This window comes from Acanthaster planci, linkage group LG13 (genome assembly GCF_054643075.1).
Source record: "Acanthaster planci isolate LZ-2023a linkage group LG13, COTS_SCS, whole genome shotgun sequence".
NCBI classification, from domain to species: Eukaryota; Metazoa; Echinodermata; class Asteroidea; order Valvatida; family Acanthasteridae; genus Acanthaster; species Acanthaster planci.
The window spans coordinates 1,133,269-1,274,215 of NC_141789.1; the positions used below are offsets into that span (position 1 = coordinate 1,133,269).

Sequence of the window (140,947 nt, forward strand, 5' to 3'; positions counted from 1 at the left end):
TCCATTATTTTTCTTAAAATAAAGTACAATTAGAGACATACAGCATTAGAATGGTTGTTTCACTTGATGTTTCTTTCACTTTCTTTGTGACAAAGAACACAATATTTAGCAAAAATCAAGTTCTTGGAAAGTAGTTAACTACACATAAACGCAGACAGATGCAACAATCCCATTGCATCAGCCACTGGATTAACACTATTCTCAAGATGAATTGTGCTAACAAATTTGCTTAAAATACAAACATTTTTGTTCTAAATTAAGTACTACCATGTAAAAATGTTTCAGTAATACTGGATTAGTCTTAAGACAAACTTTGAAGTGATTCATTTTACATCAGAGATTGGAATCTTCCCATGAAGTCTTTCTATGCTCCTCCCGATTATACATCCTTGCTTCCTTACTTGCAAAAATCTCATAATTACATTAATTTTGCACTGCCCCAATCTTGTGAAAGTGCCACAGATAGCCAAAATGGTCACTTTAAACTTGATGCATATTGCACATTGATGAGTACACCAGTGTTGTCTAGTCTAGATGAGAACTCAGGATGATAAATACTCACAAAAAGCAGTCTTAGGATCATTTCCTTTTATTTGTTTTACATGAACTCTAATCTTGACTGGACTGGAACACAGACATTCATTTGACATGTACATGTAAATACTGGTATCAACTAAATCAAATCATGATTATCTGTGAGCCCCCCCTAACCAAAAAAACTTGCATTTTACCCGCATTTGTGATCAGCTACTTTTACAGACTAAAATATTCACAGAAATATCTGCACATTAAACTATTAACCCACTCCATACACTTCAGCGATCAGTTTCAAAAAGCATTGACATATATTTCAGATACTCGGGTTTCAAAACTCAGGTCACACTAATGACCTTTTGGGATTCTAATTTCATCATATTTACTTTTTAAAATGAATACAATACACACAGTTGTTCATAAAAAGGACTGGGTTCAGGCCACTAACTTAGTGGGGTTCCAGTTACACAGCCTATATTGTAATTAAATTATAATGGTAAGTTGTAAATTTAAATGTAAAAACACACACAGTCCACAAAGGGAAGGGTAAAAAAACTTTTTTATCTACAATTTTCTTTCAGATTGTAGTTTTGTTTTTAATTACTGTGGGAGTTAAATGCTGAAACAATAGTACTTCTGAGAATGCATTTCTTAGCTGAATATCATGCAAAACAATTAAGCATGCTATAATTATTTGACTTGGTAAAGTATTTGTAGGTATTTTGCCAAAATATAAAGCAGATGAACAAGTCTCACTGCTTTGAACTTTAAAAATAGTCACTTCATTAAAATATCTACTTATTCTGGGCGGACTTTTATTTCAAGCAAAATATAATCACTTTGAGATTTTCAATTTGTGCGCGCTCAAGCTTGGATATTTTTGTTCAGCAACCAGTATCACCTTTAAGGCAATTTTGCTTTGCCTGGGGAGAGGCTATCCGATTCGTAAGTGACTTCGTCATATCCTTGAATGCACCACGATTTGCAGCCTCCTATTGGATGATCGCTAAATTTGTGCATCAATTTCCAGTTCCATGTAAACGGCGATTAATGCATGTAACTCTATGTACAGTGAGAGTGGCTTAAACTGAAGTGACGTCTCATTTACGAACCGGATAGTGCCCATGGTTTGTAGTGAACACTGAATTGAAATCTGTGTTAAAGGACACGTAAGTGGGCCTATTGCTCTCATTTGGCCCTACAACAGGATTGCTTGTAAAGACAACTCAAATTTTCTACCTTGTAAAGTCAAAACTGAATAGCAGATATTAGCACATCAAAATGAAGGCTTAAAGTCAGGGTGCAGGGTACTGAGAGCGGAGAACATGCCATCAGGTACCAGACCCTAATGTTGACACCAGGAATCATATCTGTATAGTCTGGTGACAAATCAAGGAGTATGTTACTGACAGTGAGAAAGAACCAACTTGGAGCTGAATTTATATTGTAAATTAAGGAAACCATGCAGGAGAGATTACTGGCCAACTCACACGAGACAGTGTGAGGGACCGCCTTCATGCATGTACTGGTTCTTCTACACATGGTGAGGAATACACTGCAAACTCTGTTCCCCAAGTAACAACGAGCAAATAATGTAGTCGCTTTCAAATGCATGAGCTGTAAAGACAAGTGCAAGGAGCGGATAACTAAATCACTGAATAGCTCCTAGATTTCTGCTATGGGGTACCAGACCATGACTTTCACACTGGGACTCTTGAGTTTGTAGTCAGGTGACAAGGCCATATCTACTGCCAGCAACATACATTGCACCGTCAGGAGTCCACAACGCCCACGTTGAGACAACCGAAGGGTAACAGCCGCCACTTCTGGTTGCCATGGACACGGAGGCTAAGCCACTCCTTGCGGCGCGGCACGCGGAACGTCTCCTCCTCGAAGCCGCTCTCCCCCATGTCGCTACCATTGCCCAGGGCCAGAGGTGGCTCCCTCACTGTGGTCTGGTTGCTGGTGCTCCCCGGGGGTAAGGCATCTGACAGGCTGCTCATACTTCCTGGGCGTGACTCGGCACTGGGTACGGTGCTGCTGCTGTATTCTGAACCTGTAAAACAAAGACAGAGCCATGGCATTTTAAGACCCAATAAAAACCATTTCACAGAGGTGCTCTGGCCACAATGTCAGACATCCTTCATGTTACAGAGACTTAATGACAAGATGTCATGAAAATCAGACAATGAAATTTGCTGGAATTGATTTGAAGTTCAACTTTTGCAAATCTGCCGCGTGGATACTTGTCATGACCTCACAAATTCACACAATGAAAGTGAAAAAGCATCTACTCTGGATCATTGGCTAGATGAGAACTCACTGGTGTCATCCCTGGTGGGTGAGTTGATTCCTTTACGGCGTGGCTGGTGTTTCAGGAGTAAAACAGCGCCATCAAAGTGTTTGAAGGCCTCCAGCGTGAGCACGCTCTGTCTGGTCTGTAGTTCCAGGCCGTTGGCATCGGACATTAGCCACGTGCGGACATAGGCAACATCTTGGCCCAGTTGATGAGCTCCATGAATGCTATCATAATCAAACAAGATGTAGATAATCGTAGAATTACGTATGTCAGGAAAGAACGGTCTACATATTTGTCTTCATATAAAAGCAACATCTAAGAAACGTTTATGAAAGCTCAAAATACAAACCACCAAAAGAGTATGCAAATGAAATTTTACATTACCCCACCCACCAGAAAAATTACCGAGAATGTATGCACAAGTAGCCCAACTTTATAAAGCCAGTCACAAAGCCATGTAGGTATGGCAAAGAACAACTAGGCAATTGATGCGCAAAGACCAGTGAAATTATCCCTATGCTAAGCCAATCAGTATTTTCTGCAAAGCACCTTTTTGCTGACAAATACTGGTTATACTTGAAGACCATCTGAATTACTGGCAGGGGACTTTACCTAAATTTTGGCTTCTCACGTAGTATATGCGCCATCCACATCTCCAGCATGTTTGTCACGGCAACTGATATGATGGCAATCTGGGCCGATACTCTCAGATTACTTACTCCCTCTACCAGTGGGACCAATATTGTGTTGACAGCAGCCGGGACATAGGGGTTATGCTCAGAGGGTAGATCTATGAAAAAGGCATATTTAAAACAGATTTATAAGTGACTGATAACAAACAGTCACGACTCACTTCATGGCATTTGGTCACAAAGGTATTGTACTCAACAATTTTTTTTGGCACTCGTACTCAAACTCAGCCAAGTGTACTCATCTACAACTTCACATTTGCAGGGCGTAACACTCAAAAGCAGTTCCTTGTACTCCTAACTGTGCACATTCTTGCGGGGAAAGAGCCCGACTATATTCATGATGCCACTCACCATCTGTGGTCTTCTTTCTCCAGACTTTGCCCATGGGCATGCCCTGCTGCCAGACGTCGGCGCACATTTGACTGCAGTGTTGGCCAAACACCTGAAGCAGTTCACTTGATGTTATCTGGGAAGGGAGGGGGTAGGAAATGAACAGAGATGAAAACTGTCTGCAGCGGCAATTGAACCTCTGACCTGACCTTCCATCTACCGTATTATCTACAAGTTGGCAGCCTCTCAAACTGCCAAACTGTTATTCTAGACATGTTCGGTGGGTTGTGAACTCAAGCATTTGTTTGATATAGCCTACTGTACTTATAAACACAGAGAGAGAGAGAGTCATCGGTTTGGTCTGGTTCCACGTTTTTGAGCACAGAATTTTTTTCCCCCTCCTTCTGTGTCCGTCTATGCTTTGTACAGGTGTAGAAAACAAAACAACAAAGAACTCACATGCAGCCTGGCATTGATGGTGTCTAGCTTGACTTTCAGCTCTTCCAACCTCTCCATCTCCTTGTCCTTGGAATGAGTTGTGCTCTGATGAATGTCCTTGGAAGCTGCACCACACAGCCACTGACAGGCTTGCAGTATGTGCACAGAGGAGTCAACGGTTTTCTGTAACACAAGAGTTGGTGAGCTCGGTGAGGAGACATAACTTGGCCTCACGACGGACTGGCACCACTTGTGACCCATGTATGTTCTCATCAAACCATGTAAACTTCCTATGAGGGACAGTTGGTGCAGTACACAACATGACACAGCTGGTCATTTTTGTGCAGGTTGCCAACTCGGCCAAAGAGTGACTTCAGCATAGGAGGGTTAATTAATGTGGTGAGATCTCAAAGGGCACAAGATTCAGACTTGATTGGTATGATACAATAGCTCATGTGAGTTAAAAATGGCGACTGCACTTCAAACGGAAACACTGAGAGTTCCACATCCTCTGTTTACATGTAGAGTTTGATCAAGTGCTCAGCGTGGAGGCAAAGCTTTGACTCAACACCCACCTTGAGGTCGCTCTGCGAGACCAACAAGAATTTGTCCACGGACCATGATGCCAGGAACTGACTGCCCTTGGCCAGGCACCAGTGTCTGGAGGTTTCCAAGATCATGATACACAAGGAGAGAGTCTGGTGGAGAGTCTGGGTGCTAGGCACCTGTATAGAGGGGCTAACCCCATTACGAGCTGGTGACAGCAAGGAAAAAGTACACAAAACTTTTTAAAAACCAATACGCAAATGTCTTCAGGAATCTGTCGATTCAGTGCTCTACGGCTTCCTAAGTCTGTGAACCTTCACATTAACTTCACTATTATTTGACACCTCCAAACTTTGATGGTCCAACTTCGGAATAAGGGCTAACTTCTTGATAGTTTACAGAAGGGCATGCTCCTGTTGCTGTTCCTGTTGAGAAAACTCTAGGGATAGAAAATGCTTGGTTGGTTTTGCATATGCAGCATGTCTACCCTCCCACAGCATTTGGGTCATTACAGTAATTGGGCAAGACAAATTCACACCCTTATGCCGCCTCCTATCAAGTCTGTTCTTCCAAAGAAACAAAACCTGTCAAAATGACATTTCTGAGCAAGATACAGATTATATTGAACTCACATGTGCCCCTCGGCAGGACCTTGGCAGCCGAATGCTGCTGCTCGGCAGCTGATAGCAGACTCAGCAGGGGTAACAGCGATGCCTGGAACAGCTGACATGTCTTGCTGCCTTGGTCGATGGAGGAGGGACCACTTACAGGGAAGCATTTGTCTGAGGAGCTGGAGGCAAGAGCTTGACATATACCTGAGAGGAGGCGGGGCAAGAAGGGAAGTGAAGAGATCTAGAACATTGACAAACAGAGAGAATGTACCTGTACAGTGTACTCCATTTCCAAATCTCTCTAAGAAATGTCACTGGGAAACTTTATGAATCTAGAAGTCCGGCGGCAAGTTCTTTCTATGAAACTTCCAGGTGGCATAACATCTCATGTCAGCTAGGTTCTACCTTCCTCAATCCTGCATAATCCTTCAAAACCTCCTGGTGAATTTTGAAGCATCTGATAGGTAGGTTAGGGTCAGAGAGTAAAGAGACAATGGACTAGAGGTGACTATACCGCTAACCCACAACCAATGGAACACTACACCGGAGCAGTAAAATGGCCTACAGTATATGTGTACCCCGTCAACATCAGGACAAAGCAAAATAAATATATTTTGGGTGCAATCTGGTGCACTTGATCATGCGATTGCATTGCGTGATCAGTCAATCCTGTATGAAATCTCTGACTTTGCTTCCATTTTTTTGAAACAATCTTCCACAACCATGGATAAGAGAAAAAATAAGATCATCTGAAGGTGAAGTTACTGACAAGGTCAAGTGATCGTGCAGAGATCAAGAGACAGCGTAGATCAACCAATCATGCCCATCAGTTACCTGGAATTCAATTTAGGAGCAAACAAAAAGTTTATACCAGTGTCTGATCAAGCAACTGCCATTATGAGGCAGGAATCTTTGAATCCGTGTTCACTCAAGAAAAAATATGGGAAACAGGGAAATGTTCATAAGGTTTGTTCCGGTTTTGTTACTGCACACTTAAACGCACACATCCATAAAGTAAGAACTCCATGTACAGTGTACATATAGTTGGTATCTACATGTAGAGGCAACACATCTTTTGTCATGAAGGACCTTACCGACCAGCAGTGACCATTTCTATAAGGTTCTGTTGCTCCGTGTTCTTCCAAGTGAAGTGCCGTAAAATTGTACTTTACACTGACCATAGTGTAAAGATGTACATTGTCGTTGTGCAAATACTTACATGTATTTTATCTCCACAAATACCCCAGTACCAGCACACACCACCAAACCACTCAGCTAACTACCTTTTATTTTTTGATTGCCTTCACGTGATTTCACATTCCAACATGTTCCAAATCCCTCTTTTAATTATCAAGTAGAAAAATGTAGAGTTGTTCCATTTTTCTTGCTTGAAGTGTTTTTATCGGTAAGTTCAAATGAACTCAAGAATTTCACAAAGAAAATGAGGTACAGGGATTGGACAGAGGGAGTCTATTCCTTCTTGGCTCTTGAAGTGAGGTCTACAAGAGAGGGATGGTATTCTTAAATCAACAAAGATTGGTCCCTCTTGAAGTTTTTGTTCATCTCCTTGGACATTTATTGTTCTTGACGGAAGTCGTTTTTTTCATTCTTGAGTTATGTGTTGCGTAGCAAAATCAGTGCAAGCATATGATTAACCCTAACACTCCTCAGTCCTCCAACAGGTGAAGGATTGAGGACGGTTAGGATTAATAGTTACAGCAACACAGCGTGTCTTATCAAAATTCATGTACATACATGTATACGTGCACCGGTATACAGTACACATTCATGTATTAATGGGATGAACAGAATTGGTCAATGCGGTCATCCTTCCATGCATGGCATGGCTGATGAAAAGATAAACAGGTGCAAAACATGCAATGAATTAATACAGTCAGACGCCACAAGTGACAAAGGAACAGTAAAACACAGACCAACGACAGCGATGGTGTCAAGAGGGTAGCATTGCTAAGCCCAAGTAATTTAAACGTACTGGTACTCTTCCCCACTGCATTAACAAAGGCGTGTGTTTACATGATTTGACAGCACGGCACAGGATCAGAAACACAAGGTTTCGCATGTACATGTTCATGTACCGTTATCTCCCTGAATTATTAAAAATCAGATATAACACCATATGAGGAAAACGGCCCTCCCAATCAATTAGAAGAGAAGACACAGAGGACTACCAAATCTCTATATTTAGAACTGAAGTATAAGTGGAAATTAGTTGAGATAAAAACCACAAATATTCCAAGCCTAATGAGGGAAAAGAAGGTTGGCCCCCCAGGGCATTATTATTACTGAGCAATGCCATCCGCAGAAAGGCTTAATTTGTTTTTTTCCTTCAAGCTAAAATGAAAAGTAGATGTACGTACATACTGGTACCGTACTGTTGAGGAACAGAAGGACAACTCAAGGATTTTCAAGAACAATGAATTATCTGCCAGTTATGAAAGAAGAACCAGAACTCTACCTGGCACATAAAGATTTCGCCAAATCAGTTCACGTTTGAAATTTCATAAAATATCAACAATGCAGTTTTGCTGGTACATAAAGATTTTTCCAAATCAGTTCACATGTTTGAATTTCATAGAATATTAACAATGTAGTTTTGCTGGCACATAAAGATTTTGCCAAATCAGTTCACATGTTTGAATTTCATAAAATATTAACAATGCAGTTTTGCTGGCACATAAAGATTTTGCCAAATCAGTTCACATGTTTGAATTTCATAAAATATTACAAATGCAGTCTTAAGCCAACTTCCTCTGTGCATCTACAGTCACCTTTCGAGACAAACATTTTGGAACTAACGGTACCTATTTTTTCCAATGATACGCATGGCTCTCAGTTTGTCTGAGTACATTGTACATGTACGGTACCAGTTTGTTCGCCAATGTTCCTGCACGTTTTCACATCACACCTGACATAATTTTATCAATTTGTCCAGTTGGTAAAGCAGGCATCTAATTTTCAGTATGGCATTCCGTGCACTGGTGTACATTCAACCTCTGCATTGAGTTACTTCTCACTGCAGCACAATGAGAATCGGCAAGAAAAAATAATTCACATGACTTGAAAGGCAAATAGATGTAAGTTATGCTAATGGCACCTGATAACATCCACAGAGGATGGATTAAAATGTTTTAAAGCCACTGCCATCTTGATGCAATGTTGCTATCAAAAACCCACTCTTTGGTAATAATAATTCCAGTTCGTCAGGCCTATACGGCCTATTTTTATGACAGATGAGCTCTGATAAAAAGGACTGCAGTATATACATGTACACGTATAAGTCACGTTCCTTAATTCAATAGCAAAATCCCCTCAAAAGAACCATTCCCTTGTACAAGCTAGAGAAAGATTATCCGTGTACACACAACACACTTGGTTATTTATAATTTTCCACGGGCAAAGCCTGTGACAAATTGGAAATTAATGGAGGGATCTTTTCAGAACCACATAATACACAAGAGATATTTGAAATTGTGCTACTACAAACCCTTTGACTTACATGTAACTTGCCACCATCACCATGAAAAAGCTTGAAATCTCATCTCATTTTTTGTTAAAGGGGATGGGCCATGTAGGGTTAAATTGATGTTCTATGATAGTTTTCAACCGTCTTATATACAATAAGTTGGATTAACCCCTCTTTTATGTCATAAAATCATCAGACTTTCCAAACAAGAATGTATAGTTCCAGCAAGACAGTTGATCGGTCCGCAAAAGAATAATATGCTCTGCTCTGGTGTGTAGTCGGGTACGTAACTTGTACATGTTAAGTCAACCACATTTGGTCTTGTTTCCCTATGCCCTTCTCTTAACAGGGGACAGAGCTATTGGACAACTAACTTGACACGTTGCGCTCATTTTGTTTTGCATCGCATCGTACACATGTAATAATTTCTATAGTGAATTGTGCATTTCGAGAGAATGCCAATAAACTGTGTTGTCAGTGGCTGTTGTCGCAATCAAAACAATTCCCCGGAGAGAGGGTTTTTGTAGATTACCAAGCGACTTTTCACACCAGCGTTTGTACCGTGTAGGTTAGATTTGTGGATAACACACAATCTGATTTTAACGAGGACTCAAAATTCCCAAATACATGTACAATGTACATGTGCATGTTTACATGTATGTACACGTATTAGTACTGACACATACATGTACATACACCCCCACACATGTACCACGCGTAAATGATGTAAAACGGGATTATATTGCACTGGCGCAGGTGGACTATTTTCCCGTGCAAATGATGCCGCACGGTCGTCATGCGTGTGCGTCGATGCCAAGGAAGTGACTCGCAGTGCAGGGTGAAAAAAATTGTCGCAATGGAACACCAACTGTGACAAAGCAGGCTAGCCTATAACCATGGACAAAAAATTACTTTTACTTTTTAGCCAATGGTAGGAAAATTAACGTCTTTTCAGAAAGACAAATTTTTATAATGGTACAGGAAAAAATAAAAATCATGACCAGTCAGTGTTTGGTTGTCGATCCTCCGGGTCGCTGCCATGCCCGTGGCCAACAGCCTCGACTTGCAAAATCTCTTCCTGAGTGTATTCTGGTTTGAATTGACAAGGCAATATTTCTTGTGCCTCATCAACTCCTTCAATGTTGCTCTCTTCATCAAATGAATACGACGAACATGACAAGTGATCGCTGTCATGATCGGAAAAAAGCATCAACGCTGGAATTATCGTCGCTTGAGTCTGACATGATTGCACATGCTAATGCTACTACACGTACATGTACATCTGTACGTACATGTCAACGCCTCGTTGCATAACAGTAAACAGTGGCCGGATAAAGGACTCTGTCCTATGATGTCACAATTCTTGGGAATTTCTTCAGACAACTTTCTGTACCCGACGGCTGTTGTTTAGGTTTTGCTCCCAGAAGGGAGTGAAATCGGGTTGGGGAAAACTATATTTTTTAACATGATTTCTGCGCATTTTGAAATTATGCAGATGTGTTTTCTTGTTATGTATATGTTTGTTTTATGTGAGAACTCTTCCCAGCACGGCCCATCCCCTTTAAATACTGGTATATCAAATCACAGAAGCAGTGGAGGCGGCAAGGAGACTTTTGGTTCCAATTTGCCCTGAGCAATAGCACCCCCACATCGATTCATACATGTAGTCATTCATGAACCAACAATACGCAGTTACACGTACATGTAAGTACAAAAGGAGCCCCCACTGCTAGGGAAAGTGCGTCCTCTCTTGGTCCAGTTCCGGGCCTATAGAGAGCTGCCAACTACTCCATCTGAAAAATTCTTCTAGGTTTATTAGCCACTTGCTGTCTAGACAGCAGATACATGTCATTACAAAAAAAAAGCCATTTAGACTGACTGATCATGCCATTTTGGAAATGAACCCCTCAACTTCATCTCAATTTATCCCTTGTCAAAAAGAAAGCAGACAAGAAAGGCCTAGACGATAAGCCTCTATGCACTTATTCATCCCGGCACTAAATTTGAAATCTCCAGAGAGGATCTCAGAGAGAGCGAGCCGTGTCTTAAAAGAAATCAATGCGATGTAATAACACCGGTCCAAGCATTCGATACACGATGAATAAATGCAGTGGTGCATCTAATTGATGAAATGGGTTTCACCTGCTCCACGCCGCTAAGTAACACAGCGGTGTCCTCTTCAATAAAGGGACTTTTTCTTGTGTTGGATCAGGGCATTGGGACTTTGGGTCTTGTCTTGGGACAAACTGAGAGTTCTTACCCAGTCAGTGGATGGTAAAACTAAGTGACAAATGGTCTGAGTTCTAAGTGACAAAGAGTGTTTTAGGAATTCTTGTTCGAGTCTGTGGTTTTTTTTACTTCAAAGCTCCCTTGCACTGGGGTACATGTAAATGTTTACCCACAGTCAGATTGCTTGGCCTGAATGTCATTACATGTACATGACCTTCATTAGCACCAAAAAAGATCTATAAAGGAAAAGGAAAAATAAAAAAATGGTTTTTATGAATTTATGAGATCTCCAACCATTTTCTTCCGATATAAATTCTTTTTGTAAAGAGAGAACATACAAGTAGTACATGTACATACATGTTGATGGACATTTTTGAACTATTCAAGTCAATGTGTCTGTGTGCGTACAGTGAATTTCTTTTCTAAAAATCTGTTAGACTACGGTACACGTACATACACATGTGAATTTGAATTTGATCAAACAAATTACAATGCACCTGACATGGTTGTGGAATGCCTGACAAAAATGATGCTGATGTGATGTAGGGCAATTGGGAAAAACATCTTTAAAAAACAGGGAGGCATCATCATCACATTTTTTGCTTTTCCTCGGTCTGAATTTTTCTCATCAACTACATGTACCTTCCTGGAAATACCGGTAATTCCAAGGCTAATGGAATGATGGAGGAACATGAGCCTGCTCAGGCAAAAGGGAAATTGGAAGCAAGCCATCCAGATGGTTTGGGCTGCACAGCTTGTGACTCACCTGAGCGACACTGAGTCAATGCTACGTCACCGATCAACTGACGTGAGATGTTCTGCAAACCTTGACTGGCACCTGCTGTAAAGACACCTGAAGGGGAAGACAACAAGTAAGACGTGCACAATACAGAAAAGTAAACATTCAAGGCTCAAGTTTTCCCTTCAACAACTTGCAAAAATCAAATTCTTTGGGAAAAAAAATTACAATCCAGAGAAGAATTGATAAAAGAACAATACTCCTACACTAGAGAGACTCTCTTGAGGTCTGTCTGTGAGCAACGTGTTCCCATAAGCAAAGAGGGGATCACCTGTCACATATTACCTCCCTCTACCTGATATAAAGCTCATATGACTACATCTACATGTACATTGTACATGTACATGTAGATGTCCTACTCTCATTTTTCCACATCCCTCTTGTTTCAACCTCCAATGAAATTGATCCAAAACTCAAGCACAGCCCAAAATGGATTTAAAAACAAAACAATGTCAGATTTACACAGCAAAATTCCAAGTCTCCATAATGGATTTCTTTTTGTTGTTTTGATGCATGACGTATTTTTTTCTCTCAGTCTCTGTGTAGATGTCTGCCTCTCACATCTCACGTTGCCTGGCTATAAATTCCGTCAGACCTTGTATGAACCAATGGGGCCTGCTGCCTATCCTCAGCAATATAAACATTGACTCAATATTGGTTCACGGTGTCAGCTGCCGTGATATTTGTAAAGGAGATCTATTTGCATTTGTTGAAGGTGGAAGGAACGAGAGAGAAGAGGAGCATGCTGTTAAAGATTCACCTGCCGTAACTTCTCTCGTGACAGAATTCTCCTGAGAATGTTAAGTGATCTCTAGATGTACTTGGAATCTTGTATGAAATGTGTACAGGTCTACATGTGCATGTGTGTAAGCACTGTCACCGGGAAATGCTACAAGTACTCACATTATTCATACAACCATTTCAAAAACCACTGTCAAAACCTTACACACTGTAGCCCTGCATGGCATCAAAGTCAGTTCCAAATATAAACAGATGGGAGCTGGAGCCTCATGATAATTTGACCTGTATTTCTTCAGTGTGATTGAAACCACAAGCATGACAAGTCTACATGTGCGCACCTTTACAAGTACATATATGGTTACATGTACATTTATTGCTATGTGTACTAGTACATGTATCTACAGCAAATGGCCCAACATTCAACTCACTTTCAGTCTGAAAGAAAACACTCAATGATCGATCAAAGCAGTGGAAAATGAAAGTACAAGTGCCGTGAAAAGGTTCTACGTGTACGTGTACATTTCGATGTGATCACAAAGTGACAGTGACATTGCGCAGTTTGAATGGTTACATTTCTGTACAACATGTGTGCATGTACAACTGTACATGTATGAAGCAAGGACTTGACCAGCCCCTCAAGTGTTTCTCAAACCAAAGTGGCGTCACTATGGATGCATAATTTGTGAACTGTCTACCCCTATGTGTTTAAGTGTAATCTACATGTACATGTAACTACCGATACATACATGTACACTGTACATGTACTGTTCATGCAGGTGCTTTGCCAGTGTTGCAATTTCACCCTACCCAATTTCCCTTTGACAGTGAGCAGCATCACTGTATTCAATTAAACAGGCCAGACAGCTAGCGTACATGGGTACATGTACACATTGTACCATTGCGTCTTTCTGTATTCAAGTCTCTCCATTCTATCCATCTTTTTCTCTCCCTCCCCCTCCGACACAAAAATAAAGAGCTTTCCCTGGGGAACGAAGAATGACAAGAACTACGATTCAATTGTCAGACACAGGGCATCAAATCTCCATCAAGCTACATTTAGATGAGACTGAACTGAAAAGCCCCTTTGACAACAGTGCGGCACTGCTCCACAGATCTGTGATTCCGCTCAGCGCAGACTGTCTCTTACATGTCTTACGGCCATGCACATACCGGTAACAGTGTGGCTCAGCTTCTCTAAGCCAAAGCCATCAATTAATTATCTGATCACACCGTGAATGCACTCCCCTCAATGCGCCATGCTGCAGTAGTAACGGGCTGTTATCGACTTTTTATCAAACTAGTTCTTTTGTTTTTGTTCTCCGCATTGTGGACGAAAGGGGAGAATACTTACCCAAGTGGGCAAAACGAAATGCGTTCAATAGTACAGCATAAAAATGCAAAAACAAACTCATTATTGTCAATTTAAAGGCTGAATTTAGCAGTGCTATGCACATGACATTATGCTAAAACAAGTAACCAGAAAGATAAATTTCTGTCATTTTGTGATTTACCGGTCCATGTGTGTGTACATATGCTGTAAGAGTTTGCAAACACGGGACAGTTTGGAATGTAAGGTTTCTTATTGTACTGATCAGCATTTTTTGAAATGATGTTACCAGCACATGAATTAATTGAGATACAGGTGTACAGGTACATAGACACAGCTTTGATCTAGCATTTTCAAGTTTGAAAACAATGCCCAACAAGCAGCGTGTATGAACATGTTTAGAAACTTTATCCAATGCCTCTGCGTGACCCACTAACTACGGTACATTTACCTTTGCCGCATGCTTGTTCAATCAAATGAGCGAGTGCTACTATCAAGGCATCACTGCATTGATATACATGACCAAGGCTCAGGATGCCCTCCAAGGCAATATCTGCAAGCCCTAGACCGGGCCGGTGCAGAAGGTCCCACAACTCCTCCCCGCAACAGCTCCACATCATGTCCATATACAGGTTGAAATATTCGTGCTGGATGCGAGCGTTGAAGGAGTCCCCCCAGCGCACCGACTTGCGGGTGTGCTTGCTGCCGTTCTGCCGCGGCGACTTCAGCTTGGCCAGTTTCTGGACAGCTGTCTGGCTGCCGCCCTCGTCCACTGCCGCGGAGGGCCGATGCTTCTGCAGCAGACCTGTGGAGGCAGAGACAGCCGTCAGGAGTTTGGAGATGAACCCTTCCTCCTGGGTCTCGATTGCACATTGAGGAGATGTCTCTTGAAGAAGTCCCTGAGCTTTGAGGTCTCGCAGTGTGACAAGTGAAGCATTGGCAGTGGCGGGATGGGTTGGTTCTGGCAAGTGGTCGGACGAAGACCGAGAGGTCTTAGCACTGGCCATGCAAGGATACGTGCGCCAATCAAACAAGGCAGGTGGCTGCAGTGCTAAATGAACAAAGCTTTGGTTTCGCATGAGGAAAAAGAGTATTTGTAGGCTAGCTAATTTACAGCGTTCTTTTGAAAGTATGCTAAGTATTCTACTGACAGGAAAAGGTTGAATGTTACAGGCGAACCTCGAGGAGGCTACAGCAGCTAGTTTTGACCTGAAGCACTGATAACTGTCTTGACGACCGGTTGGCACTGATCCAAGATTCCTGTGATGACCTCTAATTACTGACAACATCCCATTATAGTTCTCCGTGCCTCTGACAATGCTCCACAGCATGTCCTGTGTGGCGGTATTGGGGTTGCAATGAGCGAAAATCCGTAAGCCGATGGTGATGATCTGCTGTAGCCACCACAGAGCACAGTCCCGCAAGTACACCAATGACTGATGAAGGTCCAATAGGTCCCGGCACAGCTCAGGCAACACTGCCTGCAGGTACTTGTCGCTGTACAGCCGGTGCTGGATGGACGCCCAGTGGTTCATGTGGATCCGGAGGTCCTCACAGAATGCCGCTAAGTACTCCAGCTTGGTGTAAGGCTCCACATCTCCGCCCGTCTGCAGAGCCTGCAGGGTGTTATGCTCTTCGTGCGCAATGACCTGCAGGCTCTGCACAAACTCAGCCAGCTGCGCCACCCGTGAGGCGCAGTCCCGGGCAAAGTGCAGGTGGGACCGGCTGATCATGAGCCTCTGGAGGGTGGAGTAACCCTCAGCCAAGGTCACGCTGTACTTGTTGTGGGAGAAAGCAGAGGAAACCCGGCCGTGGGTGCAGAGGCAGGAGTGTCGGCCCGGTTGCAAGATCTGGTAGCACTGGGCCAGGTTGTGGATGCTGTGCTCGATCTCCTCCCCGCTGTACTGGGTGCCCGAGGACGAGGTAGAGATAGGAGAGGGACTGCGGGAGAGGATGGGCACGGCCAGGGTCTCGCTGGAAGAGGTGCCTGGGGAGGGCGGTGGGGTGTCTAAATCCAGAGCAGACTGCTCATGGAGGACACGTAGAGGTGGCAGACGACCAACAGGTGGTTCCATCATCATTACCCCCAAAACGCTCTATGGTAAATGCAATAAACACAAGATACAGTGGTTAATATTTCAAAATTACAATAACTTTGAAATAGTCACACCAACGTGCACATTAGCACAGTGCAGAGTGATGAAATGCTTACACTGCACGTTACAGGGTAACAGAGCATTCAGTTCACGTGAAGTATTTTAAAATAACAAAAAATACGTAACCATTTCAAAAACATTGTAAATTTAATGTTTATCCCATTCATTGTGACCCCAAATTGAATAAAAAGATTCTGCATTTCCCCGCCCACAAAAAAATCCCCTTCTGGCCATCGCGCTGACATGTATGTTCATTGTGCAAAGTACATGCAGTATCACACGCTTCAAAAGACCACGCTGTCGCAAACATTGTCCCAGTTCAAGAAATACACGGTAGGACTGTGGCTTATAATTTTTACCTTTCAAAGGCAGACGCCCATAAGCCACAGTTGACCACATACACATACACACAAAAATAGCTCAGCTGTCCATTTTGATTACAAATTACACATCTTAAATGTCTTGGTCATTCAAATGCACTGCCATACAGGCAAATACTGCAAACAATGCTGTACTGTATTTGTCTAGTCAATGCCGTATAACACCAGACTGCTCATCAGAAACAGTCTCAAGATACTGGTAAGATGCACGCAATGTGCAGGAAATCAGCAGCTTTTCTCTACACACGGGCACGCAGGGTGCATAGACAATAAAAACTTGTACATGTATTCTAAAAATAACTCTACTTGCATACTCTACTGAGTAAACACACCTGTACATTCATTCATTCATTCATTTACGGTTTATTTCTTAATACCAAATAGAAAGTCAAAAGACTAAAAATATTTGGTTTACAATATACACAGTAAGAGGTTAAAATTGACATAAAAAAAAATATAAAAAAAAAAATACATGAACGATGTGTGCACATGTATTGCTACATGTACATGCACTCCAAACAAGCATAACTCATGAATTCAAATTACCCGGTACTCGTACCAATGTACAGTGTACATATACAGTACATGTACAGTAGGTGTAACGTTCATGTACCGTACATATACAGAAGCTTAAAACACTTTGTGATCATATTGAATTGATCTTTTCATCCTACATGTACATGTAACATTTGCAACAGACTTCAACTGCAAAGACCATAGAGGAATTATAGCCATTGTTTATAATTGGGAACTTTTTTTAATGACAGACACAACACTAAAGGCAACCATCTGAATTTCTTCTGGTCTTACACTTTGAGAATTTGGGAATGTCAAATGTACAAGTAAATGAGCCATGTGCACAGGACATGGCTCAGACGGGTACAGTTTGGCTGTTTTGTATCATTTCTTTGGAAATTCCAAGAAGGTGAGAATTCAGGAAACCGATTCTGGTCTGGACTGCCAAAAATACAGAGTAGATTGCAAGTTGTTGGAGAGCAAACAAAATTACATGTAACTTGATGTCAGCCTTCCAAGTATGGAAACGAAAATGTCATGATGAGTGAGCTTAGAAAAAGGAGAATTAAACTCAAGTCCTCCTAACTGACTTGAGTGTCCAAAGATCGATGATTAAAATGCAGAACAATCAGCGATGGAGGTGACACGTCGACCCATGCACAATACTACATAAATATACAGTACAAGGACCTGCATGTACATGTACATGTACGTACGGGAAACTGTCAGGCAATTCATTATTTTAAGAATCTCTGGATAGCCTGATGAGTTTACTTCTCAGATATGCCATACCGTAGCTCATGGCTTCACAGAAACTGAAATCCAAGGGAACCATTCTGTAATCTACATGCCTTTTTTTTTTGAGCATGAACCCCTAGCACATTATGCAAGCATATCTCTCGGGGCTATGCAACCGTAGAGTGCATAACGCCGAGAGAAATGTAATCAGATTTACTTGTCTGGTCCCATTACGTGCCTTGATGTACATGTACATGTACTAACCATCCATGCCGTCCGGCAACTTCAAAGTGTCTATGTCCTGTGTGTGGCAAAGTCTGCCTCCTTTCAAATGCAATAAGTATCACGCCAAACTGATCCTCCTTGTTAATGTTTAGACACGTCTAACTTTATATCAGGATATGATATGAAATGCTCTTACACAAATGTCTCAAATATTTATCTCCAAACAAACGAATGAATCTTGACAAGCAAGTAAATTTCTGGATGTGTATTCAAGTCCATGTACGTGTGCATAAATTTGTCAGATAAATGCGCTGTGATGCGCCTTAGTTCATTTGCATGAAATTGGTGCATTGCAAAGTTCTGTTGAATTACAAACACTTACAGACTACAAATGTCTGCTACAACTTGATCACAGCAAACAAGAGATTATTTGAAGTTGTAGTTCAATAGTTCAAAGAAGCCCGCTGGCTGGACAAACACGTGTTCACGTACAATGTATCTAAACAGTCTCTTATGGAAAAAAAAGAGTCTTCAAACTACAATCTGCATGTTGAGGCTGGGAGCTTGAGACAAATCCATCGCCCTGACACAACCCTGCAGAGACACAGAGAGAGCCCCTGTGTGTGTGTATGTCTCTGTCTGTGTCGACAAACATGCTGGGGTGGATATCGTTCCTCGGCCCGCGGGCGGAGGTAGTATCTGTGCATAAAATCTGGAACGAGACGACAACCTCTGATATTTAGCGACCGTGATCGGGTATCTTGGCTGGCCGGGTGCTGTAGACGGACGAGCAATGCGTGCTGGCGTACACCGGGGTGTAATATGTCAGTGTCTGGATCAATGAGGAATACCCTTCAAAGATTGAGAAGAGATAGGAGGGGGGGGTTCAGGAAAGTTTGAAAATACACCAGGTGACTACTCGAATTTTCGCAAAGAAAGAAAGAAGCTGAATTGTACCGGTAGTCTCCCCTTGAATAATTCCATTTTGGTTCCGTTTGTTTGGACAGGCCCAGCTCGAGGAGCAATCTCGGCACTGCATTTTGCCAATTATGCCACGTCTATATGATTTAGCATCACTAAAGGCATTGCATTACCATTTCCTCGCTTTTTACCCCTACGGTAGTATGCAATATCACACGAGGAACAAAAGTTAGATCTACAAAGATGATTGGATTGGATTTATCTACCTGGCTTGGTGATCAAAACCAGTACATGTACGTACGTGCACATACATGTACAATGTTGAGACAGATCTAATCCAGTTAGACTCATTAGGTTTGTCACATGCATAGATCATGTATTACATGTACATGTACCAGGGTACGATCCAGAAAACTGGATTACTCCATTGCAGCACTTTGGGATTCTACGGGGCCACAAGCAATACATGTACTTGCTATTACTGGTATTTCCACTGGCTGAATGCTTTAAGTGGGAATTACATGAAAAATCAACCAGGGATATTTCACATTTCTGACATGTGAACGGGTTCATTGCAAAGTAATATTTTGCATAATGCTGCTGTTGCAATGTGTCAATGAGTAAATTTCATATTCCGACTACACAATCAGTTTTATTCAAATGAAGTCTTGATGAGATGGATTCTATTGATAATTTTCTTCCCACAAAGTTAAACAGAAGTACTGTACATTACGTTTGAAAGTTCTGAGGCGGTTTAACCTGTCCAAGTTACATGGATCAAACCATGCCTTACAACATGCATGCTTTTCAGGCAAATTTACTGGCACTTGAGGATATTCATTTGCAAATATGCTGGACTGTGATGGAGCAAAATTGCAATATGAATTACAAGTAACAAATAACGGCTCTGATGTCAGATGATTCCAGTGACTGATTCAAAAGCTTGACTCAATCATAGAGTTCTCCGATTCAATCATTTCCATTCATTTCTATTCATTCCTTACTCACTCACAGAACGATGGGGAGTTGGATCAAGGTACTGTACCAGAGCATTGTATTTTAAATACAACAAACACCCTGAAACAAGCAATTTGGTAACACTTAACTCACTGTTTACCCAATTTCACATCTGAATATTATGCAGCTCTATTGTCATTGTAAACAGTCTGCTGTAGATCTGAATTTCTCAAACTTCATCTTCTTCCTTTTGTATCTATGGCATAAATTCATAAACGAGAGAAGGCCCAAATGGTTTGGTTTCTTGCCTTCACTGCCTCAAATAGACTACCCTGGCAGAAAAATAATGATTAATATGTGGGGCCTACCGGTACATGTATTGTGCCTCCAGACAATTGATCAATTTTTGAAAGGCCCAGCAAATTACTGGAAGTACTGAGGGATTGCTCGGACTGGTAACATGATGCTGGGCAGGTTGCATGCATACATACATGTATGTACATTTCCCACTCATGTTCTGAGGAGGTTCCTACAATCCTGCTGCTGTGACCAGAAAAACGAGCACAGCGATGTTTGTACATGTACCGGTACATGTACACAAAATGAACAAAGCAAAGTTACGCCTTGAAAATGTTGAACGGATGATGATATTGTAGCACAGCATTCTGTGTCCAGTCACCAAGAACTGTGTTTGTATTTTGTACAATACAATACGTCATATACACATATATGTGCATGTACACCCATACAGTGTACAATATGCACCCGGTACCACTACGAGGACAGTTGCACATGTACAATGCATGTTACTAGATTTATGCACACTACCGGTACATGCACATGAAATGTAAATTAGAATGAATGAATGTGAAATTTGGGCATGTTGGGTATAAAGAAGTAAATAGGTGGATGCCTTGCCCTTCAAATTAAACCTATATGTACATGTACACTGTACATGTACAGTACATGCGTACCAGTGCACTGTAGTACATGCGCACCAGTACATGTACATCACGCACCTGTACTGTACATGCGCACCAGTACATCATGCACCTGTACTGTACATGCGCACCAGTACATCATGCACCTGTACTGTACATGCGCACCAGTACATCATGCACCTGTACTGTACATGCGCACCAGTACATCATGCACCTGTACTGTACATGCGCACCAGTACATCATGCACCTGTACTGTACATGCGCACCAGTACATCATGCACCTGTACTGTACATGCGCACCAGTACATCATGCACCTGTACTGTACATGCGCACCAGTACATGTACATCAGGCACCTGTACTGTACATGTGCACCAGTACATTATGCACCTATACTGTACATGCGCACCAGTACATCATGCACCTGTACTGTTAATTTATGCATTGTGTACATGTACCGGGTACCAGTAGTACATCAGGAATAACGAGTCATTCTCTTAATAATCTGCATTTTGCAACCGTCTCCATACTTTATATTACAGAATAATGAATCTACAGTAGGCTTTTGGGGGGGAGGAGGAAGGGGAAGGAGGGGGAGATGCCAGGAAACTGGTACCCATCCCCTGGACTGTCCCCAACCTTCTGTTCAAGAACATACATGTACTGGTACTCCGTGTACTGCAGAACATTGCTTACATGTACATGTACAGTACTTGGTAGCAAGTACATGTACATTGTAGCCAGGTCACTTGTCAAAAGAGCACAATCACAGGACAAAAAGACCAGTGCAGTATTTGTAATAAATGTCCACGATCCTCCTTTCCTCTTGAGAAGCTAAAAAAAACTGCATAAAGGTCCTGGGGGAAAAGAAGTAATTTAGGAGACTCATACATGTACACATCTGCCTCCTGATGACACACAGGTTGCCATGGTAACTGATCAGTTAGCCCAACTAACTGCCATTCCAGTCTGAACGGACCAAAATTTCTACATGTAAGTGCAGCTGGCCTCCACATTATGTGGCTGAATTTCCTGTTCTCGGCAATGCTTTATTCAATTTGGAGAGATGGTGTTCTGTGCTTTTGGGATATTGAATGCATCATAATATGGCTGTGATGTACATGCACAGGTACAAGTTTATATGGGAAGGCAAGTCAAATAACTCTCTCCACTGTAGAAATGCACATTAATGAATAACAAATTTTCTGCTCTGTGTACTGTAAATGCCTGGTACATTAATTTAAATCTAAATATAGTGGCCAGTAGATTTAATGAAAAGATGCCGCTGTGTCCTTTCTTTAAATTCAAATTTTCACGCAGTCAATATTAGGAACACCACTCCACCTTTCTTTTGTCCTACTGCTTGGTCATGTGAACGTTGGTTACAATGCAAAGAGTATTTCAAAATAAAACTCCATGTACATGTAATTGATTGTTGGAGCAGAATTCAACAGAAGTTTTTTTTTTAAATTCAAGGGCAGTTTGGATTGTTGAGTAGATCTAACATCAAATGTCACCATCAAATGGCAACCCTAGTTTGATTTTAAGAACACTACATGTACCTGTAGGTGTATAACCATGTCTGTTGAACCAATGGACTTTCAATCTTTACAGATCGGGTTCACTACCCACAGACTAATCCAATTAGATGACATATCTGGCATCGCACTCACATGCACATTCTTCATCGCACTCACATGCAAATCATGGCACTCTATTGGTCGAAAAGGCATGTACATGTAATGTGCCCTTACCACCTGTCCATGAGCATTGTGCTACCGCAATAATGACTTCTATGGTCATTCTGGTTGTTGAATTATGTGCTACACAGACGTAGGGATTTTTCAGCAACTTTATGTTCCCATTACGAGGCCACTTAAAAATTAATTTATCTACGTTGGCACTTGGCACTGCCGCCAAACGAGATTTTTGTGCTTACCCAGGTTCGTTTTTTTTACTTTAGATTTTATTTGGGAAAAGATTTTTTTCCATCTCCAATAAAGTGTAGTGTTCAGAAATGTTTTTACTGAATCAAGTCTCACTCACTCATTACTATATGTCCAAACACGTGTACATGTACCAGTACAAAGGTTTAGTACATGTATCATACTGGGAGTAAACTTAACCTCATGTGGATAATTCCAGAAATTAGGCAGTTAGGGGTCCATCTCTTTCCGTGTTCCTGTCACATCTGACGTTATGATTTTGTAAGTTCAGGACACATTTTCTAATTTCCAAGAGTGATGTCTGTGATGAATTAATGCAAATTACCAGCCAAATTAACTTTGAAATCCATTCCAGTGATATTTCCAGTCAAATCAAAAAGGTCAGATGTAACGGGAACACAAAAATGTCAGACTTTTGGACCCCCAATTTTTGGAATTATTCAAGTACGTGTAGATATGAGGAGTTGGAACTAACAATCCCATGCCCCTCCAATGACCACATGTACAGTACATGAACATGCTTCATTTGGGGCAGGTGCTATTGGAACACTAAATAGCTTCACAGAGCAATTGTGCTGCAAATTCATTTTGCCATTATGATCTATCAACAGCAAAAAGTTGTAATACTGGCTGTCGATTAGGCCGACTTCTAGACACTGAAAGGCAACAGTCACAGATGCCTTAAATATTAGCACTTAAGAAGGCCTATCAGTAAACTGACTTTTCGTCATGTCAGTCTCAAGATTTCCTACACTACAGAATCAACTGATTGTACACGTGTACATTGACCGACAATATCTTGCACAATCAATAGATAGAGTTCCTTATTTCTTTATTATCCAACATGACCAGCCACCACATACATGTACATGTATCTTCCCGAAGAATAAATCAAAATAATAAAAACCAAAACAAACATAACAATGTACAAAATGATAACGTACCTGAACAGTATATTAAATCTGATAAAACACTTGACATGTACATGTACCGGTAATTAGTAATTTAGGAGTGAAAAAAATGTCACATTTTCTTTAAAAGTACACATGTACAATGTAATTGGCCCATAGACTTCAGGCCTAGGTTTAAACACATTACGTCCCATCTATAGCGTCCCAACTGCATGTATAGTGCTGGCAGTAGTCCAGCTAGTATTGTTGGCCAATCTCTGTTGACAATTTCTCAACCTTCTCCAGCTTTATGCAGTTCACTCCTGACATAATTCATCTAAAAAATGGCACTTAATCATGACAATCTGTAAAAAAAAATTTTCTAAAAGCACAAGTTGATGTAAACAATGGCACATGCACACACTGAGCTTCTGTCATTCTGAGCTTTTGTTGGGCCGGCCCAACTATAGCACTGTAGGCCTAGATGGGGCTGACGCTATAGCTGGGGTGTAAAGTACCGGTAGGCTAGCCTACATGTACATGAACATCATGTAATGGCGATGCATGGTGGCCGAATAGCCCAGGTCTAATGTACAGAACTCTTTCTACTTTTCAGTCATGTTGGTGTCAGAGCCAGAGAGGATATTCATGGTGGTATTTATGTCGTATACTATTCATGTAAATTCCTACCATGCACCGGTACGTACTCGACCGTAGGAACTGTACTGAGTACCGGTGCAGTGATTCCCGTAAATTTGCATCATGTGTGCCAAATGTTTTTCTAATGGGCGAAAAATGACTAACGCTACTCGCTTGTCTAAATCTTAAAAAAAATTCCAAGTTACAGTTTAATAACGATCTGATTACAAGACTAAAGGAAGACAATGATATCTTACCTACATACACACATATTCTACATTTCCTGCATTCACATCGCCTTCATAATCCACCAAATCGTCGGACCCCGACCGACCGTACGCACGTTGCTACAACAGCCATGTTTCTCCAAATGCGGGCGATGTAAATATGCCATCCCATGAAGCACCTGGGAGTTATTTCACCCGATGGAAAAAGAACAGCATTTATCATCATTAATTTGTGACTGAAAAAATCAGTGCACCCAGAATATCATTTAGTAGGCAATTTTAGATTTTGAAAAATATAATTCAATATTATATTGGTCCTATAGATCTGATAAAACCCTGATTATATGGGAAACACTTATATTTCAATAATGCATTATTCTGTTTCCAAAGGGAATAATTTCAGATTGTTGACTGGTTGATATAGCGCCCTCTTGTGCTGGAAGTTGTCTTACAGGATTTTCCCCTGCCGGCCGGCATAGCAGGAGTGAAAATTCTGCAAGGAACTGGTGGAGCGAGAGTTTTAAGAAAAATGTCGTTGCTAGAACCCAATTTACAATATGCTTCTGGTCCAGGAGCCCCTATTTCCAGAGTGATACATACTTAATGGATGGGTATGGTCAGTTTTAAACATCACAAAGACTATCTTCACCCATCCCCATTTTGGTGGGAGAACCATTACACGTTTTGAACTGGATTTCCCCCCCCACACACACACACACACACACATCACGAGCCTCCTGACCAAAGTTAAGTGACAGAGTATCCTTCCTCCAACCTAAAACGAAGGATTTACCTCTCTTAAAAGCCCAAAGATTATACCAATATTGCACAAAAGGCCAACTGTCCCACATTACAAATAAATCAAGATTATGTAGTCAGATTCAGAATTCTCTGGATAAACATGTAGGACGATAATTTGATGAGGACAGGAAAGAGGGGGGAAAAAAAGCAAAACCACACATCCAAACCCCTACCAAATCAGTTCTCTACATCATATTTGGAATTCGTTTCAGCAAAACTCATTTATTGTAAAAATGAAATCGAATTAAATTAAATCGCTACAAGATATATTATCTCTTTTATATACAAAACAGTGCATTACATGTATGTCACAAACCAATTTACAGCGTTTTTGAATCAATTTTAAAATGAAATCTTACAAACGAAAACTCTAAAAAACAGAGATTGCTGATATCAAATGAAAAAACTATACAGCTGAAAAAGTGTCCTCTCATAAAACAAAATCCAAAATCAAATCTGTCTCCAATAAAATGATAACAACAGCCACCTCAAAAAGTTCCATTAAGCCCACGGAAATCGACCCTTTCTTTCCAAAAACTTCATCGCTACACAAGTGCACAGGGCATTTTGAAAATGAACAGGCATCCTCCTCTGGGGAAAAGTAAAGGTGACAAGAACATTATCATCAGGTACAACTTTGAGTGAGAAATCTAAATGTGAAAATTCAAAGCTTCACAAATCGACCGATTATATTAAACATTGTCACACTCAATTGAATCACTCCAAAATATGTGGTCTATGAAGAGGAGTCCAAACAAGAGGGCAGAAAAATATCAAGAAAAAATATTCATCTGAAAAACTTTTTTAAAACAGGTTTTGATCTTGAATTACACCCTCAGGGTGGGTCAGAGTTCAAGGGTCAAATGCTACCGCTCCAGATGTCCTCCTGCAGTTTCTTTTCATTTCGTCGGCGATCTGGCGGGGGCAAAAATGTAGAGTGGGCATAAATACAAGCAACCACTATAAATAGAAATGGGGGAACTACCATAGTCAGGGTATGGGCAAGGTTTTAATCAGATGGTTGTATCCATGTGCATCAACTAGTCACGAACGACCAAGTACGTTAGTCAAAGTATGTTGAAATATGAATTTGAGATAAATTTGAGGTAAATGCTGAATATCTGTATACCAGGAAGAACCCTGGATACCAGCTACAACACCAGATACCAGCTACATCCTTGGATTCCAGCTACAACCTGGCACCAGCTAGAACCTTAGATTCTAGCTAGAACCCTGGATACCAGCTATAACCCTAGATTTTAGATAGAACCCTGGATATTCTAGCTAGAACTCTGGATATCAGCTAGGACCTCAGATATCAGCCTTGGATTCTGGCTAGAATCCTGGATAATAGCTACAATTCAGGATACCAGCCTCTCAGGCATACCTTTGGCCTCTTTGATCTTCTGTCTCTCGGCTGCTCTCTGCTCCTTGGAGATATTGGCCTTCAGACCTAAGGCCCCGCTGACCAGCCGCCTGGCTGTAGCGGCCGAGGTCTCGGGCCGGGGTTTAGTGGGTGGGATAAGAAACTCCAGGCAGTGTTTGGCCTTGAGCTTGGCTTCCCGAGATGCCAGGACCAGGGAACGTGTACGGAACATTGGGTTGGAGATGCTGAGGGCATCTTGGGCTGACAGCAAGACCACAAAAGAGCGAAGAAAAAAGGAGGGAAACCACAGTCAACAAAGCACTCGAGATGCAAAAGTATGAGGCACGTGGTATAATAAAACATAAGAACTGAGTTTTTATTAAGAGAGAGCTTGACAATGAATGAGGAAGACAGACAGAGACGTTGTAGTCAAGAATACTGGTGATTTTTCTGAATATCTGCATCCTTCATATTGATAACAGAAGAGCCTCCAGAACAAACCAAATGTTTATGATACTGGTGACTAATAATGTCATCATGTTTTGGCGCATCCATCAAGTTAACAAGTTTTAGGGAAGAAGTTATTTGACTCACCAATGATCGATGATGGGAATATGGCCAAGGCATGTGTATCATCAATCCACTTGATATCCATCTCTTTGGTCCTGTTCCCCCAAAGAGAACGATTTTTACAAAATCAAATCAACGACTCTTAGAATGAGGCAATATAAGTGTAAAACACAATGAAGAGAACGCATGACAATTTATTCCTAAATTTAAGAATGTCCAAAAAGGTAACCATATCAGCCCCAACCTTCCTTCATCCTTCAAAATCAACCAGGAGGTTTTGGTGGATTTTGTAGGATCGACAAAGGTAGCGCAAGGCAATGCTGCCAGATGCCCCTTGAAAGTTACAGTACAACAAATGTGTCATCTGTTTTCAGCGCAGTGGAGGATTTAGCCGGATTTGGGAGTGTTCCTAGCAAAACCGTCCTGGTAGTAAGATTTAAAGTCCACAACATTACAACTTTTACTTCTTTTGAAATTGGGAGAGTGGTCTTACTTCATGTTACAGAAGCCAGTGATGAGATCATGAGTCTTGAAGTCTACAGGGAAATCATAGACTTCAATAATGTGCTCCAACTCTGAAATGATACCAAAAAAGTGTAATTATCAGCATCTGAGTTCTGCAAAAAAATATGGCAAAAATGCAGTACCTCGGTATGCAAATGATAACTTCAAGATGGTAACTTAAAACCAATAATTAAAGTAGGGCCAATGCCTCAATTTTATGGTGTGTAAGTGTAAAGAATGGTCCACCACATTCTTGCTCAGTGGTGATTTCCGCAGGCCTAAGCCCACAACTAGCAAAAAGTTAAACAGAACTAGCAAACAAAAATGAGGGCAACATGTCAGTCATTTCCAAACAACTCTTCCAATCCTGCTATGGTCTGGTCCATCTGGTCAGACTAAACATCAACTGGAAAACGTGAAGATTCATCCACATGTCTGGATTGGGTTACAGCTCATCCTACTTGTTAAATACCTCCATAGTTCAAGTTGTCCTTAGGTTGATAGTTGTAGTAATCTCGTTTCGAATGCTTCACAGAAACTGGGACATTCCCCACACACTCTGACAACTAGAGAGGAGAATAAGGAAGAATTGCAAAAATTGATTGATAAGGTTTGGGAAAAGTGGTAGTATGAAGGGTATAGTGTGAGGTGTGGAAAATAATTTGAAAACAGGTCCTTATACATGTACCAAGGGAAGTTGGGTACAGGCCTTTTGAAGAATTGTGTACAGGTGTAGAAATTTTAAATGGAATTTTGAATTTCAGTGGCATTTTCTGTTTCTTTCTGTCTGTTCTCATTCCGTATTTTCTTCTACTCCAATGTCCATATTCCATCTGTTGGTTCCTGTTGCATCACACCAGTTGTCTCAAAATCCCCACACTCAAGTTTACAGATGGGTCATTCCATGAGGATGAGGCACAATTTGTGACAGTGTCCATTGTTACGTGGGTTCCGTTAAAATGAACAGTTATTTCCCTGCATGTGGATTCCAAATTGACATTGTTATACATCTTGCAAGGCTGCATACAGAGGTGTGTGTTATTTTTACAGAGTACATGACCTACTCTACAGGTCATGACAGGTGGTAAAAGTTACCATGTGACAAGGACGCCGTCACAAATTGTGCCCCAACCTCATCGAACGATCCAGATATGCACCTCCCTGAGGTACATACCTCACTTGTTTTTCTCTCAAAGAAATGTTTTTAGCAACCAAATGGACTTCCACTGGGGTGTGGCTGGCTGCCACCAATGAATCTATCCCTAGGACAGGTAAAGGGGAGAAAACAAAGAACTTGCCTCCTGTATCTCCTCCTGCTTGAGGCAATCTCCGCTCTCATCAAACATGGCATCCCAGTCATCCCCATCATCATTGCCTGCATCATCACCCGGCTCCTCAACTTTGAGAGCAATTTCTGCGGAGACGACTTCCTCTTGCTCACATCCAGCTGCATCATTCAGCTCATCTGACACGTAAGGGATGTCTGCATCATCTCTCGCCAACAAATCTGATGAGGCTGCTCCCAACTTTGGTGATGCCTCTGGTTGTTCTTCATCTTTTGGCGAGAGACGCACTTCCTCGCTGTCAATCTCATGATTTAAGCTGAGAGAGCCAACAGCATCTGTGTTGGTACTGACACGAGCATCAATGTCCAGACCTTGAGAAACTTCTTTGTTTGTTGCCATGGTAACTGGGGATTTTTCATCACCCATAACATCCTCACTTGTCTTAATTATTTCATCAGCTCCCACCGCCACATCTTCCGAACTATTGCTTTTTCTACAGGCACTTCCATCTGGCATCTTTGTGGCATCTTCAGTTTCTACGGCAATGCCGGCAACTGGCAACTCAGAGTTACTGTCTCTCGTTTTGCCATTGTCTTCTTCACTGACAGCATCTCCTGCCACTGAGCTCTCAAGCATTGCTTTAGCATCTGGATCAACCTCTGGTTCCTGACACCCCAAAGCACCTTGTGACTGGTCGGTTTCAGTTGCAAGCGTTTCGCCCTCCGTTTCAGTTTGTACTGCTTGGGGCAATGCACTGGGATCCACGGGCACGAGCTGGCCGTGGGCCGTAAGCCTGGTCCCTGTCGGCTGGTAGGTGACCTCCCTGTCATCGTAATCAATCTCATTCCAGTCCTCAGGGACAGGCGACACATTCAGTGGCTTGGCACTCTGCTTTACACCCTTTACACCTGCCCTGGACACCTGCAAACCTTCTGATTGTCCTGCAGGTTTTAAACTCGATGAATTGTGGCCATCTTCCGCTGGCAAAGTAACACCCTCACCACTGCAGCTTTTCTGAGCTTTGGCATCCTCCCTCTGTGGCCTTGGCACATATCTTTGTTGATCACCCCTCCTACCCTGCTTCCCTCTGGCATGTGCCTTCTTCTCTTTGGCAACACTATTCTCAACTTCTTCCCCGTCCGTCGATGTTTTCCGATCTCTCGGTTGTTTCCCCTTTCCGCCGTCTCGTGTCCTCTTTTTCTCTGTTTTTCGACCCTGTTGTCTCGTGCTGGTCTGTGCCCCTCCTGGTTTGTCAACAGCCAGTTCCACTTGGCAAGCCGTTGATTCTCCAGCCAGTGGTTGCTGCCTACGGCCTCGTGGCACGTACAATTCTTGTGAAGCCCTTTTGGATTTCCTGGCAGACAGACAAACAAGTGGGTATCCCAAATTATCCCACAAAGGCACGAACCACTCACAGTGACATAAACACGCTCTCAATTGCCATGATAAAGCATAGGACTGTTTCAAATTATATTGTCCCATTGTCCAAACAAGAAATTGCAACTTGACCTTCTTTGAACGTCCTTCCTACTGTAACTAATTCCTACCTGTTACTGCACACTTTTGTTAAGTACCAACGAGATCTTTATCTTAATAGTCCTTAATCCTCCAACTTTAACCAAAGTTTTCAGACACCCTGATTAAGGGACCTGAAATTTATTCAAAGAGGAGACTAGGTTGGACTCTAACAGTCTTCAATCCAACAATTTCAATGTAATTTCACAAACTCTGGAAGGCTTGTGGGAAATGTAATTCCATCCAAGCAGCCCAACCACTTGGTTGAAGTTACCCTTACCTGCTTGTCTCTTTAGACTGAGCTTGAGGTGTGCCTCCTTCTGAGCTCACATCATCCTGAAATGACTGCATCTTGCCCGCTTGGCCTGTGTCTCTCTTCTTGGCTTCTCTCCGCTCAAGTCCAAACAGACCCCAGGACTGGTCCCCTCTTGTTTTCTTGGTGTCCTCCTCGCAGCTCCTGAGGGGGCTGTTGAGGCCTCCCTGAGGATCACTCTCCCAGCCCCTCTTCCTGGGGTTTGGAGATTGAGATGGATCTCCTGCCCTATATAAAAAAAAACCAGAAAACTTTGACACTGTCAAGGTCAAAATGAAAGGGAGTTATTTTTTGACAAGTCATTGAGGAGTTTGTCATAAATTTGAGCTGTGAATACATCTTAAGAGCTAAAAACTGACTTGGTAATTAATTCATCTTTATCTGACTTGCAATTAATTGTACTTATTTTCTTTATTAAAGTTGGATTTTTTTTTTAAATCCAGTATTCTAGAGTAACCCAACCTCAAATGGTTTGGGCAGATGACAGTCCTCCGATCGTCTCCTTGTCCAATTGAGAAACTGGTTAGCTGTGGATATTCTTCAATGGCTTGGTGGATCAGAAATCGATAGTAGCTGGTGACGGCTGGGAAGACAAACACACTGCAAAAGACCAAGAGGAAATTATTCACTCTTTGGAAGAAAACAAATCAAAACTACGTACATGTAGGCGCGGGCTTAGCTGTAGTCTGGTAGCCAGCATAGTTGAGCTTAGCTGTAGGCTTACATTACACGATTTGGCAGCCAGACCAGTTGTTTTTAATCCACTAAAACATCTAAATTTGGGAAATAGGAAAAAAACGCGTCTCCAATTTATACACCCATTGACTTTTCCTCCAACCCTCTCAAGGCTGTCTGGGTACGTGCCTTCCCTCATGTCCCTGTGCCTGAGACACCCTGCATGCCCTGTGACGACTGTGATGCGACCAAAAAACCTCGGCCTGGGCTTGATCAAGTTGATGCGACCAAACCCCTAGTAGGGGCCCTACATAACCATGATAACTTAGAGTTGTGGCAGCCTGGAAAGGGAGGGAAGGGGTGGGGTAAGCACTTGATCGGTGCACATAATTCGTATGCAAATACCCTGGACCAACAAAACGAACAACGAAACAAAATTAATGCCCGGCCTGGCTCACCACTTTCCGATCCCTACTGTCAGGAATTCCTCAACGTCTGCATGAACGAGATCCAGAAAATGGCTGCCTATACTGTCCAAATATCTGTTGTCCACAATGTACGCCAGCTTTACGACGGAGCTTGAATTTCCAGTGATAATTGAATAGGCTAGGCCTAAAGTGTTAGAAACAGAACTTCAGAAATTGCTTTTTCCTGACTGGCGCTGTCACTAGTTTGGAATCCAAAACAGTCTCGTCAAAATAAGCGATTCCTTGCGTTTCAAATAAGTGGTACCACGCTATCTTCATGTGCGCGATTGGTTGAGGGCGCTGTAAGTTCTCAATCATCGTGGACAGGAGGCGGAGGCCGGAGGTTCATGCTGCAGAAATGTCATCTATTCAACCTGCATGTGTCCAGAAATAGCTGGTGGGGCATGGCAGATGAAGGTGAGTATGTGGAACACAGTTTTATGTCATTGTGGAGGTCAGTTTTAAAGTCCAAAACACACGTAGGGCCTAGTTTGTCTTTTCCTACCTCAACATGATTGAAATTGAATGATAGCCCAGCAATGACGCCGAACCTACAACAATGTACATGGTCCAAAACAGTCTGGGTTTTTAATGGCCATCTCATTTGGCATCATCATCACCAGGGATCCTACACGGAATCATACTGAGCATGTCCATCATTTGTCCATATCAGTACCGGGAAGTTGGATACGGGAAATACGGAGGCCCACTCTGCTGGATGTACCAATATGAGGAAGTGGATCATTGCTGTACAACAAGTGCCGAATTATGGGAAAGGGTTACGCACATCACTTAAAACACCTGTGCACAAACCCTTTGAGCCCAGTCAGAAAAACTATGTGTTTTCTGAATAAATGATTCAATATTTTTACTGTCAAATTTGATATTTTGGAGCATGTAATCACTTTCCAATGGCTTACAAACCACTCCAAGGGAAAAAATTGATGTCTGTATATCATGTACATGTATATGGAATGCTTACCAAGTTATCACTCTCATTAAGCTGTGTAAATTGAGTTTCGTGTTCCATCTCCTCCTTGTATGCTTCTTTTTCCCCCTCTGCCTCTTTTACATGTTTTTTTTGTTATCTTTTGTATCTTTAAGACTGCCAATTTTCACATCATGTTATGGCCTCCTACATATGTACAGTGTACTTGTACATGTGTACTGATTTTTGAGTAGCAGATATGTAAACAGTGCATTTCTTGCATCCATTTTCCTAGACCTGTCCTGGTCTCTGGTCATCATTAAAGTCCTTACATCTTTTGATGTAAGTATAAATTTTGCCTTTTGCAGAGGCAAGAAGCCATTCATCCATCTTGGAAAATGGCCTATCCTCCCTTGAAGTTGAAGAAACCCAAACTGTTGTGCAGACAAGAAACTCTTTGTTACAGTTAGCATTAAGCCCTCATTATAGACATCATCACAGTCATTAAATTGTAAGCACCCATGTTGAGGTTACCTTTTGCAGTTACCTACAATTGGAACTTGTTGGAAGAGTCTTCTCATGCTATACTGAGGTGATAAGACTTCCGTGGATGAGGGCGCTGTGTGGAAGCCATCTAGTGCCAGTCCCAACCCTTATACTTGTACATGTAGCGGTGTATTGTATCTTGTATCTTTATCCACAAGAATGTTGAGACAAATAGGCTTACATGTACATGTATGCATACAATTAATTGGAATTATTCAACAGCTTTTACCATCGTCCTGTCTGGTGAGAGTTACTTTTCTTTGGCACGTGCAAAAACAAACAACCTCAGACGTTCCATCAGAGCAAGCCACGACATGCAAGTGTACAGCTAGCATAATGAAAAATAAACAAATGCGCTGGAGGTTATGGCACAGGAGTGATTGTTTGACCTTTCTGAAACACATTCCAGCTTTCTGACTTGACTGTGTTCAGGGAAAGTGTGTTGTGCTGCCTGCATTACTGACGCAGTAGGTGCCTAGCAGTACAGATAACATGAATGCATTAAGTACATGTACGTTGACCTGATCTTCACCAAGCAATTGCAGTCTGCCGGTATCCAGTTTGTGACATCATTTCAGTTTAAACCACGCCCACTTCACATAAAGTTACATGCACTGATCGTCATGTACATGGAACCCTGGAACCAGAAGTTAACATGCAGCTTTAGCGATTGTCCAATAGAAGCCCGCAAATGGTGGTGCATCCGCCTTTGTGATGAAGTCACGTAAGACTGGATAGAAATCATGCTTGTTCTACAAACATTTTGAACACTTGAAAAATGTCACTGATGAAAAATGAGAACATTTTATGGAAGAATTCTACATGTTTAGAAGTTTCTACATTTGAAATGCTGTTGCATTGACCAATTAACACTCACATTAGTTTTGCAAAGAATTTGTTTTTTAGGGTATTGTCCTCAAAATTTCAAATGTGAACTTAGATTTCCAACATTTTCAAGGAAAAGAAATCACAACAAAAGATAAAAAAGGAACAAGTTATACTAAAAAATGTCTTGATACATGTATTGAGGAAATTTCAAACTGTATGTTGGATTTGCAGGATGATTGTTGCGGTGCATAGAGCGTCAAATTGTTAAAATTTCATTATCATTTCTACCGGTAAAGATGTGTTCTATAATTGAGGAATTTTCATTGAAATGGAAAACTCAGACCGTTGAACCACGGCAAAAACTACGGAATTCCAAACCTTGCCTGTGCCCAAAACTACGGAATTCCAAACCTTGCCTGTGCCCAAAACTACGGAATTCCAAACCTTGCCTGTGCCCAAAACTACGGAATTCCAAACCTTGTTTACATACAGTACGTGTATCGATATCATACAAAAATATTTCTACAAGAATTGGTCATCAGTATTCCAGCTAAATTGAGCATCTCTCTGGAGTAGAATGTCACGCTTGCCTGCTTCCCCGTTAACAGCCCCAGTGCTGTTGATGTAGCCATCTTTAGAACACCCAGACTCTCTCTAGATTCTCCCGGGCTGTCAGCAAAGGGAGTTACGGATCACATCAGCAGACCTGGTCCGATTAACTGTGTCGGAATATGCGAACTCCAGATTAAAGAGATTATAGCCAGTAGTTGTCAAGGTTGAAAGATTTCCAACTGGGATTTAGACACAGGGGACTCGGAGTCTAAATCTGGTATAGATTGAATGTGCTCAGAAACAGTTGTCATTGGCAGTCAACAGGGTCATTGACTCAAAATGGGATGGCTGAAAATTTACTTGGAAACACAAATTGTTATAAAGAAAAAAGCCAGACAGGTGAATGTATGTACAATATTCGTTCAGTGTACCGTTACATGTGACATACTTAACCATGGAGGTACAGCATTTTACGTACACATGTACATGTATATGTACAGTACCTCCATTGAATTGAGGGCTGGTTCAAAAAAGCATTGGGTCCGAGAATGTGCTTGACAAAATGAAATTCGTCAAAAGGGCTCGAGTCCTGCAGTGTGCATTATGTTAAGATTGTCTTCAATGTCAGCATAATTAATGGAATTTAAAGGTGGCTGGTTCAAATAAGGCCTTTTACATGTATTTAAGATTGCCAGTGGCAATACCCTAACCGTTAAGCTTGCTTCACGGTCTCGAGTCATTACTTAGCCTATGAACCACTCTAGAAGCTTGTGGTTACCATTGATTTATAACGGCAGAGGAATCCTCTCCAACTATTTTCTTCAGCTCCTTTGTTGGGTCATAGCTTTGAACTATTGAACACATGCTGACATGTTACAATTGTGACACGTACATGTACACTCTGGTATTGAAGGTATACGTGTGCAGATGTATGGCGACTATAGTGTACATGTACATGTAATTAATGTACACACATTGGCCCCAACCCAAGCACTCAATGTTAATTGCATACATTGTGACTTTGGCTGCAGTGAGAGACAACGGAAAGCAATTCATTCCTTCATTATTCATTCAGATGTAGAAATGGCTTCGGGGAAGATTGATTACAAAGCCAAACTGGTCGTTTCAAGATACGAGTGGGCAATTTAGTATAAGATCTTTGCTTTGAGTAATTTATCCTTCGGATTGCCACAGAATGAATTTCAGTTGTGCAATGTAATCATTTATTCTGGGAGGTTTACCCTTTGTCATTCGAACATAATTTGCATATGCTCCACAGTGGTTACAATTTCAATTGTAAGGCAGCCTCAAATATTGGCAGCCGCCTAACCAGGCAGATTACATGTGCAGTATGTGCAGCTTCCTGGAAATTAATTTTGTGAGTTTTCATCACTGTCACGCTGAGTAGACATTTGATACCGACGGAATGGAATTGTTCCCATGACACGTCTACCAAGATGTCATCCAGAGGAGGTTTTTATATCACACGCTGTGTATGATCATTCATGCATTTGATTATTCTTGGCAAACATGAACCGTGCATTGTGTAATTACATCGCTCAGAGTGCATGCTGTTACCGTGGTTATGTACATGTACCTACTCATACATTTTGATGAAATATTCTGCTGAGAGACATGCATTATTTCTACCGGAGTTGCTTATTGTTCAATTTTTTTTTAGCCATGTAGCTTTACAGCGGCTTGTTTCAATATAACCGTTTTTTGAAAATATCTCTTTCATTGGCACTGTTAAAATTATTGTGTCGAATTGATGTCTGCAACATTCACACACTGTTTTGATCAACACTGCCAGCTGACTTTGATGCCCCGCCCCCTTTTTCCACCCCGGATTTGGTTTGTGTAAATAAATGCCTGTAATATAAACACTAAGAAGTTATTAATGCATTAGAAGCCACAGAGTGTCAGGATTCCTGACCAGTGAAATATTTACATTGAGGCTGGGTGGGTTTTGTCAAGATGTGAAGGTGGTTGGTTCAGTAGTCAAGTTGTGATCAAGGTGCAGTGGGATCTTTACAAACAGTCAACATACAAGTACATGTAGTTGATAGAACAAAGATATTATAAAGGCTTAAACCACCACAACGCATGTAGATCTGTGACAAGTGAATTGAATCATGTCACTTCCAATTAATTATAAACCCTAGGAGGAATAAAATGTCAGGATAAGAATCTCCTCTGATGTTTACCTCTATGCTCACTTATGGATTGAGGTACATGTACATGTAGACTGTATCGTGGGATTAGCTGCTGTTCGCATTCATGTGAAAAAATTTGTCAAATGTTTGGCATGCACTCACTCTCGAAGGCTGCACAAACCTTGAAAAAAAAATCATCAGTGCCTCGCTGAGAATAAAGCAAAAGATTATTGTCTCCCCCTTCCTCCTTTGGGGAAAAAAATGCGGAGTCATTTCCAATTTCTGTCACTATAGGACACCTACAGTAGACGTAGACCAATTTATTCTGGTGCCCAGGATGCTAGTCTCTCTGTCGGTTATTTGCAATGCATTAGGCAGACAACCAATGAGAAGTCAGCCTGATGTGTGGTATGATCATGCTCCAGGGAATCACCTCCCCTCTGCCTTGCTCTTTACATTTCAACAGCCAGATGCATTAAGCCACTGACTGAGGTGGATTCGCTGGCAGTGACACCCCTAACTGGTCAATCTATTTCAGCATTTTTTTTTATAAGTTTATGACACATTTTCACACACATTTGCAAGTACGTGTGAATTCACGTACATTTGTACGTCTGGTATATATGAGTTTATGGATCTGTTGTGCATATGAAAACAAGCACAAGTGTTTTTTACTTATAATTTGGACAAGTTCAAGATAAGTGTGTATCCCAAAGAACAGTGTACACTTAAGGCATTTCATGTTGTGTTGAGCACTGCAGGGTGATATTATGAACAACTTCCCAATGACTATTTGTTAACTCCACTAGGAGAATGCTCTACCGATGATTTGAGTCTTTCAAGGAGTCAATTCAACACTTGCTTGCCTGCCTCCGCATGATTAATTTTCCAGATGCCAGTGCTGTCTGGCATCTACAGTATGTCAACTTGATCTGTCAATATTGGAAGGCTTGCAGACTTTATCAGTCAGTGGCAATATCCTTGCGATTTCAGTTGATAAGAAACTTTAAGGCTAAAAAAAAGCTCAGGATTAAGCCAGTGGAACAAAGTACATGTGTACATACATGTACATGTACATGAATGTGCTTACAACCATTCCTTCGTCCATTTAGGAGAGGGATTGAACACTAACCTGCCTTGTCACAGATGACCCTGTGGGCTTGTGTTTATGTCTTTGAGCTTGCACTTCTGTAGCAGAAGCAGAAAATTGACCAAAGTGGTATTATTTGACATAAAGCCAGAGAGTGACCTAGACCTTCCCAGTTGCTTTGTATACAATACTGTACTCTGTGTATCTGGCTTGCACCTACATTGTATGTACGTGTACATGTACATGTAACTTATATGTACTAGGAGTGCACAGTTCTCGCCTTTGTGCTTGTCAGTTTGAACTTGTGTCGTCGTTGGTACCTGCATTTTGTTCTCTTCATGAATGGGTCCAGAAAGATTGTGCGTTCACTGAGATAAACATCTGCATTGTGTCTCCGTTGGGCCACTCTGTCAATAGCGGTCTCATGTGCAGGACACTGGTTCTTCCCGACTGCAAGTTGCAAGATTCGTTGTGCCTGCACATGCAAACTTGGACTCTGGTAGATTTTGTAGATCGCCAAGTGGTTGAGGTTTTTAAGTGATGAGTCGAAAAAGCAGATTTAGAGTGACGGATCGTAATTGCCTTGCTGACAATGAGGATGACCATCTTTCAGGGTCGCCCCGGAAGACGCGGAAAATGACGAACGGGGAAAGTGTCGGAGATGAACAGGAGAGTAAGTGTGGAAGTTATCAATGCCATCCAGGCAAGCCTAGGGCCTTGAAGCATGTTACATACATGTATGAATGCATGAAAAAGGACTTTTGCCATTGCTGGCACATTCCTTAAATTGTTCAAAACAGGGTAGATACACTTTACATCACATTCATTGCATTTTGTTAGTTTTAACTGGTGTAGTTCTCATAGAGATTAATTGTAAAAAGCATTGTACACCTGCGTCTTTGTAAGTTTTCAACCATGCTTGGGACACCCTTATGCTGATACATGTACACTACACTGTACCTGTGTCCTCTATTGTTTAGTTATACGGTCAGACTGACACCGAAGCTTTTCATTCATTGCACACAGTCCTAAATACACTAGTGTGCGTCTGCTGTCGTAAATGTTAAAGGAAATAATCAATCTACCACAGGAACGCGTAGAAGAGTCAATTTACCAATCCATGGGTTGCATGTTTGAGTGTTCATAGGATGAGTACATTGTGGATACATGTACATGTACTGTGTCGAGGTCAGGGTCATGCTTGTTCACACCAACCGGACGGATATTTGTAAGCATTTATACCAGTGAACAATGAAGGTTTTCCAAGATATCTGTACATGTGCACGTATACACACCTGTGCTACAGTACAGTACATGTACTTGTTGGCATGGTACAAGGCATCGATCGTGATCGCTGCTTTGGTGGAAGCCGAGTCCATTGATGTACACTGTACACAGATATCCACAAAACAATTCAAAGTCTGTAAAGCGTGAATATTTCAGCATGTACCCCTCAGATATCCACAGAACAATTCAAAGTCTGTAAATCATGAATATTTCAGCATATTCCCCTCAGATTCTGTCCAACTTCAGGCTGCATTCTGATGTTGCATCATGATTTATTCCTTTCCTTTTTTGTTGAGCATGCTTTTTATTTACTCAAACCTCTCGAGGCATCATGAGCAGAAATTTAGGACGGTTTTTAGTGTGTTTACTGAATGCTGTTGTGTACAGTTTTCGTTATTTAATTTTTAAGTTACAACATTAAATGTGAATGTGTTTTCTCATGGTCTCAGTGAAAGTTTGCACCTTAAAACATGCTGTAATTCTTTAAATACGATGGCACAATGTTGCAAGCCAAACAACTTTCAAAAGTTTTGACATCTGCCTGAAATCTATCACACTCAGATCACCTTCTGTTTTGTGGTTTTTCTTTCTTCAATTGTTCACTTTTTTAAACTTTACATTGGAACTCAGATGAAGAGAGCCACTCGCTGGTGGGCATCAGCCTAACCAGTGAGATGGGCTGCCATGGCAACAAGGAGCATGACTCTGCCCTGGGCTTCATCCTGATGAACGTGGATCGCATGACTGTTGTGGAGATGAGAGAAGCCATGCAGAAACAGGTGGAATCGTTACCCGCCTCTTTTCGATTCCTCACAAAACAAGGGTGAGTCTTTGTCAAAGCATTTGGCGATAACCCTAACAGGACTTTTTATGTTTTCGTTTTTTCAAATCTGCTCGCACCTTCTTGGACTTGCATGGCTGTAGGGGGGGCCGTTATCAATCTTTTGACGATTGATATGCACCTAAAGAAATGCAAATAACGAAGTTGAGTTACTGTATATTTGGCCAAGTTGTCGTAGAAAAATAAAATGGACATTCCATGTGCACACTTGTGGGACATGTTGTGTCCGATAGTTATAAAATCGGCATCAAAGTGGCTGCAAGTTTCTAAGTGGCTAAGAATAATGAAGACTGTGATGTGATGATGTTAGAAAAAATATTCAGCTCTTTCATCCGATGGTTGTCATATTAAACCTAATCCCTAGCTGCTGTGGTTTCCAGCTTAATTGAAAAAAAGCCCTACAACTTTAATAGATCATGCACCCGTTCATGATCCACCTCATCAACTTCTCATTCTCATCATCTGGTCCAAAACAGGTGGCCTGTCACATCAGCCCAGGAATCCATGATTAAAGTCAAGCATCTCATTAATGACGACACCGTGGTGAGAATACAACCCGACTACGGTAAGCCGTCGCGCAGACCAATTTTTTTTTAAAGCTTGCTCACAGTTTCGTGAGTTTTCACATCTAGTGAGGCACCATCTTGTGCCTGTTTACCGTACCTTCATTCCAGGAACATTTGCTGGGTCGTATTTTCAAGTTCTCATGTGGGGAATGACAAATGCAGGATAGGGTGAAAGGTCACCTACACATAGAACTGTCATCATGCTGTGTTTCTAAAAGTTAGCACTGTCAGTATTTTTTTCACTCTGTCTGTTTCCCACACACCAAATGTGCAGGAATTAAGGTTAGTGCTTAAAAAGACCAAGATTGTCTACACATTTTACATTGTAGAATGGCATAAAGATTTGTGTAGCACTTCTTGGTTTGTACTTCCTGTGACCTTTTTCTTCATGAATGAATATGACGTGTGTGTGTACTGTATAGGGACCCCATGGTCTGCTCCAAAGGTTTGTCTTGGACTTGCCTGAACAAGTCTGAAGTAGGCCTACTTGTTGATTTCCGGGCTGCCTGGTAGCACCGTGTTGACTCACTGGAGGAATTTGGGATGTACATGTACTGGGACTTGAACTTGAGTCGCTTCCATTAATTCTGCAGTCAGAAGTTAACTTTTATTTTCCATGGGAGGAAATTCTTTAGTATCCATTAACAGGTTGTCATGGACACAAGGATAAATATTTACTCTGTAGACGGCGGTAGACTGTAAGTTGTGTACATGCACGTGAGATCACAGCACTGGCTTGTTCAACTTACAAACTTCATGCACTGTCTTTCTAAGTGGAGCATTGACCAGGGTCATTACTATACATCATTTCCTGACTTTCATATTCAGAAAATGTGGCTTTAGTCTGTGAAACTGCAGATGTCTGGTTATTGTCCATGATGCTCACCAGTACATTGACTTTTTGTCTCTTCTTAAGAGGACAATCAAAGTGCCATCTGCTGTGTGTGGCGGCATGGCGTCTGACAGGGAAGCCATATCTGCCCCATTTAGAATTTTTTTCATTCCAGTTCCTATCTTATCAGGATGTTCGTGCCAGTACTTGACAAAATAGGGATATTTGCTCTAGAGTCAGGTGCCTGTGGAAATGCAAAATGGACAGAAGCTACATGTAGGACAGGAGATAGATCTAGCAAAGACTTTAATTAGCAAACATAAAATGATAAAATAAGAGTAAAATCCAGTACCCCCTTTTAGTTAATTTCCCAGTGATTCTGAAATTGGTTCCAAAGCAGGCAAACCAAATTGGTCCAGTCGCCCCCAAATTGGAGACAAATTTTTTTTAACGCAAAAAAGGATTTGATGTGACCTTCGTGGGATGCTTAATCTCAATATCTCTTGGAGTGGTTGGCAAACGCTACGTGGACTATGGTATTTGCTTACCAGTAATTGTAGCAGATGTTTCCGGCAAAACTGTACATGATTCAGATTTATTGTTGGTTCAACCAAGAGCAAACAATATTCAGAACAGACTACAGACGTTGTTGTGAAAGCTCATAAAGCTAAGAATGTCACATGAAGAAGTAACAACGAGACACACATTGAAACCTCAACGTTTTACAATGCTCTTGGACAGTTTCAAAGTTGGAGCATAATTGTGTTTTCTTACAGCAAGGCCACGGGTCGGAGTCTCTACTGAGAAGGGTAGATCCCTCGGTTTCATCTTTGTTTCATCTCTTAGTCTACCAATTAGTCAACTCCGAGAAGCAATATTAGCACAGGTATGTGTTACCATGGTAATTAAATTGGAAGAGTTCCAAACTTATTCAATTTTGCTGGCTTTCATTTTGTTCTGTTTAAATTTTGATAGTTTCTCCAGACTTTTTACTGAAAAAGTTAAATTATTTCCAAGACTTAGATGCACACTCTGTCTCATTATCAATTACATGTACTTTCCCCTCTGGCAATAGCTCGGCGGAAGTCATCAGCTTCCAGCAGGCAAATGGGTCTTTGTAGACCGCAACTTCTGGCCGATCTGTTCCCAGCAAGAGGATGCCATGACCATCATCGACGTCTTATCGGGTTCCTGCGTCAGGCTTCATTTCCTGGATGAGAGCAGCGATGACCCTGACCTCGGCGACATTGAGAAAGATGACAGTCTGAGCCTGACGGTCGACACCCCCAGAAAAAAATAGTAAAATGTTTTCAGCCTTATCGTTTTACTTCACAAAAATATTTGGTGCTCTTTTTTTGTGTTGCAGTCTCGTCTTTTGTTGTTGACTTAGTGTTTATGGTTTGCTTTGCATAATGCCTTTGTACATACAGTGTATCCAAGACTGTTTGCCGCGCCCGACTTTTGAAATATTGGTCAACGGCTCTATCTTGTTTTGACAATTGATGCTCAAATAGTATAACCCTTATCTACCTGCAGGGTTTCCATTTTGAAGATTAAACATTGCCAGGCAGCATAAACAGTAGTCAATACGAAGAGTAAAGGTCCCAGTGATTTGAAGGATATTCAAGTATACTGCTCACAACATTTAACCACTACACAAAATTTCGGGCACCCCAGTTCAGTTGTCAATAGTGGAGGAAATCTGTCATTGTGTTTCAAGATTATCCCGCTGTTTGTGCCGTTCTGCATGCTAATCTGGCCCCAGTTGAGAAGACACCAGCACCGCACTGTGCCTGTTTCGGGAACAAAAGAAAATTACATAACACCGCACAATATGGGCTCTTTTTACAAGTCGGCAGGCCTGTCTGAAATATTCGGACGTCAATAGCTGTTGTCTGTCAGATTAGAGTAGCCACCAGACAGTCATTTATGTGGTTGTAAATGTCCAGCAAATGAAGTTATGAATTTTTAAAGAAAAAATGTAAAAATCCCTCCAGCCCAGCAAAATAAACATGTAGAAATGGGCCGGGCGCGAAGTGGTTAATAATGAACATGCTTAACTCAGTCAAGTGAGTGAACTTTATCTGTCTCGTGTGTCACTGAAAACTTTTAACAATTTCAAATAATTCAGCCTTTTCAAGGTCTGAGAATTGAAATCAACATTACATGTATGTGAAGAATTTCCCATTTGAAACCCTTTACGAAATGATAATTTATTTAATATTCTGTACAAACCCACAGCTGTTCACCAACCCCTCGTAGCTTGGAGAATCCCGGCCTTGCCTTGACGCATGGGAGCATCCCTAGACCCATCAGCCCCATCCCTCACGGTGACTCCTTCCTCCAATCCAAGTCTGTACGGCTCCCTGCCAAACAGATCCTGATCAGCTACGTGCGGGCAGAGGCATCCCAATATGCCCTGGACCTAAAGACGGCTCTCGAGAAGTTAAAATTTAGCGTGTATCTGGTGAGAACAAAAATCAAATATGTATCAGGCATTTCAAGTCGATCTAAATTGTAATGTGGTTGTTGCAGATCAAACTCTAGTCTGTCGTAAGTTATCTAGTCTCAAATTATTTAGGTTAGACTGGGACATGTTGTACATACGAGTCTACACATGTACATGTATCAACATTCATTTGTGGTGGTTATAATGCGCAATTCTGGAGCATTTCATTTTGAGATAACTTACCACAGATTTTATCATTCTTATTGAATTCCTTTTTTCCTCCAGGATGTGCACGAGATATTTTGTGGGAGCGATTGGCAAGACAGTCTGAACTACGCTGTCAGTAACTGTGAGGTGTTTGTGCCTCTGGTTACTCCCAGATACGGAGAGACACAGTGGACAAACAGAGAGGTAAAGAAGGGAGGGGAAGCTGATGAGGTAGAGGGCCAGCAGGCTTGCTGGCTGGCTTGCATTCTGGATGGTAGGCCGGCTGGCAAGTCAGCCAAATGGTCTGTTCACCTGTCTTGCTGGTTGCCAGGAAATCAGTGGTTTATTGGCTGGCTGGTAAGGTGCTCCAGATTTGTACATATTCAGATGAAAAATCAGCCAGGGCAATTTACACTGGTGACTCCTGTGCATCCATTCTCGCACACAATGCCTTCCTTTAACTTTCACGAGTAGGCAAGGCATTGCCATTTGCAAGTTAGCCACTCAATCTTTTGATGCCAGCTTTAACTCCTGATTTCCTTTTCAGTTGAAGCTGGCGGACATCTTGAATAAGTACATCATACCTGTGTCCTTTGTGGAGACGTGGCCGCCCTGCTGCCTGGCAATCCAGTTTGCCACCACACAGTTCATCCACTGGAGACAGGGCAAACAGGACAGAGGTGAGAGGTCACACTTGTGAGTATTCATGCAAAGAGAGGTAACAACCTGAATATTCATGATGTTGTATTCAATCAACTGCCACCTGTGTAGTAAGGTGAAGTAACATGTAGTTCATTGTTTTCAGATTATCTCATAATGTTGACCACTGGCTACTTGCTGTGGTTTTATCTCTGTTAAACTAGATCATTTGCTTTCTAGGCTTCAGAGTTCAAGGATGCTTCCTCCATTTTCTAATTCTCTGCATTCTTTCATTTGAGCATGTGATTGCAGTTTCTAGTACATGTACTTCTAGATTAAAGAAGAGTTTGTCGTGCCAGACGTCAATGCTGAGAAAGTTCAGTTTAGGCTGCAAGACTGACTACACCCCAGGCCAAATTCAGATCTAAATTTGATGTGAAATTTCTATGAATTTCAACATTTGGAGGCTGATTCCATCAGCAGCTATGCAGTTAAGAGATTGTAGGGAACACATCTGGGTTTGGTCTGGTTTCGTAACTTAAGTGCCGGTCCATGCAGTACTTAACAGTTTCATGTACATGTAGCACCAGTGCTGAAGTAATAACTCCATTAGTACGTAACATGTTCTCACAGTCTCGAAGCCACAAGTATGGAACTGCACCAATTATGTTCAAAGTTATTTGTTCAACCACAGACTGTGTTGATAGTGCTTTTGGCAACCAGAAAAGAGCACTTGTGGAGTACTTTACTGCAACACTGTTGAACACCAACATTGACTGTAAGCTTTGGGAGCGGTTACAACATGTCACATCTTCAGTGCTGTTCCAGGTTGTCGAAGACTTTCTGGGCTCAAGTTTTTAAAACTGCCTTGCCCAAAATGCTACTAATGCACAGTGTCACTAGAAATGGACCAACCGGACAGAATATACAGAATTCAGCTTTGCAGGTGTTGACCAGTTTTACTTAGTAGAAATTTTTTTTGTGTTAAGTGCATTTGTGTGTAAAGCAGCTTTTCCATTAACCATCATTTCTAATGGTTAGTCACTAATTTTATACCCATTTCCAAATTCACCTCATTGGGTAGTCACGGTGTTGACTGTTGCATGGGCAGAAAGGTACCATCTGCAGTTATTGGACGGCTTATATACTTAAGACCTGCCTCATACATTTCCACACTGGACATGGTAGCTTGAAGTAGGGAAACCATTGCACCTTGAAATGCCAGATGCATTATGGGAGTCAAGGGTATGCTGAAAACGGCCCTTTCACACCATTGAAAGTGGATCAGATGGGAACAGAATGAGCATGGACTATTGACTTGTAAATAAAAAATGAAATTGGGAGTTTGATTGTAGTTAGATTGTAGTTGATTTCATGCAGAATGGTGAAATAAGACCATACTAATCCATGCCATCATTTATTGCACATGCGTAGTAACAGGAGGGATTCCTGCTTGTTAGATGTGCCAACCATCGTAGTGATTGTTCACCATGGAACTAACAGCTGATTGGCCAGCTCAGCCTGCTGTTGCTATGAACTCATGTACTAACCACCGTTCTCTATTCCCTTGATGTACAGTGTTGTGTGTTTTTGTGCACATCTCCGTTGTTATTTCCAGAGAAAATTTTCCGTCTTATGGCAGACAAATCAACGCAGCAGGAGTTGGTGACGTACACGTGGAACAGCAGTGACGTCATCACAGTCAGCAAGGACATTGGAACGCGGTGTTTGGCTCACGCAAAGAAGAAGGCCCAACAGGAGTCAGAAAAGAAGGTACGGTAACTGTACACCAGTCATTTGCATTTCAAAAGGACAATCACACAGGCTGCATAGTGGTTTTGAAATGTCTGATAATGAATTTGTAATTAATAACAGAAAGTGCAACATCACGTAAAGTGTGGCATTTTCTCTCAATCACATTCATTGCAAAAAGTTGTGTTCATGCGATGCAATGAATTTTTTAAAGAAGGTGAAAAGGGCAAACACTACCCCCATAGGAATATAAGAAATAAATTATATAGAGAATAAATAAAAATGCACGGAATCAAACCTGTCCATGATTATCAACAACAAACTTCCTCTGTCCTCTCTCTTGGTAAAATCATTTCCGACTTGCTGTCCTTGTCTTTCAAGGTGATACATTTCTCAAACTTAAGCCTCGTCTCTTGATTTTCTTCCACCAGTCTCCCATACTGCGGAGCTACCCATCAGCCTTACCGCCAGGCCTGCCTAATGACATGACCGTGGTAACCGAGAGTCGTGAGGGCGCCCCCATGGTAGTCGTATGCGTCCACCCAAAGCAGAAGGACTTTGTAAGTCGGCCAAGCTGCAGTTCTTTGAATTTTAAGGATTTAAATATGTCACTCCCGAGCCCTAAGGCCTTTTTTTTCTCACAAGCATTCACACACCAACTCTTTTTGTATACCCGTGCCACATCTTGAGACGCGAGTCGTGAGTTCAGATATGTGTAGTTACATTCTAGTCTGTCTATTCAGAATTGTAATTTGTGAGTGGACTGGACCATTAACATCAGTTGCATTTATTTCCATCAAAGGGAGATGAATTGAAAGAACTGTTTGAAGGGGAAGGCTACGAGGTCTGGTGTACGACAGAACTCAACAATGAATGCATGAATCTCTGCTCCCACTCTCGGCAATTGGAAGATGGTACAGTTGTTACCTTTTGAGTTTACATACACACACACATGCGTGCCTGATTGTGTTTAGTATTTCTGAATCTATTTCAGACCTGCCAACTAGGACGATTTTGGTGTATTTTGTATGAAAAATTGATGAAAATACGACTGTACGTTTTTATCACCGTAAAATATGGATTTTGATCATTTTGACACGGACAGGAAAAAAGAGGGCGCTGTTTGACATCTAAGCTAAAATAGCTAAACCGGCTGCAAGCAAGACTAAGCCACATGTCACGCAGTTCAATATCAAGAACTCGTTCATTGAGCGTTCGTGATTGGTTTACGCGATGTACGCATGCCCCTGGTAGCGCACGTATCAACCAATCGGAATGTCGCATACCAAAACTGATTGGCATGTGGAGTGGAGTGTACGTTCGTGTGCATGCAAAAGATTTTCCCGACGCAATCGTAAATCTGCATGAATGAAAATGGCTTCAACTTCTGAAAAAGACACCCAAAAACGGAAGTAATCTTTCAAAAGGGAATGTACGGAGAAATTTGAATTCATATTACGTTCCCGGAGAGGTGAACATGACGCTCGCTGCACTTTGTGTAGTTCTGACTTCAGTCTCGCGCATAGTGGGAGTTATGATGTATCTCGCCACATGGAAAGCAGTAAACACTGCAGCATTGCTGAAATGAAGAGACTCTCTCACAAACAAAATATACACCCAAGCCACAGCCAGGCCATGGCAGCAACGTGCACACCAAAATGAACTGTTGCGTAAATGCAAGAAAGCAACTACTGTGAGCAACACCAGGAAATTATAAGGGCCATTGAAGCCTGCATGAGTAAGTATTAAAGTTCAAATAGTATGTAGTCACGCAAAGGTACTTGTAAGTTTGTCTTGCCTGTTTGTTTGGGAAAATACACATTTGTATTGAAAAATACACATTTTGGAACCTCTGAATACATTTTGTGATTCTAAAGGTTGGCAGGTCTGCTATTTGCATTTAAAGCTACTTTAAGTTTTTTCAGCTACCTTTTTTGAGTGGGGGGTCTTAAATATGCATTCCATAGACATGGGAAGAAAATGCTTATGCAACAAAAGGAGTGTAAATGTACTTTTCCTGCATGATGGGTTTTTTTAATATTTTGAAGCAATGTTTGGGTTGCATTTAGATTCCACATTGATTCTGGACGGGGATGACTTTGATTTCGACACGACGGAAGACAACACTGCCAATGCTGTCAGCATCCTGCAGCAGAAGGCAGCGGAGGCAGGCGTCATCGTCTTCGTATTGTCCAAGGATTTTGCCAGCTCCGATACCGGCAAACAACAGGTGTGTGCGCTAACATGACCCCACATTTTGAGGCTGCCAGTCTACTTTGATGAGCCAAATGCACTGTACTAAACTTAGCTGTAGCATTTTTGACTTAATGTCATTAACTGATGGTCTAACACAGTAACAACGGATTGGTGAACTTATGCGTGACAAAGCACTAGTTACTTTCATGGCATTGCTCAATGTTTGTTTTCCTGGGAGTGGACCAATTTTGAATGACCTGACCTTTGACCTTGCCTCTGTCTACCCTAGGTCTTTTACTGTGAGCAACGTAAGCGAGTGGTGCCGTTGAAGTATGAGGAGTTTGAGATGCCAGGATGGATGAGCATGCTCATTGGCACCAGCACATTGGAGGTAACTTGCAAAGGCTCCTCTGAAGACAGTGTAGAAGTCCATCAGGGGAAGTAACCAGACTTTGCAACAAGAAACCGTGCGGCAAATGACCGTTACTAAGGAAGGGGATGTCAGCATTTTTGTTGAAATTCTAATCAGCAACATTTTATTTAATTGGAAGTTACTACAGAGAATGGAAATTTGTTGACTGCTGGGGATTTTTGCTCAGGAAAAGTTTTCCAAGCAGAATTTCCAGGCGTGTGCAAGTTTCATGTTCAGCAAAGTGACAAGCAGAAGTCATTGCTTGACAGTGCCATAAAATTTAGTATGGTACCTGTTGGCTGGATTGAAAGTTGTGGGATTTTTCTTGGGCAGGATGTCAGACGAGTGGATTACAAGCAGTCACTCATGGCCAGAGTGAAGTGCGCCCTCAACCCCAACCAGTCCGACTGCTCAATGAACGCAGCTAAGGAGTCGCAAATAGAAGCATGTGTGAGTTGCACAGAACAATCTTCTCATCGTTCATTTGGACTTCACTGACTTCCCAAATGATTTGGGGGATGGTCCATTCCAGTTTCGTTTCGTTTACATTTCATTGGAAAGCACTAAAGAATTTTTGCGTTGTACTGTTGACAGGCGATTCTACTTTGACTGAAGATGCTCATGTGTGATTGTGTACATTCTGTTGAAAACTGGTCACAAAAAACCTGCACCATTCCCATATAAAAGCCAGTGCATGCATCTGATGTGTTGGTTTCTTGGTCCTGTGAGTAGACAACGCGATCTATTTACAGAGCTCTCAGTAATGCACAGAGTCTGACCCAGACTGAGAACCGACAATTATTTGGTTTTGTCACAGGTTGGCAGCATTTGCCAGAAACTGCCAGGCAGCAACTGTGTCTACATCTCAGGTGGAACCAGCTTCTACTACGATAAGAGTGAGGCCATATGCAAGTAAGCACTCTTGCAGAAAACAAAGTCACTGAAGTGAGGCAGTTGGGTTTTTTTGAGGTTCCGTTCTAAGCCTGAACATGAAAAGCTACACAGGAAACCCTGCCAAACTGTCACACGTATGTGCTTGGCCCTAAGTTCAAAGACATCTTTGCTAGACTCTCAAACCACTCTCTTAGCCTGAACATCAAAATCTACCTGTGACACTGAAGCACCTGCAAAATTGTTACGTGTACTTACTTAGCCCTGAGCCCAAGGGGATCTTTGTTAGAGCTTTCTTAAATTAAAGAAAAATGAATACTTATTGGTAAACCAGTATCATATTCTTTGTGTGTGTTTTTTTGTACAGAGAGATCGGCAAAGCGTTGGCCAAGTTACAGAAAGTCACCCTAGTCACAGGTGGTTTCTTCGGAGTCGGGGAGACGGTGTCCAGGAGCTTCTATGACGAGAGACAGAGACTGAAGAGAGTAGAGGATGTCTACCATATCCTGCCCAACAGAGATGAACAGGTAAAGTTTGTAGGGGTGTTCAGCAGAATAATTTATATCTGAAATCTTCTGCAATGTTTCAGTGCAACTTTGGCATTTATCCATTCAGGATCGGAGTCCTCAGGCTAGGCAAAATAGAGACAAGACATTTCAGCCGATGCCCTTTGGAGAGACGGTCTTTGTGGGTGACAGCGTCCGGCAGAGGGAGACAATTGTGTCTCGAATATTTGACATCTGTATCCTCATCGAAGGTGAGGTTGGAATGTGGAGATTCTCACTTAGTAGGTCAGAAATGGATGTGACTCAGTTTACATTGAAATTTTTCCGACTCAGAAATAAGACAGTCTGATGTTGCTCTGGTTTTGTTTTGCCTGGTCATCTTGATTTTTTTTTCACTTGCTAGGGGGTCCTGGTGCTGCCCATGAAGCTGAGGAGTTCACTTGGAGTGATCACACGGTCATCCCCATTAAATGTACAGGAGGGGCTGCAGGGGGCAAATTTAATGTTCCACAGAAGATATTTGAGGTTGGTCATATCTAAGAAAGAAACAAGATTATCTCGACTGCCCATCCACAGAAACAAGCCTGAAGGTCCGTTTCGGATTGATTGACATCTGTCTCCTTTCTTCTTGGTCCCTCGTAGTGCCCTCCTGGTGTTGTGCGCAACGACTGGAACCAGCTGGCAGACAAGAATGAATCGCCTGCCACAATTGGCGCGGCAGTGTCCCGCATCATCACTGCCTTACAGCAAGACGTGGCCGCCCAGATGACACGACTCAAGACATTCGTTAGGCGGGGCAGTGAAGTGAAGACGTAGACCGCGTACGTGAACAGGTCACATGACAAATGCCAAAAGTGAAAAGGAGTGACGGAGCGATGAAATCATCAGCCCTATAAAGCCAAACAATATCTAAGACAACTCAGTATATCTTATCCTTGTGATGTTATTTCTATGCCTGCTGTCTTGTGCATTATGATGGGTTAAGAAAAATATGTACGCTGGTGCAAATGTGTGAGCAAAGGTACTGGTCCAACAATCATATACCTAAAATCCTTTGTTGGCACTAGAGTGTGGTCTTTGAGTACAGGGAACAGGACTTTTAGGGGTACAGCACTGTCACCATCAGTGAACCAAATTTGAGAGAACGTGCGTAGATTGACTGCAGGAACTGTTACTTTGAGGATTTGTGCCATTGCTCAGTGATGTTAGAAATAGCTCGTCATCGTTGGTCAAAGTGGTGATTTATGCCAATGTGTCTTTGTTCAGGCTTCTTGCTTTGGAATTCTTGCCTTTATATGTGGATGGGATTAGGAACTAGTCTTGAATGTCAGTATGAGCGAAGAACTATACTTGCCAAGCCTTTTTACTCAGAGGCTGTGAGAACAAGACTAACAAAGGCAACCACCTTCCTCGTTTTGCTGAGGCTGTGTCGAGATTAGTTGGCTGCAGCTAGGAGAAACACACATCTATGGGAAGTAGCCAGAGCTGCAAGGTTACTGGCTTCCATAAGGATGTGTGTCATCTCCAGCCACAGCCATTACTTTTGGACACAGCTTCAGAATGGAAGCACTTCCTCTTGGCTTTATAGCAGGGATCCCGGGTGCTTATGCTGTGCTCTGTATGGTGTGAAGAGGTGAAGAACCAGACCTTGGCCACACCCATGCAGAGATGCAATATGTGTAAGCTAGGATAATGAGGATAGTCATTATGAAGTAATTCTAACTCTTTATCTGTCGTCTTAGAAACAAAGCTGTTGTCCCCGTAGCTGGTCTAGTAGAATACTTCATTGGTCTTTGTTGCACTTGACAGCCAGTTAATTTGGGAATGTAAATGTCAGTGGCAGGGATATATTGATTGATGAAACACTGCTTGGCAGAAAATCACTCAAAGACAGAAGCACAGTCATTCTTTGTCCTGTTTTAATCCTCTTTTTGGCAAGGCCCCCCCACCTCCAACTTACCCCTCAGCCATCCCCATCTCTCCCCCATCTTCTACAGAACCTTGCCTAGTGTGTGTGCCTAACCACATGGGATACTTTGCAAGATATACATACATATATGTCGATCATTTTTCAATTATGTCTCCCTGCTTCGTCATTTAAAGGAATCTTGTAGTCATTAGAATGCTACACTACTCTTGATGTTCCTGTTTTCATATTTGCCCTGCGTTGCCAGCCGAGCATAGCCAATATAACCAGTTCCGTTTACTTTAATAGGAAGTGTAAATCCATTTTTCTCACACTGTTTAAAGTATTCTTACTGACTGTTGATTCACATTGTCGGCTATATTTATGTTCCATAATTGTTTTATCCATTTTATGAGCTGCAATGTGTATACATGTACATAAAAATACATGCGGCTGATGGTAACTTTACCTGGAGAGTTTTTGATGAAAGAGGGATTTCTTCGTGCTTCTTAGGATCATTTGAGTTCATTAACAGAAAACCAGTTCTTCGAAGTTATCTGATTATTTTTCTGTAGGTAGGTATTCCAGTAATTAAGAGCAGCCTGAAATATAAATTTCTGTCATGCCTACCCAAAATGCTGCTGTTTTCTCTCTGATTTAGGCTTAAAGTTATGCAGCTAAAATTTTGTAAAACTATGTAATAATTGTACAATGTAGTTATTGAATTAGAGGACTGTTAATTTTCTAGCCATTGTTTTATGTCATGTTTATCCGAATTTTTTTATCTGTCAAGGTTTACAAATTACTGTTAACCAAACAAGCCTTGTAAGATATTGTTATGTATATGGAAAGAGATGTGGAAAGTTATTCAAACGTGAATGGTTCGTCACAAACGGTTGCATGCTTGAACATTAAATATGCTTAGGCAGGAAAAACCCACAAAGTTAGCTAGGAGTGTTGAAATGTTTTGGAAATCATTCATACATGTAGTTTGAGTTAGTTACAATAAGGGTCTCCCGTTTCCTGAAGACAAATTACATAATTAGAAATCCCTAGCCAACCATTGACTTTGTCAAATCCCTAGCCAACCACTGACTTTGTCAAATCCCTAGCCAACCAATCACTTTGTTGCATCTGTTGGTACCATGACATAATTCACCAAAATGAAAAGGTGACATGCAGTGTGATTTATCCTTTTTTCCAAACTGCATCTTGTGCTGGGCTTCTTAGAAGAGTTAGATATACTGCCCAAAGTGGAAATCGTCTGGTATGACTTGGCACGGTAGTTCACCTGTGCTGAACTGAAACCCCCCCAATGTAACCAGTCCAATAAATGTGATGTATGCATACTGAATGGAAAATACGTACAAGCTGTTTGCGTTATCCTTAAAGTATTGGTGTGATAAGATTATCACTATTCTATTTGCTGTTTCAAAACAAAAGCAGATGTAGATGTTTTGTCAAGAAACAGATATGGTGCTGAGGGAATACTCTCGGGAATACTATCGGGAATTTCTATGGTATGTATAGCAGCTTGTGTGGCGACGTCGCATTGGCAGTTTGTACTTTTCTTGACGACTTGGACAGAATTCTCATTCTGACGTCATCTGGGGTCATATCAGGGTCATTTCCTAGCAAGATAGCTGCCGCACCTGAAGGTGGGTAGGGTAAAATAAAAAAGGTGTTGTATCAGAGGTCGTTGGAGGGTTATGTTAGGGTCATTTCCCAGAGTGAGCAAAAGATTGAGGATGAGTCACGGAATGGTACTGTTGGGGTCAAAATTATGTTGGTTGGGAGTGTTCATTGTTCTGGTAGCGACGAACCCTTAACCAGCGCATTTCATTGTCGTTTGTGAACCAGCAAAGTGCACTTCCGACCAAAGGAGCCTCCGTTGCAAGGAAAATTGCGCCCGCTCTTGGTCCAGCTCGGGGCTCATAGCAGGCAGATTTTGATATCAACATTACAAAGAAAGGCCATGACTGTCGGGTCAGTTTGGGTAAGAAATGCGGGTGACAACATTATAGATAAGAGGTTATTTCTGGTACTTCAAAGGTCATTTAGCGGTCACTTTCTGGAATGACATCTGCTATTTCTGCATGTTAAATTAGCTTTATATTATTGTGAATTAGACGTCATAAGTCAGATTAGGAAGCCATGTTCCGGCTTGTGGTTGTCGGCTGGAACAGTGAAGAATGCAGTAAATGAAACTCCAGTTAGTCTCATACTTTGTGCAACGTCTTACAGACGCATTACGTCGTTACTACGTCACGGGCTCTTACACCAATCACGCACCTGCAACGAAAGGGCAGGCCATAGAGGTCCCGGATGCAACGCGGCTGGCTGTCGTTGAGGAGATCCAAGCGCTACGGATGTCAATGCCAGGAGCGAAGAGATCGACACATGGGCCTACGTTAGCAAAAGATGCCTCGCGGTCGTGGATGTCAGTGGCTGATACGGTGATGGCCTGAGGAATCGCAGAAAAAAAAATTGACATCCTCAAATTATTGGCGGGGATTCAGGAGCAAGTAATGACTGCTACATCTGGAATGCAAAGTCGTTATAAGTTTCATTAAATTCTTGACATGTTTTTTTCAACTGCTAGATAAGTCTTTAACAAGTATCTAATCGTGGAAACTTAATGGCTACATCTTAAGCATACAGAAAAATACATGGCGTTTTCATTTTTGTGAGTGGTGGCCGAAAATGGCAAACTGTCATTTAGGAAAGCAACTTTGAAAATTATTCTTTGTCGCGGTGCGAGAAGAGTGCTTAGAAATTTAAATGGCTGACTGATGGTAAGTGGTGAAACAGAATGTTGTCTGTGCTGAGTAAAGGTTTGTTCGCCGAGAGGTCCTTATTTTTGTCCAAGTAGATAAACTTTCTCACGGCAGAGTTCGCGGGAGGGGATCTTTTGGGGGAAAGACAACACGACGCGTCAACCAACCTTCACAGAGTTGGCTGGTGATACCGTACATGCATCAGTGTGTTCATTACCGGCAGCCACGGTGACTACAATTCCAGACGAGACGGTCTTCCATATTGCCTCGGACAGAGACAGCGAGAAGTTACCGCCAAGGGACATGGAGGCGATGGCCGGCCGTATGCTGTTGCTTTTGACCCAGTCCAGACCTAGTACGTTGCCAAAGAGTCAAAATGAAGTGGGAGGATTTTGACGGAAAAATTCCCAAGAAGCACGCACGATGCAGCGGTAGGAGGGATCAAGTCTCTGGAATGATGCATTATGGATCTTGACTATGATAAAATGTGTTGGCGAAATTGTCACGAAAAGATTTGCCAATTCTTCAGTATATACGGGTTAAAAGTCTCAGATGTGGCTGAAACATAGTAAGCAAGGAAAAACAATGAACAAAAACAAAAGACAAGCCACGACAACACGAACAAGAGGTAAGACAGCACAAGAAATCACCACCAAATTTCATCATGTATACATTCATGTCAAAATTTTGACGGTTGAAAGTCTCAGGTCATGGTCTGTCAAGTTTCACTTTCTGAGCATAAGGAAAACTCACCTGCTATGACTCCAGACACAGAGCCCATTCCGTCACATTTCAGTATCCGTACGGCGTGTAGAGCGACCTCCTTTGCTACACCGTATGTCTTGCCTCCAACGATGCCGGCCGTATGCGTGCCGTGACCCTGACAATCAACACCCTGGAAGGCACACGGGAGATCACTTTGAAACGCCAGAACGCTCCGGATTCTCATAACAATCACCGCTTGAATTAGTAAAGACTGAAACGGTATTTGGTGCTTCGTGAAAATACTACATGAGCAAATTTTGTCATGAACCAATCCCGTCTTACATCTTCTCCAAAGTAATCAAAGACCACGTCAGCTCTGCCTTCGAACTCCTCATGAGAAGCCAGGATTCCCGTGTCAAAGACGTAAACGTGGGCTCCGGCTCCTGAACCTACTGGAGTGAAGACGTCTTTGTGTCAATGTATTACTACAAACTAAGCAGCGATAGAAAAATTGTCATAGCAAAGGAACTCTTGTTCTTCAGTGGGTTCATTGTATAGCAAGGTTGAAGTAAGGTTTGTAGCATATCGCTTAACTACATGTATTTTACTATCGTGGATAGAATTTATTTTCAGGTTCGAGAGTAAAGCCTGAAGTGTTCGACTGACTACTGCGGAAAGCGGTCCTGCCAAGCAATAAGGCACCGATACGGTCATATGGTATGCCCGATGCGTTACTTATGAGAAAAAATCTTCTGGACAGTGGACAAAGATACGATGTTGGTTGCTTGGGACATAAGTTGGGTCTTGAGTAGTCCAACATTTTCACTTATGTTGATCGTGCACCAAAGGCGATTTGTCTAATTTACGTTGGGCAGCTAAGGAAAACTCACTCATTTAGTGCCATGTAGGCTGTTAAAACACACACGATAAGATTACAATGACAGCTAAGTGAGCACGAAATAAAAAAGCTTCCAAGGGTGTCCTTTTTGGGGATATCCTATTTTGCTGGATTACGGCCATCAGCCATTTCCCACCTCTTCCAGATTTCATGCTACAGCGGTCGATATCAAATAGGGCCTAGGCCTGCAAAGTTTACCTTCAACTTCGTATTTTCCATCGAGGGGCAGATCTCGCTGGTCGATGCGATCTAGACCCCAAGGAATGTCACCTTCCTGTCTCAAAATATGAACTGTCTGGTCTCTCTCAACAAATTCCACCTCCGGGTTTGACAGAATCTAAAACAGATCGAGTAAAGTTAAGAATAGTATACGTGAATATGTCGAGGAACACAATTAGAAGCAAGATTTTTGCTGGTTTGCTGTTAGTCATAAAAGACAGACAGCCATCTGAACTGACCAACATATAGACGAACCGATGAAGGGATCAACAAACGATGAGACAGACTGACACTTATGATATAAGGATACAGGAAGGTAGCTGTATTGAGAGACAGTATTAAACAGACAAGAAGATTACCGATTGGAGCGAGTCGTGGTCCATCTCTGCGACGAATGCTTTGATAACATGCTCGAAAATACCGTGCACTCGGCTTAAGAGTTGCGACCTCTTTGATAAATGCTCCATTGCAGCTATAGTGTGGTGGACATTGCTGTGTTCCTTTTGTGGGAAAGTAGTATCAACAAAGTTAGGAGTGGATCAAAAAAAGAAAACAGTGAGAGATTTTTAACAGCGTCGCTCACTTTTACTCCTTCGCAGTCTTGTAATGAAGTTACCTTGTAATTTTGGCAGCCTCTATGACTTTATACGTACATTAGAAAAGAGGTTGAGCCCAACTCACCTTGAGATGAACAAGATACCTGTTCGGAAGTAGCGGATCTTCGTTGCCATATATCGGAGCCAGAGAACACACCGGAGTTGAGAGAACAAGAGTAAGCATAACAAGGTACAAAGACGACCTTGTTGTCATTTTGAATCAGAAATATCTACAGGTAAACTGTGATATTTAAATGCTGTAGATTTGACAAGATGGCGATTCAGCTAAGAGGTACCATAGGCTATTCGCAACAATTCCATTCCATCCGCCGCCAACTGTTCCCAAAACCAGCAACGAATGAAATGTGATACAGTTTGCAATCTATCACTGCGATTCACATTATTTAAAGAATGCATAAAGCAGATGCGTGCAAAGGCGATACCATTATGTATTGTCATTTACTACTTGATCGTTCCGACCATCAAAAGAAACGGGTTTCCAATCAAGGTTTTTACAGGCATTTCTGCATGACAGACATACCCGTATTTTTGGCGGGTATTTTTTCCAGAGTTTCTATGGGTCGTAAAATGACATCAAGTAGCGGGTTTCACGATGTATTGACAAACATACAGACCAAAGCAAATGTATATATATATATGTATATTGTATCTAATAAAATATGCTGCACATTTACATAAATCGAACCAAGTAGGTTACCAAGTCCACCCAAAAAATGACACACCACAATTAAGAAACATTCCTGAAAGCACATGACGTAGATATAGATTTTATTACTCAACTATCATAATAATGTCTTTAAGTAACATGGTCCTCAACAACATAAATATTTGCACTAATTTATGCACATAACAAGACTTACTGACAAGATGACACCAGACATGGGGTAAATTCGATATAAAAAAATACTCTTGAAAAAATTGACTAGCGCCCTCTCAGCTGAGAGTTCACGGACCTGATAAGTCTATCCTCTGCGTAGTGTGGTTTGGATACAGTCATTTCCCTCTGAGAAACGAATTCGCAGCAAAGACTACGTGAAATATACAATAATATACGGCAAAGCCTTGCTTAAATATTCAAGCAGCGGTTGAACCGGCACGCCCCATAACCATACCACCGTATATCCGCAGTATCAAAAATTAACTTTTATTCAATGCTGGTAGCATCAAGGTCCTTTTTTCAATTAACTGGATACGATGCGGGTGACAAAGACATGTTAAACATAACTGCATTCACGCTTGACTGGCAAATTAAATGTGGAATTTGTAACCGCTTGGGTTTGTAAATCAGAGGATCCAAGGTTTGGGCAGGATTGTACTCGGTGACGTCACTATTTTCAGCCCTGCCATCTGCAATGTCGGTGATTGTAATGCCATTTACTGGTTAGTCTTTGATCCAAGCGGTGAATGCAGAGACAGTGACGGTAATGCGGGGTCAACAGGCGAAGTCCTTCAGTGATCGACGAGTGGTCGTGCGTCTTCAGACGAGTCTCGTTTGCGCCACCACAGACAGGTCCGTCTCCCAAACGGGTGTGATGAAGACAGCGATCCCACCTCCAACAGGTTGGCAGTGCGCCCTCTCGTCTTAAATGGCAGCTGAAAATGGAGGGACGGGCTTCCCAGGCCCGTTGTCTACAACAAGACGTGGATGTGAAGACGAAAATATGTCCGTCGCTCTCATTCCAACGGCACCTGGATATAAAAAAGGAGAACGAGGGGAAGAGAGTGCGATTGGTAAAGAGGGGAGGCCCAGGACGGATGAAGAATTTGGGGGGAAAGGGAGCAGGGAAAGAAAAAAAAATAACCCGTTAAAGCGATCCACGATTTGGGGGTATATCGCTGGAAAAAATACTCCAGAAAAATGACTTCAGAAAGAAGACGCTGAAAACCGAGGGGAAATTAAACTACAATATTCAGTAAGTTTTCATGGCGTTAACACTTTCAGTAATGAAAAAAAGATGAAATTCGCTAGCATTATATGCTGATATTATCAACAGAGGGCGTATGGCAATGGACTATGCCACTGCATGACGGGGCAACATAGGACAAGATAGTTAATCGCGTGCAGATTTTCCCAAGGGAGTAGCATCATATTTTGAACGCATTCTCATCACGGGTGCATCGTACGCTATAACAGCGATATCTCATTATTGCCTTTTCTTGTCAGCAACACACAGTGGCCTACAGCACCACAATGCCACGACCATTTCCCTCTACACTCCAGGTCTTATCTCCAAATTAAAAAAATTGGGGGGGGGGAGTACAGTCTTATCGCAAATGAACAATGTGGGAATATTTCCAGCTTCCCACAGGCCCGCCCACTAGGCCCGCTGCGCCAGACAAAAGGTTGCACATCTGCACCACGGGCCATCGATTCAAACTTCCCGTCGCTGTCTCCCGGCTCCTCAGTCGAGTCCCAGTCCGTACTGAACCGCATCCCCGCTGGTGCATCGTGCCCGGTCAACCGAAGGCTAATCTCGCGATCGCCCCTAACGCTGAGATCATGCTGCGCGATAAACGGAAACCCATTCCCCGTCGCGCGCACGGCTGTTGTGATGATGACGGTGCGCCCGTCGTATATTAATTTCTGGCGCATCCAAATGGATTGAAGAGAAAGACGGGGGGGGGGTGGTTGATGAATAAGGAAGACGGGTTGTATGGATGCATGCTGAGGATGAGACCGTAGGAGCTGAGAGATGCAGGTTGAGATGAGGCTCTCACTGGGGGTCTTAAAGATAACTTACACAGGTGGAACAGGATGAGTGGAGTACTGAAGGAAATGCAAGAAGCGGGGTGGAGACAAGAATTCTGTGAAACAGTCGACGAGGGAGCTCAGATTTTCGTCTGAGGTATGCTGTCAACTTGTAAATGGAGATTTAACATCATATCCAGACTTTGATCTTTGAGCCATTGAGTTAATATGTGGCAACATTATAGGGTCCGTTTTATATAGCGCTAAGCTTGTAAACTTGACATTTCATTGTCAATCTAAATTAACTCGTGAAAGACACATCAACAAAATCTCCAAGAAGACGAATTAACAGCGCTGGCTGCCAAAAGTTAAACGAGTGCATAATGAAGTGATCACGCCATAAGAACTAACGCCTGCTCAAACAAATGAAATGCAATAAACCTGACACTGTCAACCTATGGCACGGTTCAATCTATAAATGACTTGACGTGACCTTGTTCTTCGCCAGTCAAAAGACTCGACCGTGAAGCACGTCGATTCTGCAGACGAATCAGAAAACGGGACGGTGTTATAAACACAATCCGATTAACAATGAATGAATCATCAAGCGACTCCGTCCTTCACCTACTCCTCCATTCTACCGGCCATCACAATATCAAAATACAACATGTAATACTAAAAAGAATCCCCCCTAGACCATGTCAACCAATCACACAAGTCAAGCTCGATCAACTCGTGACCGGCAACAGCCAATCACGCGACAGGTGACACGCATCGATCACCGTTGATTTACCTCGGAACCAGAAACGAACAACCTTTTAATTAGAAAGTGCCCCCATCTCCAATCAATCAATCACCCACAAGTGCAGCAAACAATTGACGAAGGTAACGTCTCCCTTCCCTGTGATTCTCATGCTCATGGCCACGGAAATATTAAGTTTTTTCCCTCTCCAAACCAAGGTCCGCAGCGATTGAATTCTCCACAGACATGCCTCTCGCAGCTGTGGCGCATGTCACAATCCTCTCCTACCGTCAGAGGTGACACACAATCCCTACTGCATTTTTTCCGTGATCACGGTCACCGTCATTTTGTACGCCATTTGTAGACATGCAAAAATTTTTGCATGTGAAAGCAGTTTCTCAACAGAGTGATCATTACTTACACATTAATTTGTATCCAGGAAGTCATCTTTACTTTCCTCTCAAGAACATTATAGACAAACCCAAAGTTTGATTGTTATAGGGGAAAGATTTATCGATAATATCGACTGTTTATGTCTGTTGAGTACATTGTTTGCCCATCAAATTTTAACCCTTCGCCAAACCACGTGTACAACATTTAATGCAATTATTTTCCCCCATAAAGTACATTTATCTATTGTTCTCAGCGAAATCGAGAAATCAATTTAACAGCACACTGAGATTTCCTAAATTTTTGAATGAAATTATCTGCTGATTCATCAGGCAGGGCTAAGGAATCGAACAGTATGAAGAGATAGTAGTGTGAAGGCCACACCAAATCATCAAATTCCAAGTCTTGACGCGCCAAACCGCTGTTCAATTCAACCCATCATCCTAATTTCCCTATTCAGTTCTCTCCATCGCTTCCTGACTTACCATTCATTGGTTCCCATCTTAATGGTGTTAGTTATAAACTCATGCTGCGCAGAATCGGGCACCGCATTATCAACGATACCACCCCCCCCCCCGCCGCACTGGAAAAAACATCTGGACCGTCCGTCCCCTCGGTTGCCATGGCGACTAATGGTGCAACATCAGTTTTGGGGTGGAAGAAATTGCGCTCGGCTTTTGTTCGCGCGCAAACACCGGCCGGGGCTCGCACGCTCTCAGACGAAAATTATATTGCATCAAAAACGCGCCCGAGGGCGGACGGTGCCACAGCACCGTCGCCAGGTGTACATCGGCCAAGGCAACACACGTAACTTGCATGAGCAGAAGGAAGGTAGCAGAAGGGGGCGTGACCATCTGCAGAATAAAATCCAATCGATGACGAGGTATTCACAATTTGGTGAAAAAATTGTTGTATGGTTCTCGGCAGGTGCTAAGAATGTTATGCAGGCATCTTTAAGAATGAGCTCATGGATGCCGCATGTCATGTTTCGTGTGGCATTCAAGTTACAAGCAATTATATTTAACTTCATTTAACGTAAATTGTCATCCACTATCTCCCACCAAAGACATGAGGGCGTAGAGAAATTGGATAAAAATGTACTTCCAAGCTTGACTCAATACATGATGACATATCAAATCGACACTTCAAAGACCCGTGACATTCACAAAATACAAACTGACGTCAAGAGGAAAATAATTATATCTAGCATCCAATGGCTTACGGGAGAGTGAAGTCACAACGACATTGTTCCATTCAATGACTGTTTGGTAGAACTTTTGGTAAGACTAAGAATATAAAAGTACATGACTTGTATCAAAACATACCGGCATGTATAAAAAATAACAAGTAAATGCTGGGATTAGTGTGATATGTGTGTTGGTGACGGAGCCATGATTTGTGTCAAAAGATTCTGATTCATGTCGGCACGTGGAACGTCTCGAATTGCGCCTACAGGTCGCGTGTACTGTAATCGCATAAACCGATTCATTAAACGTAATTAGCGTGGACCGAGCCAGCTGTTTCACCCTGTACACAGCAAAGTTGAACAAGTACATGCGCAAGGACAACGAAGGACAACGGAGTCTAGAATGACACCGCGATGGGATCACGTGACCAGGCTACTATAAAACCACAGCTTGTCCACACAAAGACAGCTGGTATGGTTGGGCCACCCACGCGGATAATAGGGGATTGCCGTAGCGCAGCCCCTAGGGACGTCTGGGCAACAGGCAAATGGTAGCTCTGCTGTTACTGCAATACAGTCGTAACTTCGCCACAATCCCACTTCAGAGTTGGCGTCAATTTTATGGGAATATAAAGGTACACAAAATATTTGCACACCATTTTCAGTTCCAAATCATTTTTACTTCTTTCATAAAATCCACGAACTAAAGGCAATCAGTACGAAAACCAACCACTTCTTTTTTAAGAGCGTCATCTTACAGTGAGCAAATTTGCATTGGTTCCTCCTCTCTTGGCTGATGCAGGCTTTGTGAATGGTTTACAGACATAAAAGTCGCCCTGGGTATGCAGCCTGCGAAGCGAAATTAATTATTGGCACTGCACTACAGTCACCCCATTCACAGCATATTTTCCTCTTTTCTCCACTCCCGAAATATTGACAGCGGCTTTCAAGTGGCAATATTTCCCCCCCCGCACTCACACGCTACACCTGGACACAGAGCGCCCCGCTGGGGCGCCGCTCGTCAGCGATCGGTCACGTTTAGGGTCCGTGTCAGTGCATTAAAACTAGTGCGGCCAAGCAAAATCAGCCCCCAGTCGGTCAGCTGCTGGAGGGGGGCGGGTCGTGTCATCGTGCCACCAGCGGGACTTTCACACGATATTGCACCACCCCGGGCACCGACGGCTTGGCGGTTGCACGGCTCCAATGCCGGCGGCTCTTCTAGATATCAGGCCCACAAAAGTCCACTGTTATTCTGGGCTATAATCATAATTATATTCCCCATGCCACCCTCAAAAACTTCCCACTATAGTATGCAGTGCCGTCAAAGTTTCCTTGTGGAGTTAAACATTTCTGTTAATCAGGTGCATGTTTTATGTAACGCTGAGATTTCTGTTTTTGCTCAAACTCAGAAAATCCACTCTTCACTCAGGGGCTGCCGTAAACTGCGGTATTGTTTGTGCGTTCGTATGGTTTTATCGCATATCACACACCGCGATACTTTCTCAGTTCGAAAGAGGTACCTTTCACATGACTTCGATACCGATAAACTCGATATGATGCTGCATATATCGATACTTGATACGTGGAATCGAAAAATTGAACTCTTATTAACTTGGGCGCCATTCTCTGTAGCAAAAACGTTGCCCACTGTTGGACTCTTTCTCCCATTATTTTCGATTCTAAAGGAACTTAACCAGAAATACGAGCAGGCCTATGCCTGATGCAGTGCATTATTTAAGCTTTAGTTAACACATTAAGTTTACCAAGACAAAAGTACATGTACATCACCCAACCGACAAAGGAAATCACACTGGGCACATTTCGTTGGCGTGTGTTTTTGACCCTCGATCCGTGACTCCAAACACGTAATGACACCGTCTCGCTTCAGGCCCTGCAACTCGGAAATTGCACCCAATCCGTAATCGCAATTTGCAGGTGGACGCCAAGACGGCCAATTTGTTCCTGTTTACCCGGAATGAAAGATCGATCAAATTACGACCGAACACCGGCACAGTCGCAGATTATGTTCTGGGCAGAACTGGATTCATAGGGGATCAATGTAACAAAGGGCGCCTTTTTGTTGACATTTTAGGGGTGATTCGAACAAGGTTATTGCGAGCACATGGTTTTACTTCCATATTGGAGTCGACCGAGGGCGACTAGAATAGTGTTTCCATCTGGAATTTGCGGTTCACCGCCCTCCTGTTGCCGAAAACGCATGACTCCGTCGTTGTCTGCAGTTAAGGCTTAACTCATTCAAGTTGACAACCCCATTTTCCACAAAAATACGACAACTGATCTTCACTCCGAACAATCCTGCTCACAGGTGGTACCAGTCAGTGACCTCCAAGGGTTACCCCTACGGGGTTTTAGGGCACCCGTCGGCCCCCATTATGCCCCAAAAGTATACCCGTTCCATCACCCAACACCCTATCCACTTCCCTGGTCTGCCAAGCTGCGTTACCAGTGCAAAACCGCAGGGAAATAAAAAGTACTTGTTTATTTAATTTCTGTCGAGAGGGTCATTCCGAAGGACAGAAACTTCCAAAATGGAATGTTACTCGTTTTATTTACTGGCAACATATTTTTTTCTCTTTCTTCACCGCCTGAAATTCGCTCGGCGACTGACGAATGTCGGGGGGCTCGACCGATCTTTGGCCTTGCGACCCTGGCCGACAAATTGGCATCAGTCACCCGTCACGGCTCGGGAGAAAGGAGGCGATTGTTGCAATGCAGGTTGGGCCATGTGGTTGATTCATGACGAGAAGGGGAGAAAGGCAAAGGTTCTCTGTGGGTGACTTGTTGGAGAAGTGGGAGACAGCCAATAAAGGGTTCTCTCACACTTGGAAATAAAGAAACAAATCGAGTCGCGCAATCGTGTGTCTGACGCTAGTCTGTACACGAATACGGCATGAAAGTTTATACGTTTCTTTTGGACCCCTTATTGTAATACCATTCACTTTGGTTTCTAGAATTGCTTTGCATGTTCGGGTGACATTATGCGGAAGTAAAATAAGCACAGCATAATTATCCACACCAGAGTTTACCCAGCAACAGGCGGGGTAGAGGAGAGGGGTAGACAGGAAAGTTTTCCACTCTGTTCACACTGGAAACACACAGGCTGAGAATAGGGTTTCGGCATGCTTCGGACACTTCAAAGTTCTCGTGAATTAGCGATAAATCCCTCATGCACATGTATCGTTACGTAAACTGTACAGTATACATTCTCCATTACTGTAAGGTGAACCATAATGGTCACCTGAATAACATCAAATAGCAAAAGAAGGTAACCAACAGTGAGTAACACCATGAAATTCAACTTCAACCATGTTTGTTTCATCCGCTAATAAGCCTCCAGGTCATTTGGAAATCAGCAAATAAAATCAACAGCCTACGATGCAAATTAGCTGCAACTCCCTTTACAGTGTGCCGGGCGAAATCTGGAAGATATCGCCATCGCATCGCGCCAGCCCCCGACCAGGCCTAACCTAATCCCCACGGACCCATTCTGAATCGAAAGTACATTCCGGGCGCGCCACGGACGGAATATTGTTTATAATACCTCGAATCAATCAGACACGGTAAAAAATATTGAGTTTCCAACGTGGCGATCGCGTCGTTGTTTGTCATTAGTTCGTCGAGTTAAATAAATACATATAGATGGCGGGGAGGAATCTAGCGCCAAAGGGATTTCGGACATGTGGAATTCGAGAGTTGGCCATTTTATTTTAATGCGCGAATTGTTGTGTGATGTTAATTGTGACAAAAGAATGCTCAGAAGATATTAATTTCTGCCTTATGATGCAGGAATCACAGAAGCATTCAATGGGATTGACGGCAATTCCATGTCCCACCTTTTTTGAGCGAGCAAAACGAGACCCATCACAAGTCCCTGTAAGTCCATCAGGCATCACAAGTCCATCACAAGTCATTTAGTCTTTAGCCAATTCATAGGCTATTCAAATGAGCTGTGACAAAAGCATTCCTTTATCATTGTTCACCCCGTTACTTAAGACTGGCCTTGTGAAGGGACTTGTGACTGGACTTGTGAAGGGACTTGTGACTGGAATTGCGAAGGAACTTGTGAAAGGACTTGTGTTGTGATGGACTCGAATAAAACACTGAAAAAACCTTGCGAATCACCAAAAACCATCTCTGTGTACTTCCTGGTCAGTGTTTTTTTATGCCATTGCTGAAGAAATGTAAAGTGAATCGACAAAACTTAAATTTAACTTCGACAAAGTAATTTTTAAGTCATAAAATTCTTGATATAATTTGAAGACGTTAACTCCTGAACCCTGTACGAATTGTAGTGTTACAAAAAACTCGAAATGAGTTTCACCTTGGCTAGGAGCGTAATTACTTCCAAGGAGCAAATAAAGCAGTGGTGTGGATACATTAAATTCTGTGGTAAAATTCAACACTTCAACATACAATTCGACTTTTATGCGGGACGGCTTTGAGGGGAAAAAACGACAAAGAAAGAATTAGATGCCAAGGTCGAGACTGCCCTCCACCCATTGTTCGGGGTGGTGGATGCAGGACTAATGGAAGCTCATTTCTCTCGACCAGCCGGGGCTTTAACATCTGCTCGACCGCGGTATGAAATGCGGTGTGAAATTCATTCACAAACCGCTTTTGAATAATATACGATTAGGTTGTATGCAACGAAGCTGCAGGCGCGCTGTAGACGCTTTGAGTCCCTGTTCCAAGTTCAACTAGTCAGCAATTGATAACGTCGAGTCTTTTGTGTGCATGGAGTGCTTGAAACATGCTTGACAAACGCGACGGGCCGTAACCCGTTGTTAAACACCTGCTGTTGTGGGAACACAGTAAACAAGGAGATTTCAAGTCCATTTGTTAGACATTGTATCAGAAACCTCACGGTTTTCACCTCTGTCTGCCACGCCCCTTTGGGGAAGACAAAACACATCACATAAACGTAGGCCTACGTACCGTGATTACGCAACTGCCGAATAATTAATTCATAATGGCAGAGGGCCGGTTTCGCCCGTTACATATCGCTAGAAGGTTTGACTGGTAACCCGTTCTTATTCTGACAAGCAAGGCCATGCAACAAGTTGAGAAGGATTGAATACGGTCAAATCACAATAGTGCGCCAAGAGTTTGAAACGCGTTGGCCAATCACAACGCGCGAAATCTGTCGACCCTTTCCAAACGCGCATTGGGTCGACAGAGTTCGCGCATCGTGATTGACCAACGCGTTTCAAACTCTTGGAGGCGCACTATTGTGAAGCGCCCGTATTTAAAGGACTGTATTTAAAATTCTTTCAGGATTTCCTTATTAGATGGTAACGCACACCATTAAAAAAAATAAATAAATCAGATAATTGGCGTGCACATTACGTTTGTCAAGAGAGGGCGGTATTCTCTCCGTTTCACACGTAACAAAGAATAACCAGAGAATCTCTTCCACGCCAACAAAATCTCCAGTGAGGAGAAACTTTAAAATGCGGCCGTGGGAACCATCTCGAGATTCATTATGAGGAGTCTTGAGGATTACGAGGCCAAAACTTCTTGCAACGCCTCAACCCTAACCCCTCAGGTTGTATGCCAAATCATATTGAAATTGGTGGATTTGGAACTGTTCTAGGACACGAGTTGGCAAACTGTATCGAGGAAAAAAATCCTCACCGGAACTTGCGTTCTTGTCATCAACCTGTACGGGCCCTAAAATATGTGGCCATATCTTTACCAGACCGTCCTCGCAGGCTAAGGGGTGCTTTTGAGGAAATGTCATGGCAACCTTTTATCCAGCATTTTACTCAGTACAAAAATTAGAAAATGGGCGATTCCGTGAAACTGTATCAGAGCTCTATGGGCAACCGAACAAAGAAATGAAACAGTAAAGTAGACAAAGCCACTTCGTTAGATTAATTGCATTGCACTGCAAACTTTTACATATTTTACTTTTTTTGCTGCGTAACATGCATGACATGCGTCTGTTCTCATGGATACGCCCAGAGTGAAGCCTTTTCCCTGACAATGCTAATGTATAGGTCTATACCTTTCTCCTTTTTGACCTTCCTTCCGACTGTAATGTTTTCGTGCACATGTCCACGCACTCGCTGAAAGACATTTGCTGATGGTCGGGGGAATAGTCCATATCAGCCAGGCTCGCAAGAGCCAGGATGTAACTGCATGCAATTCTCAAGATGGCCAACTTGGAGAGTTTCTGGTTGTGTGAGTAGGAAGGGACAGCCCTCCGGAGACCCTCAAAGGCTGCGCTGATGGTGTGCACACGGTTTCTCTCGCGGGCATTGGCGACGATTCGACGGGACCTGCTGAGGTTCTTGTAAGACCGGGAGGTCTTCTTAGAGCGGGACCCCGAGGAACCACCGGCTCTGGAGGAGGAACTTGCGGCGGGGTCCGGGGAGGTGCTTTCCCGGGCGTTGCTGCCGGGACTGCTACCGTCCATGGCATCGCTTTCCTCGGCGATCATGAGTTCTGGCGACTCGGCACAGGTGCCGTGGGACCCAGGATCATCTTGGTCATCCATGTCACTCTTGGCTTCATCACCACTCATTCCATCACCACCATCGTGACCCCCACTGTCACCCCCTCTATACATGCTCATCATGGAGTGCATTGGGACAGCAGTAGAAGTTGCCACCCGATGCAAGTCTAAACTGTCCTCGCTGGAGTTGCTGGCGCGGCTGGTGTGACCCTGTAAGGACAGCATTGTTGCAGGTATCAGTTCGTCCAAACCCTGCGGGTGGTGGCGACCATGGTGATACCGCTGGCGGTCTCTCACCGAACTGCCAACGACACTGCTGTTGTGGTATCGATAATCGTCCTCTGTCTCGATGGTCAGTCCACGGGTGGTCAGCCGGCCTTGGTCAGTCGGGTGGTCCGGACTGTCTTTTGGTTCCTCCTTGACCACGAGGCTACTCGTGCTAAGTCGACGAGGCTCGCTCTGTTTGCGTTTATTCCTCCTAGAATTCACCCCGACGGGAGAAACACTGGAGAGAGATACCCTTCCGCATCCAGCTTGCTCGGGTGGAGAACATGTCGAGTTATGTCCCTCCGACATGTCCTCCTTGCAACTACTCTCTCGGGATGACCTCTCTCGGGATGAAGTCCTGGAACCGCACTCTGCATTCTGACGACTGTCCGGACTTGGCGATTTCTCCCAAGACATTTCTTTCTCAGGACAGTCTCTGGGACAGTAGGAATATTACAAGGAGAATTGCTTGTCTCCTTGATCACGCCTCTCCGTGGAAGATCGTACAGTTGAGGTTATTTGCTCATTCATCAATGCATAACCATCACGCTGTCTTGCAATACTGCATGTCTTGCACGCTGTGAGCTTGGGTGTACATGTGCAGTATGTGTGCGATGTGTGTGTACACAACGGACAGTTACGAGTAATCCAGCCGCCCTGCCAACACTCGACACGAGCCAATTCAAGTCAGACAGCCCAGATGTTTCGGTCCCGGAGAATTCCTAATGCGATGCGCAATATGCGGATGTAATCTCGTGCCCATTACCACGGCGACCCCACCAACAGCTCACAGCCAAAGGGTAAAACGATCGCCTCGTCCGCTCTTAGCAATGCAATCCCGGCCCAGCTGGTTGAGTAGCTCAGCGTGTGGACACAACTCGGTAGGGTTTCACCCTGTGTTCGGTTCATCAGAAAACCACGACGCTGGAAAGGTTTTCCGGCTTTTTCCCTCCTTCTTTTTTCAACATCCAATCATCAGTTCGTTCTCGGTGGCGGCGCAGGTTTGTCTCCAATGTAAACGCCTCCGTGATTATTCTTCGTTTTTACGGGGCAATAAAATATGAAAACAGATTGACCGAAATTCGCGCCCGACCGAGGTCTGGTGCTTCCTGTGTGGGTTAGCAGTGCTTGCTCTGGTTTGTCGTTATTGATTCTAGGCGAATTTACCTCTCTGTAGACCGGCTAATAAGTAATGCCAGCCAGCTTTTCACAAGACGGTTTGAGGGGTGGTTCGTCTGTCCTCGCCTTTATGTAGCTCCTAACACATACAGACCCACACCAAGCACATGCACACGGCGGCCAGCCCACAACAATTGCATGTGTGAGCACGTTCACCGGCCCCACCAGATGTCAGATGAACGGACCGCGCTGATATTGTGTTTAATGGCAGCGCATAATCCGCGCCTTATTATCGTGATTGTATCGCCTCAATCTGTCGCTTGCTTTTGACAGTGATTAGCATACGTGCCCGTAGCCACCTGTGCAGGGCTGGCTGGCTGGCTTCGACTCGCAGCCAGCCAGTATGCAATCATGGGGAAAAAAAAAACCTCAACGACGCGAGAGGCCACGGGGCCCCGTTCCGCGCGCTGACAATGCCCAGCCCGATATCTACACAATATTTGCCGTGTACAGAGTAAACACGACCCGCCGTGGGGGCTGTTTGCTACAATTGCTGATGCTGCTCAACCTTCGATCCAACCCAAATCTATTTTTTCCCCCTTCTCGTTTCTCCTTCGCTCTCTCCTGTCTTATCAGCTACGCCATTCTCTCTCGCTGGACAGCCAAAACACCTGTTTATTGAATAATATTTTTCAGTGAGAGGTATACAATTTGGAGCTCATAATATAGAAATTGAACCTGATTTCAAGTGTCCCGCGGGGTCGACTAGGCAGCATGACATACCCGCATTTTATGAGCAAAAATCATAAGCAATGATGGCGGAATCCAGATCAATATCGCGGCAGCTCAATTTTCATGAGATCGCCGAGCGCATGGACAAAATATCGACTTGTCTTGTAATTATGAACATGGAGGGCTGGCAGCATGCATTTTAAAAGCGTGGAGCCTGCAGCGGGTCCAATCATGCATATAAATACCCAAGGGGATGTTATTCACTCAACTCCTTGTACTCTGTTTGGCCTCCCCCAACGTGAAGCGGTTTCGAAATGCAATCTTTAAGTTGTTTATCATAAAATGGGAAATCATTGCCGCATGGGATTTAAGGGGACACAACGTAAAGTCTAAAATGTGTGCAGTTTCCATTAAAAATATGGACAAGTGCTACAGGGTTTTTATTGATATTTATCTGTTTTTGGTTGGGGGTTGTTCTTGTTCGTTCCTTTCTGTTGTTGACTCCCCTAGTGAGATATGATTGGCATAAGTCAATGGGCACGGTCGGCCTCTCAAAGCTGATGTCTTGGAGAATTTGATATCCCAGGACGATGAAACACAACACCCGAGACAGATTTTCTTATCAGCTGGTATCCTTCCACTGGTTGATTGCACATTATGTTTGTCTGTGCAGGCAGAGGGGGCCAGCGAAAAGGCGCAGGATGCTGGAATTAAAATGATTAGGAACGATTTCTCTTTTTAATGCGGCAACGGGGAGAGAGTACATTTATCTGATTACGGTCTGGACAGAATGTTGCAGAAAATTGTAACACGGGAGGGTAAAGTGGACTATTTCTCATTCTTGGACATTTTTGGGGGTGGAATAGAGATCCTCAGTGTTCAGACGGCGTTAGTGACAACGACATTGACAATAAAAGCGTGCACAGACAATTATTTTCAGTCAATCATACTCAAGTTAGATGGAGGAACGAAAAAATGACATGCTCACAGAGGGCGCTGTAAGCAGCCACAAGAGGACGCTGTCTATCGACGATTTTTGCTTTTATTCAAGGCCGTGGTCCACTTCCATCGCAGATTAAACGAGCCCCCTAACTTTAGCACTTAAAATTCTCTCCTAAATCAAAAACGCTTGGCCACTGTCACTTTGGCACAATGTCTTAATTAAGTCAAAATGTTTGTTAATGGTGTCCTACAGTCTGCTTACGCAAATTTTGGCAAACTATATTTGGAACTTGCAATGTCCTGTCATGAAGGTTTTATTGATGGTGCCCTATTGTCTGAGAGTCTGTGGTATTGGATGTCTCAAGTTTAATTCACAACTTGCAGATAGTTTGTTGCATCAGACCTCTGCACTCTCACACCTTACAGTAACCACCCCCCAAGTGTCCCTTGGTTCGTCTTAGACGCGTTTTTAGACAACCTTAATCGGTCACCTTAAACCTCACTATCAACCAGCACCAACTCAGACAGATTGCCACCCTCCGAGGCAAATTTATTCTAACTACTCCGTGCCATAATCCCAGCATCGTCGTGCCGACATCCGAGCCCTCTTTCCCCCCACCGCGACCGGACCGTACCGGACACAGGAGTAAAGAGGGGACGGGGGAGTAATAATCGATGCACTGGCAGGCTAGTCCGGGTAGCTAGGAGCCAAAATATGGATCAGGTAGCGTAGCCAGGACAAGTGCATACAACCGTCAGCACACAACCTATGTATAGACATTGATTTATCCCCACACCAACACTTCATTTTTCCCCCTTCTATTCATGTATACCACAGTGCAGGTATAAGTACATGTGTGTCATGTATATCACTGGGGAAACCAAGGGGGTATACCAAACAGCGCATGTTGGGGTAAAGCTCGCAGTTTCGGTTTGACCTCTACAGAGCGATCGATTTCTTGAATCAAAAAGAGGACTTTCTCTTTTTCTGAGGTGCATAGCTGTATGTTAAAGTCGTCAGAAATATCTCCACTTCATTCTTTGTCCATTTACATGTATAGCCCAACGCAAGCTCGGCTCGGGGGGGAGCTACGGGGGGCCTTTAGCCCTCCTAAAACTTTCGTCTAACCCCTCCCCCAAACAAATACAAAAATGAAAAAGCAGTAGCGAAAGTTGACAGGTGACGTCACGTGCTAAGGGTCTACCCTCTAACATCTTTTTTCATCAGCGAGTCATTTCAATGCACAGGGAGAATCCTTTTCTCATTTTTCTTGGTATTTCTCCCCCAACACCGCTGTTCAGTTTTAGAAAAGACATGCTTGTGAAAAATCTCAACCACGGTCACCTCTTACATCTAACCTTATACACTTTCCCCCTGGTTGTGTATTTTTTAATCATAAAGACACGCAAATAGTCTCAACTGCTTGTCCGTCAATGCAGTTTCTGCAGTGCGCAGGGCCTTCTTGTCACATGGGTGTAACAATGTTATTATCTTCACGATACTTATTATTTTTACATCACGAACAACCCCAGCACGAGGTTGCCAAGGGAAAACACAGGCGGAGCGGGGAGTGAGAGATTCCCTTCACCGACCGGACTACTGTTTTCATATTCCAACCGTCCCCTCACCCCGGACGCAACTCCGCAATTTAAACAGGTAGGCAATCAAGGAACGAGACGTGCGAGTCGCACCTCCGGGCCCGGCGGGCGTCACTCCAATCCCCAACGGGCTGCCGAGATTTCTCCGCTCCGCTGTTATTTCCCTGCCGCAGTCTCCCGTTGCAATATTTATCGGGCATCATTAATATGATTCCAACCGGCAGAATTGAAGGTTTCACCCTTTACGTGACAGGGACACATTCTATTTCAGTCAGTATATTCGTTTTTCCGAGACTTAATCTGTTTCAGGTGAATGTTTAATTTACCGACGAAGACATGGCAGTTGATCATTTGGAAGGCAACGCACAAGTGACGAAGGACGGTTGTGTATATACTCTCACGTTTCACATGACAGACGGTATCTTAACCCATGGGAGAGCATATCGTCTTAGCCGGTAGGATGGCCGGCTGTCTGAAATCTTTATGAAATATCACAAGAAACTGTTGGATGCATCCTCCCTGATTCATACCCTTCACGGAGTTTCAGATGAGGTCAAAATACTCTCCCCGATTGGAATTCGCATCAAGATTTCCGCTCGAGAGTTTATAGATCTTTTGCATAAAGCAGTCATCTTGGAGGCTCTTGTTAAATTTTAATTCCTTAAAAATGAATTAACAACAGGCATGCTCCTACGTCTTCATGTATGAACGAGACAGCTGCCACACGTACGAACAACATGACTACGGCTAAAATACGCGCGTGTCGCTATACAATTTAGCAGCCATTAACTAGTGGCTAGCTGCAGTCACTTACTATAGACAAGCACCTGCCAGTTTGCCGATTCGGACATTGCCTCAGCATCGCTTGTCACCCCGAGGTGCTCAACATGGGCGTGGGGGGGGAGGCACTTGCCCCCCCCCCGAAAAAAGTGGGGAACATTAAAACAAGTGGGGAAAAACGAAGTCAATAAAAATAAGAGAGGAAATGGGATGAAAGTCAAGGATTTTCTTTAAAAATACCGCCCTCTACCCTTTGATGCCCTCAGGTTTGTTTTATTTTTTCCCATTGCGGGTCAAAATATGCCCTCCCCTGGAAAAAAATCCTGGCAACGCCCATGCAACGTAACTCTCCATGCCATAACATGTCCTGGTTACCTTGACCAAATATACGAAATTACTACATGTATAAGGATGGGAATCTACGTTCAAGTTGATCACGTTCAGAAACCGTTCCCATGCTGTTTAAACGTTTGAACACTTTATAGAGGCCACCGTCTACCTCGGTGTTTTCACATATTGTGCATAATTATATGGTTCATAGGCCTACAGTGTAAATAGTTGACACAAAGCTCAGCTGATGAATTCATGGTATTCCTTTGATATGACCGAGCAGTAAAGTGTTCGGAAAATCAGATTACATTTTACAGACATCGTTTACAATAAAAATGAACGCCTGATTGCGTCAATCAAAACCTCTAAAAGGGGCGGTTCCGTTTAAGCGTTTAGGAAATCTGCAAACGGATCTGAACTTTTTTTTTTCATGCAAACGTGTAAACGTCCCACCCTGAGATGTTACCGTCCCTTCTTGTGTGGGCGCTACATGGCAGCCAATGTCTCATGCACATTAACCTAAAAATGAAAGTTCTGACATTTCATTTTATCATCCAACACATAAATAGGCATATTCGCCCTGACCCGATTTACCTAAACTCGAGAGGATTTCTTCCAGGGGCTGAACTTTTGAAGAAGACAGTGTCAATATTTGCTCATGCACGGCCGTAATTTTCAGAGCAAGTTTCCCCAAATTTTGCAGTACTTTTTTCCATTGCCGACGGGCAGCCACGGTGTATGTTTCCGATAAGTCCTGATGCGGCTGTAAGCTTATAGCGAGCGGCGCCTCTTGCAAGGGTATAAAAACAGAGCTGGTTTATGTTCCGTCTCGAGCCTGCACTCGATACACCAACGCACAGTCGGATCATGATGTTATCGAGATAAAAGTCACTTCTTAAAGAGGTTCCCATTTAGGACTTTTCTTGTAAGCCCAAGCTCATAACTACTGGAGTCATACTTCCAGGAGAAATTCCTGGAGGGGCTTATTCTCCAAAACAGAAGGGGGAAGTACGCGATGGGGTTGTCATGGTAATCAGAAATACAAAGCTCCTCAACCTCTCCAAACTTTGAAGGGGAGGGGTATGCATATGTAGGTCTGGAGTGAGGGTGTCAATGTCAGAGCCGCGTAGACACAATGAAGGGTACAGTCCACTAATTCAAACCCCATTCAAAAGTGTAAAATCAGCACCGTTCAGGGCCCAATAACATGCATACCAACATCCCTGAGATTTCAGAAACACAAATGAAATTATTGTCTAGTCCCTAATCGTTCAATTTCTTTTCAAGTTTTTGAGGGTTAACCAATTACATTTTTAATTATTCCCACAGAACAAAATCGCCCACCGAAAAGGGATTTTTCCAAAGTCCGATTGCAGCCATTTTTTAAGTGGCAACCCTCAACTTTCTCGGGCACTTAGGACCATTTTTCAACCGTAGTTTTTAGCCATTCTGAAGAAGTCCAATTCCACCCACGTGTACTCCCAACATAGCTTATGGCGCTGCCGGCCCCTAGATCACCGTCGATCATGCAGGCCATGGGTATTTCTTGTTCAAATCGTTGGATGTATCGAAGGTAGGCTTTATCTTGCTCCTTCTTCAGGAAAACCATACAAGGTTATTGTTCCGATATACTGCTTACAGCACTATATCGAATGGTATTGAATCGAAGTCCGTTAGTACGACACACCACCGAGCCTAGGCACGTTTTGGCTTATCCGCGTGACCACTGTAACCCGTTGGAACAAATATGATGTTGGATGGAACTACGACTCCACTGGGCCAGAAACTCCATTGTTTACCAACCCATTCTAATTTAGAAAATTGCTGGAGCCAATCCATATCCACAAAGACGCTGTTGTCAAAAGATAGAGATGTTGAATAAAGGGGAAAATCACAAGCCGTTCATCTACCTAAAATAAAACGATTCTCGCTTCCCGTCTGCGGTCACTCCCCTTACCACTTGCTCTCCAAAACCGATAAAAGGTTTTCAAGCGTCCCTCTTCAATTTAACCGGGAAGAGAGGATGCAAGAAGATGCGGGGGGGGGGAACGAGAGAGGAAAAAAAAACACTGACCGGGGACTCGAGAAAAACACCTGCTCTCCTGCGATATAGGAGACACTGAACTTAAGACATAAATTGGGTTTCACACACTAGCTCTGAACAAACATTTAGCGGAGTCAGTTCGCGCAAGCGATTTCGCCCCGCCCGGAGCTCGGATCCAGGAAAAAAAGGGTCCCGTCTTCGAGATTATGAAGGAGCATCTATCTCTGGCGGGGATAGAGTGTCCTCCCCTGTGTTTTCTCTCCCCCGTCACGGCGGTGTTTGTTCACTCGGTGTCCCTTGGGTGAGTTTATGTGTCCCGTGTGTGTGACGCACCTGCGTCGCTGTGAGGGCGAACAGCACGGGCACATGGAAGGCAGAGACGCGGACCATTATCGCCAGCTCACAAGCCGACATTTGACGAAAGACGAAGTTTGGTCACACAGACTGGTCGCTACGCGAGGGTAGATTTCCCGGCGAGCGCTTTTCGATCAATGCTTTTTGAATATGAACCCAAGATACTCGATGCAGCAAAATGCAATAAGAAAGGTGTTTTTTTCCCGCCAATGTATGAAAGAACAAAACGAACAACCCTTCAGGTGCTGTCAAACTTTGTCATTCAAAAGTCAAATTCTTCTTATGATCCTGCTGATACATTAAGATTGTTCTAAATCCTTCACAAGAGTAGTCGTAATGTGGGTGGTCTGTGTCAAAATCCTTCAAAATCTTACAAAGAAGGACAGTGGAGAATGTAGACCAGCACCACAGAATGGACTGCTTAGAAATTTTAACACGCATGTGTGACGGAGCACCTTAATTAGCATAACGTTTTTGACGTACAGAAACGTTTGTTTCAAATACGGCCAAGATTAAAATGAACCTCACAAATGCAGTCGAAATTACCCTTACATTCCAACATCAGGTACAGCAAGAAAACACACCTATGAGATAAAAGCAACCTACTTAGCTGTTTGGAAGTTAAGTGAGTGAACAAGATTAAGGTTTATTACGTGTAACTGTGCACTTAAACACCTTTACAGCGGTCGTTAGGCTCACTCCAAGACAACATAGATTTTTTTAAATATAATTTACAGTGAATAAGACTGAAGGTCATTATCGATGAATGAGAATGAAAGGGACATTACTCTTTAAAGAAGTAAGTTGCAGATACTGTAACCATGCTAAAAATGCAACTTAAAAAGGCTCCAAGAAGTTTGCTCATAGAAACTATCTACACTGGATTTACAACACAGTTCTTGTTTACTGTCCTCATATCCTCTGATTTCAAATATGATTCTACAAACACGCTAGAGGTAAGGATTGAACAATATATTCTGCAGGTGAGGACCACCAGTACAAATGACTTAACGAGTGCAAATAAATAGGAACTGAACTGAGGCTCCTTTAGGGGGAAAACTCCATCCAAAGCTATGTACATAATTTACATTCTGCAGTCCAACTTGTTGACAGCCCCCTCTATAGACCCTTTTCACCCACGTGACTAAATGTAAACAATACCAACACGTGTGGACTGCCTTGGCCATGGTGATCGCACATATTCCTACGGGCAGCTTCAACCACGTGCAAGCGCACGAGCGAACGCTGCATGCTTGACTAGTTTATCTTGAATAGGTAGATTACCATCACAACACAGTGCACCATTACCATCACAACACATCATTGGTCCGGCATGATCGTGACATCACTGGAAAAAGGTCTACACTAATTGGCAAGCATAATTGAAAATCCTTTGCACTTTGCACGCTGTTGATCGTCTTCGGTAAACTCTATGCAAAGTCGATCAACTCCCAAATAATTCAACCACTGAATATATGTATCCAGAAAGGCACACGTACACACGGCTAGACCTGGAAAATAATCTCTAGGGTTAGACATGGGTGTGGCTATTTTGAACCATAAATACACAGAGCACAGCGCATACACAAAGCAACAGTAAATAAAATCATTGATCTGATATTATCGTGATTGAGCACAAATACAATCATATCATGTGAGAATCATCCGAATTTGTTCCAGGTTGAAAGCAGAAAGTTCTGACAGAAAGAAAGCAGCTGAGTTTTCAACCAGTTGACGCGGGTCGATGTGCATGCACGTATTCATACTGGGGTGGGCAAGGACGAAGACTTGAACACAAAGTCCTCGACCTCCTGGACAATGACAAACAGTCGACAGCCAAACGTGGGCAGACATTTCCCCAGTCTGAGTCCTGCCTTGTGCCACCAGACAGTTGAAATCCCAATACATTATTGGATTCATGCTACCCTCCATCGACCAATTTCCTTAGAAAATTTCTCCACCCTGTCAAAATTTCCTCTGAATAATTCACATCCTCCAGATCAGTTTATTTCAAGGGTACTACCATGTACCAAAATATGACAACTTCCTGAAATTGGGCTCTACAAAGGAAGCAACCTCTAGTGAGAAAAGTTTGATAGATGGACAACTTTTCAGAACAAAATCGGATTAATTCCATACTAATTTGCCAGAGCTGACACTTTGAGCCGGGAATGCTAGGAGCCAGCATTTGGACGCCATAAATTCCCAGTTGTTCTGATGTGGCATGGGGATAGGCAAGTCTTCTCCGGACCGAAACTCAATTATGAACGAGCCCAACTGAGAAACGCAAGCTGTTGTCAAAATTGGATCAAGCTGCCTCTTTCTTTGGCCAAGATCTGGCAAACCAGAGACGGACATTTCAAAGCTTGTCGGAAGTTCCAAGGCATAACAAGTCTCATTCGTAAATTCTTAACAAACCGAAAAAAATGATAACATACTTTATGAAAACATAAAATAACAATCACTTAAAAGCACAGTTTTAGTTTCATAAACACCCTCCTGCTGTTAAAATAGCGACAGTCAAATATTGCTTCCACTACTCCTGCTGCAGTACATACATGACATAGACATACATGTATCAAATGTCATTTGACCGATTTTGAATGATGACAACTTTGAGGAGAATGGATGTTTGTAGAGGAGGTTTTCGACAAATAGACACAACTGAGTGTCAGGTGCACTAAGCCAAGGGACTGCATGCAGTTATGAGAACTTTCGATAAACGTAACTAACCCACAGGTGGATGTAAGGGTGGCATGCCTGTAATCAAGGATCTTCTGTGATCTCCAAAATACACAGCATTCCAGCTCATGTTCCTGTGGTGTACCACGGGCACTGTTTAACTTGGTATCACTGTGTATGTATTGACTGCTTACCATCAATCGACAAAAATGCCCATTTGAGAATGATGACGAATCTGGAAAGTAAAGAGTTAAGATCGTAGCGGACACTACCTTTCATTACTCTGTGTAATCGGAATATTGTCGAGGTGTGCGGACCCTTCGTGTACGGGTTGACATGTAGGCTGCGGCAAGAGTTCCCTGGTTCCCCTTGGCCTTGCTGTCAGCATCACCCCCAGGCCCAACTGTCTTGGGTGATGACGAAGGAGAAGAGGAAGTTGGAGAAGTTGGAGGAGACTTTCTCTTCCCTCCTGCATCGCCAAAGCTCGTCTTGGAGCTTGATGAAGACGGCGGCTCGTGTTCCTCTTTGCTGCCTCCATCATCAGTTGCCTTGGGAAGATTCATTGTTGGTGTCTTGGATGATCCAGAGATATCTGAGGGGGTAATGCCTCTATGAATGGAGGGTGCCATGGTCATCTTTGTTTCGGTGGTGCTTGTCTTGGAGCATGTAGTTGCTGTCAGGACTAAGGTAACCTCAGCTGATGAGCCAGGGCAGGGTGGCTCCTTTGTGCCTGGCTGGGTGGCTGAGATGACTTTGGTCACTGGGGCTGGCTTGAAAGCTGAGGGCTGGTTGATGGCCTTCTTGACAGTCACTCCAGTTGGATCTGATCGGATCACTACGGGTGATGATCTGCCTGTGAACTGGGACTTGGGTACTGCCTCTCCAGAGATAACACTTCTGGTTCCCGACTGCAGACTAAATTTACCCAGCTGGATATGCGTGGGTTGAAATTTACCAGCTAGGAGCTTCTCAGTCAGGGGTTTAGCTGGGGTAGTGGTGCTGGACGTGGTGGAGAGTTTGGAGCTTGTGGACAGCAAAGGTGTGCCAACTTTAGTTGTCAGAGCAAGTCGGCTGGACGAACTGGATAAGTGGGCAAATCCTCGACCGAAGGTGCTGACAGCAGCAGCGGATGAAGAGGACAGGGTCACGAGACCTGAAATGGCCTTGTTGGAAGCACAGGTTGGGGGCTGAAGGCTTAAAGCAGACCTGCTGGTAGTTGATCCAGTGGAGGTATGGCTAACTGTTGTCAGCTTGATCTCAGTCTTGGCGCTGGTAGAAGCAGTAGCTGCCTGTGATGGAACCTTGCTCGAAGGAGCTGTCAGAGATGATGTTGTTGAGATGAGACTCTGAGCAGACAATCCAGAAGAGCTCGTATAGACTGATGCTGACTGGGAGTGGGAGGGTCCAACCCCTGATGTGGGTTTGCCGAGGAGAGTTTTCTCAAGCGTGGTCAGGCCAGACACATTTCCCTTCTCCAGGTCCTTCAAAATTTTGGCCTTGGTGACTGTGCCCATGGAGGCTGAGGAGGTCAAAGAGACGGTGGTGAGAGGGAAGTCGTGGAACTGAAGCTTCTGGATGGCTTGCTCATGTTGTTTGTCAATTTCCATGTTCTTGGCTGTGACTGGGGATTCCGCAGCAGTCGTGGTCTTCAATCTCACTGAGCTTTGTGAAGACCCTCTAGACTTGCTTGTCAAGGTCGCCCCTTGAGCAGCAAAGAGTCCCAACAGAGCTACATCTGGTGAGACAATCTGGCCTGTGGATCCCCCAGGATCTTTTCCACTGGCAGCACACTCAAGATTCCTCTCAGCTAGGCTCTCTAGTGCTCTCAAGGTGGCCTGGCCCGAGCTGTCTGTGGTAGCTGGCGGTACGGTCTTCAGAGCGGCCGACACCAGCTGGGGGATGTTGAGAAGGCCAGCCAGGGAGGCCACCTGGTTGGTACTAGGAGAGGCACCCAGCGAACTGCTGCTGGGTGGCTGGCCCGAGGTGGCCATCATCTTGCCGGCTATGGCCACAGCGGCTTGTTGCACAGCTGCTTGAAACTGGCTGGTGATTATGCTCTGCTCTGCTGACGTCGCGCTGCTCGTTTCGGGCTGTTCTCCCTTCGAGGGCATGCTCATTTTGGGAGCTTTGCCCTTAGCAGTTGTCAACGACTGGTTAGTTTGGGTGCTTGAGGAATCCACACTACTGGAGTTTGGTGGGTTTGTGGTGGGAGATTTTGAGCTGTCTTGCTGAATGTTGAAATTCAGACCCTGTAATTAAGCAACAGTCAAACCAACTTCATTTTGCTGGTTAGAAAGTACATGCATTAGAATAACATAGGCTTTGCACAAAAACAGTTATTCATCAATTAATTGGTAGTTTTGTGACAATGTTATTATCATGGCATAAATGGAGAATGGACGAGACAAAAAAGTCTGCCACGTTTGGGCAAAATTCACTCCAAGTTTAAATTCTTCATTGAGATTTTTGAACTTAGAACAGTGTCTCTGCTTGATTTTACCTGAAGAAGTGTGCTTGGTGGCATGTTTGAGGGCAAACTTCCCAATTGTTGAAGCTGTGCTAGTGTCAAGCTGTTGGTCCCTACACCTTCGCTACCTGCTTTCGAGGACAAAGCCGATCCCACTGACAATTTGGCAGCGGTCACTGCAGATGTCACAGTCAGTGGCTGCGAGGAAACACAACAATCTCTGATGTTTATGATCTTTTTGTTCAACAATCGTTCTGGACATCTAAAAACATCAGAGATGCAGATATGTCACCTTTTTTGTTGATAACAACTAAGGCAGTTAAGAACTACACTAGTAGTCAGGTCAGTGAACTATTCATTTCTTTCCTTCAACGGCACAGACCACTGTTAACAAACCACCTGGGCATTTATATATGCACTGTTCTTTCAAATTATTACTTTTATCATTCCCGACTCTAGCTTCCAACGCAACTGCAATGCTGCCAACATTTGAATTTTTCTCAAATTTTTGCTTTAAGCACATTTAAAGGAACTACATATGCCTCCCAAAATTGTACAATTTCAATAAGAAATCTTTCAGTTTAATGGTACAAATAATTACGGAAACAGGACTGACCACTTCCCCACCGATGACTGCAACACTCTTGCCACCTGTGTTGCCTGATGTCTTCTGCAAGAGGCCAGAGAGCTGAGGAGCCGAGACGGCCAGAGAAGTGGAGGAAGGGATGGGAGCGGCCGACTGCGGCAGGGAGGGGGGCTTGGAAGACGTAGCTCCGCGCAGGGCAGTGGGAGCTGACTCCGTTGCAGTGGTGATGCCACTCTGGGATGACGCAGGCTCCTCCTGGGTGGTGTTGGAGTCTTGGGAAGAGGAAGTCGCAGAAGAGGAAGAGGAGGCAGCAGCCATGGTTGCCATGGCAACAAGGGAGCATAACTTGATCTGCTTGCGCTTGGAGCTGGTGGGGCTCTTACTGCGTCGACGCTTGTAGGACCCACTGGACCCAGCCTTGCCTGTTATCCAGAATGATGTACAAGATTTTCAACCTTTTTTCAGCAAAGCAAAAAATGGGGATGTCGCAGATTTCCTTAAATGAAATCTTTTGCGAGGTATAGAACACTGTCCTTTTTTTCTAACTTGCCAGACAATTTTCAAATGGAAGTGTAAATGTATTTCAATTTTGCAGACCGCCTTCTAAGAGGTCATAAATTCATAGTCACTGAGTGAATAAAAATGCAATGAGATGAATCTCAAATGGTACAAATGTATTTACCATCTTTGGATGGGCGATCATCTGCAGTCAGCTTGGCGTCCAGCTTACTAGCAGCCATTCTGGCCAGATAGTGGGCATACTGCTCCCCGAAGCTGGGCCCTGATGACTGGCTGGGTTTAGAGCCTTGCTCTGCCTGGGCCTTCAAGAGGCTCTGTGGGGTAGAATATGAAGTAAGATCCTCCGTGGGACGTACAGAAAGAGGCGGAAATAAAGACCCCAGTTCAGCTGGAGGCACAGTGAGAGCGGTACTTGTTTTCAACTAGAGTTTGAAAGTTCCAATTGAAGGAATGCACAAATTCCTTGCAGGTGTTGAGAAAAACAGGTTTGAAACTCAGAAGTTAGTAAAAATGAAAAAATTCTGAACAAGTGACTTGGTACAGTGTTCATCTATGGTAGCAGCAGTCACAGCGAATAAAAAGATGAAATCAGCTTTCTGAGAAAAAGTTGCATGTCTGGGGAAATGAGAGAAGCTGCCACAACTGGGTTGAAGATCGTCCAGACTCACCTCGCTAGACATGGTTGGCAGGCTATTCCGTCGACCCCTGCCTGCCGGAGAGGCTTTCCTCCCCTTCAGTTCCAGGGACAAGTCCCGGTGGAGACGCTTCTTACGCTCCTTCTCCTTCTCTTTCTCTCGCTTCTTGCGGTGATCCAGGTCAAACTCTGGCCGGTCAAAGCCGTCGTTCATGGATGAGGTCAGGACAGTGCAGAGGAATTCGCTGATTTCATCCTGAAGAACGTTAGTCATCAGGGATCAATATCTACTAATGTCTACATGAGACAAATATTTGCACTGCTCTGCACATGCAAGAACTTGACAATTAGACCTGTTCAGCACACAGCAGGTACAGCAACCAGCTCAGGGCACTGCATACCAACTTCATATGTGCTAAGAGGTCTCTGGTAAGCCTGCTTACAATCTTGCCAGCTACCTGTGCACCTATCCAAGCACAAAGGAAACCAATCACCTCACTAGTTAACCAGCACATAACCAAGCAAAGCCAGCCCATGAAGTGCCCAATAGACAAGCAACCGTTCGCAAGGCCAACACATCAAGCAGCTAGTGCCAACCACCGAGGCTGTCTGCTTGCACAGCAGCCAACCATCCCAAGCCACACCCCTATCGACTCTCCTCCATCAACCTTCTTCCTTCTGCTATTGGCCCTCACCTGTATGCATCTATCCACCATGCTCTGTGTCACCCCGTCGCTCCTCTTTTTCATCTTGGACATCCTGAGGTTTTCGTCAGCTCCTCCGACCACCACCAGCCCCGTCTCCGCCTGCATCTGCTCTCTCAGGTTCTCAATGCCGTCCTGGGTGCAGACGCTGGACTCCTGACCGACAACAAACAGAGTTGGAGTCTTGCTATCCAACAGGGGTTCGTCGACTCCCTGCAAACACAAATGACAGGGTAAAATAAGACACAAAAAGTGTTAGGACATCGTGTGCTTTTGGTCCACGTCTGATAAGGTATCATGTGCACCCACTTTCGTTTGGACAAATGATGTGAAATGGAAGATGTCTGATGTCCAACCAAACTACTCTTCCTGGACAAAAATGCCAGGATCTTCAACATCAATGGACCATATATTCAGCACTTGTTGTCAACTACTGTAAAACTACTCCACTCACCCCTCTTGCACCACTGATTCCCATTACAGGGAAACCAAGACACACTACTCCTGTTACATGCTCCACCAGAGAAACCTGTTGGAGCAAGTTTGAATATACAAGATTAAATTTATCAGAACATTGAACAGCTGTAGGATATGCCTCTGCCTCAAAGAAAAACAAACTAATGAAGACATTGTCACGTCATTAAAAATAATTCAGAATTTCTTCATGAATTCTTTAACGAATGAGCCTTTGGCGAGTTAAATTTGAATGAAATCTGGTACATTGAGTTATCCAGTAACACATAAACATAACAATGTGAATTCCCCTGACTAAAGACACTGTTGCTACACCTTGTGATTCAGGGCAAGCTTTTACATAGCGAACACTGTATCTGGAAATGGACTGGTTCCTTTGTGCCCTTCTTATCCATTGAAAACAGTCTATTGGTGCAAGGCGTCTCTTATGTAAGTAAGCATAAGGTTGCCCTGAATCACGAGGTATAGCAACAGTGTCTTTAGTATGGAGAATTCAAATTGTTAGGTTCAAGTGAATTTAAAGAACTCAGTGTACCGGATTTTATTCAAATATAACTTGAAGAGAGGGAAGGTGTCTTACGTGGCAGGCTACCAATGCTCCTACAGACCAGCCAATCAGCACGATGGGTCGATTTGGGAAGTGGCTCTTCAACTAAGGAGAGAATCAAGGATACTTTTAGCTGGAGTTTAGTGTCTTCTAACAACGTGATATAACATTGAACGTGACAACAACTCAGCTTAAATGGCTCCTTATACCTGGAGAGTTCAGAAAAATCCTGGTTTGAATACAAGCCCCTCTATCGAGGGATAAAAGTACGATGCAAATGCCAGAATCAGCTTTGGTGGACATTTGCATTTAGATGATGTAAATTCATGGCTGCGTTAGCAAGCATGCAGTTGCAGAATTTTGAGGTCAGTTTGTTCCCTCAAAAGTTTTCCTATTTGATCTTTCTAAGGGTGATGTGCCATGTGCACGTACCTCTGAGTGAACTGAGAGTACACGTATGTACATATATGAACAAGAATTCTGCAAATCTGTGAGTTTTCTGCGACGCTGGCATTGGTCACCCTTAGAGCTTGCCGGTAAGCCAACATAGGGCATCCTTGCGGGCGAGGTAGATGACTACTTCATCAAAGATAACCTACCTCCATGACCTTGGTGCGCACAGCCCCAACCATGTGCTCCAGACACTGCGCTATACTGACCCCACTGCCTCCGCTGACCGTGTGCGTGGTGACGGGGATGACCTTGCCCAGGTTGGCCAGCTGGGTGTTCCAGAACCGCATGCGACGCGACGTAGGCATGCTGGGGAACGAAGGGCCACTGGGCGTGACCACCAGCAGCGGGGAACCGGGAAGCTTTTTCTGTAGAAAGATCACATCGGATCACTCTGAACTCTGTCGTTTTTGCTGGAAAAATTCTGGAAATGCATGAAAGTGGACTTTCCAGGTCTGTTTATGAAATCGGGGCTTTTTTGTGGGGGATGGTTGGGATGGGATGGGTTACCGGCTTGTGTTGGCTGAGGACTCCTACGGCTGGGTCCCAAGGTCTTTTCAGCAGGAGCATCAAGGCTTCAGAGCTAGCCGCACTGCAGCGATTGGAGGAAGTGGACAAGCTGATCATCTTATCAATTAGGGCTGGAACCTGAAGATTCAACAATACAGCAACAGAAGTCCAGAAATATCAACATTCCAGAAAGAACATAGTAGCAAACAATGAACTAACTTTAACTTTCTCAATTCAAGCCAGACTTCAAATCATGAAACACGACATCAGCTGTTTTTCATTTATAACTGGGTATCCTTCGTCAAATCAAATGTGACACAATATCAATCCTGGGAACATTCGCAATCGTGCGTACAATACAAAACAAAACTGCTTGTTTAAAATTACTGAAAATTTGCTTAAAACTACTGTCTATAGTGTAAGGCCTTTGTGGTAGGTTTATTTCAAATTACAAAGATGAAATTAACAATGTCATAGAATCATTTGTAATTTTTCTGTTTTTATGTTCCACTGATAGAATTTCCTTGACGTTTCTTACCTTTGATTTCAAGGTCTGTAAGACATCAAGATAAATGGCTAGGAGGGAGGAGCTAAGGTTGTCAATTAGAACACTGTGTAACCACTGCGTTAACTTGGAATCCTGAATGAACAGCAAATAAACAAAAATGATTGCACACTTCAGACATTACAAAGGATGGGAAAGGAGATCTTTGTGGCCAATCTTACCCATCCGATGGAGGCAAGTGTCCGCCGGACTTTCTTGGCGCACTTGTCCAGATGGATGCGTCTCAGCACTGGCTCGTTGGGGTTCTGAGTGACAGAGAACAATTGGGAAGATTTAGTTTCTGACTCCAAACCTGACAAAGATTCCAGCTAAAAAATGTGGCAGATATTCTAAAGGGAAGAAAGTCTGAGAACTTTAAAATCCAGACCCTTACTCACCCCTTCGTAAGCCAGCCTGGCCAATCGCTCTGACTGCATGTGCTTGATGATCTTATCAAACAGCTTATTCTGCTGAGAGGTCCATCCAATTCTTTAAAAGAAAAATCAGATTCTAAAATTAAGAAACTCTCCTTCGGTCACACAAAACAGTCGAAATGTAAAAATAAGTTACCGTCTAAGAATATGATGGAGAATGGATAAAGTTTGGAAGCCTTCCCAAGATCAACCCAACTGTAAACCATCCCTCAGTCTAGATTTAGGAGGCACGTTGACCCCTGAATCAAGTTGACTGGAAGTGTACTTGGTCAATTTCTTTTCCCACTCTTCGTCTGTGTGCTCTTCCGAGGTTGTAGAGCGGGCAAAGTTGACGTGCCGCTGGCATTCGTTCATGACAGAGTGAGCCCTCCCACTGTCGTACGGCAAGGTGTTTGACGGGGAAGGTGTGACCACTTCAATTGGTACATCTGGTTCACTGTGAAGAGAAAATCATTTTTGATTCAATTTTACGACAAGTGGTAAAATCCAGTCTAAACATTTTTTTCTGGACTGTTGACTCTGACAATTAAAGATGGATCCATTTTGAAACAGGATTTCAAGTTGAAACGATAACAAGTACACATACACAATGTTTTGTCTGTCCTGGCGAAGTCGGAGGGTCCTGGGGACAAACAGCAACCGGGCTGGCTTGGCGTGGCTGGCGTCGGGGTGTGCACTCCATGACTTGGAGTAGCAGTGATCCAGGTGGACGAGGTCTAGCTCCCGGTCTCTTGCAGACAATTGGTACAGGAAGGATGACATGGTGCGTGCCCGCAGGCTGGGATCAGTGATGCTGTTGTTTGAACTGCCAGACATGAATGGGTATAAAAGCCAACACTAAGACATCAACTTGGGTAAACCTGAGCAAGAAATTTGAGAAGAACTAGGGAGCATGTACTTTGCCACAATCTTTTACTAGCACTTTAAAAGTGAAAATTAAAAGTTCTTTGTTATCTATGACAACTATGACTAAAAATGCAACTTTGATAGCACCCTCCGTAATTCTTAGAATGCACCTGTGTGTTTGCTTGCGTAATTAAGTATAAGCGGCTCGATCATTTTAGAAGTGGGGGGGGGCGGCAATGTCAGGGCATGCGGCATCCTGCGTTATCAAGCTAGCCGTTTACACACATTTAAGATGTTTGAGAAATAAGTACTTCAGGGAGTGAGAACATTTTGCAAAGATACGATTGTGAAGTTGTGACACTAATGCAGCCGATATGTGATTAGTGTGGTTTCCTGACCACAGATTTCCCAGATGTCTCTATACATATTCTTAACGACAGTAGTTGGAATTATAGGAACTGGTATCCAAAGCAATATAAACATTCATTACGCGAATATGCTGCATATGCGCATCTGTGGTCTAAGGGAAGATTTACTTCAGGAAGCACAAACGGAGGTTTCATCTGGTACTCCAACTGGGCAGCTTTCAAAATGTCTTATTGTTTGGAACCATTAAAAAAGGTGGAGTGCAGTAAGGTAGATGCTTTCGAGTCAACTCGTACCTTGGCCGGCGCGTACATTGGATGACTCGTACCTTGGGCAACTCGTACCTTGGCTTAAGACCACTCGTACCTTCATGTTACCAGTTCGGTGTTAACTTTCTTCCTCTGCCTATTCAGTATGTTTAAGATCAGATTTGACAAACATATCAAGGAAAACTCTCCATAAATCTCCCAGAGGGGTTCCCGAGTGGCAGCATGATTTTCTGTATATCGCCTGCCGTGGGCGTTCGCACTGTCGGTTTATGTGATGGATGTCAAACGACCCGACCGTTTACCAACTTGACTTCTTTATTAACATTCAAGGGGGGGTCCCTTTACTAAACTCTAAAATTGGGGGGGGGGACTTCAATCTATTCTTATGGCTATGGGAAAACGGTATTGGACTTTTTTCATTTTGTGGGGGAATGATGGCTTTGTTTTGTAACTTTTTGGGGTGGGGGGTGTGTACTTAATAAAACTTGCATTAATGTCACCCCACCGGCATGTACATGTAGGGAAGGCATCGTAGCCAAAACAGCAAATTAGCTGACGAACACATGACTTAAGAAATCAAATCCTAGTGTTCAAGTTAATTACTATAATAATGTGCTTTAAGCAAGCTCTGATTTCTGTAATGGTACATGTACGAGTTGTCTCGTATGCAAAGGTAAGAGTTGTCTTTACTGGAGGTACGAGTTGTCCAAGGTACGAGTTGACCTGTTCCTAGGTGGACATAATCAATGGAGTAGGCCTAGTTACTGTTTAATAACGTCGGCATGTATTGGCATGTTTGGAACTCTTCCCGATTAATCTTCCACAACCGCCAATGAACAAGAAATGGTTATCGGCGGAATTTTCGGCAAATCAACAATACGATCGACATGTCGCTCAAAGATCGACCGATCGTACCCAGCTGAGCGTCCGGCCATTTGCCATGCGCCAACCTTGGCGTACCTAGTACATACGCGGAGCGGTATCGTAATTCGTATGAACGGCCATGGCAGACGTGGAAGGACGCCAATCCACGTGTCGCAAGTTTCTTACCCCTTTATCCTCCTACTAAACAGTGTGACTTACCAATTTACTTTACTACGTACAAATGGGCTAAAACACTTCGATATTTGTACGCATGATCTTCTCAAATTGCAGAATATTTACAGAATACAGAATCGATACACCTGCATCAGTCCTTGCTACTCTATGCATGCTGCATCCAACACTGCACAATATACAGACATATCCGCGAACAGTACGTCGGGTACCACGTGACTAGTAAGGGCAATTCTCCATCGGTAATTTATAAAATCAAACAAAAATAATTTGAAAACTCACTTCAATAACCGTATTCACCAAAAATTAACGTATTAATATTTCACAAACTTTATATCGTAAATATTGTGTGTTAGTGTGGAATCATTTAAAGGTCAGTTTTGTTATCAACCGGTGAAATAATGGTTTGTTAGAAACAAAAACTGGGCTGCCAAAAGCGCCAGAATCGGCCAAATGAATCAAAATTAATTTTACAAAAAATGAAGTATTATACGTCGGAACCAAATTTCTTTCAGAATTTTTCAAATGATTTGCGTTTAGCTTCGTTGTGAAAAATTGAAGTAAACTGCTGGCGACCTTTGGTTTGGACATTTTTTCCCCCAATCATTTCGTATTTTCATTTTGGGAATTTTTTGGGTGCATATTATTTTCAGATGTTGGTCATTTATATTTTAAATTATTACATTTACATTTTGATAAGAAAATGTTGTTTGCCCGTGGTTAATTCATTTTTGGTGAAATTATTTTTTTACCTGTAACTTTTAATCTTTTAATTAGAATTTTTAATAATTTGTTTCTCAAATGGTTTTGGTGATTCTTTTGTGTTTTATTATTTAGATTTTTGAATAACAAGATTCTGTTTGCTTGTAATTGTTTATTTTCCTTAAAATCAATTTTGGTCTTTTTGGCCGCCCATACGAATGCGGTATCGGGTCATGAAGCGTCCTGTGTTGTTTTATTCATGTTTACGTCATATGCTGTTTTATTCATAATCGTACCCAGCTTGCGCACAGAACTAGAATGGCATATGAATGGAGCATAGGGCACGCAAAGGTCGTACCCGGTACCCGAAGCGCGACGGCGCTCGCGCTGTACGCACGTACGTACGCGTACGATCAAAGCTAAAGATGTAATGTACATGTTCAGTACAGTGTACATGTACAGTACAATGTACATGTACATTGTACATTGTATAGTACATGTACAGCAGTATGAACGTTCTTTGGCAAGGTCACAGTCTAGTCATGGTCGTGGATCAAGCAAGGGTTTTTTTGGCGTAAACATAGGCCTAGGCCTTTTGGATTCGTCGACACTACATGAAGTGACAGGTGACAAGCTCCTAATGTTGTGATGGCAGACCGTCCAGCGACTGTTGACAAAGATTTGAAGCAGCTCCCCGATTTTGTGGAACTCAATGATCTTGCAAATGACCGAGTAAGTTGGACCAGTCACGGAGCTTGTATTATAGCTAGCTCCATGGACCAGCTGGGGCCATGGAGCTGCTTTTTAAAAGCACAAAATTTGCTGAAGCGGGAAAAAACTATGCCAATCTCCAAAAGCCACGCTTTTACGGTCCATTTATCAGGCCAATGATGGCCTAATATGATGATATTTGGTGGCAAATTTTGTTTAAGTGTTTACAGTAAATGTAGTCGCCCAAATGTGACACAAGTGATTTGATAAGCACCACATATCACAAGCAGATTGTAAATTTAGGTGCTGTATTTTGCACACAAAGTTGAATTGAAACCACTTTCTCTGGCCGTCTTACGGCTGAATGTACATGTATGTTACAGCTAAGACTGACTGTTATTGCCGGCATAGGTTGTTTCTGATTAAATTTGTTCATTACAGCATGCTGAATGTACATGTATTTGTAGTGTTTGTCTAGCTTGAAATGCCTGTCGCTTCATGAAGACAAGTCTATTTAGTTTACCATTTCCTTACAGAATGGGGGAATTATCCTGTTTGCCACTGATGACTGGTTTGCTGTTGCAGAAAATCTGTTGAAGGTATTTCAACTTTTACAAGGTTTTTTAATTGATGGTCGTGTCGTAATTTTGATGCAATCCTGACTTCTTTATCCACAGTTCAAACAACAACCCACTCAGGTACTGAAAATTACAGTGAGACAGAAAGCTACCTTTAATTACAAATTGGTCTTTCTATAAATTCAGGCTCCAAATGTGACACTTTTGTATCCCTGTTACACCTGACCTGTGTACTTTCACCTGGAAATACCATTGAAATTGATTTCAGACTGTTTCTATTTGTTTGGCAGGTACATGTAATTTGCATTAATTCATCACTCTTGGAAATTAACGAATGCATTCTGAATTTCCAAAACCATATGTCAGATGTGACAGGGTCACATGGAAAATTGGACCTCAAGTTTGTTGAAGGACCCATATGATGAAGCTTGTTTAGACTGTACTCTTCAACGCTCAATGTTCCATTCTCAGCCAGAACCACCAGTATGGAAGGAAGGGGTGTTCACAGAGTTTGGCAAGTGGATGGATGGCTGGGAGACTAGAAGAAAGCGAATCCCCGGCCACGATTGGTGCATCGTTAAGCTTGGCATTCCGGGCATCATCCACGGCATCGAGGCAGACACTTCCTTCTTCACCGGCAATTTCACTCCCAAGATCTCTATCCAGGGAGCGTGTCTTGGAGGAGGTAACGCAGCTGAATCGATTCTTTTTTCCTAAAGGGTTATCAGAAATTTGTACAGTCTACCAGATTCAACAGGAGCAACCCAAGCGGCATTAAGGTCCTGCCTTTAAACTAACAGGGACCCAATCGTTCTCTTGCCCACCATATTTATGCCAGGAGTCATTACTCTGACATACTCATATAGACACAGATAAATTGAAAGATGATGGAATGAGCCGTAATTCTTAAGTAAGATTCATTTAAAAATCTAGTCATATTTGAAAATAAAAAGCATTTGAAGTATTTCATGATGTACAAAAATTGTGACAAACATACCTTTTTCTCTACCTAACCTGAAAGTTTTTTTGAATTCAGAGTGCTGTTTGAGCATCGGTGTAGTGAAACCTGAGAGAGAGAGAGATTTTATTTGTTTGTACGCAGAGGTTGGTTTCCCAGAGAGGAAAGGTAGAATGGGTGTAGCAGCAAGTGAGGAACAACAGACAGCGATGGAAAAACTTGCAACTCATGTAAATATCGGGAATTAGAGTTTACATACAATGCTACATGTAGTTGTTTGACCATGGGATGTTGATGGTACAACCTTGAGTCCACGACAAATCAGGCTCATGTGCTTGTTGGCGTACATACATACATGTACTGGTGCTTGGTTGTCGTCATGAATGCATGTTCTGTGCTAAGTTGAAGTCAAGCTTTTATTCTGAAATATAACAGATGAACACTGCTGTCTGTGTGTTTCTAGTCATTTCATGTTTCGCCTCCATCAAATCATACAATTTGGAAGCCGAACAACTATCAAGTTATGAGAAGCAGTGGGTTATTTGAAGCTGTAATTTTAAAGGTTTTTTTTCACTGATTGTCGCTGTGCTTACATGTTCTGTGTTGTAAATTGTTTATTCATCACAGAGATGATGGCCAATCAGAGAACTGGACATGTTCTTGGGTATGTTTGAATATATAAGCCCATAATCTCTTGGGTTTACAGGAGTGGGAGGAGATTCTACTAACGTCAGCCTTGTTGCCGGGATTCAAGGACACTTGCAAGAACTACTTCAGAATTCACTCTGACAAGAGATGGACCCACTTGAGGCTGAACATGTACCCTGGTAAGAAAGATTCAAAGTTGGTGACAGTCTTGGTCTTAAGACTAAGCGGTGGAATTTCTTTTTACTGCTAAGCAGATAGTTTTCTGCTGACATGTCTTTTACCCTATTTTCTATTTTGATAGATGGTGGAATAGCAAGACTCAGGGTGTATGGCATCGCGGAGCCTGATTGGTCCATAATATCTCAACACCAGGTGAGCGTAAAATCAAACTGCATTAGGTAATGAGTTTGTAATGAACAAAAAATTACTGTGCAATCCTTTGACAAAAAGGAGTTAATCAGTTTTGAGGAGGCCTTGCACTTGCCCTTAAAATTCTATAATGTTTCAAAATATTGTGGGTAGTTGAAAGTTTTCAGTTGATAGATTGTTTTTTTTAAGGTTTGATCTACTAAAGAAATGATTTCCATTCACATTTTCTGAATTTTTTTTGGTCAATATCTTTTCCTAGTTGATCGACCTTGTTGCTATGGAAAATGGTGGTGTTTGTCTTGGTTACAGTGACGTTCATTTTGGCCATGCCAGAAACTTGCTGGCCACTCCAAGGTCACTGACCATGGCTGATGGCTGGGAGACGGCCCGAAGAGTAAGTTATTCCTGAGACAGTGGAATGCTTTTAAACATTTCATTTTTTTGGAACAGGCCTATTTGATCCGCCAGCTCCAAGTCTTTTACTTTTGCTGGACCAAAAGAGTGAAACAGATTACCCAAAACAATTTGGGAATCACCATCAATCTTAAGACCTTCCTTTTTCAGTCAGCCTTTTCATTCAGAGATGCCGCTTTTCCGATTTTAATCGGAAATCCAACGTTTTGGTATTTTTCTCCCCAAATCCGATTTTTTTTACATTTCCCCCTTCAGTGTTTTCAACATTGACAAAATGAAATAAAGAAGAAAAGACTGGAAGCAAATCTATGATGCGCATGTATCCTGCGCCACGCGATTGGGTATTTAGTCTTTTGCGCAGTCGTCAGTAGAGTGCTTAAGTCAGTCATATTGTGGCGCGAAATACGAAGGACAGCATTGAGTGGTGTTGTCAGTGACTGGAAATACGTTTAAATATTGACCTTTAAATCGCTTGTCATGGACAGCTTGATGCATTCACATGCGACATGCGCGATGCATGAACGCACACAACGAACGTACATTGTATGTTGGATGATCAACACGTGGATTGACTTTATGTTCGAGGGCCGACAAAATGCAGCATCTAACTGTCAACAGAAATGAGGATCTTCATGATATGGAAAGAAATGTCAAGGACAAATTTCAGTGGAGATGGCTCAGAGAAAAGGATAACAGTGGTGATTGCTTTTCAACTTATGTTAGAAAGCTTCATTTGCCAGGTAGGCCTAAGCCTACCGACTACCATCATGACCATAACGCTGCATACTTCCGATCGGGTGGAAAGCTTTCGTCATGTTTGTATCGTTTGGAGTAAAAACCAGCAGGCCGGCCTTCATGTAGGCTGCAACTCATGACTGTGATCGACCAGTGATGATCAAGAAAGAACTTTTTTGTTTTTATAGGCGACTACACGACCCAGGCATTTTTATGTTTAAAACTGACACCGTGCGATTTTTTTGGCATAGGGTAGTGGCATCTCTGTTCATTAATCCTTTGCCTTTTTGTTGTTTTATTGTCTTTTTTCCTTTGATGTACAGTGCTTTGATCCATGTTAAAGGCGCTCTTTAAATATCTATATTATTATTACTATAACAGGGAGATTAAGCTGGGGTAACTCTTAAGTCAATTAGGGACTACAGGCTGGTATATTTTGTCAGCTTTCCCACCATTTCCCTTTCTTTTATAACTTAGAAAACTTTAGCATTTCAGTGTTCCAGTGATGTTGTGCTTATCTAAAATCTTTAGACTTTCAGCATATTTCACATCCCAGACCTGTCCAACTTCCTAGTTTGACCAAGTCCAAGGAGTCATATGCTTTGCGCAAGTAATCTCGCTGCCGTAGAATCAGGAAACAAATTAACCAATGCAAGAAGGGTCTGCTTGAGTTGTTGGTGAAGTGTCAACAGCTTCTAGACTACTTCTGAAGTCTGCTTGAGAAGAAGGAAGAACAAGTTATCAAACATCACTACTGAGATGCTGAAAAGGTTTGAGAGTTTCATTGAACTCTTAACCATCATGTTCATTTCTACACTCAAACAAAGCCTTATATGTTAATAAGTTGAAGCTCAAGTGGGCGAAATATCTTCCGTCTTCCAGCTGGACAGGCCATCAGTGCTGGAAGCTGACGAGAATGCAGTTCTGAAAGTGTCTGGGCAGGAGTGGGCGGTCTTCAGATTGGGCCACATCGGCGTCATCAAACAGGTAACTAGGATTGGCTCAAAGCTGAGCGCAGATAAGAAGATGCAAGATATGTTCATATGCACTCCTACAATCCTCTTCATATGTTGAAATACTCTGTTGCTTTGAGGTTTAATGGGGTCTAAGCCTTTACGCCAGCAACAGCCAGCTCAGGACTTGTCGAGTGTCTGGTTCTAACCCATATTGGACAATGTATTGACATCAGGAGTCTTTGACACAGTTCTATAGCACTCTCACCCAGTCTCTGTCTGGTACCCATTCTATTTTCATACTCTATGCATGGAAACTAAACAATACTGGACCGTAGCATTAGTTTCACGTGACTATGAAGAAATTTGCTGTAGTTGTATGATTAGGCAAGAACGTCGTCCTCAGATAGATAGATTTCATGTCTCATTTGAATGATTCACTAGTGACCAATGGGCATGTGTACGGGGTATGTTGGTTGGTCACTTCAAATTTGTTAAGGGAAGATATTCACAATTGATTTTCTAATCCTTGCATTTCTGCTTTATTGCATGCCCTCAGATTGAGATAGATACAAACCATTTCAAAGGAAACTATCCCGATTCCTGCTCTGTGGAAGGTGAGATTATTAAAATCTTCTCTTATTCCAAATAACGAACATTTTGAGTAATAAGGACAAGTTTTGGGCGTCAAGTAAAGTAAACCCTGGTTAGTCTTTTTTTTATCATTTGCATGGGCAGTGCAGTCACATTGAAATGACCCTAGTCAAACTCTTTGTTAAAATTTCACCGTTATAGTTAGTCACTGCCTGTAACTCTTGCAGTGTTCATGGTCAATGACATTTCATACAATCCTTTTTAAATGAAGGCTCCTTCAGTACTTATGAATGAAATTTGTACGGATGACCAGTGGTGCAACAGTGCCCCGGAATTTGGTTCTAAATGGTCAACTAGTCTGGTCCAAACAACCCATTGTTCCATATGCAGCAAGGTATGAGATGGAGAGAACCCCCCTGCTTTGTGTTGGTCATTGCCTCGCAGGAATCTGGGGAATTCCTTTCAGACATCTTGGGGGATGTGTTAAGTAACAATAGTCTGGAATGTGTATAGGGATTGGACATGTTGGGGGGGTACCCCTCTGTCTCATTTGTTGCTGGGTATACATTGTTTGGGGTGACTGTGGTCAAACTGTGGTTAACTGCAATCATTACTTGAACTTGCCTTCAAAAGTAACAGGGCATCTGCGTTTCAACTGATACACACTTTGTGCCCCTGGCAGCAGTTATGCATTTTAACAAAGCCCTGTTTCCTACCCAGGATGCATCTTGTCCGAGGAGGGGGAGCGTCAGTGCCAGGCCTACCGTCATGGCAAGACAAAGGGTGACTTCTCGAGCTGCCTATGGGAGACCATCCTCCCCCCGAGCAAGGTGTGCTAGCTCCGCCCAGACTCCTTTGACTCCGTTTCCAGGAGCAAACAGTTAAAGCAATGGCTCGCAAAGCTGAAAAACAGATCCAAGTGCAGGTTACTGAATTTTTCCACCAGCTCACTCACACTGTTTCTCGGTTTTTAGTCCGGAATCACTTCCTATTGCTCACGATAGATAAGCGTTTGAAAAGAGCTTCCAGAGCTTTGACTAAGGTCCTATTTCCTGCACATCTCAGCATATTTCCAATGGAGTGAAGACCTTAGACCTAGCTCTAGACAACAGATTCAGATGCAGCCAGAGTCTACCTGACCAAATGTTACTTGCAACGGACTGTTTTCAATAACCACTGTTTTATACACCTGGACTTCACTGGAAGGGGCAGGAACTAGTCCCTTGAAGTGAGGGCCGCCTTTCTGTGTGCGTGTTTTTCTTTCCCTGTTTTTCTGTATCTATTGTTTGTTCTCACGTCTTTATGGTCTCAGTGCTGTAAAATGCTGTACTTATCTATAACGTGCAGTTCCACTAATGCGTTGCCTCAAGCAGTTCGACATCGTCACAATCTTTTTTCCTCTTTGGTTTCAGTTGTCTGCCCACAAGCAGCATTTCTTTGAGACCACCTTGAAGGATGTTGGGCCGGTGACCCACATCCGCCTCACCATGCGCCCGGACGGTGGAATCAGTCGCATGCGAACCTGGGGTTACATCCGGAGAGTCAGTACCAAAATGTAGCTGCGTACAACTGAAGCCCGTCTGTACCATTGGAAATACGCCTGTCTGATTTTTTTCGACTTGTTTATGCTGCCCTCCTCAATGTGAAGGTTCCTTTGATTGCAGCTGATATAGTATTACGTTTGAAGTGAATTCTTTCCTCATTCTTCTTGTAATTCTTGAATTGGAAAACAATTTTCAGAACTACGTCAGTGGTTTTTTGTTTGTTTGTTTGTTTGTTTTTTGTTTCACAATGTGGGAATTACCCCCTTCTTTTGTTTTTGTGATAACCTCAAATGGTTAGATTTGTTCAGATATTATCAAAATGAAGTTTGAGTTAAGAGAAAAATTGTTCGTGACAGAGGATAAGGGCAGGTGTAATAATCATGCTTAAAATTTCAACATTAGAGCGAATTTGATCAATTTCGTGAGCATGAAATGCAGTATGTGCCAAGTCCATGTGAGACACTAATCAAGTTCAGGCGAAAGTCTAGATTTTGAGAATGACTCAAAATAGAGTTGACCGAGTAGTTTAAGGCCGACGCTGAATTCTGATTTTTTTTAAATTTTGTTTTTAAGAGTTCGTCGTAAATGAAAGATCCATTAAAATTGAGAAAACATAAAGTGTTCGTTTGTGCCATAATTACAACTTTCTAAATGTTTTAACTATTTCTTGGAAATAACAGAGATGTGGTCAGCATATGATTTGAATAAGTGAACGTTAGTACTGGTTGATAACGTTTATCGTGTCGAATCTTTAGTCCATAAATACTTGTTTCCTTCGGTCCGCACTGAATACGAAATGAAGTATGGTTACACCGCAAAGTATTTTTGTAGACATGAAACAGCCGCTGCGTTCTGTTTTGCTCTCTCTTGTTGGACCAGCTTGTAGTAAAATGGCGCACGACAGGTGCAAGGAACACACAGTACGACAATAAAAGCAGAAATATAGCTCTGCCTGTACCGTCTCGGCGGCGGTCATAAGCAAATCTGAGCAGCGCTATTGCGCCCTATATACATGAATAGGGGTTCCATTATACCTTTGGAACTGAGAGCAGGGTATGGTTTGAGGATACAGCGGCCAGCCACGGGGTGGGTTGGGGGAGATTTCCTGGACGTGGGGAAAGGTGTGATGTTACATATGAGTGTTGTTGTGAATTCTTAACGAAAACGAACGCAATGATTGTTTTATTGATCGAATTAAAAAAAAAATCTTTTTTTCAATGAAGAAATGTAAAAATAATGTTTACTTATCTCCGTTTGGCCCCAGCTTTTATAGACAACTGGGGGTACTCCTGCAGTGCACAGCATACTAATTTACATCGCAAAAACGGCATTTAGAAAGCTTAAAAGCAATCATTTAACAGTAATTAATAACACATTACACTTTTCAATACTACATGTATTTACAAAATCTAAATTTCTACTTTGAGATGGACGGATTCGTAAAAGGCAATATCTGCAGAGGATAATAACCACCTTTTCAAATGGTTTTCATCTGTAGATAAAAAAGTTCTTTAAAAACACTATAACAACTAACTGCTTTACTTTTCTTATGATTCCAATCTATTGTAAGGAAAAAAGAGCATGTAACATGTTTCAGCATCATTGCCGATTTTCTTCCAAAAAATGATGATTTTTTTTTACCATCTAACATTTTGGTGCAATATTTCGTCGACGTTTGCAATAAAGAACAAATTTCGGCACAAAATCTTGTATTTTTAGAAAGGATTAAAGTTGAAATCCATAATCATTATGAATAACAGTAACATTAGAATAAATGTTCCTAAATCTAAAGCCAGAGCAATGCTTAGGCGTAGCTAGAATGTTTTTCGAACCCGTGACGTGTTGGTTACCACAGTAACTCCCGTCTGTCGCATGTCATAATCACGCAGTTACAAATCAACAAATTTCCACGGCCGGAAAAATAATGCCCTCCGTAATGACACCGTCTAATGATAGCTCGTCGGGGGTAACCGAAGTATTGATCCAGGGCTCTGTGTTTTATCTGCAGCGATAAGGCCAGTCTCCCAAGGATGTGAAGAGGTCCTCGGCGGACCATCGGACGGTCACGCTACCGTCAAGCGTGCCTAGCTACGGCGGGAGGTGCTTCTCCGGGTGCGGTAAACCAATCGTGCCGCCGCGGGTCGAGCTGTATAATTTATCGTACTTTGGAGTCATTTGTCAGACTCTGGGCTCTCCAAACATTATTCCGATTGGCCCAGCAATGGCTACTTGGACAGGAAGCAGAGACCAATAAATCTACATCAGGACTGATGAGCAAACAAAACGCGAGAAAAAGTCCGTACTTACGCCGTGCGGAAGAATTATAATAACAGAGAAAAGCATTCGCAAAAACACATGAAACTTTCTTTTTTCTATATTTCCTCATATTGTGTAAACTATCACCAACCAAACTGTTTGCTATCTCGATGTTCTTTACAATATAATCTACAAGAAGTGGAGAGTAATTATTCCATCCATGCAGAAATGGTTTTATATCTGAATTCCAAACAGCTGTGACCATGTATGTTTTCATATCTGCAAATTTGAAGCAAACAGTCGGATGCAACTTTTCATTTGAGAATTAATTGGTTCTTTTGAAATAGAGCTTTCTCCCTGTGGACGTGTTCGTGAAGTTCAGATAAAAGTACATTATAAATTTAATGACAGACCTACGAAAGATAGCTTTTTCGTAACGGTGGACGAGCGCTTAGTCAACGTTGATAGTGCGATAAGACGATCGTGTCAACCATGAAGAATGCGTTTATATACTGGTACACGGAGCCATCAAGTTTGGAGTGTTATTAAATTGGAAAACTTTTTGTCCATTGATGCTAAGTTATGTATTCTTATTGCTAATAATAGCATTTAATTTGACCACATAATGTTGACTGACTCATGAGATATGAATGGGTCTATGCCGCGATGAAATTACTGTACTGCATTCTCTCGGCGGTGAGATATGGCAGGATATTTCATTCGCTTGATGAAAAAATTCCTGTCCGGCTCTTTATTACCGCGGACAGGCGTGTTAAATCTTCCACCATTACCGTGCCTACGTGTGGAATTTACCCGTCTCCTTTACCTCAAACCACTGCACGTGCTATTGACTTGATGACGGCCGCGATGTTGTTTTACAAAGCCTGTACAACTTTTTACTGGATGTGAAATTTATAAGGTTTTTCTGGAAAAAAAATGGACGAAAAAACTTGTTTGACGCACGCGTATTGTAACTGTTTCTCATCATTGGCAATTGCCATTTCAATATATTTTAGGATTCAAATAATCTAAATCCTGAGTATAATAATTGTTTGCCTTTTGCAAAATGTTTTGCCTGAAGTAAAAACAGAAATTAGTTTGAGTGCACAAAATGACTTGGGCATTAAGAATTGTAATCGTGAACTTAAGGTCTTGGTTTCAACCAGCAACTGACTTGGCATTTGCGTCGGCTTAAGTATGTGAGGTGATTTCCTTATTTGCACAAGGAATGATTGTTTTCCGTTCAATTGGTTGTACGTTTAAAAGCTAGAGTAGATTTGAAATGCATTTCATACGAGTTATTACTTTATTATTGCGAGTTATTAGGCCTATACTGGCTTTGAAAATTGGCTCTCAACAATGTATTTCAAAACATTAAAACATTGAAAGAAATTCTGCATGAGATAAGATGAAGCCTCTCTTGGAGGGAATAATACTCATCCAGACGCCTACAGTCATTTCAGACATCGCAAAAATCGCTTGAATTTTGATTTTCAGATGTCAGATTGTTATAATTGTGAGCTAGGTGGGTTGACACAGTATGTCTGAGCCATTCACTATCTGGGGGCGCGTATTTTTTACAGCTCTGAAATCAACTTTTACAGTGAATTACCCATGAGGTTTATACCGCGATAATGCGGCATGCTGCTTTAAACAAATCCCCATTATTCGGTCTGTTTTTCTGTCTTTTCAATTGATATTTCCTTCATTACGAAAAGCTGCTTGTGGTGTGACTATTTAGTTTCACACCCGAGCTGCGGGGTTCGCATGATGGGCAAAGTCTGTCTCCAGATTTTGTAATTAAGTATTGTCAGCCTTGTATAGGCTAGTCAAATCATAGTTAGGCCTAAATATCCGTCACTGACGCTTCGTTCATTTATCAGCAAGACTTTGAACTGAAAGGGGACCGGTATATAATTGTCCTAGTATTATTAGATGTAGCATGGTCCACAACTGTGTGCGAACGACAAGATGGACAATGTGAGATGTTTTCACGGGGAATCTGGCACATGCGATTTTGGCTCAAAAAACGGTACAATGCTAATAATAGCGAGATGGCTCCGCGGAAAGAGTGGTAAAGAACGGAAACGAAAAATGGAAAACGAGGGGTTAAGGCATTCGCACCCTTTGAAACAGGTCCGTCATTTTCACTTAAGCAGGTGTTTTTGACAGGCACCGCGCACCATGGTACTTACTCTACCGCCAGATGGAAGTTTGAACCGGTCAGGATACGGGACTTCCATCGCTCAACAGCGTACGGAAACTGGTCGGTGACGCCGAAGGGGATATAGCTGAACTTAACGACACACAGCTAGAGCTGAGAAACCCCGCGGTTTCCTTTTAAACGGCGGCCAGTAACTGCTATAACTCATGATAATTTCTCGACGTTTCGTCATTTACTCATTAAGTGGTACTCATTCATACTGGTAGTTTTTAGTTTTTTTTCAATCTTTGAATTAAACCCCGATTTTAAATTATCCGCTGCCGTGATAAATTGGCGTATGATTTCGACGCGATTCGTCCGTTAAAAACTAGTTCTTCTGTCGTAATTATGTAGGGTACTGTAAGGCAACAACTTCATCAGGAAAGTAACAAAACAGCCGAACCGAGCGAAAAGGAATACCGGCAAAATCTCTGAAACTGACAATTATAAAATTACACATTACTCTTTAAAACTATTACTTGAAGTTGTTAAGTTTAGATTGACTCTGAAATCAAACATTCTATCGAATAACTAACTAGGTACATAACGTACTTTCACAACGCACTTTCGAGTTGACATAAATGTTTGCATACGGATCAGTTGGATATGTACAAGCGAATCTGTCAGCATATTGACACTAGTATACACAACCAAAGTATTGAAGTGGTACGAGTTTATATACGGCGCCCTCTGTTGGCATCAAGGCATTTAAGACAGGCTGGTAAAGTTGCCATCATGATGGCCGAGTTCAAACAGCTCAATTTTTTGAGGAACAAACGACCGGTTATTGCTGGTGGTTAGTGGCAAGCAACATGCAACATGGCGGCGGCCACGAGATTTAATGTTTGGATGGGCTGAATTCTTTTCTATTTAAACTGGGACATTCTTCCCCGTGTTATCGAAAATAATTAATGTTATTTTTGCAAAACGTCCCTTTGTCTCTGGCTTTGGAAGCCATCTCTCTACTTTGCAGCTGTTCTAAAATCAAAATCTCACGAGTTTTTCCTTGTGTTCCTGTAAAACCCTGACGAGGAGGTGGTGCGTGGTCCTGTTCCAAGAACAGTGTTCTGGGTTCGTGTTCCCGCCGTTCGAGCGCGAGAACAAGAAACCGTGTCAAGATCAGTCCAGCCGAGCTCGACTGCGTCAAATCTGTTGCCTAGAGCTAGGTCTAGGTCTCCACTCCATTGGAAATACGCGTCGACACGCAGACAATAGACCCAGCCGTAGCTCTGGAAGCCCGTTTCGGTCACGGCCATATGGTGCTACGTGACTTGAGGCAGTAGTCTAACGGCGTGTTCTTCAAGTCCTGTGTCTCGTAACGCAACCAAGCACATGCTCAAAATAAGGACAGCGACAGACTGACTTGTTCAAAATAAGGACAGCGACGGACTGACTTGTTTGTGCAACCAAGCCCTCCCATTTGTCACTCTTTTACTGAAAGTTTCGCTGTGGCAAGTTTTAAAAATTAGGGATGCAGCAAAACAAAAACTTTAAGCGCTACGAATAGAGAACTACGCGAAGTGATTTGAAGATTATTGAAAGACGACGTACTGTGACCCTGGAAGTGAACAGAGGGCGCTGTATATTTAGGTTAAGCCGTCAAAGGTCAAATCATAGTTATTCAAACGATTCAGCCACCTTTTTTATCATTCAAAGAAGGGACACACTGGAGTGTCGTTGACATCAAAGACCACTTCAGATGCCGAAACGCTTCGTTTGCGATCGATTATAAGTTTTGCATTGCTTTGCCAAGGGTAGATTTTCATCACACAATCGTCGCTCATTGCTGTGTTTTCATCGTTACCTCGGCTGTCAACAATTGGAAGATGATTAGCGGGGACTCTTTAAAGGAAGGTCCTGGTTTACTTCCAGTAGTTATTGTGGGTGAAGAACCCGGGGACATTGGAGTGTTTCAGCACAGCATTCCACTTCTGTCGACGAGGCGAGCTGCCGGCCGTCTCTAGAACCTTGGCGTCCTCCTGGCTGTAATCAGTCGCTCCCAAATCATCTGGGATTTCCAGATCCTCTCCCCAGGTCTTCAGCTCCTTCTCGGCCGGCAGCTCCTGGGCGCCGATCTTCAAGTCCTGTCGCCGGACCTTGTTCTCGTACTTGCCCACCATGTCGTAGTTGGCCGTGACGATGTGGTTCTGAATCCTGGGCTTATGCCGTCTGCGGGGCGGTGGTGGCAGGTTGGAAGTGAGACTAGTCGTCTTGGGCTCCCAGTAGTTATTGTTGTCCATCCAGCCGGTGATGTTGGTCTGCTTCACCACTTTGTTGTACACCGGCTTGCCGTCACCGCTGACTTCATCCGAAGCAATGGCATCCTTCCAGGTGTCCAATTCTTGCTCTTGGGGCACGACTTTCCCACCGATTTTCAGCGGGCTGGGCACATGCTTGGCCCGGAACTGCTCCGGGATGCCGGCGTACTGCTTGGACTTGATCTCCTCGTGTGACTTTTGGGGCTTGAGCCTCGGCTTGGGAGGCGGCTCCTCCTCAATCTTCCTCAGCGCCTTGTCATGGGCGGGCCCCGTCGACCCTTGAGCGGCGGCCGGCTCTGGCCGTATGCCAGCACCGGGCACATAGAGTGGCTTGGGCGGGGGTAGTCCGCGCCCTCCGCGTTGCCGTCCCCCGTCCGTGATCTTCCCCACCCATGAAGGCCGGTACTCTTTGTTACCATACACCCGGTCCCACGCCTTGTTGAAGGACTCATCGGTGACTTCGGTGACCTTCCCCCGTAGCTCGCCTAGTGTCTTCTCCATGACTTCAGATCGTGAGGGTGTTACGTTACTGCTGCCGCCGCCGCCGCTGTTTCGGTTGCCTCTCCCCTCTCTGTCTCTGAGCTCAGACATGGTGACGGCTCGTGTCCTTCCCTTTTTGTTTTGGCGTAGGTGCAAAGGTAAACCGTACCAGATGGCGCCGAATCAATCAATCAAACCTTCCCTGGGCGGAAGAGGCGACATGTCGTCGGTTAACGGTTCACAAAAGATGGAGAGCCTCTCTGGTGTAATCGCTGAATCCCTTTACTTTTTTTTCTGCGCGAAGCTCTTAGACCCTGGCGATTAGAGGTGCTCTGCACTGCATGAAGTGGCAGGTTAGGTTGGCTCTTTCCACTACTTCACTGGGGAATGTTGATGCTGTGCTAACACATCACCCAAGTGGTTGTTGCCTTGGAAGCACGCACAAGAAAAGAAAATAACGCGCAATGACGTCACGGAGGTCAAGAAAGGTCATCGTCTTTTGCCGAATCAGAGGCTAGCTTGGTTGGTAATCTCACCTATGTGTGAGGGGTACAAATATTATTTTGATTACCAAAATGCTGCATTTCATTGCATATCAACTTTGCCTTTTCAGAGATCAATAGTTCACCGTAAATAGCCAGGCCATGTTTTAAGTGTAAAAAATGACGGCTTTCATCCGTTAAATATTGCGACATGTGGTTGGCATAATTTATTCTAACACAAACTGTACAGGATCAACACGCGCGCTTGAATATGACATCGATTAGAATTTTAAACATAAATACGTGCAGGTTGCTGGGACAGCCATGTTGATCAAGGAACAAACCAAACTAGCATGCTTTATGGGACCATCCATTCGCCGGAAACCGAAGTCCAACGGATAACTGGTTGCCAGGGAAACGTTTTCAGTTTGGTGCGCACAGGCTGAGCAGCATCATCAATTACTATTTCATCAAGAAAAACAGCGGGAAAAGCAGTCCTGATCGTCCGTCCACAAACAACAAACTACGGTACATTACCATAATTGACGACGCTCCGATGTCGCTGCAGAATGATGCTTACGCGTCCTCGTCAGCCATGTTTTCTCTCTCAATCAGTGCATTTCGCTATCACTGCTCTCCCCTTCGCCACCGACCGGACGAGATCTGTCAATGATTTACCAGCCCGTCAAATATTCCCCGCTCTGCGCTTTCCGGGACGGGGCGCGGATTCTCGCCATGCCGTTTACCGCTCCCATGGCAACGCGCAGGCGCAGCGACCGACTGCAATCTCCGCATCAAGCTGGAGTGATTAAGGAGACGAATAACACTGCGTGGGCGCATTAAATGTGCTGTCAAGTCAACATAATTTGAGCCAATATTCGAACGCCCTGTACTTTTTTGAGAGCTCATTTGTTTGGGATTGAGATTTTCTCAACCGAGCAGACTTTTGAGTTTCGCTTATATTGGGGTACTTCACAAATCCGTTCCTCCTTTCTGATGTAATTCTCAGAAAGCAAATCTCTCATCCCTTTCGGAAGTCCTCAAAAAATAAATGATATGACAGCACCGATTACTTCCGTAATTGTTAGGCTAATCGACTCTAATATTTTAACCAAGGGTTACAGGGTTGCAAATTACAATTTGATTAGAAATAATTGTGGTGTTGCGCCAGTCTCTATTTGTTCAGCAATTTCGCGATCGATCTAGCTTCCGCAGAGCATGATCAGGTTTTTGTCCCGTGGAGTTAATGTGGTGTCTCTGGAGCGCGTGTACGATGAGGAGACTAGCTCTCTACTCGTGCAGTCAGTGGAAACGGTAATATGCCAATAAACGGCGGTTGAGACGCTGTATCTGTGAGATTAAAAAAGTACCTTGCCATAAGGCCCAGAATGGAGAAAAAATGTAGGTACACAGGGGAGTATCTCCCCCCACCGTCTCTCTCTCTCTCTCTCTGACGGGGAGTAGATTCAAAGTCAGTTGCTAAGTGTATTCGTTAATTGGGTGATTTAGAATCTTTCTGATTGAAGTAATTTGACAACTTAACTTTTCCTTCTAGAATTTTTATTTTTATCTCGGTCGAATTTCGGGGAGATTCCCCACAGGTTTCACTGCGTTCAGGCCAAGATTTACTTTTGTGTGCTGTTGTTACATTTTTTAAATCCAAAAATTGGAAGATTCTTCGTAGAAAAAAAAGTTGGCCAATGAGGTTGGCAAGTGGTTTATTAAGGACCGTTTCTGAAGCGAAAATGTTACGACTTTGGATACAGAATGATCTAAAATGGAATTCCCAGGTTGATAAGATGATGACCAAGGCCTATCAAAAACTGTTCATGTTCCATACACTGAAAAGTTTGGGTTTAACAGGGAAGAATTGTGAGTTGTATTTAGTGGATACAATAGACCAGTGCTAGAATACCCTGATGTTATTTGGCATTCTGGGTTGACAATGAAGCAAAGTAATAGAACGTATTCAAAAAAGGGTTAGTAAAATTATTTTAGGACAGGATTATGCGCATTATGAAAATGCCTGTGCAACCCTTGGATTGGACACATTAGCTAGAAGAAGGGAAGATCACTGCCGTAGCTTTGCAAACAAATACCCAGGTTAATCCTCGTACCAAATCATTATTTGCCCCTTTCAGGTTTGAATGCCACGGTAGAAGTTTACGAAATAACAAAACTATTACCACTATTCCAACTAGAACTAATCGATTCCAAACTAGTCCCATTACTTGCTATATCAACCTTTTGAATTCGTAATGCGGACTTAGCATCATTTTGACTCAGGCTTGTAGCATATATCCTTGAGCGGCTTTATTGTGTTAATTGTTTGGTCTGTGATGTGTTGTCATGTAGATAGTGAATGTTAGTTTTGTTTGTATTCTAATTATAATGAAATAAAAAGGGTATTCTATATTTTTATAATTTTTGTTATTGTCTAATTTTAAATATGGTGTACTGATGTCCAATTCGGCCGTTGAGCTGCGAAACATCGTGAATTTAATAGACTATAAACTAAACTATTAACACAGGACTCTGGAAAGAGGTTGAGAAAAAAAGGCGCCATATGTGCCAGCAAATTTATCTATCAACCTCTTATTGGAAATTCACTGTTTTTTTAACAATACGCCTGATTTATTTGTCTATTTGGAATCTTCAGTGGAGGAATTTACCCCCAAATGAATGTGTATCAGTTTTAAATTATAAAATGTGTTGTACTGATGTTAACTAGTGCCGTGAACTTGAATGAATTATTACAATGATCTCTCCTCTTATCAAATTTCTTAACAACGTAACTGTCGAAATCTCCGACTACCTGATTATTGGTCGTCAACAGAGGGGGCACTAACAAGCTACTTGAATGACGTTGCCTTGAAGCGTGTGTTTTATTGCACAACTGTCTGGGATACACATCATGTACTTTCCCGTGGGAAAATGGTCGTCACACCTAATGGAAGCTTCCCCTGTTGAAATGTTGGACTTGACTTCACTTTGAAGAAAAAAATTCCCCTAAACCGTTTTCCCCATCATATAGCGTGCTTGGAATCACACCCTATCGCCAGCACAAAACTGATTTCAGCTTGTGACGTTGAAATCGTCGTTAACCCGGTACCTCAGGCTGGCTTAAACAATCTGTGTCAATCAAATATAAAAAAAGAGTACAGATAATTAGCCTCTTCATAAGACCTTCCGATTGATATAAAAATTGACTTAATTAATGTGATCATAGAGCAAGAATGATGTGATAAACTGTTCCTTATAGGTCTGTTATCGGGTAGGATTGATAAGCACTTCCCAATGCCAGAGCTAGACTTTGGACATAGTGTCCCAATTATTGTTGAAGCCAAAATGGTGGATTTGGCGTCAGCGCAGTTAGCACACAATAGTTGCATGCTGAACTGCACAGGTAACGAACAGCCATTTTGGTCCCAAAGTCTGAAGTTGACGCTACTCTAAATACAGCTTTGCCTCCTGTGTATAAAAGCCTGTCCTCAATGCTTAATGTTCAAGTTTCGTGTGGTGGCGCACTGTCATCTTCATGGACTCAGCGGCCCATTCGTTCACCTTCACACCTCTATCGAGCTGTTCTGGGCCGGCTGAGGAAGTTAATGCGACGCTTGGTGGCGCTTTTTGTCCACGTGCACGATGATTTGCTGTTGCTAGGGAGCAAGAACAGATCGATTTACACAGCCAGCCAGCAATGGCGTTACCTCTGGAAACGAAACTCACGATGCTCAGTGAGTTGCGTCATTTTGAACACGAGCATGATGAAAGGATCAGTGTGTTAGCATCTCAAACAGTTTTGTAGTCGAGAACATCATAAGACCTTTACAAGAATAGACACAAAACCATGCACAAGATCGGTCACAAGACATCAGACCAGTGACAAACAATAGGGGGAATAATGAAAAATGACGAATGAAAGCTCTTGTAGCAATGCAGGTGACTTAAATTCGGATTGGAGGTCTCAGTTTGTCTTTTGATAGTCTTGCTGAGTCTTGTGATGGTCTTAGGGGGTCTCGCCTATAGAAAAGTGGTCTCAAAAGTATCTGAATGTTCAGGACAGGACGTCGAGGATCTATCTTGCCTATAGAGAGTCTCCCAGATTCTAAAATACTCTTGATTTTGCTTTTTTTAATGCTGTCTTTAGGTCAACTTGCACAGTCTGTAAAAAACAGAGATGCTTGGAGGTACGGCTCTTGTAACTAGGCGGTGCATGTACCGCCTTTAGTTTCTTGCATAGCTGATTGATATATGAATTAAGCCGTGGGCGACTCAAGGTTGCTGGCGATCGCGCGATAGTGGCGCACCACAAGCACGACGTCAATGGGAAGAGACAGAAGCCATTATTTAGCGGCTTCCGTAAGCGTACGGGCCATTTCCAGCCGTAGCCCCAACTTCTGAACATAGCCTCGGTCCTCATGCATCACATTCGGCACCGTGGATATTTGTTGGTTTAGTTTGTTTGTTTTAGTTTGACTGTCTATTCCTGTGTGTCCTCTCTGCTAGTTTAGAGACATGACTCCCCTTTGACCACGGTGTGGAATGTTTGCAGAGGCCCAAATACTTGACAGCCAAAGTGAAGCTTTTCACCAATGTTTGCTTAATAGATTTCTGTTGACCACTGTGTAGTGCATGGATTTCCTTCCACGAAGCATTGCACCACGTCTGTCGTTGATAACGGGCTTTCTGAGTAGGCATGGAAGCCTACTAAAATCTTGTTTCTTCCTTAAAAGGAAATAGAGAAAAAAAACTAACGCATTTCCCGAGATAAGAAACAGTCTTCCAGGCATCCTTGCAATAAGACTTCAAAAGACTTTTACATCTCGCCTTCAACTTGAAGCCTTTGGGGACAACTATATCTCCTTATTATAACTGAGTTTGGGGAAAATAGTTCACTACAGCCATCCTTTTACGTGGGTGGGGCTAGAAAGAGATTGGGTTGTGCTGGTAGAAAAACCTCTTCCCTGATTCGACGCCTAATAATCCCGAGTTGCATACTCTACCTGGCTGATGTGCTATGATTCTGCCCACTACACCCTGTGTTTATAGGGATAATTTCTAGGCGGCCTGCTAGCCCCTAAACTAACATCCATAATTATGATGCTCTTTCACCATAACAGCATCGACTCGATCACTGACAATCGAGCAATGCACTAAAACCAAACAGCTTGTAAAACTCTGCACAGAGGCCATTTCAGAAAAACTCTTTAAAAAGATCGCCTGACAAATTTCATTCTCTGAAGAGAAATCTGCACTTTTTGCAGAGGTCAGGTCACACTTTATGTCCTAATAGTGTTCTGTATTCTGTCTCAATCGGCGAACCATATGCAGTGCGCCACGACAACCTGGTGGAAAATTAGATCAAAGTGACCGAGTTCTTTTTATGAAGAGTGAGTATGAAATGACCTTGACACCTGTTGGAGTAATTGGAGTAATACCAAGGTTTTGGAATCTATCAACTCATTAAGAATTATCATTTTTGAGAATGGAGAAGAACTTGTAAGTTGTTCCTTTAGGCTTACATGAGAGCTCCATGGCCGAATGGTCTCTTTTGGGGGTGCTAAATTACAGGCGTATGTTTGCCAAGTGCACACAAGACATGATGGCGAGATTCCTAGCTTTCGGGTTGCTAAGTTGCCGCTAAGCAACCACACACTGTCTCTAAGGTGGCTTGGCCAAACATTGTACATCACGCCGGTCGGAACCCGGCTTGGTTCGTTGATTGCGACATTCGCTGGGAAGACGCGGCACGGAAGCATATCGCTGGACCCGAGACTCACTTAAGGCATTGGAATCAGACATCAGGAAAACGGGAACACAAGAGAAGCAAGATTTGAATGAAGTAAGTGCACGCAGCGTAAATAAATAGCATTTTTCATCACTTTAATTAAAACAATAATTACTGCGCATTTAACAAAATCTTACTTCAAGTCGATAGGATTCCACAGCCAAAAAGTAAAGCTAGTAATAATTTCTATCAGACAAAAAACCCTGCTTACTGATTTGAAATCTAACAGTTCCAAAATTCAGAGCGTCGATGAGTTGAAATGACCAAATGTTTCAGCATTAAAGAGATGGCTGTAATCTCAGTCATTTCACCCTTAATATCAACAGGCTGGTTGAGACAGGATGTAGAATCCAAGAGTTGTAGTGGTAAAAATTCCTGACAACATAAGTCCATTAAATGTCTATTAAAATGTCTTTAACAAAATGGTGTCGATGACTTGGGAAATAGGAAAGAAGAAGCGCAAACCGAAGACGAGATAGTCACAGATAATGACCTCATGTACACCGCGTGAGCAGGTTAATTGGAGACCGGCCCTGATCGGCCTGGTGTGGTCCGACGTGCAAACCCTCAGGGCAAGGTGTCCTTAGTACCTGACTTGATTTAAGCTTTTGCTCTTTGGCCACTTCACTTGAGTTAAACTGTTCAGTCGATCCCACAAGAGTTCCGCGAATCAACAGCCCGACCTTTCTCGGGCAAAATGTTGCTTTGCCTCAGATCGATAGTGACCAGATATCCCACAGGTACAGAAAGTTGCATTTTGTGTTTCTCTAAAATATTGAAATCAACAAAGAAAGAAAAAATTGTGGCAGTTAAATTTCAGTTACCTAAGAAAAGACCAAACTATTGTCTAAATTCCCGGAAAAAGTGTTTGTTTTTGCCCTTGTCTTGAAAGAACGACTGGAAACAATGGTCAACATAAAGACACCAAATCAATAAAAAAAACGCTGATGTCTCACGAATTTTGTTCTGTGGTGCACTTCGCATAGTACAGCAAAAGTGAGTTTATTTTTGGAGGCATCTTACAACCCTCAAAAAAGTAAAATACCTTTAAACCAAAAATAACATAAATAAACGTGTTCATGGGAGCGGGGAAATAAAAAGACAAAGTGGTATCCACTTGCACAGATTGTTTGCATTTTGTCTTACGGCCTTTGGCGTATCAATAAGACAGTGACGTGGGCAGTTTTAATGTCTTGCCTCTTGGTAAACCGCAGACAACATTGGGTTGATGATGCCGTGCGTTAGCAACGGAGAGAGGATGTTTGAACGTTGCTATTTGCTGAGTTGTCACAACGCCAGTAAATACACGGACAAAGGTTACCAAGGGGTTCTAATGCCCCGACACCTCACGGGCACTCCAGGTGGATCGACTCCTCTGGGCGCTGGGGGTAATCCGTTGATACCCACCCGTTGATTTTCAACCTAAGGGTAACCATCAAAATTGATTTCCCCGGGTTTTCCTTCTCTTTTAATTTCCTAGAAATTATGATCCCTTTCCGAATTGGAATTTGTTTTATCGAAAAACTAAACCTCTGATAATTCTTGATGTATGGTTTCTTTTTCCTCGTTTTGCAGATGGCGTCCAACGCAAGGATATTGACATCCCTCTTGGCAATGCTATTTTTATTCAGTGGTGAGTTGCTAACCCTTCTTTGATGAGGAGTCAAACAGTTTAAATCATCTCCTCTATCTGAGATGTTCAGCAGATTTAAACGAGTTTTCGCACGAGCGCAATGGACCTAGCTGGGCAGACAGAGACCTTCAGTGTGACAGTTTTGAAGTCCAAGTCTCAGATTCTTTTGTTACGAGTGAAACATTCATGTCAGTTTCATTTTCGTCGTTTCAAGAATACCCATTGCACACGTCTCTTACCTCTTCTTTTGGTGTCATTGAGAAGCAATGGTAATAAAAAAAACCCCCAAAAAACAACCCCACAATCTCTTACCATTGTTTATGGCTTCTTGTATCAGTTAAAACAAAGACTAACAAAAATCCTTTTGCATCCAGTGGAAACAAAGATCCAATTATTACAAAGTTACCCAGGGGAACAGATACCAAACCTCTATTATGATACTGGGATCTTTCAGTTACTTGATCATGGCTCACGGTTCGTGACTTATTTTACCGCAATCTGTTGCAGGATCCTCGGCCGAGGTGACGGAGGATTCCATGGCGGTAGAATACACCACACTCATCACCGCGAGCACAGACGTCGCCACGGACATTGTGACTGAAGTCGTCACGATGGCCATGGATATGACGACCGCCGCTGCTGGTACAACAGCTGTCGACGTTACGACAGCGGCAGCCACGACTGCAGCAGAGAGCTTGACGACAGTGGCGTCGGCGAGTGGTGAGTGGCCAATCAGAATTCATCTGACCGTGGCGTAGATGACGTAAATTTCGTTAGTCTCCTCACAACTCACTAAACTTTTCAAATATACAAAATATAAAAAATCAGCTTCTAGCCCCTTCTTCTAGACCTTTCTTTTCGAGACTTGGGACTACCACTGTTATTCGTGAGAAACAGACTGATGATCCGATAATACGGCATGTAATGTTATCGTCGTACTCCCGTCTGTCACCTGCAGATATCGAGGCCTATGGACTGTCCGTCACTAGCCCTTCTAACCTGATCTTTGACCTGGACGTGGACAACATTGTAACCTACTCCGTCGTGGTCCGTAACGCCGGCGGCACGGACATCGCCGCCCGGTCTTCCGGCGACAACTTCGCGCTCACCTTCCTGATTAGCAGCCACTCCGATCCCACCGACGTGGACGCCAGCACGGTGGAGTTCGTGGCAGAGACGTCCAGCGCTGAGAACCTAGCGGCTGGCATCACTGCCGGCTCTACGATCACCATCACAGGCACCAACGCTATGATCAACATTCCGTCGGCCACCTGCAGCACCTATCAGTACACCTGCGTGCAGGTGTCGAAGGCGTCTGGGGCCAGTTACGATGACTCGGTCACCTCCAATAATTACTACTGCCTGGCCTTCGGGGATACCGCTGAGAACCTGGCTGGACTTGTACCCTGCTCAGGTGGGAACCAGTTTCACCTTTAATAAGACTTTCCTCCAAAGAATTACTTAACATACTTGGATGCTATTTAGTGAGATAGACCTTCCAGCTCACTTTTGCACGTGATATTACTAACTTTTATGTTTCTTTTTCTTTCATGAAGGTTGTACGTTAAAGGTCAGCATCCTGCTTCTTCTTGTTGCCATGGTTGCATCTCAGCTTCTGTCGTAGTCTTGCATCGTTTGAGCCCTCTCCTTCTCCTCCATGAGACAGTGTCTAACTTCATGCACTCGGCTGCCTGGTCGTCTGGTTTCCGTCCGCGAAACTCCTCAACACTGTTAGCACAACACCAGGGTGTGCCAAAAGACGTCAAGGCCGAATTACCAGCCTCCCCGATCCACACTTCCGTTGTCTGCGGTCTCACCAATGAACAAGGAGTCTGTTCGATTTGGAAATTTTATTTTCTGTAGAGCTAATCCTTAACATAGAACAAACATAATCTGTTCTCTTGCACTGAAGTATTGTAAAAAAAAAAATTGTACATACATCTGTAAATACTAAAATCTTTCTACTGTAAATTTGGAAATTTTGGTTCTGAGATCCTCTGTAATGTCCCCAATGTTTTTCTTCCACTAAAACCAGCTTTGTAAGATCGCTACACCAAATGGTCTTTCAAAGAAAAAAATGGTTTGCATAAAAGTGGGTCCCTATCTTACAAAGAAAATAATGAAGAGTATTTTGACTTAAGATTGTCTTAAAACTTTAACCACAAAGCAAGATGCGTGAAGTATTTTTTTTTCAGAAACAAAACGTTTGCGGTTTGTCTTCATTGTCATTAATGATTTTACTTGGAAAGGGAATATGAAATTGTCATAATGTGGAAGTTTTGTTTCTTTTAAATTGGTTTTACAAAGACAAATAATTGAATGGATGAAATGTTCTTTAGTCTTTATTTCTGGATATGACTGCCTTGTGATGGTGCATGCTGATAGGAATTAACATTCTTTTCCTTAGGTATGATCCTCGAATAAGGGAAAAATGTAATGACCGCTTTTCTAATGGTCGCGAAAAATGTGTGCAGGTTTTCAATAAAAAGTCATTTTAAACAGTCAATCATGCTGGCAAGTCTCGACCCGGTTTGCTCTTTGAAACTTTTTTATCCTTAAAACCTAGCTTGTAGTCCACGGAATTCTTCTTTGTAATCAAGGACATGACCCATGATTTCTTTGCTTCAGTACAGTAAAGCGTTTTAGCAGTTGTACTCCAATCGTTCAAATGCACCAGGGCTGTTTATGTAAAAAGTTGCGACATGAGTGTCTCAATTATTGTTGGATCCAAAATGGTGGATCATGCGCCAGTGTACATGACCAATAGAAACACAATAACTGCATGCAGTTCTGCACACATAATGAACAGCCCTTTGGGTTCCAAAGTCTGAAGTTGGCGCTACTCTCTCTGTGTACAGCTCTGACGTGCACCGAAGCACCCCTCAATGCTGTCTATCTTTTGCGAACTGTCATAACGTATCAAACCTACCAATCCTGTGGTTGTCACAAGAGATTCGTTAACCTGATTATTCAATTTCTCGAATCAAGTGTAAAAATGAAGGAATTTTCTTTGTTGAATGATTTGACGTACTCGATAGTTTCACAGGCCTACATTAAGGAGGCTTTGCCCTTTTTCTATCTGTTAAATAAAGGAAGTCCTATGTGACCACAAAGTCGAGGCCTTCTTGTTGCTGGATAGGACAATATCCGGTTTTGACAAAAAGCGGCCTGTGTCATTCTTGTTTGAATTAGATCAAATAGGTTCGTAAGCGTAACATGGAAGGTCACAGTGTGATACAAAAAAACCTACTCAGTTGATTCCAGACCAGTTGTCAACCGAGAAGTCCACTTTTCTTTTCAGCTTTTAAATGCCCCCAGATTATCATGAACTGCATTCATGACACGTCTTTAAACATTAGACGCTCTGCATTTTTAATGGGCTTTTCCCAGCTCAAGATGGCGCTCTTCTGATGCAAGCATCAGCGTGATCCCCATACAAACGTTGGTTTTTACAGGGCGTGCTGAAAAGCAACGGATATATTTATCCAGGAAGACTCGGTCTGAAGTTGGCCTGAACTCGCCCTCTTTAATACATACAAACGGCTCTGGCGCAAACCCTCTTCTCGCGACACCATGACTCCCGGACCGAAAGTTCAATTTTCCACCCTTACTACGCCACAATAATCTCTCTGGCCAGAGACAACTCCCAAAGTCACTTACACAGAATCATTTCGAATTCACAGATTTCAACCTGCGTCAGGTTTGAGGTTTCAGAGGACTGCATTTTTGTTGTCTTTTTTCAATCCTTTCGGAAACCGTTTTCTGTCTTATTTCTTTGGTTGGTTCTGGAATGTTGCGCAATGAACGCTCAAGCTGAAGTGGGCTTTAAAACTTGTCAACCTAATCCTAGTGGGCTCTTATATTTAGATTGGTCACTGCATGGAAAAGTGAAAGGACATCAACATGGCAAGGATACTCGAGATAAAGGAAACGCGTCCTGAGAGCGGAAAGCGTGGTAAAAGTCGACGTGAATGTCAAGGTATTAGACAATAAAAGGTCGAAGACTAGTGACAAATAAACACCGTTATAGAAAAGTCAAATTTGTTTGCAAACCTTTAACGTTCAGATTTAATAGTGGCGTCACATTTCCAGGGGAAACGGGCAAGGCTACTTTTTTTAGAGGGTCACGGAAAGCCTTTGCACTTTGGCTTGCTCACAGATTTGTAAAGTTTCAAACTGTCCATGGGAGGTGCCCCCTCCTACGTCACTGATTCAGACATATTTTCGTTGAGAGGAAAAGATATACTTCGAGTCTTCCAGTCTAAACATAGCCAAGAATGGGGAAAAAATAAACTTAACTTTACGACCTTTTTTCTGTAACAGATCGTATTCTCTGTAACTGTCTTGCAGTGCTGCTCGCAGGTTTGAAACTGACGACTCAAAAACGCTAGACTCTTCATAATTATGTCAAGTTGAAAGTAACAATATTGAAAATAACTTTGTTATGCGCAAAGCATAACTTGACTGAAGGTTTGGAATGAGTTGGTTTTAAATTGGACCATCTAATCACTTGTTGACAAAAGGATTCACATTGGAAATGACAAGAAAAATCGGAATTGGAAACCAGTTTGCTTAGAAATCACTTGCATCTGTCACAAAGTGGCTCTGACGTCATCTGACGCCGCAGTGAGAGAGTTACTGGTGTGGCGAGGATAGGCTGTAATATCTCACCGCGGCGAGATACATGTAACATTTTGAATTAAAAGCAAAACAGAACAGAAACAAAAACTTAATCATGACCCCTGTACGCTTCTGTAGTAATGACAATATTGTTTTGGCATTTCGTAATCACAATAAAGTGCAGGAAGCAGCCTTGAGAGAAAGTACTGGAAGTAGCATAAAAGCCCGCCTCTGATTGGTCAGTGCTAAAGGAGGTCCCTGCGCCGTCCGTGCAAATAACGGCCAACGTAATTGGTCATCCACATTCTGCGTAATTATCGTACCTGTCTATTGGTCAACTAAACTTTCAAGAGCCAATGTACTAATTAACTGCGCATCAAGGTTGCCAATGAAGGAAACCTCCGGAAATGTGTCAAGAGCACTCTCAAGGGTTCAAGTCCAGCATGTCACGCATGCTCGTTTCCGGTTTTTGATCAATAAAAGGGTAATTTTTGTCCCACTAGTCGGGGGTAAAACGAAGATCGTAGACGAGAGCAGTTCAAGAAACGTGAAACGCAGTTACTGGTAAGTTTACTTTTATGTTAATCACTGACATGAACACAGGACTACTATTCCTTGAATTTGTTGAAATGTTGGAAAAAGACAACAAGGAGATTTCTGTTTTTTGGTTCTTGCAGGTCGGTGTTGGTACAAACTTCAACATGAAGATTCTCGTGGCAATTTTATTGGTCGTGGCTATCCGTGAAAGCAGTGAGTACTTCGGGTTCGGGCCATCTTGTGACGTAACACGGCTTATTTTCCCACTCAAGAGGCTCTGAAATCCCCAAGATTTTGGCACTGATGCCAAATTTAAGACTGTAGTCCAAGGTCTTTGTCCTTTACGTCGTAAACTAGAGACTTTGCTGTTTTTATTATATAAAATAAAGGCCAATTCTTCAATGTCATAACGCTTGATACTTCTTCGTCAAACTCTTTCCTTGGCGAGGAAAGAAGAGGATAGAACATCGACCTATCCTCCGCCATATTTCTGAAAACCTGCTGAACTTCCTTGTTAGCAGTCAAGCCCATTGCTTTCCACCGAGCCAGTAACAATACTGAATGGTTAAGAATTGCTTGGGATACGCCACGGTTTCTGTATGTAAAAAATATATTTCCACCCAGTACAAGTGCCTCGACAGGTCCCGGAAATTCCGTCTATTTCTTTTTCACATTAAACAAACCCTTTTCTCAGTGTCTATGATATCACTTTTTTTTTCATGTACCAACTAGCCGCGGGGTCATGTGATAACTGTCTTTGCCTCGACTGCAACCACGGTACCTGCGCTGTCATTCGTGGTACAGCGTTCTGTTTCTGTGACACGGGCTACACTGGAACGTACTGCGACGTGGTGGATCCAAATAGACCGGTCGTTAGTGGTAAGTAAAACAGGGCTGGTCGAACCTGTACATGGGCGCGAGGTTTTAGTTTAGGTGATTGGTTGAGTCTGATCACCTATGCTTCCGTACAATTGTTCCGTACAATCTCGAATTATTCAAATCAAATTTCACTTGATTTCCCCTTGTCCTTAGTTTTAATCGGAGGGATTGAATTTTCATTCTTCAGAATTAGATATTTTATATAATGTTTCTGCGCCTTATTTCTTAAGGAACTCTTCCCTTTCTCTCACTGCGTGGGGAGGCTATATAAAAACACATTAAAAACCCCTTCTTGGTAACCTTGGGGTTACCATCTTATTATTTTCAACATTGGTGCTGGTATAGTGACCTTGCTTGGTTCACGTGAAACACAATCTTGAATATAAAGCCAAATTGTAAACTGAAGTGGCATAAGATATCTATAATACAACATCTGTTGTTTAATTCTAGCATTAGCTGTAGAAGTTGAAGACAGAAATGAATATAATATGTTGCAATTTCATTAAGACCATGAACTTTGGACCATAAGCCCTTATGCTTGAGTCACGTGGATCCACCCATGCGCGGAGGAGCTAAGATACTCCCTATAACTTTATATAGCCTGACTATCACCATTAACAAAAAGCTTCAGTGTTGTGAAGCAGAAATGTTAATGTTAAACCATATCAAACAAACCCATTTGGCGTTGATTTTGGCTTAGTCGTAGCATTTCTCATGTTTTCACTGCATCATGCGATTTTCCTATTTACGTATTTATTATCATGTGAGCTTTTTCTAATAATCACATCTGCCTTTAACTCTCTTATACAAAATGTCAGAGTTTGATATCGTACTCATCAATTTGCAATTTAATTTAGTTCAATTTCGAATTCACGCGCGTGAGAGCACAGAACATAACCGTCGGCCAATGAAAAAAGCAATACCCTTTGGCAAAAACTTTGAATGAAGTTGGCAGTGCATCATGGGATGGAATGACAAACAAGCAATTCCATGTTATGCAAAGACCTGTGAAGAAGTGGACCTGCCAAACATGAATCGATTTTAACACATCTTATAATATAAATAATCGTAAACATGTGCCCGTCTTTTCACAGATATGAAAAATTGTTATTCTTAACAATTAAATTTTAAATCTCACTAAAAAAAGTGGTAAATTCCAATGAGGTTTTGCCATTTTTTTGACTCACTCAGCGTGCAAACTTAATATCTGTTCCTCACTACCTGTCTCAAATTTATGGGCATTGTCAAAATAACAGGGACAATGATAGAAAACATACAAACAAGTAAACAACACAACAAAACGAAATTTTTTCATGTCCTAAAAGACAAATTCTTCTCGATGACATTAGATCTCTTTTGGGGGTTTTATCAGTACTTACTTTCTTTGTGAAGGATTATAATCTGGTATTACTACGTCTTTTTTTCAAGATCCCTGTGACCCAAACCCATGTCAGCATAGCGGGTATTGCAACGCCTTCGGTAATAGCTTCACGTGTACCTGCGTATCTGGTCGCAGAGGCATCACCTGCCAAGGTATGTAAACACCTTGCCATATCCCAGGAATATTATGATATCAAACTGATCGAATAATTCAACGAAGGAGTGATCAAATAACTAATCGGTGGCGATGGATCAATCAATCGATTTATTGAGTGCCTGACTGACTGCAAGCCTTCCTGACCGACCGACCGACCGACCGACCGACGGACTTATTGATTGTGTTTGCACAAGCACATGTATAATGTTCACCTGAATCAATAAACACAGCCAAATAGAAATGAGGAAAGGATTTAACAGGCAAAAAGTCCGGCGACAGTTATAAACCTATCGAACACCTGCCCATATTTTACTTTCCCACCTTACAACCTTGCACCACACAGACGTGACCAACCTCACTCCTTGTCAGGTTGCCGCTGAAGACCTGGGCAGAGATCCGTGCCCAATGCAGACATGCATCTCAATACAAACAGGTTACTACTGCAGTTAAAGAATGAAATGAAATGGTGAGTCCGAGACAAAACCAATGTGCCGATGTCTTTAAAGACACATTTTTGTCTCCTTATTCAAAATTTAATTCTTTTCCCATAGAGGTCGCTCATTTTCATCCCTTTAAAATTTCATCCTCTGACATCTTTCCCATTCAAGCAGTGAATATTTAGCAGAAACTTACACGCCTTAGAGGATCGTTTGGTTGGAAAACCTGGAAATTCGAAAATTCTACGATTCATTTGTTATGTTTTCTTTCTTTTTCTCGGGGACACTGTACCGACTGTCAAGTATGACTAAAACAGTGACCACCATGGGCGTGTCTTTGACTGTTTTCTGGGGGTATAACTGGGGAGAGTGAAACGCCCAAAAGTAGAGCCTGAAAAATAATCGATCCACAGTGTGAGGAGTCGAGGCAATTAATCATTTCTGATCAATTCGTTCAGCCTTCTCTTCACTTCCACGATGAGTCTCCCATGATAAAAGTCTGTGAAAGTGAATTATTAATTGTGATTTCTACCAAGCGAGTTTTCGTAAACTCATCATCAATCTCATCAATCAAGCATCGACGATAAATAGTTTCCTTTAATGCTAACATATGGATTGGTTGTCTTCTATTTGCAGACTGAAGGTGGTTGCCATCAAGCATAGACAACTGAAAGCAAGGATAAACAAGATGACTACGGATTTTCAGACTTTAATATGCATGTAACACCGGTTGTTAAAATGAACATTTCGCCTATACTATACCTAAAAGCAATGATTTATGGAAACTGTCATAGAAAATACTTGCACATCAGTTTCAACTGAGTCAGTGTTTGTTTTCAAATACTTTCGGACTGTTACTTTAGGTTTTTTGAGCTGATGTGTGTAGGCCTAGTGGGAATGAAACAATTTTGCTAAGAAATAATAGAGTAGCCTCTACTCCTTGCTTTTGTATGCTGGGCCATTGAAATTCTTCTGCTAAATTCTCGTCATGTCACCAGAACACAAAGGAGACGAAATTCTCCCTGAAATGGTCCCAAATGACTCAGATAATTCTCAATGTTTGCTGCTATCCATGCATAATGATTTCCTGTTACATTTTCTGCGCAATAATCCTGTGGGAAGCAGGCTCTATCTATCATTCGAGCAGAGCGCCCTCTTATGGCAAATTTCGTAAAGCTCTTTGTATGATACGGCTGACAGTTCCCCCTAAATATGAACTTCAACCCATTTCCTGGGCTCTTACACACGGCAAATGATTGTTTTTTGTCACTTTGCGTTTCTAAAGAATTAAAAAGGTGTACTGAGTTAAATATTGCGTTGACTGCCCAATCTGTTCTGACTGTGTTATTGATTTCAATTTCACTAAACCTTTTTAACATGATATGAAGTATTTGTCCATTAAGGGTAAGAAGTAGGTTTTGTTGGAAGGAAGGTTTCTTGTGTTGAATTGTTTAAAAAAACTAATTGCAGTTCACTATCTGTGCGATAATTTGCAAGCATTATTTCACGGGTGATGATCGCATACCCAGTCGTCAATTATGAAGAAATGGCAAGACAAAATGCTGTGCGGTTTTGGACATACAAGGAGGATACCGTAGGCTAGTTCCATGGATTAAAATCTTGACTTCATTTTGCCATGTTGCTGTCCAAGTGGGCCATGTCTGTTGCCACAGAAGTGGGTCAGGTGAGAGCGATATTGTACGGCACTATTCTTCGTCTGCCACTTCGGATCTCCCCCCCCCACACACACACACATGTACCCACACCCGCGGAATTCGCATCTCATATCTTGCCCCACAGATCTCGCGTCGACTGCTAAAGCAACAGTAATACTGATGTCAGGAAGGTCAGTCAGTGCACGCATCCTTCTAAAATTTGAGAGTGTCATCGTACACACACGTAAAATGCGAGATCCACGATGGCAGATATTGAACACTGTAGCATTGACAGCTCTCTGAAGAGAAGTAACTCAGCATTACAGAGTAAGCTGCTTTCAGTGATATGTGCATAAACAAGGGGCGTGTCTCTTTAGAGCAAACCTGGGTGCTAACTGAACAACATCAGTGCTTGAGTCCTGTTGAGCTGTCGGCATAAGGTATATGGGCGGAGAGCTCTTCATCGTGGAAGTGGATTTTTGAAGCGGCACATACGGCATTTGAAGGACAAAAAGGGTGGAAACAGAGAGAACAAACAGTGACATACTTGTAAAATAATTATGAAATCGGATCAGAAATTTTCGAACGCAAAACCATATGACCCATTTCAGCCTCAGAGCATTGGAATGTCACTCACCTTCTGTCTACAACCTGAGCTGTACAGTTAACAGTAAGTTCTTTTTTTTTAACTTTTAACATGGGACATTATAAAGCCGTAAAATAAGCACGATTACAGCTGAATGGTCAACTGACTCAGTAAAAACTATGTTGACTAAAACCTGATGCGTTCGTGCTGCCCAAACCCCCGCCGATATGGGTACAGTTACTCTGTCAGTTTGTATCCTATAAAGATGAGTAAAATTGTCCCTTGATTTTCTTGCAGAATTCTCACTGGAGGGTTCAGACAGCAATCGGTCTTTTGGCGTAATGATGACTTCAACTCAACTCGTTATCATTCTCTATGTGGCAGCCACACTGTGGACTCGAACCGAAGGAGGTGGGTCAAATCGATGACGCAGTCGTCATAGTTTCAAATCATTTTCAAGGGACGCTATCACAAAAATCTTCACGATGTCGGAATACTGAGTTCGTGTTACAGTAAGCCTCAGTCGTTCTTCGTCGAAATGTAAATTGCACATTGGATGCAAACCCTGCGTACGGAACAAAGTAATATATCAACATTTTGGTGGGGGGGGGGAAATCGGCGATTTTTCTCCCTGAAATTTATTGTCCAATTTGTTCATCCGTAAAAGAATCGTCACCTTAAGGAAATATGGTGTCACCATTTCCATAGTGGTGCTTTAAATTCCTTCAACTGACAACATGTCAGGTATAATCTACCTGTCTACATTTTGAAGTCAATCCTTCTTGATCAAATAAACCAAGTTCTCTTCTTCTCTGCTCACCCAAACGACTATAGTTGCGTGTAACCTGTGCATTTGTCTGGAAAACAGTCCAACGGAGAACTGCGTGCACGGTTTCTGCTACCTCTACCGCTCGACTCCGTACTGCAATTGCCTTGGGACTGGGTTTATGGGTAACCGTTGCCATCTGCCAGTCTTGGCACAAACAAACAGTAAGAACTACAGATCTCTTCATGACAAAGATTTCGCTTGTTGACACAAAGCTATTTATGAAAATAAATGTCAACGACGAGTTTGATTGTGCCTCCAAAGTTATTGAAAAAAAATTGCGTGATACGGCACGTACGCTTTTTTGAGGCCAGGCATGTGAGATCTACAGGATCGAGCCAAGTGACATAGGACAATAACATTCGGGTCGAAATATTACACGAAATGGGCCCATAATTATGAGGAATGGGGACGAGGTGGTATTCAAGGTACACTCTAAACTCATTGATCACTATCTTGCTATCATTCTGTAACATGTTACGATTACAGCTAAACATTATATACCCAATTCCTAAACATAAATGTTTAATTCATAAACATTATAGCTATTGTTTGCTCTAAACGTTTGGTGTTTAAACATGTTTCTAAACTGAGGGCAAAAAAGTGCTTAAAACGTGTGTTTCGTAATGAGCCACTTCCGAGCAAGGAACGTCCGTCATGCTGCGATAAAGAATCAAGCTTAATGTTGTCGTCTTGTCGCCAAATTGTAATTAGCCTGCATCCTCTTTCTTTTAGCTGTAGAGGAAACGATTAATAACAGAAGTTGTTTCCCCGGCAGGCCCGTGTCATCCCAACCCGTGCCAGAATACAGGCTATTGTCAGGAATACCAAGGGGGCGCCCTCTGCACCTGCGCAACGGGATATACCGGCGTCTTTTGCGAGTGTGAGTTTAACGAATAATTTGATGGCAAACAGATGGAGAATAATGGAGACAGGTCACAGCGAAGAAAGGAGAAAACGACGGTGACGTTGACAGGCATGACGTCGACGAACGATGACAAGATTTTGATTAAACTTTGTTCTGACTTTGCATGGACTGGGTTGATTTTGAACTTGACTCGATTCGAGTACAAGGGCAGCTGAGGCCTGCGGCATGGACCCCCACAAAGTCGTTACGTTGCACATTCAAACCATCATGACTGTAATACTCTCAGCTAGAGCGCCAAAGCTTCCTTGTCCGGGGTTTCCATGAAGTACAGAAGGATCTTGCCAACAATGCCTTTCATGGAAGCAGCTGTCAATGTTTTCATGGAGCCCCCCCCCAAGAGGGAGAAACCCAAACCTATTGGACTAAATTAAGCAGGATAACATACTCTGGGCAGTGTTTTGTTAGAAAACGATTGGTGCGAATTCCAATCATTTTAGTGCTATTTCCCAAGAATGGGGTCCAATTTTAACCATAACAGATGTACAGAGAAATATGAGAAGGCTGCGTAGCACTGTGATCAGAATTTATACAAAAATTCGGGGTATCCAAAAAAAACCAAACCCCGAGGAAAGGGGTTAATATGCCCAAACCGTGAGATATGATTATAATGTATAAGGATCTCCGAAAAGTAGAAGTAGTATTCTTTCTAATGATACCTTGATGGTGTCCATCCTGTCATGCATGACTGAACAACATTGTCTTGAAAATGGGGCATCCGAACTCAGTTGTAACACTTTGGATAAACCATTGAATGAGATTGTCCTCTGTCATGCTTGTCCAGGATAAGATATCAGGGGCCACCGATTATTTACACATTACGTAATTCACAGTTAATTATGCACCGACACCTTTCGCGTGTGCAAGTCCATTCCTCCTGCAACTGGTTCCCATTGGCTGTTCGACAAGTTGCTGTCCAACTGCAACAGCGTTTTCAGGAGTTTGCACTTTGTGCCTGCCTTCTTCCCGAATGACCCTTATTCAAATTAAGGCTTGTCCCATATTCTCGGTATTTACGCACATTTTCCCGAGTAGTACAAATATGTAGTTCTTAATTGGGCGTGTAAACGTACATGGTGCCCAAGCTGTAAGTCCGCGTGAGCATCATGACCCTCCACATAATTTCATGGTTTTTGTAATCGGGCAAAAAACAAAGCTGACAACTGATTCTGTCATACTTTTTTTCAGCTATCACCGATGCTAGTCCTTGCGACGATGCCACCTGCGGGGTAGGACAGACATGTCTAGCGTTACAGCTCGGCTACATCTGCGTCTGACGGTGAACGTATGCAACTACTCCCCATGGACAAAACCAAACTATTTGTCCGGCCACGCGAATAGTATTCTCCCGATTACATCCCCCGAAATGAAGAAAGAAAAAATGGCATATTTCTCAGACAACCTCCGAGTCGGCCTCAAGAGCTTCACCACCAATTCTCAATACTGTCGATATACAAATTTACGAATCTTTATGCTTACCGAAATTCTAATTGTACAATTAGTCTTGCAGTATTAATTTCAACAGCTAACTACAAATCCGTTTGTTTTGGGAAACTGAATAAAGTCAAATCGTTGTAAATCCTGGAAAACCTTCTGTCTATTTTTGGTCATGTTTCTGCGCTAGGTAAAAATATAACTTCTGGGAACTGTTATTCAAATTAAGGCAGTTACTTAACTTGTGATTCCCTCCAACCCAAAAAAAGAAACAGAAACGGATTTTCACGGGAATGCGATCATTTCGCCCATTAAATTAACCCCATGAGAAAAAGGGTTATTTACCCACATGATCCCAGTGAGTGTAATCGGCCAAAAATCGCCAGAAGTTTGTTTTTGCAATCGCTTATCAGAAAGGGAACTTCGTCGAATGTTTAAGTCCAAGCCGCGGATCTTACGTGATCTGGCAGTGGATCGTTCCTCAGGAGTGCGTGCTGTCAGTTTACAAAGTCGGTTTGTCTCATTGCTCTTTGGAAAAATATTGCAGCTTAGGACCCATGGGAACATAATTAGATTTGCCAGAGTTGAGGGGTTACACTCCAGCTCTTGAGGGGGTACATACCAGCTCTTACTGTGGATGGAACGGTGGACATCCATCCCCACTAACTTAAAGACAGCCGCGATTTATTTCATTTAGCTCCCTGCACAAACGAAGCAACAAAGCCCCGACAATCCACAGTTCCTTTAAGCACTCCCGTCTGTTTTTTTTGGGGGGGGGTTCGAAATATTCCAGAGAGTGTCGTAACATGTGTTGAGAACTGTAAAGGTAACTTCCCCTCTGCATGCCTTCCTAGAATCGAGATCAGATGTTTTGTCGACGACTGAAGACCCTTGATCTTGCAAACTGTTCGCACGATTGGGATTTTGGTAGACTGGAACCTAGTCCTTCCGGCATTCAGGCAAAATCTTCGCTTAACTGTTACCCTTGTCCTCCAATCTCCGTATGCCCCAATCTTGATAGCAATGTCCTGCGTGAGGGGCATCAACCGACACCTGACCAGTAATTATCAGGTCACACAGAGTTTTGTCTTCTCCGCGGCTCAAGGCGCAAACAACGGCCCAGACAAGTCTAACTTGAGTCTCTTGGCAGTTTGACATCAGACTCGGTAATTTATTGAAGACCTCAACAGGTGTGATTGATAAACCAGGCGGACGTGTCAGGAAAGACTCGAACTTTGCCACCAGACATAATGCGACCATGAAGCTATAAAACGTGCGATCACTCGCGAATGAATCAGTACTGCTCCAGATATCGCCGTAGCACGGTCATCCGAGTCAAGCCGCGTTCGTTGAGACAACTTCCAAGTTTTTCTGTAAAAGTTCGTTTCCGTTGTGAGGACCACAGTGCAAGATTCCAACAAGAGACGGACAGCACAAACCTTTCAATTGAGTTGGAAATCTCTCCCTAGACAGATTTCTATCTTGAGTGGTAAGGGGGCTCCCCAACATTAATCTATCAGGATGAAGCTTCAAGCTACCATGGTGCTGTGTTGTGTGCTTTTTGGACTTCCTGGAATCAAGTCCCGTACGTAATACTACTAGGATTGGCATTCGTGAAATGGATGGGTTCAATATCATTCTCTCGAATGAAAGTATAGTGTGCTAACTGATCAAGTGGGTCATGACAGATAGATGTGGATTTTGTGAATGACTGAATGAATCATTCGTTGACTCATTGTTGACTAAACAGTTGCTTGCCGGAATACCGATAATGAATTAGATTAACATTAAAACCAGGGCTTGCTGTAACACGCTGTGGGTAGATCTCTTTTGGAAGCGGTATGGTTCTCTAAGTTTCCTTGCTCTGGTCCGTTCGTCAGGTTATCATACCTCTTCCAACGGAGATCTGTCAACATGGTGTGACCGGAATGCCTCAAGTTAATGTATAATTGTAGACTTGCAGTCAGCTGAACAAACCATGTGATAAATTGCATGATACTGTAAGTTGGCACTTCATTGAATGTCTCGAAATTGATTGCTGGAGTAATCAACTGATTAACCGATCAACCTGTTGATCACTTGATTGGTTCACTGATTGATGACTTGATTGATTGTATCTCTATTGTTGTCCCGTTTACCAAATCACAGTCAAGACCTCCTGTGCCGACTCGCCATGCCAAAATAATGGCATATGCACGGATATTCTATTACGGAACACATACCACTGCTACTGCCCCAGTGACTACTCCGGACACGACTGTGAGATTCGAGGTAAGCTGAAACAAAAAATGAAACTGACTCGTATCAGAGTCTTTGGCCTGTTTCCATTACTCGACAATGAAATTGTAAGCGCAACAGTAAGTCTGATAGTGCCACAAAACATCAAGTAAGTTGCAAAAGAGCCAAAACTTACAGTACTTCTTCAGGCCCACAATCGGGGATTGGTTTCGGAAACGAAGCCTGAGATGGAGATGAAGTTTAGTATTGGGAAACGGCCTTGTATTGAAAGAGTTACAACGTGTGTCAACGTTGTTGGAAACAAACTGGAAGGTATATGTGTCGGTGCACGTGGACAGTTGGTCTGGTAGCCACTCGCTGTACTGTACTACACATAATGAACAGCTATTTCGTTTCCAAAATCTGAAGCTGGCACTCACACTCTCCGTGTATACAGCTCTGATTCGTGTGGTCAAAACCAGTAGCGATGTACAATGTGAAAGAGATAACGTAGGTTTATGGCATCTGTTTCACGTGTAATATTCGAGGCCTTTTCCCTCTCTTTTTTTTACCATTGATTTATAGTTGGAGACAGCAGTGATCCGTGCGCATCCAATCCTTGCCCAGATTCACAGAGATGCATCGCGCTGACAGGCTCTGCCCAGGGTTACCTTTGTTTCTAACCTTCAACTCGTTGGAAAGGGTGAGACAGAATGACGCTGACTCCAACGTGAATTCCCAACGATATACACCATCCCCTAATATGACAGTCGTCGCCCCAAATACCACTTCTAGTTTTATTTTGCATTTACTGAGATTACATTAAGCATTTATGATTTGTATTGTGATTGCTTGAAAGCCCTCTTGCGTTTTGTTGCTAGCGCATGATGGAGAAATATCCTTTTTAAACTACTGAGGGAGCTGTTCGTTGAAGCAATGCACCCGTACTCCTCAAAAGTCTATTTCTGTGCTGCTGTTATTTTGTTTCCTTAAATAAACGTTAAGAAGACAGACTTTGGTCTTATCTACCATTAGTAGTAAACACCGAGGACCTTCGGTGCATAACTTGCTTTGTATTGAAATCACAGGTTGTCGACCGAGGACTTAGTGTCCTCTGATGTATGCCTTATATGTGCGTCAAAACTTGTAGCCTACATGTAACAATGCATGGGGCATAGAGATGAAAAATGATTTCAGCTTTCAAAGTCCTTGGACTCATTCTGAAATTCAATTATCTCTTTCCTCAGTTGCGTTTGGAAAGTCCACTGTCAGTTTAACCATCAAAAAAGGAACACTAATGCAAACATTAAAAGACCATAGGTTATTTGATATTATGTAAGCTTATATACGTTGTATATTAATAATATTATCGATAAATCAGAGAAATCAGGAGTCCACCTGAATGTTTCTGAGGAAATCACAAAATCTCGGCAATATGTCAAAATATAAATAAATCTTGTACTGCAGCTTGTCCACTCTATCTCAGTTGGCTTCTTTGAAATTAGATGTCGTAATCAGTGAAGTATTCTTGGTTTTTAACATCAGATTGTCATCGCATAAGACTTAGTAAGAGAACAATAAACATATATTATCAGAAAATGGCTGTTGAATTACTGATTGTCTCTGATTATTGTCAAGAGGTTAGTATTTTTCCCTCCCTTAAAAAAACCGACCTTGTTAAAGAACGGGGTTCACTCGCAAAAGCATGTGCATCCAATTTCTCTCCTCCTGCAAACTCAATTTCTGTCTCGATGGTTACGCCCTCTCGCATGGAATCCAATCCACTTCTGGAGACCAACGATCTGGCCATTTCCGCCGGGGAGGAATAACATGGAGACAATGTAGCGCCCCCAAAAGTCTATCTTACCATTTTCCAACTCTTGGATCGACCCATTGCGTGCGCAATGGTTCCACTGATGGTTTGTGCGCTTGTTGAGCAGAATGCGCACTTTGAGTTTTCGTATCAAAATGCGCACACCCGTGGCATCTGGACATTTGGGTGCCACAGATTGTAAAAGGGTAGGCCAGGCGTCTGTCTTTGTCAATGTTAAGTAAGTACATGTAAACGTGAAAGAAACCCACAGAGGGCAAACTTTACCGTCCATAATAGAGAGGGTTTGTATGGCTGCCATTTTGCAGACCAATTCTTTGGTTCCTCAGCGTATGCGCAAAGGAGGTTTCCCTGTGAAACAAAAGAACTGCAGTGTAAGATGGCTACCACGCAAAGCCTCTATTGGTAATAAAAGAATTTGTTTTAAAAAATGAAGAACCTTCCAACTCCTAGCAGTGTATCCATCATACGTGCTGATGAATCTTCATGTGACGGGTAAGATTGCCGGATTGCGAGAATCGCAGCAGGCACATGCTACACTGGTACGGCTTCTCTCCGCTGTGAATGCGCAGGTGTTTGGTGAGCGTGGAGCTGTCTGCGAACGCTTTCTTGCAGTAGGCGCAACGGTACGGACGCTCCCCGGAGTGGGTTCGCATGTGCGTGGTGACGGACGAACTCTGCAAAGACAAATGGATGAACTAGCGTCAGAATGCTTCCCTTTATTTACTGTCTCGCCTGTCAAACGCTTGAGAAATAAAAATGTTTCCGTTCTATTGAGGATTTTCATATACATGTACAGACAGACCACGTAGCTCCACTGTGAGACAATTTGTATTTAAAAAGTCAGAATAGTGCTTCGACATTTTGACTGCAGAGAAATTGTCGTCCAAGATTTTTCTTGTCAATCATGCCTGTCGGTTTGTGGTCCAGGTTGAAGATAATTGCGTTCTGTTGTACTAACCATTTAAAAGTAGCCGTTTGGATAAAGCATGAGTTAATTTAATTGCAAGCCGGACATAACTGCAGATCTACCTGGGAGAATTGGCGGTGGCACACGCCGCATTGGAAGGGCTTTTCACCACTGTGGGTCCGCATGTGCGCCGTTAGGTTAGCCGTCTGCGAGAAGGCCTTGTTACAGGTCGGACACCTGTAGGGTTTCTCCCCGGAGTGAGTGCGTAGGTGTGTCTTCAGCGTGCTGGGCCTGGCGTATGATTTACCGCATATATTGCATAGGTTATTACCTGCCAAAATGGAACAAGATAGGCGTTTATCACCAAAGCAGACAACAGGGCGGAAATTTTCTTCCAGATACAAAACGTACGGAAGTGCTGAAGTTGGCACCAAGTCCGATATGTCAAACAGCAGCTTCAGAGAGCAGATTTAAAATCAAATTCAAAAGGCAGAAAGCCTTTACCACCTTGCGTTTTCAGAGGTCCTTAAACACTGGGGGAAGCACCCCTTAACACGCACCTTTGCTGCGATAGTTTGCTTGTTGCTTCGCAGGCTTCGAAGCCCGGTCATTACTCCCCGATGTTGCACCTGTAGGGCTGGTACTGACGCCTACGCCTACACCGCCCAGCCCTTCCTGCTTTCCTGCAGACATCAACTTGCTGTAGAAGTACACAGGCGCCGTGGCCGGCCAGCGGTAGCGCATCAAGGCGTCGCTCTCTGCCGTGCCTATAGTTGGGGGAGGCGGGGCGGCGGCATAGGAGGGGAAACTCAGGCTGGAGCACGGTCGGATGGCCACTGCCGACTGGGAGGGCGAGCGGGGGCATGGTGCGTTCAGCTCTGAGGGGTAGATTGGGTGAGATTTCGGACAGAGGATATCACCGCAAGCCGTGCAGGGTGAAGTCGACATCTGTTTAAGGAGAAAATATACAAACACCAACAACGTAGTGAAAAGAGGCTGCAAAATGTTGTCGTTTTCCCTAAGCAGTCTAAAATGAAAACACCATAACAAAAAACCAATAAAATACTTAATATTCACAAACCTACCATGCCTACGCTGGTTGTTTTTAAATTGTTTTTTTAGAAAATCAGTTTTTGCAAAAACTCAGCACATGTATAAGTAATGAGTATAAGCAGGCAATCAACCTCTTGGGCCCAAAATGAAATTGCCACAGCCATAATGTCGGCCTAATTATGATTTCTTTTTTTCATGAAAGGTAGCCGCTTCTTTAGAAAATAGAACTTGCTCTCATCAAATTGAAATAGCATTTGAACGTGACTAGCTGCTGTGATATTGTCCATAAAGTGATACTTTTGTTCAGTGCAATGAAAATGTTACAGTGGCTTATAGGTTTCGCTTACCGTGCAACCACCACCTTCACGTCCCCTGTGAATCTCGTCCAGCGCGCTAGACGTGCCGGTGGAACAGGCAAAATGGTCCCTAGGGGGCGCTCCAAAACCCCCCAGGCAGCCCGATGAGTTGAGCTGGTGGTAGGTCGGATAGCCGGCCTGGTGGGCCGTGTACTGCCATTCCCCCGTGCATGGGCTGCGGTGGGCGTGAGCGGCAGCAGTGGTCGAGTCCGTCTCGGCCTGGCTGGGGAAATGCGAAACAGCGGACCCTGGAGGCGGCCATTTTGTAGGACTCCTTGGAACTGGAGGAGAAAATTATAACGCAGAAATTCGTTGCTGCTTGGGGCAGGCAATGTATAATTTGAAACTGAAGAGCTGCTTACATGTTCGGAATTTTTGAACGATTTGAGGCTCGAAAGGATTTTGATAAAAGAAAACCCGACTTAGGCCTAGTTCCCGCTCCCCCAATGCAAAACCACCACAACAGTACCATTTTTGAGCTGGGAACCAGCCTATTAGAAATGCAACAAGGCTGCCACGATTGCACAGCATTTAAGTTTTCTTGTGACTTCGTGGAAAGACAACCTTTTATGAATCTTGAAGTAATCCTTGTAAATCGTCCTACTGCAATACTGAAAGGCTTTCCTCACAAACTTCATTCCTTTTGTTTTGTATAAAGTCCATCACGAACTAACCTGATTGCGAGAAGGCAGACGCGTGTACAGAAGCTGGCGTGGGTCGATGGAGAGTCGGCGATGAGGTGACAGGCTGGTGGGGCAAATTAGCACTGAGGACGGCGGGGGGCTTGCCGCCAACCGGTAAAGCAGAGCGAGACAAACCGAAGAGATGTTGGCTACTGTTACTGAAGTAATCCCCACAATTGGGGCTCTCGTCTTTCCTAAGGGACAAGTTGCTGAGAAAGAAAAAATAACGAAGCAGGGCATACATTATCTGAATGACGACATTAATGAATATTGGCTCTATTGGTACAAATTCAGTTTTTGCAGTATCATGAATGCTTTGGGCAACGTCTTTCCACCGATTCCTTTAACTTATCAGAATTATGATTTGAAATTAAGGAGAGCCCAAGCAAAATGCTTCAACTAACTGGAACACGTAGTATGATATTGAATATGTGGTTTTCATTAATGACACTATTACTCATTGTGGTAAAAGTACTCGTTCTAATCGTTCAATATTTCTTAGAATTAAAAATCACCAGTGCCTGTATTGTATTAATGTATTAGGTTGAGCAATATCATTTTACATAATTGCCTGACAATTTATCTTCGTTGGAAAAATGTTATTTTAGAATGAACAGAATTAAGCAGCAAACTTTTAGAAGACGTTATACAAATCTGGATTATTACCAGTCAGCCATCCGATTTTCATACATCTCAGATTTGTTAAACTGTACGCGTATCCATGCCAACGTTATACGAAACAAATATCCCTAGGTTGTATGTGGCAGTTACTGTGATCACATGCAGGATTATGCTGTGTTCAATGCAGTGTTCTTAAGATGGCCCGATGTCTGCTATTTCCCCAGGCTAACCGGGCCATAGAGCCACCCGGCTCCTTCATGGGTCCCCGCTCCTATCCCTCGCGGGTTAATCGCCCGACAATCACGCTAGCTCGACACACATACTCGGTCCTTTGAATTGTTGCCCCAAATCACGGACGATCAATCCGCTAAGTGAAAAAGCGCCCGCAGGGCCGGCCTGTATGGGTTCTATTGGCCACACTGAATGGAACCGTGCTGGTATACAACCTCGCGAACAAAAGACGGTACAAGACCGGTGTCTTGTTTAAAGATAAACAGCCAGACATTCTCCATCCCGTGGCCGAAGAAAGAACTGAAAGACATCTTCAGACGGGGAAAACATGAGGCAGAACAAAAGAGGAGACACATCTCCGACCGCCGATGAGGGAATTAGCCCGGGCGAGTAATGGGACTTAACTACGCTGCCTTTGGAAAAGTTGGAAAAACATGCGTGACCAGGGCTTCCTTGAGTGAATCAGGGTGTTGCGGGAAGGGAAATGGGGACGTTGAAAAGGGATCATCACAGAGGCTGATGAAGCCAGGAAGATAGGGATATGGGAGTTGTTAATCAGCTTGTGTAAGGTTATGTCGAGAACCGCTACTTTTCCTCGGCCCGATGAGCTGTGTGCTCTCCTCTAGCTTCGTCTATTTTTTTTTTCAATGATGTGTACAGGTTTCATCTCTGATTACACTCCGGGAAACATGTAGATGTCATTATGTCTGACTATAGTTTCGCGAAGGTGTTCAACAAAGTGATATTGGGCCAGACACTTCATGTACGTTGGGCTTCGATTAATCTTGAGATATAAATGTCGCAGGTGTTGCCATTAGCAAACTATATGGTCTCTCTAATAAAATCTCACATGTGCAGTGGGGCTTAATCTTCAGACTTGATGCGAAAGACAATTTTGAACATTTGTATTATATTCATTTCAAGAAAATTACAGTCAGTTTTAAGGGAAAACTGCATCCGAGCGAATCCCTTTACTTAGCAATTTTACTATAACCCGGAACAGATTAAACCTTGAAGATGCTATATTCAAAGTAAAATGCGTACACTGATCAATAGACTTTAGATTTTAAAGTTAAGAATTTCAAAATTTTGCAAGTTCCATTTATTTTGAATTTCTTAAGTTTTCTTCGTCAGCATTTAAAATGTGAAAACTTGTATTATTTCACTTCAAGGTGCAGTGATGTTCAGTATTAAGTATTAAGTGGCACATTCTGATTCAACACTGAAGGAAACATTGCCTACTGAAATGGCTAGGGTAATGCATACTTTTTGCCTTAAGGTAAAAATATAGTAATTTCATTATTTGGCGCACTAAACGCACCTGAACCCATTTGGATATTACAATAATTTTCCTCGGTATTCTCTTCAGCCATGGTTGAAGGTAGCGTGATCACTCCTTCCTAAACCTCACCGTAAAAACTCTGAAACACTTTTGAAACACTATCCTGCTTGAAACCATGTTTAAATTCTAAGCATGCTTTACAATTTAACGAATAGTGTTTAGTAATTAGACATTGATGTTTAGGAATTTAACACCAAATATTTAGTATCCGAATATGTTTACAAAGCGATAACAAGATTGAAATTCATTGCTAAACATAGTTATTAGAGGGATACTTTCACCCTTCCCAGAACGAAAAACAAAAATACACATCGTCATTTCGGCAGAGTCACACCTGAAATCCAAGCTTAATGCCAGCCTGTTTTTTTTTAAACAGCAATCAGCCACAGCCTCCTACAGCTGAAAAACCCTTTTAGTAAACGTTTAGTTCAGGTATACTTGCTGTAGGTACATTTTTATTTATATTTTACAAAAGATCAACGAAAAAGCAACAATAGATTTAGTTGCAAAATGTCAAGCTTTTCCAATTCACCCAGATAAAAACCCAGAGATATGGACAGATACTGTCTCTAAAGGCATGTTTGTTAAGTAGTTAGTGGCATTTCCCCTTCTCACATTTTACTTTTATATAAAATATTTCAGTAGATGGACCTCATAACGCCAAATTTTATGGGTATGTTGTATCTGATTTTTCTGCTAAAAAGCCTGGTTCAAGATACATATCGCTTAAGATATATATTTGAACGGCTTACTTATGGAATAATTAAAAATCGTCTTTAATTGCTACGACAAGCTGATTCAATTAAGACTTTAAAATGTTCATTGCTTAAACTTTTGTATGAGAATTTTGAGTCAGCCTGCTGTCGCAGAACCAGTCTATGAATCATTGATAAGGCTTTAGAGGTTCATAAATTATACATCTCTTCTTGGTGTAGATGACTTAATTGTGGTAATTTTCCACGACATTTGTGACTTCACTGTCAAAGTTTGGCTGTCGATGAAATGAACATTCTTTTTATCCAGAGTAAAGCAGAGGGCATATGCGGGCCGAGCGAAGCCCTACGACGCCCGCCTTGTTGGGGGGTTAGGCGACCCGGTCGCGCGCGGGGTTTCTTCCCTTAAAAAGCTTAAGGCATTAGTCAATTGCGGGCTGGTAAAACCCAACAAGTTCACCGCTCAGTCGAGTTATGTCTGTACGACTACACGAATAGCTACTATTTTGAATATTGGCTACACAGAAAAACCCTAAAATTAACGGGTAATGGTTATTTTACTCTACCACTTAAGTGAATCTTTACATTGAAGCTTCTGCTGAAAATGTTTTCAATGAAAATAGACCAGCACATTAAGGGCGAGGAGCAACAAATTTTCCCCTTATCTATGTAATTGCTTGTTTTATTTGCATGTGCACACATCCTGATGACTGTGATTCATTATTGGTAATAAGAAGTAGAACTAATAATGAAGAGGCTGAATCTACGAACAAGTTTATTTGGAAGATTTGCATTTTTCTCTCTGTAGTTATATTTGGTGGATTTAAGTTTTGAAACAAAGGAGAAGAAAGTTTCGAAGTTGCTAAAATGTCACTCACTTGACGGATTGAGGACAGGCGTAGGAGTAGGTAGAGGTAACCGTTGACCGTGAATCCAATTCTACATGTGTGAGCGAGGCGACCGGGCCAGCTAGACCGGCTCTTCGTTGCTCATCCCCGCTGCCCCCTGTGGTCCAGGACCGGTACACGTTCTCGATGCCGTTCCGCGCCGACTCGATAGGGGCGGAGAAGAAACAACTCTCCATCTTAACCCCAAAGCCTGAGCAGCTTCAAGTCCCTTGACTCCTTCAGCTGACCGAAGAGGAGCGTGGCGCACCGGTGGATGCTAACTTGAGCGCTCATGTAACTTTCGCTGAAGGGGAACTACAGCGACATCGAGGCATCCACACAGTGCGCAGACAATATCCATCCAGCCTCTCTCATATACGTCCACAAGTCCCTTAGTCACACGCAATAACACTTCCTTTCAGCAAAGCGCCCCGCTGTATTTAAAAACTCGGTAAAAAATTGAAAGGTAGAGAGTAGGTCTTTGTGCATATACCAGAGGCGCAAAATAGTTGTCACTCTTACACCCTTCGGCACCGAACGTTTCGCAAAGCTTTTCAGAAAGGGAGAGAGGAGAAAGGAAAGTTTGCTACAATCTCGTAGGCTGCGCCCATCAGGGGTAGGGGGGATTATGGCGTAAAAGAGCAACAAGCCATAGGGGGACAATCGAGATGTTAGTTTAGCTTCGTTGAATAAGAATACCCGCAAATGCGTGGAGGTTGTGGGACCTCGGGGAGGATCAGTCGCTTGGTATCGGGCTGCTCGAAGAAGAAGAAGAAAAAAAAAACGATGCGCGGGACAGGGGCAAATCTTCCTGTCCGTGTTTGAGAAAACACCACCTTCCTTTCTTTGGCTCGACCCTCTTTTGAAGTGCGTCGGACAAGAGACGGCCCCAGTGAGGGCTGGTGGCGTGTGTTGATTGTTTAGAGTTAACCGTCTCTGTGTTATTACGGCTGTCTTACCTTGGAATGCCATTCCCGCCTGTTCACGGAGTATTTCCCCTTTTTCATTAGCGGCTTAAGCTGGTAACTTGTAATCCCTTCACAGACTTCAAAATAAACATGTCGGCTTAAGAATAACAATTTAAATACGGGAGAGCTTTGGAGAGCAACCTATACAGTCACAGGATTACATCTGCAGTGATGCGCACCTCTCAGGTTGATGTTATTTTCTTGTAGAGTGAAAAAAGCCATAATTGAAAACAGGCCAATATCTAACCTTCGGTTTTCATATTAAAATCACTTATAACTTGAACATCAGTGTAATTGGCACGGAGTTTTAAAGAGTTGACAGTGAAGTCACACGCATCTATAATTATGGTTTGCAACTTATTGTTCATTTTCTTGTTCAAAATCAACGCAGAATGCATTCACTTCAATAAAAATACTAAAATCGAAATAAAAAAAGAATATTTATAATCAATGCTAAAGTTTTGAGGTACTAAGTTCAGTCAAATTGTGATATCCAAAGTGTAGCGATTTCAGACGCCGGTCCGGTGAGGATTGCTGGATAATGCAACAAGCCACTTACTTCATCAGCAATGAGAACCACGCTTGAACCCAATGATGCTTTCAGAAAGCTCACAGGATCCTAGCCAGATTTCGATGCATTTTGATTAGTGTTTCCATTGAATTTGCGCTATCGTGCTGAAGAACTGATTTCCCGAAAATGAGCATCATATACCAGAACAATAGAGGCATTGCAAACAAACTGCACTGACCCCTGTTAACCCCTCCAGTCTCGGATTGCTTAAGCATTGTATGGAAATATGTAAACTAAACATGGTTAAAAATTATACACTGTGGTGTAGAAACCAATTCTATTTGTCTTTATTGGCAGCCCTCTTTGCAGATTCCAATTTAGGGTGTGCACCCTGCGTAAATAAAGTCTTAAATCCACTCCTGCACTTGATTCAAACTTTTTCTCGGGTTAACTGCTAAATGGTTAGTGTGGTAATGTTTCATTTGAATTCCCATTTGATATTCATTGAAATGGAGTGCATTTTCATTTTTTAAAATCGTGATTGTAAATTTGGGTTATAATGTTGTGAATCTTTTTTCCTTGGCCTCTGCAACATTATTCATGACTTAGTTTACAGAAAGATAAATTGCTTGCAAAATTTCAATAAACAATAAAACGTATCAATCATACCCTCTAGGTCAAGACATCTGGTTTTGCAAATCATGACTCGTTGTTTCCTTGCACGCATCTAAGAGTCATCAAAGCGGACTGATATTTCATTGTTGAGATGAGAAATTGCACGATCTTAAATTAAACATCACATGCATGCAGACAGTTGGCCCAAAATGGTTTTTGAAACAGAACAGCAGTTGAGTTTGGAGAGCCGTGGTTTAAGTGCAAGCATTCCTCTGCGCATGAATTTTCCTATACAACACGTTATTTTTTTTTATCAACTGTTACATTGCTGGCACAACATTTAGCACCGATGCTGCTTATTTTGACCAGTGTTGTCATATGATCTTTACTACCCACTTCAAAAAGTCCTTACATTCAGCATAGAAAATTGATACTCTCTAGTGTTTTCAGTTTATTTCTTGTGTTTTTACAAGTATGATGTTCCAACACAATTTTGGCTTTCCTCTGCGTGTCAAGCTGGTTTATTTAGATTCCGTATTACCTTTAGTCTTTAATTAAAAACACCAAGTACTGATTTTTGCAACACCGATTAATAAGTTCCCCCTCCCCCCGATGCCACCAAAAAAAAAAAAAAAAAAAAAAAGATGATGAAAATCCCAGA

At 42.8% G+C, this 140,947-nt stretch overlaps 12 protein-coding genes across 20 annotated transcripts; 5 read left to right on the forward strand and 7 right to left on the reverse strand.

Moving 5' to 3' along the window:
- Window positions 1-573: 573 nt before the first annotated feature.
- LOC110979901 (uncharacterized) lies at window positions 574-24,727 on the reverse strand. The gene is made up of 10 exons (XM_022236058.2): window positions 24,597-24,727; window positions 14,482-16,126; window positions 11,930-12,016; window positions 5,472-5,654; window positions 4,869-5,047; window positions 4,315-4,476; window positions 3,877-3,991; window positions 3,446-3,623; window positions 2,858-3,057; window positions 574-2,590 (listed from the first exon to the last, which is right to left on the reverse strand). Exons 2-10 carry the CDS (start codon window positions 16,109-16,111, stop codon window positions 2,307-2,309), a joined length of 3,018 nt encoding a protein of 1,005 aa, XP_022091750.2. The 5' UTR covers window positions 16,112-16,126; window positions 24,597-24,727; the 3' UTR covers window positions 574-2,306.
- An 842-nt stretch (window positions 24,728-25,569) lies between these two features.
- LOC110979853 (uncharacterized) lies at window positions 25,570-32,381 on the reverse strand. The gene is made up of 10 exons (XM_022235972.2): window positions 32,329-32,381; window positions 32,055-32,228; window positions 31,384-31,521; window positions 30,889-31,149; window positions 29,106-30,447; window positions 28,280-28,373; window positions 27,797-27,878; window positions 27,328-27,398; window positions 26,755-26,994; window positions 25,570-26,282 (listed from the first exon to the last, which is right to left on the reverse strand). Exons 1-10 carry the CDS (start codon window positions 32,379-32,381, stop codon window positions 26,227-26,229), a joined length of 2,511 nt encoding a protein of 836 aa, XP_022091664.2. The 3' UTR covers window positions 25,570-26,226.
- LOC110979851 (uncharacterized) lies at window positions 32,351-54,010 on the forward strand. 4 transcript variants are annotated; one of them, XM_087144758.1, is made up of 20 exons: window positions 32,351-32,480; window positions 38,777-38,836; window positions 40,081-40,273; window positions 40,768-40,856; window positions 42,466-42,575; window positions 42,765-42,988; window positions 43,931-44,156; window positions 44,424-44,549; window positions 44,893-45,025; window positions 46,603-46,757; window positions 47,168-47,296; window positions 47,539-47,650; window positions 48,806-48,966; window positions 49,222-49,323; window positions 49,678-49,794; window positions 50,162-50,256; window positions 50,603-50,762; window positions 50,851-50,992; window positions 51,145-51,266; window positions 51,384-54,010. In XM_087144758.1, the coding sequence occupies exons 1-20, from the start codon at window positions 32,411-32,413 to the stop codon at window positions 51,555-51,557; spliced, it is 2,700 nt and encodes an 899-aa protein (XP_087000884.1). In that variant the 5' UTR covers window positions 32,351-32,410; the 3' UTR covers window positions 51,558-54,010. The 4 variants fall into 4 exon arrangements, with proteins under 4 accessions (XP_087000884.1, XP_087000883.1, XP_087000881.1 ...); XM_087144757.1 differs by lacking the exon at window positions 38,777-38,836 and having other exon boundaries at window positions 32,352-32,480; XM_087144755.1 differs by lacking the exon at window positions 32,351-32,480 and having other exon boundaries at window positions 38,415-38,836.
- On the reverse strand, window positions 52,644-58,266 carry LOC110979854 (uncharacterized). 2 transcript variants are annotated; one of them, XM_022235973.2, is made up of 8 exons: window positions 57,928-58,266; window positions 57,606-57,746; window positions 57,226-57,364; window positions 56,472-56,581; window positions 56,178-56,319; window positions 55,592-55,776; window positions 54,940-55,111; window positions 52,644-54,299 (listed from the first exon to the last, which is right to left on the reverse strand). In XM_022235973.2, exons 1-8 carry the CDS (start codon window positions 58,054-58,056, stop codon window positions 54,163-54,165), a joined length of 1,155 nt encoding a protein of 384 aa, XP_022091665.2. In that variant the 5' UTR covers window positions 58,057-58,266; the 3' UTR covers window positions 52,644-54,162. The 2 variants fall into 2 exon arrangements, with proteins under 2 accessions (XP_022091665.2, XP_022091666.2); XM_022235974.2 differs by having other exon boundaries at window positions 56,472-56,578; window positions 57,928-58,264.
- A 338-nt stretch (window positions 58,267-58,604) lies between these two features.
- LOC110979955 (uncharacterized) lies at window positions 58,605-71,215 on the reverse strand. Its single transcript, XM_022236164.2, has 2 exons — window positions 68,899-71,215; window positions 58,605-59,552 (listed from the first exon to the last, which is right to left on the reverse strand). Exons 1-2 carry the CDS (start codon window positions 70,030-70,032, stop codon window positions 59,538-59,540), a joined length of 1,149 nt encoding a protein of 382 aa, XP_022091856.2. The 5' UTR covers window positions 70,033-71,215; the 3' UTR covers window positions 58,605-59,537.
- Window positions 71,216-78,136: 6,921 nt separating this feature from the next.
- LOC110979939 (uncharacterized) lies at window positions 78,137-90,790 on the reverse strand. Of its 3 annotated transcripts, none has more exons than XM_087145054.1 (16): window positions 90,631-90,790; window positions 88,653-88,859; window positions 88,332-88,502; window positions 88,031-88,121; window positions 87,815-87,898; window positions 87,627-87,728; window positions 87,089-87,226; window positions 86,728-86,946; window positions 86,162-86,233; window positions 85,562-85,636; window positions 85,099-85,320; window positions 84,438-84,659; window positions 83,933-84,083; window positions 83,281-83,672; window positions 82,698-82,862; window positions 78,137-82,446 (listed from the first exon to the last, which is right to left on the reverse strand). In XM_087145054.1, the coding sequence occupies exons 2-16, from the start codon at window positions 88,826-88,828 to the stop codon at window positions 80,476-80,478; spliced, it is 4,251 nt and encodes a 1,416-aa protein (XP_087001180.1). In that variant the 5' UTR covers window positions 88,829-88,859; window positions 90,631-90,790; the 3' UTR covers window positions 78,137-80,475. The 3 variants fall into 3 exon arrangements, with proteins under 3 accessions (XP_087001180.1, XP_022091824.2, XP_087001179.1); XM_022236132.2 differs by having other exon boundaries at window positions 88,653-88,871; XM_087145053.1 differs by lacking the exon at window positions 90,631-90,790 and having other exon boundaries at window positions 88,653-88,882.
- Window positions 90,791-91,741: 951 nt separating this feature from the next.
- On the forward strand, window positions 91,742-99,522 carry allc (allantoicase). 2 transcript variants are annotated; one of them, XR_015427500.1, is made up of 11 exons: window positions 91,742-92,037; window positions 92,553-92,615; window positions 93,066-93,279; window positions 93,697-93,782; window positions 94,259-94,379; window positions 94,502-94,572; window positions 94,829-94,963; window positions 96,601-96,705; window positions 97,231-97,288; window positions 97,986-98,190; window positions 98,678-98,814. XR_015427500.1 is itself a non-coding variant. In XM_022236127.2 (11 exons), exons 1-11 carry the CDS (start codon window positions 91,954-91,956, stop codon window positions 98,822-98,824), a joined length of 1,194 nt encoding a protein of 397 aa, XP_022091819.2. In that variant the 5' UTR covers window positions 91,746-91,953; the 3' UTR covers window positions 98,825-99,522. The 2 variants fall into 2 exon arrangements, 1 of the variants encoding a protein (XP_022091819.2); XM_022236127.2 differs by having other exon boundaries at window positions 91,746-92,037; window positions 97,986-98,095; window positions 98,678-99,522.
- Window positions 99,523-99,951: 429 nt separating this feature from the next.
- Window positions 99,952-107,235, reverse strand: LOC110979934 (uncharacterized). The gene is made up of 2 exons (XM_022236125.2): window positions 107,026-107,235; window positions 99,952-106,542 (listed from the first exon to the last, which is right to left on the reverse strand). The coding sequence occupies exon 2, from the start codon at window positions 106,115-106,117 to the stop codon at window positions 105,131-105,133; it is 987 nt and encodes a 328-aa protein (XP_022091817.1). The 5' UTR covers window positions 106,118-106,542; window positions 107,026-107,235; the 3' UTR covers window positions 99,952-105,130.
- Window positions 107,236-112,170: 4,935 nt separating this feature from the next.
- On the forward strand, window positions 112,171-117,025 carry LOC110979935 (uncharacterized). 2 transcript variants are annotated; one of them, XM_022236126.2, is made up of 5 exons: window positions 112,171-112,333; window positions 113,855-113,912; window positions 114,420-114,632; window positions 114,871-115,326; window positions 115,469-117,025. In XM_022236126.2, exons 2-5 carry the CDS (start codon window positions 113,855-113,857, stop codon window positions 115,534-115,536), a joined length of 795 nt encoding a protein of 264 aa, XP_022091818.1. In that variant the 5' UTR covers window positions 112,171-112,333; the 3' UTR covers window positions 115,537-117,025. The 2 variants fall into 2 exon arrangements, with proteins under 2 accessions (XP_022091818.1, XP_087001383.1); XM_087145257.1 differs by lacking the exon at window positions 112,171-112,333 and adding an exon at window positions 113,595-113,707.
- Window positions 117,026-118,982: 1,957 nt separating this feature from the next.
- LOC110979930 (EGF-like repeat and discoidin I-like domain-containing protein 3) lies at window positions 118,983-123,232 on the forward strand. The gene is made up of 6 exons (XM_022236120.2): window positions 118,983-119,096; window positions 119,210-119,282; window positions 119,802-119,948; window positions 121,377-121,481; window positions 121,829-121,951; window positions 122,559-123,232. The coding sequence occupies exons 2-5, from the start codon at window positions 119,234-119,236 to the stop codon at window positions 121,933-121,935; spliced, it is 408 nt and encodes a 135-aa protein (XP_022091812.1). The 5' UTR covers window positions 118,983-119,096; window positions 119,210-119,233; the 3' UTR covers window positions 121,936-121,951; window positions 122,559-123,232.
- Window positions 123,233-123,732: 500 nt separating this feature from the next.
- Window positions 123,733-131,164, forward strand: LOC110979900 (delta-like protein 3). The gene is made up of 7 exons (XM_022236056.2): window positions 123,733-124,247; window positions 124,461-124,574; window positions 124,998-125,153; window positions 125,768-125,872; window positions 127,103-128,933; window positions 129,497-129,619; window positions 130,151-131,164. The coding sequence occupies exons 1-5, from the start codon at window positions 124,175-124,177 to the stop codon at window positions 127,189-127,191; spliced, it is 537 nt and encodes a 178-aa protein (XP_022091748.2). The 5' UTR covers window positions 123,733-124,174; the 3' UTR covers window positions 127,192-128,933; window positions 129,497-129,619; window positions 130,151-131,164.
- Window positions 131,165-131,287: 123 nt separating this feature from the next.
- On the reverse strand, window positions 131,288-138,799 carry LOC110979838 (uncharacterized). Its single transcript, XM_022235942.2, has 6 exons — window positions 138,184-138,799; window positions 134,390-134,607; window positions 133,707-133,996; window positions 132,867-133,254; window positions 132,429-132,637; window positions 131,288-132,073 (listed from the first exon to the last, which is right to left on the reverse strand). Exons 1-6 carry the CDS (start codon window positions 138,387-138,389, stop codon window positions 131,861-131,863), a joined length of 1,524 nt encoding a protein of 507 aa, XP_022091634.1. The 5' UTR covers window positions 138,390-138,799; the 3' UTR covers window positions 131,288-131,860.
- Window positions 138,800-140,947: the final 2,148 nt, after the last annotated feature.

Coding starts and splice junctions, on each gene's coding strand:
- LOC110979853 (XM_022235972.2), bottom strand. CDS start 32,381: ATGATTGAGAACTTACAGCGCCCTCAACCAATCGCGCACATGAAGATA. Junction 30,448..30,888: donor CAGTCTAAAGAGACAAGCAG/GTAAGGGTAACT, acceptor TCTGTCTGCCAG/GAAATCCAAAAGGGCTTCAC. Junction 27,879..28,279: donor GGACAACTTGAACTATGGAG/GTATTTAACAAG, acceptor GTATCATTTCAG/AGTTGGAGCACATTATTGAA.
- LOC110979935 (XM_022236126.2), top strand. CDS start 113,855: ATGGCGTCCAACGCAAGGATATTGACATCCCTCTTGGCAATGCTATTT. Junction 113,913..114,419: donor AATGCTATTTTTATTCAGTG/GTGAGTTGCTAA, acceptor AATCTGTTGCAG/GATCCTCGGCCGAGGTGACG. Junction 114,633..114,870: donor GACAGTGGCGTCGGCGAGTG/GTGAGTGGCCAA, acceptor TGTCACCTGCAG/ATATCGAGGCCTATGGACTG.
- LOC110979955 (XM_022236164.2), bottom strand. CDS start 70,032: ATGTCTTGGGAGAAATCGCCAAGTCCGGACAGTCGTCAGAATGCAGAG.
- LOC110979901 (XM_022236058.2), bottom strand. CDS start 16,111: ATGATGATGGAACCACCTGTTGGTCGTCTGCCACCTCTACGTGTCCTC. Junction 4,477..4,868: donor TCTCGCAGAGCGACCTCAAG/GTGGGTGTTGAG, acceptor CTTGTGTTACAG/AAAACCGTTGACTCCTCTGT. Junction 3,624..3,876: donor GAGAAAGAAGACCACAGATG/GTGAGTGGCATC, acceptor CCTTTTTCATAG/ATCTACCCTCTGAGCATAAC.
- LOC110979930 (XM_022236120.2), top strand. CDS start 119,234: ATGAAGATTCTCGTGGCAATTTTATTGGTCGTGGCTATCCGTGAAAGC. Junction 119,283..119,801: donor CGTGGCTATCCGTGAAAGCA/GTGAGTACTTCG, acceptor TGTACCAACTAG/CCGCGGGGTCATGTGATAAC. Junction 119,949..121,376: donor AAATAGACCGGTCGTTAGTG/GTAAGTAAAACA, acceptor CTTTTTTTCAAG/ATCCCTGTGACCCAAACCCA.
- LOC110979900 (XM_022236056.2), top strand. CDS start 124,175: ATGACCCATTTCAGCCTCAGAGCATTGGAATGTCACTCACCTTCTGTC. Junction 125,154..125,767: donor AGTCTTGGCACAAACAAACA/GTAAGAACTACA, acceptor TTTCCCCGGCAG/GCCCGTGTCATCCCAACCCG. Junction 125,873..127,102: donor TACCGGCGTCTTTTGCGAGT/GTGAGTTTAACG, acceptor ACTTTTTTTCAG/CTATCACCGATGCTAGTCCT.
- LOC110979851 (XM_087144755.1), top strand. CDS start 38,704: ATGAGTCGAAAAAGCAGATTTAGAGTGACGGATCGTAATTGCCTTGCT. Junction 50,993..51,144: donor CATCTGTATCCTCATCGAAG/GTGAGGTTGGAA, acceptor TTCACTTGCTAG/GGGGTCCTGGTGCTGCCCAT. Junction 51,267..51,383: donor TTCCACAGAAGATATTTGAG/GTTGGTCATATC, acceptor GGTCCCTCGTAG/TGCCCTCCTGGTGTTGTGCG.
- LOC110979838 (XM_022235942.2), bottom strand. CDS start 138,389: ATGGAGAGTTGTTTCTTCTCCGCCCCTATCGAGTCGGCGCGGAACGGC. Junction 133,997..134,389: donor GTCTGCCTTCTCGCAATCAG/GTTAGTTCGTGA, acceptor TTTCTCCTCCAG/TTCCAAGGAGTCCTACAAAA. Junction 132,074..132,428: donor GCCACCGCCAATTCTCCCAG/GTAGATCTGCAG, acceptor TTGTCTTTGCAG/AGTTCGTCCGTCACCACGCA.
- LOC110979939 (XM_087145053.1), bottom strand. CDS start 88,882: ATGTCTGGCAGTTCAAACAACAGCATCACTGATCCCAGCCTGCGGGCA. Junction 87,899..88,030: donor CCAGGCTGGCTTACGAAGGG/GTGAGTAAGGGT, acceptor TCTGTCACTCAG/AACCCCAACGAGCCAGTGCT. Junction 87,729..87,814: donor CACTTGCCTCCATCGGATGG/GTAAGATTGGCC, acceptor CTGTTCATTCAG/GATTCCAAGTTAACGCAGTG.
- LOC110979854 (XM_022235973.2), bottom strand. CDS start 58,056: ATGACAACAAGGTCGTCTTTGTACCTTGTTATGCTTACTCTTGTTCTC. Junction 56,582..57,225: donor TGGAAAATACGAAGTTGAAG/GTAAACTTTGCA, acceptor TCTTCACTCCAG/TAGGTTCAGGAGCCGGAGCC. Junction 55,777..56,177: donor TGTGTCTGGAGTCATAGCAG/GTGAGTTTTCCT, acceptor GCAACGTACTAG/GTCTGGACTGGGTCAAAAGC.
- LOC110979934 (XM_022236125.2), bottom strand. CDS start 106,117: ATGTCTGAGCTCAGAGACAGAGAGGGGAGAGGCAACCGAAACAGCGGC.
- allc (XM_022236127.2), top strand. CDS start 91,954: ATGGCAGACCGTCCAGCGACTGTTGACAAAGATTTGAAGCAGCTCCCC. Junction 92,038..92,552: donor ATGATCTTGCAAATGACCGA/GTAAGTTGGACC, acceptor ATTTCCTTACAG/AATGGGGGAATTATCCTGTT. Junction 98,096..98,677: donor CCATCCTCCCCCCGAGCAAG/GTGTGCTAGCTC, acceptor CTTTGGTTTCAG/TTGTCTGCCCACAAGCAGCA.